The sequence below is a fragment of the Phascolarctos cinereus genome, unplaced genomic scaffold (genome assembly GCF_003287225.1).
Source record: "Phascolarctos cinereus isolate Bilbo 61053 unplaced genomic scaffold, phaCin_HiC Scaffold_1;HRSCAF=81, whole genome shotgun sequence".
NCBI lineage: Eukaryota > Metazoa > Chordata > Mammalia > Diprotodontia > Phascolarctidae > Phascolarctos > Phascolarctos cinereus.
The window spans coordinates 294925518-295057412 of NW_027555514.1; the positions used below are offsets into that span (position 1 = coordinate 294925518).

The 131895-nt window shown below is 51.2% G+C and overlaps 1 protein-coding gene across 15 annotated transcripts; it reads right to left on the reverse strand.

Annotated features, from left to right (window-relative positions):
- Positions 1-8277: 8277 nt before the first annotated feature.
- ARHGAP8 (Rho GTPase activating protein 8) lies at positions 8278-99384 on the reverse strand. Of its 15 annotated transcripts, none has more exons than XM_020977403.2 (15): positions 75738-75961; positions 68741-68821; positions 63850-63898; positions 63332-63389; positions 30969-31112; positions 30215-30302; positions 28647-28778; positions 27110-27196; positions 23702-23800; positions 22440-22550; positions 16675-16748; positions 12773-12850; positions 11468-11596; positions 10277-10380; positions 8562-9253 (listed from the first exon to the last, which is right to left on the reverse strand). In XM_020977403.2, exons 1-15 carry the CDS (start codon positions 75866-75868, stop codon positions 9056-9058), a joined length of 1563 nt encoding a protein of 520 aa, XP_020833062.1. In that variant the 5' UTR covers positions 75869-75961; the 3' UTR covers positions 8562-9055. The 15 variants fall into 15 exon arrangements, 14 of the variants coding, with proteins under 14 accessions (XP_020833062.1, XP_020833047.1, XP_020833052.1 ...); XM_020977388.2 differs by lacking the exons at positions 63332-63389; positions 63850-63898; positions 68741-68821; positions 75738-75961 and adding exons at positions 32179-32304; positions 34082-34130; positions 34608-34690; positions 38500-38729; XR_013483822.1 differs by lacking the exons at positions 63332-63389; positions 63850-63898; positions 68741-68821; positions 75738-75961 and adding exons at positions 8278-8527; positions 32179-32304; positions 39006-39111 and having other exon boundaries at positions 8735-9253.
- Positions 99385-131895: the final 32511 nt, after the last annotated feature.

A 131895-nucleotide genomic window follows, 5' to 3' on the forward strand; every position in this document is an offset into this window, starting at 1 on the left:
CAAATACTTATTAACTGACTGACTAAATGACCTTCAATCTTCTGTCTTTAAAGCTGTAATCATCTGACCTATGGATCCTTCGAGCTCCAGGTCCCTGTTCTTGTGCTCCTGGGAGTGGGTGCTTCCCAAGTTCCCTTTCAGCTTTGACCCCGGCATTCACGTGAAGAAGCAAGATGAACAGTTCTCATTTTAAATAAACACATACATACATACACACATACAAGCATGCATGCACACACACATCTCACCATGATCAAGAGCACGGATCAATGCTGTGTCCCTGAATTCTTAGGACTATTACTGTCCACTTCTTCAAGGGACCAGAGGTATTTGTACAGAACCATTTCCCACCCACTTCCGTGTCTTGATTTGAAATTTCTGGTGGAATCAAGTCTCTTGAGGCTTTGCTTCAAACTGGCCAACAGCAGGTGGGGAGGCATGGGGTCAGAGTGGGGAGAACTCCAGTGGGGGCTGTAGAGGCAGTGCTCCCTTCCCACCTCTTCAAACCTAGGAGAGCAAAGCCAGCAGGGAGGCCACTCTGAGGCATGCTAGGGAGGAAGCCAGGAGAGGCACTCTGGTTCTTAGCCCCAGAAAGGCTACTTCCAGAGGAATAAGTGTTAGCCTCCTTCTGAAAACCAAGGCCAGAAGGTCAGGACAATCAATCTGATGAAGCGTCTGCTATGGGCTAGGACCTGGAAAGACAGAGACAAAGCAAGACAGTCCCTGCCCTCAGGGAGCTTACGCTGCAGCATGGGGCTGATTGTGCACACGTGCTGGGGAATACATCTCTTCATATAGAGAGAAGTTGGTACTTGAGTCAGCTTTGGCAGAAGCTGAAGATGCTAAGGGGAGGAAGCGAGCAGGAGGACATTCCAGGCATGGTGGACAGCCCGTGCAGAGGCATAGAAATAGCAGCTGAAATGACACGTGCAGAGAATAGCAAGTAGGATAGTGTGGCTAAAGCAGAGAGTGCATGAAAGGGGATCAAGTGTCCCTGTCGGATAATGGGCATGAATGATTGCTGATATAGAATCTAGGACTTCCAATCTTGTAATACTGGGGCTGTTGGAATGAGAATCTCAGAGAATCATGGGATGTTAGTGTGCACTTGCCCTCCAAGGCCATCTGGGTCCACCCCCGCCTAGCTCCTCAATGGCCCCCTTGACAAAGTCTCTATGCAGGTGGGTAGAGAAGACAAGGGAGATGGGAAATAATGGAGACAAGATGGGAGAGTGAGGGGGCAAAGCTTCTGGGAGAAGGCAGCTTCCGTTCTTAATGGAGCCACAGGGGTGCGGTACAGTAGAAGAGGAAAGCTGTGTAGGGTTACAGGAATAATGAGAATGACAAGAATGTGGCCAGGAGAAGAGATGAGAAAGCCCCCCTTACTCCCTTCTTTGAAGAGGTGGGGGCCAATGGGTGTGGAACGCTGCATACACTGTTGGATCTGGGTGATGTGCAGGTTAGTTTTGCTGAGCTGTTCTTTCTTTCTTTTCTTATAAGTGAGGGCTCCCTGGGGAGTGGGAGAAGAGGAGTTCATTTGGAACTTCAGGTAATGGGGAAAACAAACAAACGAAGGGAGGAAACAGTCCTTGGTGTTTCTAGAGAACTGGTGTTTGTTCAGGTACCTCCTCCCAGCAGCTCTGGGAGGTGGGCACAGCACAAAGGATTGATGACTTCATCTGACCAGTGAAGGAAAGGGAAGTTGAGAGAGGACTGGAATCCAGATCTTCGGACTCCAGGGTCACAAAAGAGAGCTAAGGGTGCATTGAGCTTGCCTGGGTGGGCAGCTCCCTGGTCCCAGTAAGTGGGTGAAATTCCTGGTACATTTCCCCCACTGGGTTAGTCTACCTTGGACTGGGTGGGGAACTGGTTAGCTGCATACCCACAAACCATTGGGGTGTGGTGCATTCCAATTCCACTGGAACCTAGTTAATTCTGAGTCCTTACAAGACAAACCATCTGTAAAGTGGCCTGCTTGTTCTATGGATGCTGGTGGGGGATGTGTCCCATGAAGGTCCTCAGATGACCAGTGTCTCTCGGGATGGGGTGCCGGGCTCAGTCTGGAAGCAGCTTGGCAGGCATGGGGCTAAACCTTGGATCTGCTCCTGCTACAACTCCCTCTTTGGACACTGAGTAGGGCTCCGTGCTTCAGCTGAAGCCCCACCAGCCAGAATGATGCCCGGCAATGCCAAAGACAACCAACAAACCATCCCAGCTGGGATGCCCACAATCCCCCATTCTCTCTAGTTTGCTTTCTCCCCTTTTATTCTTCCACAGGGAGGATGGTCTGGTCTGGCCATGGGCAGCGCGACCTGAGGCACTGTGAAGCTAAGTTGGCTTCCTTAACCCAAACACAAGATGCCCAGGGCTTTGAGTTATACTTCCATTGTTCTTTCCACATTACCGCACCACCCTCTGGGACTTGAGCACAGGACCTTAATGGAGTCAGATTCTCACTATGTCCCCATGACCCATAAAGAGACAAGACCAGAGGAGCCTGCCTGTGATGGCTCTGTGGCTCTCCCACAAAGAGCAGGATCCAATTACTTGGAGGAGGAGTTCAGCTGCAATGCAGAGTCTCAGCCCCATGCCTCAGTTAGCCTTTCTTAATGTTACTGAGATCACGTGGTCCCAAATTCTGTCTCAGGAGGCTCCGGAGGCTGGGGTGGCAATCACCAGGGACCAGGACTTCAGATTCTGCTCTAGGTCCAGGCACTGGCATTGCTTCCAGGAAGACTTCGTAGCTGCTGCTGGCCCCAGGCTGGCGGGTGTCTTTGCCTTGCTGAATCCCACAACACCTGGCCACAGGAGCCCTGGACTGTGGCCCTGGCCTGTTTTGGAAGCTCTCCTGCTTCCTCCTCCTCAGCTGCCATCATTACTGGCCAATTTTCTTCCCTCCTCTGGGCCTCAGTTTCTTCATCTATGAAATGGGAAGTGAGGCAAAATGATCTCCAAGATCCAGGGTGAAAGAGAGCAAACCTTTTCTCCACCAGCTACCTGTGCAAACAAACTCAGTTTCTGGAGAGCAAAGTCTTGGTGGCACAGTGGATAGAGTGCTGGGCCTGGAGTCTGGAGGACCTGAGTTCAAATCCAGCCTCAGACATTTATTCACTGGGTGACCCTGAGCAAGTCACTTAATCGCTGCCTGCCTCAGTTTCCCCATTTGTAAAATAGGGATAATAATAGAACCTATCTCCCAGAGTGGTTGTGATGACCAACTGTGATAATATTCATGAAGTGTCTGGCACATAGCAAGTGCTATATAGATGTTACTGTCATCACCGTTAGAGGCACGCAGAACTCCCAGGTCCAGGAGGCTGAGGTCGGACCTTCTTCAGGGATGCAGGGCCAGGCTCCAGGCCATTGGCTTCAGCTTTGCAGGAAGCTCAATTTCAAGCTCCCCTTGGTGTTTTCAAAGGCATCTCCGCTGCACGTCTCGCCGATCGACGCACTGCCATTATTTCCGGACAGCGCTGCCTTATTTGAAGCTGAAATCTGCTTTGCACACATCCATGTGTGTGTGGCCACAGGCCCGTGTGTGCATTGCTGGGGTTCATCTCCACAGACAAAACTTGTTCTTTGAGAAGAGGGCAGAGTTCATGAGGGCGCCCGGCCTAATGCTTCATTCTGCAGTCATTGTTTGTGCAGAGAGATGGTGATCAAAGGAGCGGTGGGGGACAGCTCAGGGACACCTCCCCGCACCCGCATTTCCCCACAGCCCCTCCTGCATAATTCATGATCTTTGCCGGAATGTTATTGTTCACGCTGGCATTCACAGCTCCCGGCTCTTTGGAAAACCAGTATTCGTTGCCCTCCCCATTTCCCCCTCCTCGAGGCTGAACCCTGAAACAGTCGCACTATTGTTCTGAGCTGCTGCAGAGCTAGACGCCTCGTGTCAGGGGAGAAAGCTTCAGGTTCCTAAACCAACAAAGGGTGTTTGCAGGGGACCATGGAGCCCTCCCTTTGTTTCCAGAAAGCATCAGCTGGCCCAGCTACTCAGACACTGGCCAGCACTGGAGGCCAGAGCTACTTCCTCAGGGCCCCCGGGTGGCACCAGGAAGGAGCGAGGGTTCAGAACCAAGGAGATGGCACTGATTCCTGGCTCTGCTATTTACTGGCTGTGTGGCCATCAGCAAATCCCTTCCCCTGGGCCTTCATGTACTCCCTCATGAGTGGTGGGGGTGTGCTAGAAGAGAGGCCGTGGGCAGGGCTGTGCAAGGGCTGCCTTCGGTTTTTAATGGATTCTGATAATCAAAGAATTTAGAACCCGAAAGGATGGCAGGGATCATGTGACATATAGAGGGATGCTAGGGAAGACAGCTATCAAGATGGCCGTAACCTCCTCTACCCCAGAAGGCCATTGGCAATAGGCAAGGGGGAGCAACGGCAAAGAGGTGCCTGTACTCAGGCAGCAAAGCAGAAGGAAGCCTCCCAGAGTGACCATAGATGGGTTGAGACACGTGCAGTCTTTGGGTGTCTGCATCAAGAGGCAGCAGGTGTGGAGAACTCCTCCAGGACAGTACCAGGGCAGCTAGAAGCCTATAGTAAGGACTTGGGAAGTGACCAGGAGCAATGCTGGCAGTCCTAGGCTGAGGGAGCCCTAAGTCCCTAGAGCTCTCTCCTGAAACACCATCCCTGGAGAGCCAATGTGTTGGAACTCGAAGTTTCAGGGGCCTTAAATTGAAAATCAGAAACACCCTGGGAAGTGGAGGGCGGATGAGCAACTGAAGTGATTCAGGCTGAGTCCAAATGGGCCTGGCTTCCACACCCGAAGGCACAGCAGGGGCAGAGCCCAGCCCTGTGACTAAGAGCCATGGCAGCAGACAGAAGCCGACAGGAGAAGATGCTGTTCTCTACAAAGAAGTCTAATAGATCCAGAAGGTCCCCAAAATCCAGCTTGGAAGGCAGGAGTGACCCCAGAACTACATGAAAAGACTCAAAAGAAATGATGCATTTCCTACAACTATGTGACTCCTTGAAAGACTAAAGCAAGAGACAAAAAACTAAATAAAAACTAAAGCAATGACTCAGAAGGGAAAGTGGTAAAAGTTTATCTGAGCAAGAGATTCCCCCAAAACTTGGACACATCAAAGAGAAATCCAAGACTCCACGAGACAGCAGGAAATAAAACAAAATCAAAAGACTGAAAAGAAAAAACAAAAGAAAATATAAGGTTACCTGCTTTCAAAAATACCTCACCTGGAAAATAGGTAAAGGAAAGATATTTTAAATCAGCAGACTCAAATACAACCTGGCTACGTTCAAGTGAGGAGGTGGGAGCTGAGCACATTCTGAGAAGAGATTCTCAAATCTTTCCATCTCGACTGGGGCCATCGAGTGGCCTAGGAGCACATAGCTCCACTGATGCCCCCCTCTCTTCTCTGCCCTCTCCCTCTCTCTTTCTCCCCCTTATATCCCCTCCACACCATCTGTCTCTCTGTATGTGTCTCTTTCTCTTGTCTGTCTCTCTTCTGTTCTTTCCTGCCTTTTGCTGGAGACTGCCTATGGCTACAATCCTGTGAGCTTCCAAACTTCAGGAGAGTAAGCCACCAGACATTCTGGAGCTCAGAGCCATGCCAGGATTTTCTAGAAATCAGGTGATGGCAGAGAGTAGCCAGGTGCCAAGCCACAGAGATTCGGACCCCATCATTCCTCAGCGGGCCACATGTGGAAGTGAACTTGGAGAGTCACTCTGTAGAGAATGCACCAAGGTTGAGGGCTCCCTTCCCAGGATTGAGATGAAGGCTACAAAACAGTGACAGAACTCCATGAAAACTGATTCAAAACCAACCCCCCCAAAACCAGGCACGACATTGCAAGAAAACATTGCTTATTATTTGCTGGGTAATTGTTCTCACCAACCCTTCTTGGCTTTCCGGGATTTGGGGTGGTGCGAACTGAACAATTCTCCTCCTCCTCCCCAACCCCTGTGCCTCAGATGTCTTGTACCCATTGACTGGCATCTCTTCTCACTGGTGGTCAGGCTCAGGTATGAAGGGAGGGTCATTTGGGGCACAACTTGAGTTCCTTTACACTCCCTTCTGAGGCTTTTCGTGAGTGTGGTGCCATCAGTCAATCAATAAAGGTTTATTAAGTACCTACTATGTGCCAGGAACTGTGCTAAAGGCAGTCCTTGCCTTCAAGGAGCTTACAATCTAAGTAAACAAACACATACAAACAAACTGTGCTGGAATCATCTTGTCTTATTTGAATTTCCCTTCCTTTAAACTTGAAGGTCTTTTCCCTCACTGCTCATCACAGAATTTGCTCATCACTAGAATCGTTTGATTTAAACTCTCTGTATCTTGAAGTTTGAAGCATCTTTCCCCTCCTGGAGGCAATATGGATTCTATCAAACTGAAGCTTTGTTTTCTGTACTCAGACACAAGTTCTTGGGAGTTTTCTTGCACTGTTTCCTGAATTAGGATGCTCTGGTTTTTGATTTCACGTTCTTCTGGGAGCCTTGTGATCTCTAGCTGTGCCTGCATGCCCTGTTCTCAAGGGCAGTGGTTTTAGTTTGTAGAGAGAACTGACATTCTTGGGACTGGCTCCTTCTGCTTCCTCTCAGCCAGACCACCTCCAGTTGCATTGTTCGGATTTGTGCATCTTTTCTTACTTCTTTTTGCAACTCGTCATTGTAGATTCCCTTTTCCTCCTAATTTGCTCATTGAGTTTGTCTTCCATTGAGAACTCAAACCTCTGTGACAGAGATTGCCTCCGAACTTCTTCACTTGTGAGTTTCCCTTCTCATTTGAACCCCTGGGGACATTGCCATGGTTGGTTTATGCTTTTTGGAGCTCCAATCATTAAGAGATCATAGTTCATTAGGTACTGGCTCAGTTTCTTGCTTGTAAGATTTGATCAGAACTTCAAAATGTCTCTGAGGTTCAATATTCATTCTTCTATTGTTGACTTCTGGGCTAGTTTTTTAAAATTATTTTTATCATTCATTGTTTTACAAATTTGAATTCCAAATTCTCTCCCTCTCAATCACCCCTCCCCCATCCCTTGAGAAGGCAAGCAATAGGATATCAATTATACATGTGAAGCCATGCAAAATATAATCCTACATTAATTAGCCTTGTTGCAAGAAAAAAAAAAGGCAAGAAAAGTAAAAAGTCTGCTTCAATTTGCATTCAGAGCTCATCCACCTCTCCCTGGAGGTGGATAACATTTTTCATCATGGGTCCTTTGGAATTGTCTTGGGTCATTATGTTGCTTAGAATAGCTAAGTCATTCACAGTTGAGCATCATATAGTATTGCTGTTACTGTGCACAATGATGTGATTCTGCTCACTTCACTTTGTATCCATTCATATGAGTCTCCTCAGGTTTTTCTGAAACCATCCCCCTTGGCATTTCTTATACCACCACAATCTCATACCACAACTCGTTAGGCCATTCCCCAGTTGATGGACATCCCGTCACTTTCTAATTCTTTGCCAACACAAAAAGAGCTGCTTGAAATATATTTGTACACGTGGGTCCTTTTCTTTGAACTCTTTGGGATACAGACTCAGTAGTGCTATTGCTGGGTCAAAGGGCATCGTGCTGGGTTTTTCACTGAATTTCCTTCCTCTTGAAAACTTTGCTCCCATCATGACTTTGCAATTGCTAGTTCTCATGCCCAGAACACTCTCTTTTCTAACCTCTTATTCATAGAATTGTCTAAGTGACTTAGGTGGTAGCATGGAAAAATAGAACATTGTATGAGTCAGGAAAACCAGGTGGGAATTCCACCTCCAGCCCTTATTAGCTGCATGACAAATGGGCAAATCACAGAACTTCTCTAAAACTCAGTCTCTTTCTCTGTTAAATGGGAATAATAATACTCCAGGTACTTACCAAGATTTTGTGAGGATCAATCAACCAATTAATGAGCAATTATTAAGCACCTACTGTGTGACAGGCACCATGTAAAGGAAATACTGCCTGTAACGTGCTGCTCAACCTTTAGTGTTATGCAAAGTCAGTTTTGACTTTTATTGACTATTTACTGAGGGGTATTGGCTCTCAGCAAATAGCAGAGAACATATAACCCAGGAGTTCAGAGCTACCCAGGACCTTTGTGATGATCTGATCCAAACATCTCACTATACAAAAGGGAAGGGGCACTTGTCCAAGGTCATTCAGCCAGAGAATTGTGGCAAAGCCAGGACATGAAGCCATACCCCCTCAACACTCCCTGCTCCCCGTCCCAAGTTCATTCTATAATACTCTGCTGTGTTTCAGGGAAACAATAATAACCAAACCCAAAGAAAGTGTTGGACGCATAAAGTATTTGACATCTGCTCTGTTATTTGGTCTTCACAACCCCCAGTGGGATGGGAAGCTGGGGATGTTGGGCATTCCTGACCCCATTTTGGAGAGGAGGAAGCTAAGGGTCAAGGGTGAAGTCTACTGACCATGGACAAGGCTCTAGCAGGCCTTGTAGGTCTTGAATCTCTGTCTTTCCATATCTCCCCTTCACTGAAGTCACTGTAGATCCTAAGCATCAGGCAGCTTCCGAGGCAGCCAGTAGACTTTCCTGGAGGTTAAATATGAAACTTCACCAGAAGAACGAACATTAAATCCTTAAGACATTTAATACTTTCGGTGGTTGGTTTTTTAAACAGACAGAAAGCTGACATGATTATATACAATGAGCACAGTAACATATATACAGGTTGGAAATGTGGCCCAACCTTCCAATATCTATTTTCCAATATGGCTGGAATGTGAATAGGGAAAGTACCAGAGCTTTGCACAGGATAATCCATCTACTTCAAGAAGGCTCAGATGATGTTCCATCTGGGAGAGGACACAATGTTCTACAGATGCATGTAACATCTGAACTGAGAGAAATGTTAGAACATAGAACACTAGAACATAGAATATTAAAATTGAATGGGGCCCTAGAACATGGAACATCAGAGCTGGGAGGGGACTTCAAAGAGAGAACACAAGACCTCAAACACAGAACCGCAGAGATTGGAAGAGCATTTACATTTGGACCATGATAATGGAGCTAGAAGGGGGCTCAGGGACCACTGATTCCAAGTGTTCCTTGTGTAGTCTACAGTGAGGTCCCACAAGGCACCACCCGAGAGCTGAAGATGTTCTCATAGAAATCAATCATCAGCTCCGTGAACAGGTTGAGAGGCATCAGGGCATTGAGGGACGATGCTCCATTGGACGGCCAGATTAAGTTCAGCCCAAAGACACAGGCCAGGTTGGAGCCCGTCATTTTGTTAAAGATGCACTCCTGAGACACCTGGGAAAGAGCACAGAGGAGGTCATGGAGTGTTCCCCAAAAAGCTTCAGGCTTCCCTCACCCAGGAAAATTCACCCCCTTCCAAACCTGTTCAAAATCCGTTTCTGCCAAGAAGCTTGCCCTGCCACAGCTCACCCAGTGCCGAGCGTGCTCAGTGCAGGCTGTTGGCCCCCACCTCAACTTTAGATTGGAAGCTCCCTGTAGACAGGTCTGGACTGAATTGGGTCATATCAATTTGCTAAGACAAGGGCCTTGCATATCAGACTTCTTACTCCAAGGGTCCCCTGAGTCCCCAGCTGGGACTTAGACAGCTGGGAAGGCACTGATGAAGTGTGAGCCCCCAGAATGCATACCAGGCCAGCAATGCTGGAGAGGCCATGGCTTCTGGCAACAGAAAGGGGAGGAGGAGAGGGAAAGGAAGAGGAAGATAGCACCATGAAAGGGACGGAGAGACAGACAGAAACAGGGACAGAGAGACAGAGAGATAGACAGTGACAGAAACAGGGACAGAGAGACAGACACACAAAGAGATAGAGACAGAGACAGAAAGATGCCTTGCACATAATAGGAGAGGCAAAGGTGAACTGTAGAAGAGATCTAAGAGACAGAGGGAAAGAGGGAAGGAGGGAGGGCAGAAAGTGATGGGGAAGCAAGAAGAGGTAGATGAGGAGGAGTGAAAAGGCAAGAAGAGAAGAGAGGAAATGGGGGACAGACAATGAGAGAGGGCTGGGGGAAGCAGGGAAAAGCTCAGGGTTCCTTCACCAGAGAAATCATTGCCAAGTTCCTGCTACGGGATGGGGAGGGATGGTGGGTAAAGCAGTGATGGAGAGAGACTGTTTGAAGAAGTCTGTCTCCCCATGTCCTCCTCCCCTCCTCTCCTCGTCCTCCTCTTCTCCCCTCCCCCCCCAACCCCATGTTGTTTCTGCTCCCCAGAAGATGCTACAGGAGAATGTCACCAGGATGTCTCAGCTTTGCCCCTCTGGTCTTTGTTCTGGTCAGGCCTCTTCACTGCCCTCTACTCACCATGTGCAGGAAGCCCATGAGGTATTTGAGAACAGCATAATTGTGCTCTGGAAGGCCTCCAACAATCTCCTTGCAGTGGGTCACTCGAAGGCTGCTCTCCACACCTGGAGGGACAAGGGTGGTCAAGAAGTCAGTCAACGAGCTCTTATTAAGTGCTGTGTGAGCCAGGCAGGCACAAGGCCTTGTCACGGATGATGCCAGAAGTAGTCGGACTCAGATACAGACACTTGCAGCACTCTGCAGTCCCCCCCAGGGCTTTCCCTTCACTCGTGTTCTCTAGATCCTTAACGCTAGACCTTGGAAGTGGCTCAAAAGAAGATGCCACCCCCATTTTACAGATGAAGCTACTGAGACCCAGGGTCACAAGCTAGTGATTGGCAAAGGCAGGATCTGAGCTAGTCAGCTGAGGTTCCTTTAGCAGAGGGTGGAAGATGGGCCAGGAAAACAGCCCTAGGCTCACAGGACAAGTGAGAACTCCTTGTTAATCTTGGACCTGCCTCAGTTTGCTAGATCTGAAATCTCTACCCAATCCCATCTTTCCTCCTGCTCTTTGAATCCTGTTGATATGGGGGGGCCTTGCCAAAGACCCTGGCCTTGGAGTCAGGGAGGCCAAGACAGGCCAGGGCAGGCCATGAGGATGGCCTCGCTTTGTATGGAGTTCACGTCTGTTTACTTGGTCTGTGCATTTTCTGATTCCCGGATCTAATTGATGGTCTCCTGAAAGCAACAGCAGGCTTACTTCTGCCTCTGTGTCCCCAGGGCCCAGCGAGGAGGGGTGAGGAGGTGGAGACCTGGGCACCCAAGAGTCCACAGAGGAGGGCAAAGGGAGAGTCAGCCTGGAGGAAATACACTCGGAGGTGGGGGGAGGGAACAACGTAACAGCCAATCAAAGGCAAAAGCTGTAGCCAGGAGTCCAGAGAACACCTAGTGTGACCCCTGAGATGTGCTCGGAGTCCTGGGGCCACAGGCTGAGGTAGGCAGGGGCCGGGTGTGCTGGGAGGAGTCCCCAGATCACAGGCTGAGGCAGGCAGGGGCCAGGAGTCCCCAGGTCATAGGCTGAGGCAGGCAGGGGCCAGGTGTGCCCAGAGTCCCCGGGCCACAGTCTAGGGTGGGCAGGGGCCAGGTGTGTCAGCCCAGCCAGCCCAGAGATGACTGATGCCCACCTGGGGCTGCCCCCCAGGAAGCACTCACTGATGATTGCCAGGATCTGTTCATATGCTTCGAAGGTCAGCAGTGGCTGTGGCAACTCTCGAAGGAATGTCTTCAGGATGACAGCTGGGATATGGATATCGCCATAGTCATCAAAATTCACAGGCTTTCCTACGGAACCAAAGAGGCCGAATCCCCCACTGAGGTCATGGCTCCTCGCATCACGGCCATCCTCACCAGCCCCCGCCCCGTCACCCCAAGCAGGGTTATTTCACAAGTAACATCAAGGATGACTCAATTGCCCTTCACCTGGTGAATTCATCTAGAGCTTGAATGGTTGCCCAGCTGGGTCTAGTGTAGACAACCCCAGTCACCTTGGTCGAATGCCACTATCTCTGCTCCAACTTCTCCTCCCCCTCCAGCCTCCAGGGTCGGCCAGTCCAACCATCCTCAGCTTCTGATTTCTAACCCTGTGGCCTCTGACCTTTCTTTTGTTCCCTATCTCCTGGTCCACTATCTACAGCCTACAAAATGGCCCAAGTTCCCCCATCCTTTTTTTTTTTTTGCTAGGCAATGGGGTTAAGTGACTTGCCAAGGGTCACACAGATAGTAAGCGTTATGTGTCTGAGGCCAGATTTGAACTCGGGTCCTCCTGACTTCAGGGCTGGTGCTCTATCCACTGCGCCACCTAGCTGCCCCTCCCCCATCCTTTAAAACACAAAGCAACAAGGCCTTCCATCCCTTCAAGCTGTATCACACACATCTCCTCCTTTTCTGTCAAACTTCTTGAAGTTTCTGTCTATTCACTGCCTCCTCCTCCCCTGCCCTCACTCACTCTTCACCCCTCTCCCAACATCATCACCGAAAGGAAACTGTCATCTCCCAAGTTACCAACGATGTCATAGTTACGAACTAGGATGGCTTTTCACTGGGTGCTCATTCTACAGCAGCTGTCTTCCATGAGCAGTAAGACGCATCACCTCTTCTCCTCCTGAACACACTCTCCTCTGGGTTTTCATGCCATGACTTTCTCCCAGTCCTCCTCCTCCCTGTCTGACCACTTCTTACCACCCACATGTACTGACTGACTGACCACTTTTAGCAAGGGACCCCATCATCTCATAGGACATGCCACCACTTTGTGGTGCCCAAATCTGCCTGCGTCCCTTCCACCAGACGGGTCTGGGTCTGCCCTCTGAGGCCAAGCACAGCGTCATCTCTCTTCCAGTTAAGGGCCCTCTGAGACCTTGACGATGGGGCTTCTTTTGGCCAGCCTCTCCAGCCTCCCTGCTCCTGTCACATGGCTTGGACTGTGCTCACTGAGGAAGATGGGGGAGGGATACTCACCTTGGTTATACAGTCTCTGGATCTCTTTGATTGTCTGAACATTGGCTGACCGACGGAAAAGGCCCTCAGAGTGGAGTCCTGGGGGAAGAAGACACCTGGAGTGAAGGGGATGGCCACACCTGACTACCCACAACCCTGCTGGTGGCCAGCCACGAAGGATGCTGAGGCCCAGCAGGGCTTCTGGGGCAGCCACTTCATCCTTGACACCGTGACCAGGGTGAGGATGAAGCTGGGCCCCGCATTGCCAAGAATGTGACCTAACCCAACCAGGGAATGACCATGACAAGATCACACCTGCTGGGTTCTGAAGAGCCTTAGGACACCAGCAGAGCTCGGTGTGCTTAACTCAGATTAATAACCACAACATAACTCTGGGGAGCCTGAGGCAGGACGCGGATGGTGAAAGGGGGCCGCGATCTTCCTTTGGCTGAACGCCACAAAAGTCGAGAGATGCTCCCAAAGTGGCAAGACTTTACTGGGGAAGGTCCTGCTCCTACCGGTGGAGACCCTGCCCCTGTAGACCTTGGCTAAATCCTTCGTGGTGACCCACCCTACACTCTGGAGGCCTCCTTCAGGCCCCAGTCACAGTATGGAGGGAGAGAGAGCCAATCTCAGAGTTATTACTGAGTAACAACAACACTAATAATAGTGAATGTTTATGCAACACTTAAAAGCTGGCAAAGTGCTTTACAAATGTGATCTCATTTGTTCCTCATGATAACCCGGGGAGGTAGGTGCTGTTATTATCCCATTTTACAGATGAGGGAACTGAGGCAGACAGGTGAAATGATCTGCCCAGGGTCACACAGCTAGTAAGAGCCTGGGGCTGGCTTTGAACTCTGGGCTTCTTGACTCCATATCCCATGCTCTGTGCACTATGGCGCCCCCTAACTGCCTGAGGAAGACCTGGGTGCAAGTGTACCTCTGCCACACGCCCGCTGTGTGACCCTCGGCAGGTCCCCTCAGCTCCCCCCAAGACCCTGGGGCTGACCTGTGTGGGTAGAGGGGGTTTCCTTACTGTCCTGAGGGAATTCCTGGTTGGGTCCCATCTCTACGGGCACCCCCATGCAGGGTGCTGAGCAGTGGGCCACCAGCATGATGGCACAAATATCCCTGATTAGAACTTCTCATAGCCCACTGGGTATACTGGGAATAGCTCTGGGCTGAGGGGCTGAAGGCCTGCATTTAAAGCCATTTCTGACCTGTGACCTGGGGCCAGTCCCTTCTCTTGGGTTGGGACTAGGGGGTTTCTCAGGCCTCAGCCTGGGACTGGGCTGTTTTTCCTGCTAGTCTTTCCTCTCTCAGAATCTAGGAGGGCCATTCTTCCTTGGGGTCCAGCTGCTCAGCCTCTCTACAGCCCTTTGCTGATGCAGGCACTGCCATGTGGGATACTACACTGTCAGTGCCTCCCTCCCTCTCTGCACAAAGTGGCAGAGCAAGCCACTCCTGAGGGAGGATGGAGCCTGTGGTCCTCAGAGGGCTCTGGCATAGACCAAAGGCTAAGAACTGATGATTCAGAGACAAAAACTCTGCCACGTAGGAGGGGTTTAATAAATGTTGCTTTTGGAATGGTGGGAAAGGCTGTCTGAGATCAATGAGTCCTAACTCCCATTTGACTGAGGAGGAAACTGAGGCCCAGAGATGGGGAGGATCTTGCCAAAAGTCACACAAGAAGTCAGTGGCTTCCTCTAACTACCTCCTGATGCACCCCAAAGCTGGAAGGACCTCCATATCGGCATTGCCTCTGGCCTGGAGAAGGGATAAGCCTTCTTAGAGTGGGGGGAAGTGTCCATCTGGATGAGCCCAGAGCTTTGGGCTCATCGAGGCAGTGAGGTGGGGGTGGGGGTGGGGCAAATAGGTCCCTAAGGAGAGCAGACAAAGGGCACCACTTAATGTTGAGCTGCCTTCCCTGCTCTGGATCCAAAACCCCAGAAAAGATCATCCCATGGCAGGGGTAATCTACTCAGAGATTTACTCAAATCCCCATCTGCAAGGTGGGGGAGTGGGGCACTGCCCAGTTCTCCTCCTGCTATAAGCTTTGATTTTCTATGCGCTGAAATTTCATCTAGTTCTGACCTGCCCTGTTCTAAGCTCCTTCCCAGCTCTGACTTTCCTTGTTCTAAGCTCCCTTCCAGCTCTGACATTCCCTGTCCTGAGGCCCTTTCCTGTTTCTGACATCCCCTGTTCTCAGGCCCCCCCCTGCAAATCTGACATTCTACATACCATATTCTAAAGTCCTTCTAGATCGTTCATTGCTGACCTGGCAGAGCCCATGTGAAAATGCCTCAGTGCTTCAGACCATTTTTACAACTATATCAAGTTTTTATGGCTCCAAGTCATGTGCCATTAGGAACATAATACACAGTTATGGCTCCCAGGCTTATATGACAGTCACTCTACTGTGGGTTTCCTTTCCTTTGGAGACAATCCTGCCCATGGTTGGGAACCTGACAGACACAGCTGTGCGGGAGGGCAGGGGGACCCAGAACCCAAGCACTGCAGTGATGGAAAGCTGCTTTGGAAGGGAGTGAGCTTCCTGTCCCTAGAGTGAGATGCTGAAGTTGAGACTGAATGAACCTTCTCAGGGATGTAGAGAAAGTCCTTCCCTTATGGGGGCTTAGGATCGCCACTAGGTACTGCTACCACCATCATTTACATAAAGGCTTTCAGGTTTGCCAAGGCATTGGCAAATGCCATCGGATGAGGCTGGATGTCTGGCTCTGACACTTTGGGCCTTTTTCCTCTGGACAAGACACAGGAGCACAGGGCTTAACTGAGGCCCAGAGAAGGGAAGGGACTTGCCCAGCGTCACACCAGCCATGAGAGGCAAAGATCTTCTGCTTGTAAGCCAGTGAACTCAGATGAGGACAAGTCTCCCGGGGAACACCTCTGGAGTCCTGAGGACTTGTCAGCCAAACAGAACAATTGGACTCGCAGAATAGTGACACCTCCCCACCCTGTGCAATGCGCCCTCTTCACCAGCTCATCTTAAGGACCCTCGCAGCTGTCCTGTGCAGTAGGGGCCATTGGGGGGTAGTGTGACTTACTGTCCACATTTTACTGAGGAGGAAATGGAGGTTCAGGGGGTGTCCCCTAATGGTGAGGGGGGTTATAGGAAGAGTGAATGGCTCCCCTGTGTAGAAGCAGGTGCCCTGTGGATGGATTCCTGTTCTGGCCAGGGTGGGAGTGGGGATGGGGGCCAGCGGAGGGATGCTTGGAGAGGCTGGGAGGGAGTTGGCAGTCTGGTTGCAAGGGCAGGGCTTCTGACACATCCTTGCTGGGTGACCCTGGGCAGGCCACTTCTCTATTCCCTAGCTATCTCTCTAAGGATGCAAGTTGCTGGGCAGGTAGGGCCTACGCTGGAGGACAGAACTCCCTCTGCCCCTGAAATCACAGGTGGAGCCCCATCCTGTTGATCACAATGGCTTGCTTGGACCCAATGCTTAGGATATTATGAACATGTTCAGAGACTTTCCCAAGGCCACAGATCTTGGAGTTGACAAAGCTTGAATTTTAATTTATGAAAGAGTAGAAAAAAGCTTGGATCTGGGTCTAGAGACACTTATTGACTGTGTGACCTTGTGGAAGTCACTCCCCTTCTGGGACTCAACTGCCTCCTCTGTAAACAAGGGGACTGGATTCAATGGTCTCTAAGGTCCCTTTTAGCTTTAAGTTCGTGGCCCTCCAAACCTTCTCTGAGCCTCAGTTTCTTTGTAGAAGGTGATGGTTCTCCACCAGATTCCTCCGGGGTGGTGTGAGGAAAGGCCTTGGTAGGCTTAGAGGCCTTGGGGAGCAGCCACAAATGTCCCAGCTCTCCCCACTGCCTTGAGCACACTGTGATGCATGTTCCTCAGCTCCCTTGGGGGCTGACTCCCGCCTTGCTGCATGGCCCCAGTGCTCACCTTTGTCCTTCAGGTAGGTCACTGTCTCCTTCATGACTGGCGGGATGAGCTCGCCTTTATTTTTGTCTCTGATGCTGAAAAGGAGAGAAGAAAAATGGCCAGTTTTTAGCCAGGAGAACTAGGAAATGAAGCAGGAGGGAGACTTACCTCTCTACCACCCACCCATCCCCGGGCCCTCAAAAGAAATGCAAGACAGAAGACGGAGTGTCCAGATGGGAGACGGCTCGTGGATGGGGATGGTGTGGCAGACTGGGAGGCAGCAATACCAAGGCGTGGTGACATCCCAGCCTCCATCAGCTGCGTTCCTCTGGACAAGTAACCCACAATCTGCCTCAGCTTCCTCACAGCCAAAGTAGAGCTAATAATGGCCATGATCCCACGACCCAGTGGAAGCCCCACGGTCCTGGAGGTGGGAAGCTCAGGCTTGACTCTTGGCTCCAGCATCTCTAGCCGGAGCCTGCGTGCTGGGGGGATCAGCTCATTCTTCAGACCTCCCAGACTGCTGGGGTCCAACTCAACACTGAACCACAGCTAAGGATCTCTGGGGCGCGTGTGGACGGAACTTGAAAATAATCTTTTCAAGATTTTGTTCCTTTCTTTTTCTTGTTAAATACTTCCCAATTACATTTGAATCTGGTTTGGGCCCCCTCAGGAGTGTTGGGGGCTGCAAGCCACATGCTTGACATCTCTGCTCTAGATGGGAGCTTTCAGAGGGCAGAGACCAGACTGCCATCACAGCCCGTGCTCTCAAGGATCCAGCCACAGTAGGAATGATGACGGTAACAGTAACGACAACGATAGCTAGCATCTATAGAGCACTTGGAGATGTGCAAAGTGCTTCACAAATATTAACTCATTTGAGCCTTATGATAACCTTGGGAGGTAAGTGCTATTGTTGTCACCCCATTTTACAGAGGAGGAAACTGAGTCACCATGCGTTTAAGTGACTTACCCAAAGTCACACAGCTAATAAGCATCTGAGACCAGATTTGAACTCAAGTCTTCCTGACTCCAGGCCCAGTGCTCTGTGCATTATGGCACCTCCTAGCTGCCTAGAAATAACCTCTTCAGACCCTACCTTACGCAGCCCAGCTGGGCTAGAGTTTCCTTAAAAGGTAATGAAACTGTCCTCAAGGCATAACTGGCCCAAGGGACCACCGACTGTGTCCTTGTGGCCCAAGTTTTAAATCAGGCCCAGAGGAGTCAGGAGTTCCTTCCTCCCTCAGGTTTCTGACTTGCAGAGCAACACAGCCAGATCGAAGGGGCGGGGGGAGGTCCCAACTGAACCAAACCAGTATCTTTGCCGAGAAGCCTAATTCCATGCAACAGGTGAAGAAAAAACCATTTGGTGACCACAGAATGGTGATCACATGAGCCTCTCACATAGTTTCAATCCTGAGCTAGAAGCCTTTTTGAAGCCCCTCTTGGTCCGCACCCAGGTCCAACAGCCAGGCTTTACAAGTCCTCCTGGCTCTGAGCCTGGGATCGGACAGTCCCTGGAAGGTCAGAGGAAGGACCGCACTCTCTGGGCTCAGAGCTCAGGGCTCCCTCCGATGCTCTGTGCTGCCTCCCCAAGAAGCAAGGGAAAGAGTGGGGATGGGCACTGGGGACGACAGGGAAGGGCACCTTCCAACCAATTTATGCCTCCTAGGATACAGAATGAAACAAAAAGCTGCTCCATGAGCTTCCGTCTCTGCCTTGTTTTAGATGCATGAGAGAGAAACAAGCGACAGATCAGCTCATTGCCTCTGCTGCTGCCAGCCCTGTCAGCCTTGCCTTGGGAGGCAGGTGCTACTGTTATCACCCTCTTTTACAGAGGAGGAAACGGAGTCACAGTGCATGGGGGAAGCCAGCAGCTATAAGGATAATGGAGGAGAACGTGCTTGGAAAACTGTCTTGGACACCACTATCCCAGCCTTGAGAGCCCCTCTCTGATGCCGTCTAAGCCCCTCAGGCCCAGAGAGGGGCAGTGACTGGCCCAAGGCTGCACAGGAGTCGCAGCCAGAGTTGGAGCACTGGCTCCCTGCTCCCAGGCAGCACTTTGATTGGGATACATTGCAGCCTGCCCCATCCAGGTATCATACTCTGGTTTGAATCTCTTAACATTGTAGCAAGCCAGAACTCACATCTGGAACAGGATAGAAAAATACTGAAAGGGGAGCCTTTATCTCCAGGGGAAGCTCAGGGTCGTCCTAAGAGCTTGGCTGCTTCTCTTCCACTGGCGGTCATCTGCCTGCTCTTCCCCTCTACTCTTCAGGTCAGTTTTTAGGACTGGCGCTGGCTAGTGCCAGTGATTGACAAGATTGTGTAAAGAGCACCCGTGCCCTGGGTTCAGATTCCAGCTGGGCTGCTTCGTGACACGGGCAGGTCACTTACCACTCCCTGGGCCTCAGTTTCCCCCTTCATGAGATGAGGGGACGGACCACAAAGCTGGAGAGGGGATGCCCTGCCGGTTCGGGGGTGAGACCCTGGGATTTCCATCATGCTCATGACAAGAAATGCAATTGCAGATGCACAAAAAGTCTTTTCAAGGCCTTTCCATCTCTCTCTCTGGGGACCTGTTGGAGATTGGGCTGTTGCTGGCCGGGAAGGTCCTCAATATGGGGTGGCCTCCAAGCCCAAAGGAGGCACTAAAGGAGGACACCAGTAGAGGGCAGTACAGAGCGGAGTGGTAGAGAGGGCTGACCCTGCAGTCATGAGACAGAGTTTGAATCCCAGCTCTGCCTCTCACTAGCTGTGTGCCCTTTCTGGGCCTCAGTTTCCTCAGGTGTACAACAAGAAGGTTAGACTAGCATGGGCTCTGAGCTCCCTTCCAGCCCCAAGTCTGAGCTCCTCACCATCCCAATCTCTCCTCATTCATGAAGCCCTCCCCAATCTCTCCAGTTAACAATGGACTTCCCCCTCTGACCTTACACTGCCCTCTGTCTACTTCCTCTCTAACGTGTTGATTGTGTAACACTGCATCAACAAGCATTTGTTAAGCACCTACTATGTTCCAGGCACTGTTGTGTGTCATTGTTTTATCCTCTCATTAGTATATGAGCTCCAGAAGGGCAGGGTGGTCACATCTGGTGCAAACTTTGTCTCTCCTCCACTACCCTTCACTGGCTCTGCATACAGTAGGTGCTTAATCAGTGCATGCTTTCTCTCTGTCTCTTGTCACACTGCACCCTCTGAGAGTTCTGCACCCAGATTTACAGGGGACTCTTCAGCATTTCATCAACTTAATCTACGATTAAAAATTAATTAGCATCAATTATAAGGCCACTGATTCCCCTAATCACCATTTCCCTTACATCTCTTAATTACTTTTCTTGGACTGCTAACTCAACCAGCAACAGAGTGTCATCTCCAATTAGCACCACTGAGGTGATGGCAATCATCCCTCCCTCTTCATGCCTAGGCTTGGGAAGGGGAGATGAATGGTGTGTGTGTGGGAAAACCATTAATTAATCAGTGCTCTCCTCTTGGTGATACAGCTGATTGGGCTGTCCCCAGGTCTGAGAAGTGGGACCTAGTGAACTGCAGAGGCCGAGGCTCCCCTCTCTGGGGGACCATGCTGTTCTAATCAGAAGCTGGAGTTGTAAGGCAACTGGAATTTTGTCTCCAACTCGAGGCCACTCATAATCCTTGACCTGCAATGACTAGCATCAAAATGAGTCCATTAAAATAGGAAGTGGCTGGGAGGTCTGCAGCCTCACCCCGAGTGCCCTCTGTATCCCCTGCCACACCTTTGGCCGAGGACATGGTTCATGCCTGTGGTCCCAAGCACAGCAGGATCCAGGTATAAACAGTGCAAGTTGGAAAAGAAGGGCCCAAGACAATTATTCCCATTTTACAGATGAGGAATAAGGAGGCTCGGGGGCTAAGCTGCCACAGTAGCTTCTATCCATGCTTCCTGCTAGCTCTGCTCTTTAATCCTTGGTTGATTTGAATCTCAGAGGTGGAGGGGACCTCGGCGGTCTTCTAGTCCAAGCCCAGCCCACCTTGTAACTCCTCTCCAAAACATTTAAGACAAGTGGCCACCCAGCCTCTGTTTAAATCATAGGATCGTGGATTTGGGATTTGGTCAGAGGTCATCCAATCCAACTACTTCATTTTAAAGATGTGGAAACTGAGGCACAGAGACAGGCAGAGGCCTGGGGAGGTTAACTGAGTCGTCTGATGTCATGAGTCAGTAAGGAATAGATCTGGGATTTGACATTTTAATCCAAAGTTCCTTTGACCCTAAATTCACCAATCTTTCCACTATATCACAAGCCCTTTAATCACAGGTCTGATTTTATACACACACAATACACATGCATTTTATACACATACAATACACATGCATATAATTAGCAATTACATTACTATTATATATGTATATGTTTACATACATACTCATATTACACATACACAAATATATAATTGGCAGGTATTTACATTGCTATTACACACACACACACACACACACAGAGTTTCCTCTCCCAGAGACTATACATATTGCATATGTGTACTGTCCCTTTGAGAGGCAATAGAATTGTGAACAGTATCAATTTAACTACCTCTCCTGGGAATGCAGTGGGGAGTGTTTGAATTTTAACTATGAGGAACTTGTGAAGAGACAGATTTTTAACTGTTACCTGTAAAGAGCTTGTGTTTTAGCTGTTACCTGAAGAGAACCAATGATAAGGTCCTTCTGAAGAGTTAACTTTGTGCAAGACGAGACAGAGGGAAAGAACTTATTCCCTGAAAGGGCTGAGTTTAGCCTTTATATTACAAATGAATAAAAGTATTCTTAAGAGAAGATGACTGCCATCCTCACAGCTGAATGGTGGGACAGAGTTTCAGAAAAAAGGAGAAGTCATAGACTCTGGATGTGATCTTTCTCATAGCGACCACATTAGAAATTATTGTGTTATTATTTCCATTTTAAATTAATTGTATAGATGGTAATTTGATATCTTTAAGCTTAGGAGATGAAGATTTTTGGTATGTAGAGAGGTTACCTCTATACAGTTTATTAAATGAAAAGTAACCTGGGTTGGGGGCTCAGAGCTAATTGTTTAATAATAGCCATGCTGTAATTTTAGTAATTAATAAGGAAATATTTGAACATATCCCTGGATTATGAGAATTAATATGGCAACAAGTCAGATAGCAGGCTAAGGGACTATTATCCCACCTCTGCTACATGTGAGGATAGTTAAGTGCTAGCAATCTTGTGTCCAGTAGGTTCTTCTCCAATTCTTTGAGCATTTATTAAGCACCTATTGTGAGCAGAGCCCCATGCTGAGAGGCCTAAAAGAAGTCTGTTTCTGCCAAGTCACTCCTCAAGTGGGGAGTGGAGTTATCAACAGACCCATTTGAGAAAGGAGACTGGGGCCCACTGAGGCAGTGAGACTGGCCAAAGTTAATCACAAGATTTCGAGCTGGAGGGGCCTTCATGTGGGCCAATTCCCTTATTTTACAGAAGGAGAAACATTCTCATTCACAGAATGGAAGCTCCTTGCTCAAAGCTTTGGCTGCCAGCAGGTATCAGAGCCCTGCCTGCAGAGAGCTTCTATTCTAGTAAAGGAAAGAGGTACCAGCCGAGACAGCCAGCAGACAGAAAAGATGCCACATGACTCATGAATCAGAGAGAGGTCCATCTCCTGGGGCAGGATAGAGGCAATCAGGGAAGACTCCTGGAAATGGTGAGCCTGAATACCCTTTCATCCTCAGATACACAAACATTCAGAAATTTGGGGGAAATAAGAGAAATGAGCAAGTCCTTGGCTTACTATTTCAGGCTAACACCAAACTGTTGGGTGGGCAGAGGAGGGCGGGGTGGTGGCATCTTCACCAAGGGCGGTGTGCGGCCCAGCCTCATGTTCTGCAGCTTTTCATCATGTCTGGGGACAGAACAAATATCACATCACTGCCAGTACCCACTGATGGCCACAGAGCCACTCCCCTTAGAAGCAGCAGTGTTCCCAAGGCTAGAGTACTAGACTACCAGAATATGAGGGCTACGCAGGCACTTAAGAGTTAAACAACCCAGCTCCAATCTCCATGCTTTTGCTTAGGCTATTCCCCATGCCTGGAATGACTTCCCAGGAATGGCCTCCCAGAATCCTTAGCTTCCTTCAAGGCTCATTTTCAGGGCCACCTCCCACAAGGGCTTTCCCTGATTCTCTGAGTTGTTAAGGCTCCCCAGAGGGCTTCAAATTTATCTTGTCTCTTCATGGAGGCAGTGTGAGGTACTGGAAAGAATACTAATTCTGAAGTCAGGGGACCTGGGTTCAAATCCTGCTTCAGACACTTTGTGACCATGCTTCCAACTCTGGGCCTCAGTTCCTTCATGTGTAAGGGGAGGAAGCAGGATGTGATGACCTCTGGTGTCCTTTCCAGCTGTGATCCTAACATGCCAACTTAATATGTATTCAAGCTCTTACCCACAAAGTCCCACAGAATCAAAGGCAGGCACTTCCTCTCCCCCCATCTTTGTTTTCTCTCCCCAGGACCTAGCATGGGCCTGGTACATAATAGGTGCCTAATAAATGTTTGTTGATTTGAAATGCGTACCATCCAGATCAAGGCCCTCATTTAGAAGCTGAGGAAAATTTGGCCCAGAGAGGGGAAAGGACTGGCCCAAGGCCACACAGAATTGTCATTTGTGGGCTGGGATGACAAGCCTCTGTCTCTGGAGTGAGGCTAGTGTTCCTTCCGTGGGCCTTAGGCAAGCTCTGAAAAGTGTGTCCTCCCAAGCCAAGGGTTACTTTGGTCCTTGTGGCCCTGACCCCCAGCCATATACTAGCTCCATGTCTGAGCTGGTCAGCAGAGCTTCCTGCCACTGATGAAGGAGGAGTTCACCCCCACATATACTGCACCCTGGGCCAGTGACTGTCTTGTTCACCCTTAGGTCTGGCTCTGACCCTAGCTGAGCTCACATGTGCTTCCTCCACTGCCATCATCATCATCACCACCATCATCACCACTGTCATCAATGTCCCCATCATCACCATCATCATCAATGTTCCCCTTTGTCATTTCTCCAACTCACCGAATAACCTCTGGAGGAATCATCAGCTGGTCATACTTAAGATGCTCCCTTAGCTCACTTAAGTAGTTGAAATATGTAACCTTTTTCCCAAACTTGTGGCTAAAAAAGAAAAGGATCAGGGTTAAGAAGAGGAGCCCCTGTTGGGGAGCTAGGGAGAGGATGAATGAGTGAGGCCAGGCCAGCTCAAGCTTTTGTATCTTGTGGAACCCAAATCCTGACACGACCAGGAGCTTCCTGTCTTCTCAATGGCCTGAGTGCAAAGCCACTACTGCTATCATCATCCCATTTTATAGAGGAAGAAACTAAGGCTCCAAGAGAAGAGACTTGTTTAAATTCACACTGCCAGGAAGAGCCACAGCTGGGATTCCTGGACCTCCAGGGCCACTATGCCACGGAGCCACAGGAAGGGTACCAATGTGGTCAGAGGCAGGGGGGACTGCCTTCCCATAGCCACGCTCCCTGACAATCTCACTTCAACAAAACCAAACCAACAAAGTCTCTTTGAAAATCCTGAGGAATCTACACCCCCTTGCAAGAGGCCACTTGGGAGCTGGGGGCATTGTAGGAAGTCAGAGAAAGACTTTCTCTGGATGACGAAGGTCTGAGGCTCGGAACCCTCAGAGCAGACAGGTTATTTCAGCAAGGTCTGGCTGGGCCCCACAGGGGACGTGTTAGGGATCAGTAGGTCAACCAGCATTTATTAAGCACTGACTGCATGCCAGGCACCGTGCCAGTACTGGGGATACAAAGAAAGGCAAAATCACCCTCCAAGAACATGCAGTCTAAGGGGTAGACAATGTAGAAACAGCTACCAGTTCCATAGGCACGTGGATGGGAGGCGACATGAAAAAAAGGAAGGTACCCACAGCTGGGGAGAGAATAGGGGGGAAGGAGAGGAGCCGGCCCTCCCCTCAAGGGGCCCGAATGCTTATGGGCAGCCAGGCCCAACAGGGACAGAGTGGGGAGTCTGAGCTCCATGGCTGCTTCAGCAAGGCACCTCCCTCTTGAGCCTTAGTTTCCTCCTCTAGGAGATGGGGATGAAAATACTGGAGCTGGGTGGGAGTAGCCTAGCCCAGCCTGGCCTGGAGTCCAGAATCTTTCTTCAGCCTCTCTGATGAAGAGCACAGTGCTCGGGGTAGCTGGGGCAGCACATGGAAGTGCAGCTGACAGCAACAGAGGGTGGTGGGGATTGAAGGGAGGACAGGACAGCCTACAGGCCTCACACCTGGGAGACCAGGTGAATGATGATGAGTGAGGTCAGAAGATGGAGCGCATAACAGAGAGGAGCTGGGCTGATTTGGGCCGTGTCAGACAGGACTTTCCAGGAGAAGCCGGGAGAGGCTCATGCCTGACCTGTAGGCCGGCAACGAAGCCCTCCTCCCCTCAACAGAAAACCAAAAGCATCCTGCTGCCTGTGTAGGGAGCATTTATCACTGGAATTTCCCAGCTCTTTCGGGGATTACAGGGATGACATCGATGGACTGGGGTTGGCTTTGCCAGCTGACTAACTGGATGACTTTGAGCAAAGCGAACCTCAGTTTCCCCCTCTGTAAAATGAGAGGGATGACTGGGGTAGCTGGCCTTGGAGGTCCCTCCCAGGCCTGGGCCTCAGTTTGCCCCTCTAGAGGGCCCCTGAGGGTCCTTCCAGCTCTGGATCTATGACCCTTGGACTCCAACCCTAGACATGAACCAGAGGATAAAGCCAATGGCGTACAAACTCCCAAAGGGCAGAGACTGTTTTCTTCTTGCACCCAGCAAGAGCTTAATAAATAAAAAAAGAAAGAAAGAAGAACGTGAACTCCTCTTCCCTTCCACTCCTATACATACATTAACCAGCCAACTTGTGGGCACTGGCTCCCTCTAGTGGAGGAAACGGAACCGAGTGAGTCTCCGCTGCTGCGCTCGAGCCCTTTCTAGGAAGCACCAGGGAGAGGATGTTTGCAGCCTTTCTGAGCCCAGCCCCCTCAGACAGCACTGGGGGGAGATGACTGCATCATCCCGGGAGCCTGAGGGGTCCACAGCTGGAAGGGACCTCAGAGGCCCCTCAAGTTACTGAGGAGGAAACTGAGTCCCAGGGAGGGACGTTAGCTACCCAAGGTCCCACAGGAAGTGAGGGGCAGGGGCAGGATTTGGCCCCAGGCCCTCTGACTCCAAATATTCTTCCTGCCTCGGAGGCCCTTTGGTGCATCCCAGACCTGACCAAGAATCTCCTCTGTGGCTTCCAGCCAAGGTTTGGGAACTCACTACAAATCAGCCCCTTTCACTTTAGGAGCCTCCATTGGCCTCTCTGCCATGTCTGCCCCTAGGGCAAAGGAAAAAGAGGCTAGCTCTTCCTCCATAGGACAGCCCTTTACCAATGAGAGCTGTCCTTCAGGGAGTCACCCTGCAGAAAACAAGGTGCAGAGCTAGTAATGGCACAGGAGAGGAGGAAGAAAAGGAGCCAGGGAGGACCCTGGGGATAAATGCCCCTTCACACCCCAGAGCTCAATTGAGCTCAGAGCCAGTAACCAGAGGGGTATATTCATGGATCCAGAGTCAAACCAGGCACCACGCTGCTCTTAGCGGGCACACTGCCCCACTGCCTAGACAAAAAGACCAGCTCGCTTCTAAAAACAGCACCCCCTTCAGCTCGCTGTTGTCTTAGCTTTTAAAAGTTCTCAAGTCACTCTGTGTGTAGGTAGCAGAAAAATCAGGATCCCTGGGTTTGAGGCCTGGCCATGCCTCTTTCTAGCAGTGTGCGTGTGTGTGTGTGAGTGAGTGAACCTCCCTGATGGAATGTAAGCCCCTCGAGGGCAGGCACTGTTTCCATTTTTTCCATTGTTTTGTTCTCAGTGGGTAGGAAATATCTGGCATGCCAGAGGTGCTTAATAAGTGCTCGCTGATGCCCAAATGCCCTGATTAAAGGTAGAGCAGAGAAGCACAGCATATTAAGAAGCTAGACTCACTCATTTGAGAAGTAAGAGTGGGTACTAAAAGGGGAAAGCCCACTGGCAACTCAAAAAAGGGACTTGACCAAGGTTATAAAGCAAGGAACCAGAAGAGTCAGGACTTGAACCCAGGTCTCCTGGATTTCAGGATCTAGGTGGTAGCTACCCCAGCTAAAGAGTCCAAAAATCAGAATAAAAAAATAAAATAAACAGAACGCAGCTCTCCCTTGTGATTCATATGGAGCTGCCTCTGGCCCTGGTCCCCTGGGAGCAATGCAGGATTCATCTGGCAAAGTTTGACAGTAAGGTCATTCTGCTACAAGGCTATGGCACCATCAGGTTTTGCAGGGGTCACTTCATGGACAGGATAGATACGAGGACACAGGAGAGAGGCCTTGGGGAAACCCTTTCTGGGAGCAATGTCATTAGCCTGGTCCCAACAGAAATGGCCCACCCAGAAGCCCCAGGGCTAGAGACCCACCTGATGAGGGGCTTGAAAATGGTCCACACGACCTTGATGAAGTCGGTAGGGTGCACAACATAAAACGCTTTCAAGTTTTTCTTGTACCTGTTGGAATAAGCACAGAGTCAGGTGAGTCCTCCGATGGGGGCTCTTCTATGAAACCATCCACAGAGTCAGGGAAAGGCCTGGCCCAGGTCCTCAGCCCCAGGTCTAGACACTTCACTTTGGACTCGTGGCTCAACAAGGCTGCAGCTAACGGGCATCTGAATGACTCATGTCCTGCCTGCCCAGGTAGAGGGGCAGCAGCAGTGTGACAGAAAGAGCTCAGAATTCTGACCTTCGCTAATTTATCCTGCCACTCTGGACAACTTTCTTCCTTCTCTATGCCTCAGTTTCCTCCTCTGTAAAATGCTAAGGTCTCTCCCACTTCTGACACTCTCTGTTCTAAGTCCCAGCCCATCCCACCCCTGCCTAGTTCTGACATTCCCTGTTCTAAAGACCCTCTCAGCTCTGACATCCCTGTTCTAAGGCCTTTCCCAGTTCTGATATCACCTGTTTTAAGGGCCCTCCCAGCTCTGACATCCCTTGTTCTAGGTTCCCTCCTAGCTCTGACATTTTATGCCAAGAGAGGCTTCAGACTGGAGGAAGTCAGCAGCTCTGGACACTATTACCAGCCCTCTCCCCCTCTAGTCTCTCAGCAGACTCCCAGGAGCTCTGTGAGGAGGCAGGGGAGGAAGTTTAAACCCATTTTACAGATGAGGGGCCCACAGCCCAGAGAGAGCTGGTCAACAGTGCTGCTGCTGCTGCTGGAGCTTGTCTCCTCTCTTCACTGTTCTGAGCTGCTTCCCAGGCATCTAGATGTTGCTTCCTTAAGAACAGTTATCTTACTCCTCCTTGGCCAGTAACTCTGGGAGCATCCAGCATGGAGCATGGTCTACATATCCCCAAGTCACTGAACAAGTTGCTTAATGTCTTGGAAAAAGCATTGCTGTTGGTGTTGGAGGACCTGAGTTCAAATCCAGTCTCAGAACTTTGTGACCTTAGCTCAGTCCTTTCCTCTTCTCTGAGCCTCAGTTTCCTCTTCTGTGAGATAAGAAGGTTGGGCTAGGAGGCCTCTGAGATCCCTTTTATGATGCCAAAAAGACCGTTGTTATCAACTATGTGTCTGGCATCTGAGGACCATTGTACCTAATTGCAGAGAGCCCCGTCACCAGAGCATTGCCCCAGGAGGATGGGCACTTTTGGCCACAGCGGCTTTCCCAACTTTGGGAGGGGCCCACAGTGCCTCTGTCACAGCTCTGTGACATACTCACATCTGTCTGTCCATTAGCTATACCATCATCAGCTTTAAGACTTACCCAAACCTGGCCCTCACATTTGGTCCCAGGAGGAGCTGCCCAGTCCACTGGGCTCAATCTCGCCTCCCCTTCATCTGACCTGAGTTCTTTCCCTTCCTCTTCAGCCAAGAGGAGCCCTTCTACACAACTGCAGCAAGGCAGACACTCCCTGGGCGGCCCCACCCCCATCGCCGGCCAAAACCGGACCCCAGACATACTTCCTGCCGAATTCTTTGTAGGCGCTTTGAAGCCAGCTCAAAGACGGCTTGTTGCGGCTCGTCAGCCCATAGTGGAAGTAGACGATGGTGTAGTCATTCTCTACATACTGGTCAAGGGTGTACTTCAGGTACCTGGCCAGGGCACAGGGAGAGATCATATTGTCCGAATCAGCTTCTTCTAACTAGCCCTCACCATGTTCCCTCACCCCTGCCTCACCTGCAATGGTCTCCCTCTCACCAGGCATCAGAAAACTATCACCAAAATACTCAGAAAACTCAACTAGGGAGAGTCCTTTATGAGACGACTCCATTCCACACACATTTATTGAGCACCTACTGTGTGCAGACCCCCAGTGCTGAGGCTAGAGGCATCTACAATTTAGAGAAAACTTCCATGAGGCTTCTGGGTGTCTAGAGCACTGGCAGAGTCCTTAGAAGTTATCCTGCCCAAGTCCCCTCTTTTTACATTACCAGAAGAGGTTCCGTGACAAGGTCATACAGACAGTCAGTGGTGGTCAGGACTCAGACCCAGGATCCCTGCCTACAAGGAAGTCACGGAGCTGGAGCTGAATGGTATCTCTGAGGCATCTATCCCAATTCCCTAATTCTACAGGTAAAGAAACTGAGGCCCAGAATGGGGTCAGGTCCCTCCACCTCTAGCTAACTCTAATATGAAATCTTTCCTATGGTTGGACCACTCTCCCTCTCTCCCACTCTTCCCAACACCCTCTGGGGCCAAGAAGAACAAGTCCTTGCCTCTCTCCCACCCCCCTCTCCCCAAAGAAAATACCATTTTTTGGTCTAAGGAGGAGGCATAGGCCCAGTAATCCTAGAATAGGATTCCCCCACCCCTAAACAAAACCAGGAGCAGCCCATGTTGGGGGGTTTGTAGGAAGACAGGCATACTCATGCATTGTTGGTGGAGTTGTAAATTAGTCAATCTTGGGCAACAGTCTAGAAGAGTCTCCCATAGGATGCAAGTCAGGGGGAAATTAGACTTCTAGCCTCAGAAAGGACCTTCTGAGCTGGAATCCACTCTAGGACCTCCTCACCATCCAGTGGGTCTCTAGCCTCCAGTTCTTCTCAGTAACCGTAGTACAAAATCTTTCATGCTAAGGGCATTAACCTCAGTGTTCTGTGAGGTCTGAGGGGAAGGCCATTACCAACAGGAAGGACTCAAGAAGGCTTCCTGGGCCGAGGGGGCATGGGGGCGACAGACACCTGTCCGATTGGAGCATGGCAGCAGGAAGGGCATTCAGGACACAGAAAGAAGTCTGAGTGGAGGCCCAGTTGGGTGGGAGAGACCAGGCAAGGTCTGGGGACCAAGCAGAAGCTGGAATGCACAGTGAAGAATTTTGGGTGCTATACCTCGCTTGACTGTGAGACCCAAGAGTGCAAGGACAATGTCTCATTGGAGACCAGGTCCCAGCACAGGCCTTGGTACACAGCAGTCACTTCATAAATGCTCACTGAACCCTGTGTCACACAGAAATGGGAAGGCCAGGGACAATGACCTCCCTCAAGGAAGGCAGGAGGAGAGATGGGAGAGGCAGAGGTGGTAGGTTTACCCCAGGAGGCGGCTGTGGTTGAGCTCGTGAGAGGGGGGCATTCGGCAGCAGCTGAAGGTAATGACGCGTCTTCCTGAATTGTCATCCCCTGTGAAGCCAAAAGAAGATCTGTGGGTCAGGGCAGAGCAGTGAAGACTGAGGGGGAGCCTCCGGCTCTCCTTCCCTGGCCACGGGAGGGAGGGCCAGAGCCTTGATGGCTCGAGCACACCCCAGCCTGGCAGCGGATCCCACCTCTCTCTGGGCCTCAGTCTCCACCTCTGCCAAACTGGGACCAGCCCCAACTCCTGCCGTCCTAGTACTGGGCGTGTTTGTCCTTTCCTGCCAGCCCCAAATCTCAGGCACTGGGGGATGGGAGAGTCTCTCAAAGAGAAGTAGGAGGAGATCAGTGGCTGCTAGGACCATACCCCCCGGCCGAGCTTCTGGAAAGGGAAGACAGTGAGCAGCACTCTCTGCTGTTCCCACAGGTGGGTGGGAGTGAAGAGAAATTACACCAGGTCCAGATCAGCTGCTGCTGGAAGCTGCCTGGGCACTAAGAAGTCACACAGTCAGGATGGGACCAGGTAGGGTTGGACACAGACCTTCTAATGGGGGCCCATCTGACCACTCGGCCACACTGCCTTTCTACTAAGTTATTTTTTTATTCACAGATTTGGTAGCTTTGCATCTCTTCATTCCAAGACCTCGCACAAACAGAACTGGGCCCTCCAGGGGGTGGGGATGCAAGGCCCCCCAGCCTCACTCCAGCCCCATGTACCTGCTAACTGGAGGATCCCATGCCTGGCCACGTCGTAGTAGGGATGGTCGATGCCCAGCTCTGAGTCCTTGCAGGCTGGGGTGGACGCAAGTGACACCCTTGGCGCTCCTAACGTGGTAGCTTCTTCTTCCTCTTTCTGTAATTCTGCAGCAAGAAACAAGCCTTGAACGGTGCAGAGTTTCTGGAAGCAGACGCCCCCAGCAAGAAGACTATCAGCTCCACTGTCCACTGGCCATAGGCAGAGGAGGCAGAGGCCCCACTCCAGACCTCAGGGGCACCGCCAGGGCAGCTCTCACACTGCAGACCCAGGAGGGGATGGAGCCATCACCATCCTCATCCCAGGCATCTCTCCAGGGTCTCCTACTCATGGATATTTGCAGAGCACTTTCTGCACCAGAGCCCCTTAAGGGGGTCCTGCCAAAGATGGGATTTGAACCCTGGTCCTCAGGCTCAAAGTCAAGATCTTTTCGCTGCTTCTTTCTTGGGGCCCAATTTGAAGGAAGATGGAGAAGACGGGAAGGCCAACCCAGCGTGCATGTGATGTATCATGGGAACAAAAAAGTGACCTAAAAACCCATGGGTCAATCAGCCACGTGTCCCTTTCCCCAGTGAAGCAAGAAGGTTGTGTAGACACAGCCTGCAGGGGGCGCCACTCATTTCCATTTCAGAGGCTTTAGACCCTCTCCAGGTTCGTAGCCTGGAGATAGAACTTCCATGATATAGGAGAAGAGCTCCCTGAAGCTAAGGCTGTATCTGGTCCAGACTCTCTGTCTCCGCCAGAGATAAGGGCTCAGCATATTGGAACTCAGCATATAACAAGAGGCTCCTGTTTGTTTAATTGGCTGAGTTCCAGTGAATAGGTCCTTTCTGCAGTCTCATGAGGGGGCAAAGACCTGAGTTTGAGCCTGCTTTGTTTAACCTTAGGCTAGACCCTTCGTTCTCTGGGGCTCAGTTTCCATCATCTCTAAAATGGGCAGAGAAGCCAAGGCTCTCCCTTGCCTGTTGGAAGGAATGAGCCATGCACAGAAATAAGAGCTCCTTTCTACAATTCCTGGCCTGGCTGCCCTCTCCAGGTCCCCATCAGGAGTTCTGGGCTGGGGTGGGGTAGGAAACAGCACAATGATTGGCTGTCTCTGAAGCTTACATCTGTCTCTGACATTGGCCCCACATTGTCCAGGACACCCAGTGAAATGGAATCAGGAGCATTTACCGATCTCCGCTAACGCTTCCAAGTCAATTTCCAACATGTTTTCAGCAGAAGCCAATGCAGCTTGGAGGCTGGGAGTAGAGCTCAGGGGTCCCTCCTGGTCCTCAGATCGCCTCTCATCAGACAGCTCTAGAAAGGATGCACGTGGCTGACGAGAGTCTAACAAAGTTACGGGATCCCAGCTGGAGAGCTGGAAGGAAGGCAGGCTCCTCAGGGCTCACCCCATCCGATCCCCTCCTTTTATGGGGGAGAAAACTAGGACTCCCAGAAAGGGAAATGACCAGCATAAGATCACCCAGGCAGCAGACGCTGGACTTGAATCCAGGACCTCTACCTCCCAATCCAAGGCTCTTTCTACTGTTTACCTTGCTGCTTTAGACTTTTTAAACTCTCCCATTTCCAAAGCCTACCAGCTTAGAGAAAAAAAAAAGACCATTCAAGTGACCAAAACCCGACTGATTTCTTCCACCATTCTCAATATCACTTGGGTCGGCAGTGTTCCACGGTGGAGAGAGCCCTGCACTCTCAGCTACCTGCATGACCTGGGGCAAATCCCTCTTGCTCTCTGGGCCTCAGTTTCCTCATCTGTAAAAGGAGTTGGCTAGCTGTGTGACCCTGGGCAAGTCACTTAACCCCGACTGCCTCACCAAAAAGCCAAAAAAAAAAAAAAAGAGGCGTTGGAGGATCCCTTTCAACGCTAGCTGATGACCCTATGGCCTGTCTTCTTTGACCATAATAAAAAGGGGGTGGGCAGGACTTTCTGTCGCATAGCAGAGTTTAAACGATTCCCACATGCAAACCTCCGTTTCTGGCCTCCTCTCACCAGGAATGGCCTCCCAGATTCCATGGCCCAAAGGACTCTAGAGCTGCAAGGATCTAAGATCATCTTCCCATTTTATAGATGAGGAAACTGAGGCCCAGAGCCCAGAGTCCCAGTTCTAACAACTACCCACTGATTTCAACCAGGTTAAAATGTCCTCAGAAGGAACTTGGGCTAAAACTGTCTCAAAAGCTGAATATAGGAGTTAGACTACCCAAAGTGGTCCATGAGGGAGAAGGGAAAGGTCCCCATGTGTCTGGTGGACAGCTATATCTGATGCCTACACTACCTATTCCCATTCCAAGGGACCCCATCGCAAGCCAGATGGAATAGGTCTCATTTCTCACAGCTTTACGGTGTTGATGTCCCCTTTCACGGATACCTCCTCTGTGCCAAAGAGATAACATAATCTCTAGAGCAACACTGCACAGCTCAGATCACAGCTAACATGCTACTGAGGGAACTCTTTTGACCTCAGACCTTTGTGATAAGATAAACTAGAGATGGAAAACATTTCCTGGTATAGAGATGAGCCCGATCTCCTTCTCTCTACTTATACCAAGGGGCAGCTAAGCAGCACAGTGGATAGAGCACTGGGCCTGGAGTCAGGAGAACCTGAGTTCAAATCTGGCCTCAGACACTGATTAGCTGTGTGCCCCTGGGCAAGTCACTTAACTGTTTGCTTTAGTTCCTCATCTACAGAATGAGCTGGAGAAGGAAATGGCAAATCACTGCGGTATCTTTGCCAAGAAAACCCCAAATGGGGTCATAAAAAGTCAAACACAATAACAATACCTGTATCTACCAATGGCAATGGGAAATTCATTCATTCACTTACTCATTTGTTCATTCAATAACTGCTTTCACCAGTATTGGGTGTGAGAGGGAGAGAATGATAAACAACAACTGCTCACGCATTCAGGGCTGTGGGCTCTGAGATTGCTCCAAGGAGAGCCGGGCCCCCGACCATCCCCATGTCAGGCCCCTCCCCCTCCAGACCCTGTCTATGGCTCCCCCCCAACTCACTGTAAAGTGGATTGTTGCTATAAAAATATAGACGTGCAAACAGGTTCTGACAGCAATTACCTTAATGCTGCCCAGCCAAATCAGCACCTCCGCCCCTCGGGCAAGTTCTCTGGAAATGGAATTTGGGACATGAGGGCACAGCTAGAGAGGCCAGGCCAAGCAGCCCTGCTCTGGATCTGGACCTGGCAGGAACAGCCCAATGCATCGGGCTTGGCCATAGGAGATGAGCCCACATCAATGATCATCACAGCAGGATCTCTAAAGCCCTTTGAGGTTTGCAAAATGCTTAATCCCATGTTCTTCAAGTTAAGGCTCTGAGATGAAATGAGAGTGCACAGGCCACACAGGGGGGAAGTGTCAGGGGCAGGATCTGAACCCAGATCCCCCTTACTCCAAGGGGAGCACCCTCCACTGCCCTACCCCTGTTGCTGAGAGCAGGGATCCTTCATACCCATAAAGTCTTCATTCCAGGGTCAAGGACCCTACAAGAGCCAAATGCTGACCCTGGCATTTTGACTCAATTCAACACTTAGTAAGTGCCCACTGTGGGCACAGTGGGCCTTGTGCTCTGGACCGGGAGACTCACCAATGTTTAGATAAGACAGGAAAGGTGGCCTTGCCCAGGAATGGAGAGGCAGAGGCAGAGTCAGGACATCTTTGGTTCAAAACCTGTAGTAGACATGTCACATTGGTCACAGGACCCCAGACATGGGCTTTCTGTAAACTAACAAAATCACAGCGGGGGGAGTCTGCCCTTGTTCAGTCCATGGGATGCGCATGTATGTATGTGTATACACGTGTGAGTGTGTCTGTATGTGTGCATGTGTACATGCATGTGCATGAGGGTATGCATGTGCACTGTGTGTGTTACGTTTATGTGTATATGTATATGTGTTTATACATATGTGAGTATACATTTCTATGAGTATGCATGTATGTGTATATATGTGTACATATGTGAGTATATGTGTGTACATGAGTGTGTGCGTGTGTTTGGGTACATACATGTGTGTGTGTGTGTGTGTGCACATGGCAAGTCCAGACCTGCCCCTAGCTTTCAAAGACCTTATAACGTAATGGGGGTGAGCAAAGCAGCTGCAAAAAATCCATCAAGCTCCCCCTCCACTCCCCCCTACCCTGACTCCTCCAAACATCTAGAAAATGCCCCAGACCAAATCCAAACAACAGTCTCCAGGAGCCACCTCTCCAGTCCAGGCTGGTATAGGGCTACACACAGGGAGGTCAGCACTCATGGGGGGGGGGGTGCAGCCTGGCCAGGAGCATGCCACCCAGAGCCCTCCAGGGCAGAGAGAAGCTGCGTGCCATTCCCCTCTGTGTCCCCCCCCAGTGCCAGGTCACAGACCCAAGGCCGACTGGGGATGTCACCTACACCTAGGGGCAGCGCTTTCCTCTGAGGTAAGGAGTGGTGGAAGGGCCCAAGGCAGTATAGCAAGAGAGGCATCATTCAGAAGACAGCAGCAGCTGTGTGGCTCCGACCTCAGGAGCAGAGAAGCATCTCTGGTTTAGCTTCTAGCCCAATCCAAAGCCCACAGAGGAAGAACCGGGGCAGGAATCCCACACCCGCTGGGACCCAAAGTTCTGTAGCTCTGAAGCAGCACACCCGCTGGCTCGCTGATGGTCCAGCAGCGTCTACTGAAATGTCCATCAGGGCTCGCAAGCCCAGAGGCTGTTGCTCAGATCCAAACTTAGGTCAGGAGCTTGCAGGGCTTGGACGGGGGCAGGGGGAGGAGGGATCAAGCATCGCTCCACCAGATCCTTTTGGGAGCCTTGAAAGCTGTCAGGTCCTCAGCCTGAGAGCCTGGAATAACACAACAGCTAATACTCCAAGACGGCAGTAAGATCAAGACAGCCCTTCCCTGAAGATGTACGGAGAGCCCTAACGGGAAGTCCAAAGTCAGGAACCTGGAAGAAGGCACAAGGAAGTCCCACCATAGAAGGTTGTTAGAGTGACAGGGTCACTCAAGAGGCAAACCCAGAAGAAGAGGGTGACTCCAAAACAGCTACAAGCAAAGTTTCAGAGGAAAACACAGCTTGGGCACAGACTCAACTAGAATTCCTGGAAGAGACAAAGCAAGAGTTTAAAAGGAAATTAAAAGTGTCTTATCCATGAAATGAGAGCACTTGGGGAAAAAATTGGAAAAGAAATGAGAGCTACAGATGAATAAATTGGAAAGGGAATTAACAGCCTGGCACAAGATGTATACAACCTTGTGGCAAACTCCCTGAAAATTAGGATGGAGCAAATAGAAGCCAATGACTCCGTGAGACAACAAGAAATAGCACAACTGAGGCTCAGGGATACCATGACTTGCCCAAGGTCACCCAGCCAGGAAGTGTTTGAGGTGGGATTGGAACCCACATCCCCAGACTCCACCTCATTATGACTCATCATATGCCAGGCTCTGAACTCTGTGCCAGGGGAGAGACACAGCTGAATGGCAGCCCACTCCCCGCTGGCACCCCAAGAGGCGGATCAAATGAGGACATGACAGATATAGGAGAAAAAAATTTAGAATTGCTAGACCACCTGAAAGCCATGACCGAGAGACTATAGATCATATTCAAGAACTCTTAAAGGAAAACAGCTGGGATCTTTTAGAAGCAGAGGACAAAGCGGGATGAGAAAGAATCGGCTGATCCCCTCCTGAAAGAAATCTCTTGGGGAACAGTCTAGCACCCCAGCCAGCTCTGCAAGCCTGAGAATGTCAGGATGCCAAGCCTGCGACCATGGAGATCTTCAAAGTGTACATGCATGCACAGAAGAAAACAGCAGGAAGGCTGAAAGGGAACACAGAGCAATAGGGCAGTTGGGAAAATGGCAAATCAAATACTTTCACCTACGATATAACTCTCTTTTTCTGCTCTGCTTTGTATAAGGAAATGCTCATTTTATATGCTGTTTGTTACGCACAGAATTTTAAAAATAATAACATTTTTAAAAAGATACATTTCTAGCTATTTTTATCCTGGTGCATTATGGTTCAGTTTCTAGGTTCTCTCCCCTCCTCAATGAGCCCTAGGAGATGCATGTTTGTGATGGGAGGTGGAGGTAGGTGAATGGGGCATGTCTCTTTCCCATGCTTACCCAGTAATAGGGGATAAAGGTGAGATGCTCCTGCTTATTGAGGGCTGTAAGGCTAGAATGAGAGAGGGATGCCATGGGGCTTTGGAAATATTAATGCTTTGTAGAAATGCTGTTGCTGCTGATTGCTGCCAAGGTCGCCAGAGGTGTGCCATGGCTGGCAGCCAGGACTTCTGATTTCCTGGGTCCAGAGGTCCTTTCTAGCCCAATTTATCCAAAGCTCATGATCTCTTGATCTAATGTACAGGTTCCTGACATTTGCCAAGGTCAGGCAGACACTGGAACCCAGTACCTTTGGGATTCCAGTTATCTTGGACACATCCCATTCCCAGCTTCCTCTGCCAGGCTGGAATGGGGGGGGGGAGAGGGGAGAGAAAGCGCAAGCAACTCAGTCCCACAAGCTCAGAGAGAGGCTGAAAGTGTGTGGGACCAAAGCCCAGCACCCCAGCTCTGCAAGCCTGAGTGTCAGGATGCCCAAGACCATAGAGATTTTTAAAGATGGAGGTGGGGGGAGCCATTTTACTATCCAAATGGTTCAGATACTTCTTCCCCAGCCCCCTGTGGCCCCGATTATTCTAGCATCTGTGGGCTAAGAAAGTTTCTGGTGACAACCAGCTGCTAGAGATTCAGGAAGGCTGAGGCTTCAGGCCCATCACCCACCCCTGCTTTGTCACTAGCTATGGGCCGGAGGGTCAGTGACCCCTCTCAGATTTCCGGCTGTGTAGATGAGGGCTCATAAACCCTACAGGGCTTTGAACTCAGGGCTAAACAGTGAGGCTCCAGGGAGACAGATAAGGGACGAAACCGCCTTTGGGCACATCCCATGTGCTGGGCCCTAGCAAGAGTGCCAGGGACCCGGAGACAAAAGTGAAACCAGGTCCGGCTTGGCTACTCCTGGCCACTCCAAGGCAAGTGAGGCTCTTCTGTTCTCCTGGCCTCAGTTTCCTCCTCTGTAAAAATGAATGGGAGGATGTCGCGGCCCCCTGAAGCTCGCGCCAGGCTCCTCGGACTCCCAGCCTCTCCTTCCAAACTCCCCCGCCCCCGCCCTGACCCCTTGGGAAAAGAGGCGGAAGTTTCCTCCAGCTCGGATTTGGAGTCTAAACCTCGGGAAGGACAGGAACGCGCCAAGGTCCCCCGTGGGAGGAGGCGGGGAGGAGCTCCCCAACCCAGAACTGCTTTCTAGAGGTAGGGGGAGAGGCGGGAGGTAGGAGCGGGGACAAATGATCCAGCCCCCAACCAGGTGACTACAGTAGAACGGCCCCTCCCTCTCCCTGACAACTTTCTAATCCTTGCTCCCCCCTCGACTGGGGCAACAAGTGCGCCCCGATCCCACATCCTCCTCTCCCCAGCCTAGCCCAGCCCAGCCTTGACTCACCCGGCCCTAGGGCGGAGACCCCCAGCCAGCCCTGCGTGCCCTGGGGTGTGGCGGGGTGCGGAGAGAACGTGCAGGCTCGCCTACCTGGCTGACCAGGTGTGCGGCGCCCCTCCCCCCTCCTTCCCTAAGGTCGCCGGGCGCGAGCTGGTCAGCGGATGGGGGAGGGGCGGGGCCCGGAGTCCATTTCCTGGGCGGGGGCGCCGGCTAGGGATGGGAAGGGACCGTGGAAGGAGTGGAATGAAAGTTTGAAAGGGGGAGGGGCTGGATCAGGAGGAATGGAAAAAGGGAAGCGGAGAGAGAGAGGAGGTGGAGTAGAGGGGAGGAGCAGGGAGAGAGGGGGTCGAGGAGGCCGAGGAAATGAAGGGGGGAGGGGAATGCCAGGGGAAAGGGGCATCGAGAGAGACGAGCTAGGAGTGAAGCCCACGCAAAACAGGGGCTCTTTTTATAGGGTCCCCTGTTCCTCTCTGGCTCTCTTTCTTTCGCTTGCTCTCCCGGGGGCTCCTCACCTGCTCCTGCGGCCCCTGAAAGGCGATCGGGGCTGGGACAGAAGGAGGGTCGGAGGGAGGAGGTGACTCGGGGTCCGGCCAGCGTGCACATTCCTGCCTTTGGCGATAAGGCTGGGCCTAGCTGGCTCTGCTCCCCGAGATCTCAGGTTTCTTCCTCTCTCTACCCCACCCCCGCTTGCCCCAGCCCCACAGCTCTCTGGCTGCCCTGGCTCATCTCTCTTGCCCGATTCCCTTGACCCTGGAGAGCCCCAGCCCGGGCCAGTACCCCAAGGGAAGGAGCCCCCTGGTGCGGGAAAGGAGGGGGCGTCAGAAAGAAGGGAGGGGGCAGAGAAACTGTCCAGCCGAAGATGCCCCGAGACTGAGTGTAGGGAGGAAGCTCAAAAGCCACTGAGCTGCCCTGCTCCAAGAATTCTTACTGTCATCCCCCATCGAGGTCAGCGGCTTCTTCCTGAAGACCCAGTGAATGGGGCTCCTTCCGCAGCCTGCCCTCCCTCCCACTTGGGGGCTTCTCTGCTGGGTGGAAGGCTGCTGAGGCCGTCAGTCCAACAGCCTCAGTTTACAAAAGTGTACTTTGAACTCTGGTCTCCGTGGCCTGCCCACCGTTCCCACTGACTGCCATGGCTGGGCAGTTTTTCCTTCCGTGTCTCTGAAATCATTGTCCCTGTAAACCTCCTCTCCCGTATTCCTAGGTGTGTTTTTCGGGGGAGGGTCCACAGAATAGGGCTGATTCCTCATTCCCTAGACATTTTCAGTTGAGGAAATTGAGACTGAAAAAGTTGAAGAGACTTAGCCAAGGTCAGGGTGACAAAAATCACATGACCAGCAGAGAGCCCTTAGGGAACCATGCTCCCCAGCCCTGTCCTGAAAGGGCCAGAGGAGTCCTACATTTGAGTCTCAGCCCCGCCATCAAGAAAAACATTTATTAAGCACCTAGTGTGTACATGACTGTGGCTAGCCCCCAGGGATTAAAAGACCAAAAAAGGGAAATAGTTCCAGGATTCAAGGATTGTAGAGACCGGTGAGCCCTTCACTTTCTGGGGCCTCTCAGTCCTCTCCCCCAGCCTCAGCACAGCGGGGTAGGGCACAGCGGAGGGGGAAGACCTGGTCAGTCCCATCTAATGCCTTCTCTGTGAGTGACTGGTAGACATCCTTCCACTCTAGTCCTTTACTCCAGGAAGCCTGCCCAGACTTCCTGCCCACACCTGTTTTCCCCTCTCTCCTGCACTTACCAGTTCAATATATATTCAAGTGATCTATAATTTTGCTTTTCTCCCCACTACATGCTGAGGTCCAAGAGAACCCTTCTGAATGAAAGCATTCCATTCTGATTCCCAGCTCAGCGCCCTGCTCTGCATGCAGTAGTCACTCAGTAAGTGTTTCAGTGGTCAGATGAAGTTCTCTTCAATGGCAGGAGGTCACCTGGGCTTTGGAAGGTGATTCCAGAGGATAACAAGACTCTGTGGCTGGTCCCACCAAGGTGGAAATGCTTTGGGTGGTGATGGGAAGTCAGCCGAGCCAAGCAGGTGGCCTCCAGAAGGGTGAGGAGTTGCTCTGGTCGCAACAATGAAACTAATAGGATGCAAAGGATGGAGGGAGGAGCGGAATGAACCCCCCCCCCCCCAGCCAATTGCACACTGAAGACATCATGGATCCCAGAAGTACAGCAGCAAGGTTTAAAGAAATGAGAACCTCTGTGAATGAAAGCCTGCTCCTACCTTCCCATCCTGCTCTCACAATCCTGAAGCTCCTAAATGGGAGCTTCTAGCCTCCAGGTGCAGCATGTAGCCCACTTGCCTCTGACAGTCATGCCTTATGAAGTGCCAAGGCAGGCACCCAAACCAGTGTTTTCTGATTGCCAATCCACAACACTGCTGTGCTGGCCAGTACACCCCAATGCCCCCCTTCTCCAGGCTTCTGGAGCTGGGGGGACCACCCTGCTCTAGGTTAAGGAAACTGAGGCCCAGGAGATGAAGTAACTGGCTTGAGGTGATGCTGTAAGCCTAGAGATGGGTTGGAGTCCAGCTCATTCCAGTTCACTGTGCTGCCTTGTGGGAACTTCTGCTGTGGTTTGCATCAAAGCAGCCCCTGTTCACTGAGGGCGTTGGGCTAGATGGCATCGGGCTAGATGGCATCTTCAGTCCCGTCCAGCTCTGACATTCCATGCTTTAAGGGCCCTTCCAACTTGGAACCCAATAGCCTCTGTCAGGCTTGACGTTTTCCATGCTATGCAAACATCATTTTGTCCGTATAAAATCCGTCCCCCTTGAAAGGGAAGCAATTCGCTCAATTTCTTCTCTGAAAGTCATTTTGGTTAGAAGTTCTGGAAAAACACAGCTGTGGCAAGACTCTAAGAGGTGAGACAATCACAGGTTAATAACGACATCCCAGAAGGCTGCCTCGCCGCCCCCCCCACTCTCCATAAGGGGGCTCTGGAGAAGCCCTCCCCTCCCACAGCTTTTCAGGGCAATGCCAGCCTATTCAGTTACCCGGAGTCTTGAAGCTGTTTACAGGACACCGGAGAACTAATACAGAATAATCCGAAAGGAAAAGACTGGGGCCCCGTTGTGTCAAGGACAATCCACTACATGCATCACAAAGCCGTGGGATGGCCATGGGATGGAAGGATGCCTGCTTCTTGGCCTCTTTCTTCTGGCTTTCCCAGTCCTCATCCATGGTGAGCAGTCTGTGCTTGCTGAGATGATAGGCACATTTCAACAATTGTGCAGAAGAAAAGAAACAGGGAAAGTGAAAACCCACAAATTCAGGCTACATGCTATGGTTTTCTTCCTTTATCAGATTTGCATTTAAGGTGTTTAGGAGGCAAAAAGAAGAGGAGAAGGGAGGAGAAGGAAGAGGAGAAGCAGAGAGCCGGAGCTGGAAGGAGAAGCCCAGCTCATCTCATCCAGTCACTTTACAGCTGCCTTCAGCCTTGACCTGAGCTCAAATACCAGCTCAGCCCCTTCTCGCCTGTGTGGCTGTGGGCATCTCTGGGCCTCAGCTTCTCTGGAAAACAAGGGCAGACACGGGGAGGTCCCACCACGGCGGCTGGCCACAGGTGGGTCAACTTCACTGGCACTCCAGTTTTGGCCTGGGGCCTCCCTTAGGTCAGGTGATTCTTCATCTCCATTTTCCTCTTCCTCCCACTGCTTCGTGCAGATAAGGAGCCCTGCTAGAAATCTCATCTCAATTAGTCAAGCATGTATTAAATGCCTATTAGGGGCCCCAAACTGCCAAGTGTTTGGGGATACAGAGAAAGTCAAAACAAAATAAACCCCAAACAAAAAACAAACAGTGCCTGCCCTCAAGGGGATCACAGTCTAATGGGGGTGGGGCAGGGAAGAGAAGAAATCACTGCGTATGCTGTTGCTTGGTACTTTCCATTCTGACTCTCCGTGATCCCATTTGGGATTTTCTTGGCAGAGATACTGGAGTGGTTTGTCATTTCCTTCTCCAGCTAATTTTACAGAGGAAATTGAGGTGAACAAGGTGAAGTGACTTGACTAGGGTCACACAGCTACTAAATGTCTGAGGCTGGATTTGAACTCAGGAAGAGGCTTCTTCCTGACTCCATGTCCGGTGCTCTATCTGCTGCACTAGAACCAGGATAAACTGAGGGTGGTCTTAGGGGGAAGGCACTACAATGAGGGAGGATTGACAAGAGTTCTTGCAGAAGGTGATACCTGAAACTTCCTGGCCTCGGGGCAGCCAGAGAAAATGCCAGGAGCCTGGAGGGGAACAGCAAAGAGGTCAGGGTCCCTGGATTGCAGAGTGCTTGAAGGAGATTGGGTAACAGTGAAGGTTGAGAGGGGGTGCTGGGAGGGCTTTGAACACCAAACAGACAGTCCTGTTTGGTACTGGAAGGACTAGGGAGCCTCAGGAGCTTACGAATGTGGCCAGAGCTGTGCTTCAGGAGAATGAATCTGACAGCTGAGTGGAGGCTGGATTGGAGTGGGGGGAGACCTGAGGCAGGCAGACCCCCCCCCCCCCAGCAGGCCATTGCTGGTGATAAGGGCCTGCCTGGGGGGAGGGGTGCAGTGGCAGAGGAGAGAAGGAGCCATATCGGGCAAGTGTTTTGAAGGTCTTGATGATAGACTGAATATGGAGGGTGAGAGAGGTCCCGGGGAACCTTGGGGACAGGCAGGATGGTGATGCCCTGGAAATGCTCACGGTTGTGAAGTTCAGAATAACAACCAAAAAAAAAGAAACAGCATCCCGGAGCCAGGCGGCAGAGCCAAGTCAGAGGTAAGAACCCACGGGGCAGGGGGGTTGGGGGCGGGAAGGAGGCAGGTGGGGACGCAGATCCCGGATCAGAATCAGGCAACGTTTGGTCACCAGCTGCCTTGGGCTCCTGCAGAGTGTCTGCCCCCTACGAGCAGCAGTGCTCCCCCTGCCACAGTCCCCAGTCCACCTCCTGGGAAACCAGCTGAAGAAGCCTGAGTATCCATCCCAGCATTCCCGTGCCCAGTAACCGTTAACATGTTTCATTTTTGCCAGAAGCTGCCTGGAGAGGGAAGGGGGTGGAAGGGAATAAGCATGTCCTAGTGTCTGCCCCCCTACTCAGTGAGGGCTCCTGAGTCCCTCCTTAGCGTGGTCATTGTCCCCAACCTAAGGCTTCCTTGCACCTCATAGGGGCTTACTAAATGCTTGATGAATGCAATTGACCAACTGATAAATAGGTCTGAAGGATAAGGTCAGATTTCTCCAGACAGTTTGAGATCCTGCCCCTGGGATTTCCCAGGACATCACCGAAGTACAACCACCTAACCTGTTAGCTCACCCCCACCTTAAGAACAGGTTTCCTTCTGTATTTGGGGCATCACCAAGTGGTTAAGACACTTCCAGCACCAGCGTCAGGTGTCTGAATAATGATGAATTAGCATGTTCACTTCAGCTGAGACCTGCTATAGAAATGACTGCAGTTATTACGTAGTTAATGTGCAACCATTTTCAATGCGATTGCGCCAGACTTCATTTGTTATAATTACCCAATAGCGCTTGTCTTGAGTGTGTGTGTGATGTGTATGAATAAGTGTGTATTGTGTAGGGGTGTGTGTGTGTGTGTGTGTGTGTGTGTGTGTGTGAGAGAGAGAGAGAGAGAGAGAGAGAGAGAGAGAGAGAGAGAGAGGAGTTCTAGGCTCACTGCTACCACTTACCAGCCATGTAAAGACCCATCTCCGAGTCATTTAGAAGTTCTTTCCCTTTGGTTTCCTCCTGCACAAAATGGGGACAATAATAAAAGTTACCTTCTCAGAACTGCTGCCATTTTATCTCATTTTATGTTCTCAGCCACCCAAGGGTCATTGATTATTATCACCAGCTTCTAGGGAGGGAGAGCCCTCCATGAAGAGTAGGTATAGTGTCCAGAAAAGCACTGAGGATATGATTTCATTTGTCTTGTGTATCATCAGCTAAGTCTAGAAGGACGTGCTTTATCCGGAGAAATTGAGGGACAAATCTCAGGTCAAAGAATCACAAGATGGTAGAATCAGAGAATCAGAAAGTGAGAGGGATTTCAGGGGCCATCTGGTCTAAATCACATAGGAGCAGGTGTCCTTCCTCAGACTCTCTACACTACCCTTTTCCCAGTGAACTTCAGCTGTTGCCTGAAGAGTTTCATGGAGGAGGAGAAGGGGCTCCATGGGGCGCATTCCACTTCTGTATATCTGTCCTCATGAGGATGTTTCCTCTCACTTTAAGTCCAAGCCTATCTCCCTGTTACCAGCTCCCCTCACCCCAGCACCCCTGGACAAAGACAAAGCCTCTTCCCCATCCTACTCCTTCAGGCGCTTGAAGGGTTAAAGACTCCATGCTAACATCAGGATCAGTCACCATTTTTTACCCACATCTAAGAACAAATTTCTAAGGATCACAAAATCGGGGTCTGTGGCTCACGTGCTTAAGAGCAGAAGGGCTCTTCTGTTCTCCCAGCCTTGTGGGTGGGCCTGATCTCCCAAGCTTTTGCTGCTAAACTCAGAATTTGCCCACATTGCTCTGATTTCTCTCCTTTCAAAACAGCCTCTTCCCCCATCCCCCAAGTCCTCCCGATAGGGGTACTTATTTCCTGGTTTGTGATCCCTACTCTTGACCAGAGGGGTATCATGGCATTAGGGGAAGAGAACTGATTTTAGACTCTGGATATGGATTCAAATCCTGACCCTGCTCCTTACTCATCCTGGCATGATGGATTTGAAGGTAGAGAATGGGGGAGGCGTAGTCAGATCCAGCTCTTCCATTTACTTCCCATGTGACCTTAGGTGATTCCCTCAAGCCTCAGTCTCTTCATCTGTAAAATGAAGGGTTGGACAGCTAGCCTCAGGGGTCCCTTGCAGCAAAGTGCTTCTGTTTTATCATAAGAGGTTTCTACTCCAAAGGGCTCTGCTGGTGCCCTTGGTCTGATCAAGGTTTATCCACAGAGCTCAGAGGCTCATTTCTGAACCTTTGCCAACATCTTCCTCTCACATTTTGTTTCCGAAGGAGAACCCTGATGATGATGATGGTGATGATGTCACCTCTGTTTAAGAGGTACAAAAGCATTTCCTCACACTCCACGGATTATCAGTCCTTATTTTACAGATGAGGCAACTGAGGCACAGGGAATGTTGTACCTGTGTTTTATAGACAAGAATCAGCCCCAAGGTTCTTGACTCCAACTCAAAGATCTGCTTCTTCCCTGTGGGTCCCAAGGGCCCCTCACAAACATATATAATACAACCATACGCAGAATGACTGATAATCAATGAGGAGTCAGTGGGGGTAAAATCCCACCAGGTCAAAAGGCCTGAGCTCTTATCGAACTGTGTGTGATGACCCTGGGCTAGTCCTTTTCCCACTCTGGGTCCAGTTTCCTCATCTACGAAAGGAGAAGGTTTAATTTTGAAAATCATACCTGGAGGGGACCTGAGAGTCCATAGAGACTAGTCCTCATTGTACAAAAAAGGAAACTGAGGCTCAGAGGGGGTGACGCTTCCCCAAGGTCACACAGAGCAGGCATGGGAGCCAGGGTCTCAGACACCCCCCTCCCCAAGAGGTTAATGATATCCAAAGTTCACCAAGGTCTCATCCGATCATAGTCCAGGGCAGAGGGCACCTTCTTGCCTCCAGGACCAGGCACTTGGGCATTGATACTTCGCCTTTCTCAGCAGCCAGGAAAAATGCCCTGGGGGGAGCAGGGCACACTGCCATCAAAGGGGACATCTGAGCACCCCCGTGAGAAGCGAGAGGTGTCTCATTCCCCGTCAAGAGCCAGAGGGGGTAGAAAAGGAAGCGTGTTTGTCACCAGTATCTGCCCCTCTGCCAGGACGCAGCTCCCTCTGACCTCCTCCCCCCCCCCGAACGAACTTAGCATCATTTGGGTTAGATCTGGCCAGGAGGGCATTCAGCGTGAGCCCATTTTAGAGGTGGGAAGCCTGAATCCTCAGGGAGGGAAACGTTAAAGTCAAGGTCACAGATCTTCTGACTCCAAATCCAGCTTTCTTTCCACAATGCCATGTTATTCATTCATTCTTCAGCATTTGTTATGCACCTACTGTGTACAGTAAGGGGATTCAGGGGAAGGTGACTGGAGGTGGTGGCCCTCAAATTGCTACTTGTTTGAAGATGACATCAGTCTTCAGAAGACAACAGGACCTCCTCAGGGAGACCCAGGGCTGCTCCAAAGGAACTGGGCTGACAATCCACATGAGAAAAACTAAATGGATAAGTAATGCCCCTTGCCCAGGTAATGCCAGCACAGGACAGGCCCAGCAGGCACATGATGGACCACGTGAAAAAAAAAAAGAAAGATGTTTCTGAAGTTTTCTGTTTCCCCAGAAGTTAATGCACAAACAGGATGCCTGTGGATTAATAAATCCTGATTGTCAGGTCCTCTTTCACTACAAGTATTGACAAACCTCAAACAGCAGTTCTTGCATCTGCATGCTTAATTAGCTTCCTTAAGGGCTAAGAGCTTGCTTTGGGCTTCTGCCAGCAGTGTGTGCTCTTTGGGAGTAGGACCCCTGCTTCTTGCAAGAAACGAAATAACCTTCCTCTGTTCACTCTGTCTTTGAGTCAAGTACTTTGGACATTTCTGTCAGCCAGGTCTTGGATTGAAGGGAGTGCAATGGACCCCACTGGGGAATGGGACTGATTTTTTAATGACCCAAGTTGCTCCCTCATTCAAAAATTCATCTTTGTAACACTTATAATCTCCTAGTGATGTGGGAAGGCTGTGTACCTTGGAACACCAAATGACAGGGACCCAGAAGTCAGTGGCGAGGCCCATGGTGGGCACCAGGGCCTGTGCATGAGAGTGGCTGAGAACAAATCACCGGGAGGCACGGAGGCTGCAGAAGGAGAAGAGTGCTCATTGCACGGGTGTGAGGAACCACAGACGGGCATCGCAAGGATTGCCGAACACTGCACTACCTGGGGAAGGCCTCCAGGGGGCTGGGCTCATGGGGAAGCATGGACAAGAATTACCTGCACCTGGGCAGTGATGGCCCTCGCCCCACCAGGTGCCAGGGCGGTCCACCTCCTGAAACGATGTGCAATCACTCACCTGTGCACAGTGCATTCTTCCTCCAGCCGCAGGAGAATGGAAGCTCCCTGAAGGCAGGGCTTTGCTTGGTTTGGGTGCCTAGCCTAGACCTAGTGTGCAGAGATGATGCAGTGAACTCCTGTGGACAAATCCTTCCCTTGCTCCAAAGCCCAGTCCCAACTGATGGGTCAGCCCACAGGTATTTATTAAGCCTCTGCTGTGTGTCTCGCGTGGTCACTCAAGGCTCTCTGAGGCTTTCCAGTTAACAAGGGGCAGTTCTCTCAGGCCGTTTGAACTCTTCTGGGAACTGCTCATTTCCTAATGTGTATCACCCCATGTCTGGGTATGTCTCCCATGTTCATCAGAGAGGATATTTACCACCTGCGGCTCCTTCCAATGCTCTGCCCAGGGAGGAAAGTTAATGTCGGTGAAATGAACTGCACAGAAATTAATCTACAGGCAGGATTTTTGCACACACACACAACACTGTTTGATATTCATGGACTTTAATTTAAATTTCCAAGGGCTGTCTGGGGCTTGGACCAATGAGGGGGAAAGAGAACTGAAGTCCAAGGGCCCAGAAGGCAGGAGGGAAGGCAAGGCTCCAGCGCTGTTCCCTGCCCCACATTTTACAACTACCTTAGTCCTGGATGGGGGTGGGAGGGAGGGGCCAGGTAAACTCCTGCCGTGCCTAAGCCCATGTGCTGCTCTTGGCCAGATATAGCCGGCTCCACAGACACAGCCCCGGGGAACGTTCCTTCCTCTGCCAACTTGCCTCTAGGAAGCCTGGAAAGAGGCAGCCTGAGCTGGGGAGAGAAGGAAGAGGAGCCCAGATTCAGAGCAGAGCCTTTCTTTGGCTGTTTCCAGTCGCAGATTTAGCAACAGAGGGGTCTGAGCCATCACTGCTGAAGGGTGTGGTGGGGGTGGGGGCCCAAGCTGCCAGCATTGTGGCCAGGGCCAGCGGCCAAGCTATGGACAGGGGTGGCAGGAGATGGGGCCAGCAGCCCCAGCTGGGGGATGGAGGGGGAAAAGTTGGTTACTGTTGTCCATGGTGACAGACTAGTCATACCCATGGAGCTTTGGGGCACTTTGAGGAAGTGACCCTGACTCGGAGAAGGTGCTGGACACTGGCTGGGTATGGCTGCCCCCTGGAGAGGCTCTCCTAGTGTGATGCTGTTACTGGAAGTCTCTCCTGGAATGCTGACCCCTGGGAGGACACTAAGGGAGGAGGTATGTGTGTGAGTGTCCGACTTATGCTGAGCATCATATATCCTGGGGCCAGCCTTGGTACTTTCCTCTTGGCTGGGGGTCTGGAGTGAGTCTGGGCTGAGAATGAGGCTGTCCACTGACCTGGTGGCTGCCTGTGGTTGGGCTTTATCAGACTCAGACGTGTGTGTGTGTGTGTGTGTGTGTGTGTGTGTGTGTGTGTGTGTGTGTGTGTGTAGACATGTTATATCCCTTTGGTAGAGTATCGGCTCCATCAGGACAAGGACTGCTGGACTGTTCCTTTGTCTCTCTACAGATCTGGCACAGTGCCAGGGTCAGGGCAAATACTTGATTAATGTTTGCTGATCGATTGACTGAGAATGTAAAAAAAGTAGCTCCCAAGGACACAGAAGGCTGAAGGGTCCCAGGGATAGATGGGAAGGGGCACTGAGACAGACCCATCGGGAAAGCCCCTCCCCTGGAGAAGCCCTGCCTGGGTGGCAAGAAACCTGATGGGAGGGGATGAAGAAACCAGGGAGTGAGGAAATACACCCAAGAAATGGTCCTCATTCTCTCTCTCTCATACACATGCGTGCACACACACATACACACACACACAACACACACACACAGAGCATCAGTTACAAAGTGCCTCAACATGTGTTATTATCTCATGGGATCCTCATGGCCACCGTGGGAGGTCAGCAGGGCAGGGATTTTTTGCCCTATTTAACAGATGAGGAGACAGGCTCAGAGAGGGTGATCTACCCAGGGCTGCAAGGCCAGCGATGACTAGAGCAGGGACTCCAACCCCTGCCTCCCACTCCCCAGTCCAGGGCATCCTCCGTCATACCAGGCCGCCTTTGACACATACATTCATGGCCTAAGACACAAGCCAGGTTGTCTTCCTGGTGGGGGATGGTCACACAACACTCTGTCTGCTCCCATCCACGCCATATCCTGTTGCCTTAGAGCGTCCTCGGTCAAAGTTTATGAAAATCCCTTCAGAGTCAGAATCGATGGATTCCAAAATCTGGTCTACTAAGTTCTCTGGGCTGGAGGAAGGTGCCGAGACTGAGGCTGGGTCTCTGGACAGCTTGAAGGTCGGGCTGGACACACTGCACTGGTGGTACAGGCCTGGCAGTGGTGGCTGCCCCACAGCACGGGCCTTGGCACTGGAGCGCTCGGCCTCGGCAGCCAGGGACAATTTGGGAGCCATCATGGAGACCTTGGAGCCGCCATCAAGGATGGTGGTGAGGTCAGCATAGTCCTGGGCCTCTGGGCAGGATGTCATCTCAGAGACGGAGTGTCTGCGGATGCCCGTGCCATTGGCTGCCAGCCCTTCTGTCTCATACTCCACCACGGGAGTGAGCAGTGGGTTGTTGTAACTCTTGGAGCGAACAACGGGATTCTTGGCCATGATGTCGCCTGCCTTGGAACGGCGGGAAAAGCGCTTTTCTGTTGGAGGAAGCAAAATCAGTGTCACGTGAGGCCAGTGGACAAAAGAGCATCTGCTACCAATTCCCAGGAGCCTAAAGTACCAAGAAGGCTTCTCTCTCCCCTCTTCTTCTCTCTGTCTCTCTCTCCCCCCTTCCCCTCCCCTTTCTCTCTCTCTCTGTCTCTCTCTCTCTCTCTCCTCCTTTTTTTTTTTCCTCTCCTCATAAGGTCCTACTTCATGAAGGCTCCTGAAGACAGTGGCTGTCTCACAGAAGGACTTCAGCCCCATCATCTGTGAAAAGTGTAATACCAGACAAGTCCTTCTCTCTGTCTCTGTCTCTGTCTCTGTCTCTGTCTCTGTCTGTCTCTGTCTGTCTGTCTGTCTGTCTGTCTGTCTGTCTCTCTCTCTCTCTCTCTTCTCTCTCTCTCTCTCTCTCTCTCTCTCTGTGAAACGGAGATGATACACGCCCTAAGCTGTTTGTGTGAGGACAAGGTGAGGCAAGGGTTGGAAGGTGTTTTCTAACCTAAAGGGGCTAGACAGGGATATAACTAGGGCTGGGTGATTGGTGCTTTGTTTCACTGTACCAAAATGTATAGGGCATTGACCACACTTGTAATCCTTGACCAAGCAGAAGCAAGAACGCTTAATAGCTGATAAATTAGCAAGAACAGTTAGTGACAATGTGATGGCAGATGAGCTCCCCAGTGTGACTCTGTTCAGCCCCTTCCCCAGTGGCAGCCACCCAGGCAATGTCTCAGGGTACCCTTCCCTCTCTGACTTTACTGCAAAGCTGATACAAGAGTATTTCATGCCTGTTGTCCCTGACATTTTTCCAGTGCTTGCATATTCAGACAGAAGTATCCCTCCTCTCACTGCTTCCCTCACTCTTTCATCCTCCCTCCCTCCCTCCCTCCCTCCTTTCACCCCCCCTTGATTCCCTCCTCCTTTCCTTCTTTCCTCTCTCCCTTCCTCATCACCAGACCATTTATGTTAGTGACCAGAGTCTTTAAGAACCAGAGGAGCGTGTACTATTGTGCTATAAGAAATGATGAACAGGCTGACTTCAGAAAAACCTGGAAAGACTTACATGGTCTGATGCTGAGTGAAGTGAGCAGAACCAAGAGGACTTTGTCCACAATAACAGCCATGTTATATAATGACTAATATTGTTAAACTGAAACCTTCTCAGCATTACAAGGATCTAAGACATCTCCAGAGGCCTCGGGATGGAAAATGCTGTCCACATCCAAAGAAAGAACTATGGAAGTCGAATCGCTCTCATTTTTACCTTCTGTTGAGTTTTGTTTCCTCTTTCTGATGGTTCCTCCTATTGGTTTTAATTTTTACTTACAACTTCACTAATGTGAAAATATGAAAATATGTTTAATGGGTATGTAAATTTAAAGCCTATATCAGATTGTGCGCTGTCTTGGGGAGGGTGTGGGGGAGGAAGGGGGAGAAAAATTTTCAACTCAAAAGCATATGGAAGTGATTGTTGATAAATCAAAATAAGTTAATAAAAAAATTAAAATTAAAAAAAAAAGAATTAGAGGAGCGTGGCAAGAGGGTCTCAACAAGGCAAAGGCTTCAGGGTGAACCAGGGCTCACTGGAGAACCCTGGGAGAGTCTTCCTGGGACTTGCAGTGTAAGGGAAATGTCCCTCTGAAAACCTGGACAGACTCATGTGAAGTGAGACTGAGTGAAATGAGACGTGCACAGTGATCATGACGATGGAAACAAAGATCAAGGAAAGGAAGTTGAACTCAGGAGGAGCGGGCAAAGCCTGAATGCTTCCCTCCCTTGAAGCAGGCAGCCTCCTGTGGGCAGAGAGGTTGGGGACCACTAGGACAAGATGTGGCATGCATTGTTGGTGTGGGCGCTGTATGGGGGGTTAGGGAAGAGGGCGTGCACACAGTGACTCATTGTCTTTGCTCTCTCAGCTTCATGCCTTGGTTCATGCAGCCTCCTGTCCCCTCTTCCTCGAGGGTCTCCCTCTCTCCTTCCCTTCCTCCTTCCCTCTCTCCCTACCTGTCTCCTTCCATCTCTCCCTCCATCCCTTCCTCCTTCCATCACTCTCTGCCTCCCTGCCTCCTTCCCTCTCTTCTTCCTTCCATCACTCTCTCCCTCCCTGTCTCCTTCCATCTCTCCCTCCCTTCCTCCTTCCCTCTCTCCCTGTCTCTTTCCCTCTCTCTCTCTCTTCCTCCTTCCATCACTCTCTCCCTTGCTGCCTCTTTCTCTTCTTCCAACTCTCCCTCCATCCTTCCCTCCCTCCCTCCTCCAAAGCCACAAGTCTTTCAAAGACTGCTCAGAGATGGAAGCGTCTCTTGGAAGCTTTTCTGGCTTTCTAGCACAGACACACCTGCAGCCTCTGGCTGAGGAGGTCCTTTCCATCTTTTAAAGCCCAGCTCCAGCGTCCCCTCTTCCCCCACCAGGTGAGAGCAGTTGCCCCTCCCTATTCCACTGTCAGGCTCCCATCTCTGTCTTTAGCTAACTGCCTTCAGTGTCCACATGAGCTTCCTCATTATGGCCCCCCATTCTCAAATACTAAAGGGCTCACAAAGCGCTTTCCTTAGCAGCTTGTGAAGGAGGCTTCTGCTTTACAGATGAAGCCGCCAAGGCTGAGAAGGAAGGTGACCTGTCCAGGACCACACAGATAGGGACTGTTGGTGCTGGGCCAAAGAGCCACTTCCCTGATGCACTGGGGAGCAGGACCTCTTGGGAGTGCCTCTCAGACCATGCACTGAGGAGGGATGCGGGAAGAGCTGCTGAGGGGGATGATGGGGCCCTCCTCTCCCAAGAGCCGCCACTGAGGCCTGGGTGACTGAGCTGAATCTGCACCTCCCTGTCAGTGGGGCCCAGAGGCCTCCGCTTCCTTACCCAAGATGCAGGAGGAGTGTGTGAAGGGTCCATCGTTGGAATAGAGGCCGTAGGTACCCAGGTATGGGGAGACCACCTTCTGGATTAGGGCCTCAAGCTTCAAATAGTCTTCCGTGATGCCTTTGGATTCATGGACCCCCTGAGAAGGCAGAGGGAAAGCCATTGGGCAGGGGGCACACGGTGGAGAGAGTGAGGTGTTGCCAGAGCGGCAGCCTGGGGTAAGTGACAGGCCATGCTGGGAAGGAATCCCATTCCAATACCCCCTCTGACAGGCTTCCATCTCCCTGAGTCTAGAACGTCTCTAGGGTGAAAGACGCTGCATCTGCAGCCGTCACCACCAGGGGGTGCCAGCATCTCAGCCTCGGCTGCAAAGCTCGGGGTCACTTTCCTGGGACCCTTCCTCTGAGCCTGAGGTTGGCAGAGCTGTAGACACAGATGATGCACCTCCCCTACCCATTAAGCTCCCATCCGTGGTCTCGGCTGCCTGCTGGCACCCAGCCCTGGGCAGGCTCTATCACGCCTCCCTCACCCCCCATGCTCAGGGCTCTCCCCTCCTTGCTTTCTCCCCAGGGCTGCCAAAGAATCCTCCAGCCCCTTGCCCAAGGGGCTCTGGCACTACCTTCACACATGCTGCACGGAGGCTGGGTTCCTAGTCTGGTTTCCAAAGCTCTCTGCAACCCCCACCTTATCCCAGATCATGTCATCTCCATAGACTTCATGCTCTGAGAGCACCAGGTACCTGTGGCCTCCTGCTTCCCAGTCTTTGTGTGTCCCGCCCCCCCATCCCCTCCCCAGATGGGCTGGAATGGCCCCTCGGCCCATGCTCCCCGGCTTCTCTGCCTCCCTGAGCTTTCCCTGACCAACGCAAGCTGGGTTGCTATCCCTTCTCGAAATCCCCCTAATGCTTACAGGCAGAGCTCCTCACTGATCGTGTGGGCCCCACTGGGTCTGGTGCCTTTGGTTCAGAAGGAAGCAAATGGGTTTCAGTCTATTTAATGACCCACATGATCCAGAGGCTGCCCTCGGGGCACATCTACGAACTTTGTGTAGGGGATAGGCGCAGAGTCAGTATTCAAAGCAATACAGTCAGGTGCCCTTCACTGGTCCCTGAAGTGTTGTGTTTGTGTTGGGGGCAGGGGGCACACCCATCCTACACCGTGAGCTCCTTAAGGGAGCAAGTCAAGAAGCACTGATTAAGTACCTACTGTGTGTCAGGCCCTGTACTAACCAATGGGGATGTTTGCAAAGAAAGCCAAAAGACAGGCCTGGATCTCAGGAATCTTACAGTCTGCCAGGAAGACAAGCAAACAATTCTGTACAAACATGCCATAGACAGGCTGACTCAGGGGCGGGGTCAGAGTGGGGCCCCAGAATGAAGGTCTCCCTGGCACCCCCAAAGGGAGGAGGAGGAGGTAGCCAGCCCTCTGGGTGCAGGGGGGGCGCTGTGCTGGGCTTGATGCCCTGAGGAGGTGATGAGGGAGCTTCCACCTGGGTTGGGGAGGAGGGGAGAAGAAGACATCGACAAGCAAAACACAGAGAAGAAAATGGAAGGAATCCTAGGAGAGCATGAACAGGGAGATTCTGTCACCACCCCGCCGAACTGAAGACACTTGGACAAATCTGCAGATTCATTTGCAGCTCTCTTTTTGTTGTTTTTGACTTTCTTTGTCCCATGATCTCTCTGGATGATTAAGTCACAAGAAGAAGGGAGGGGAGGAGGAACTGGGTCAGGCTTTCAGGGCCCCCAGACTTGTATCTGAGTCAGAGCCCCATTTCCCCTGCCATAGAGGAGGCAGGGTTATAAACCACAGACATCCACAGTGTCTGAAGGAATAGAGTGCTGGTGACCCCCAAAGGGGGATGGAAAGATGCTGACCCGTGACAAAGAAAGAGGTCAGGAGGCATGGTCAGACTGCAGTTTATATGAACAGGCTCTGGGAGTCTAAGTGGACCACCAGCTCTCTAGGGAATCTAATGCCAAGAACAGGAAGGTTCCCTTGGATTGTGTTACACAGCCACAGTGCCCAGAGCTGAGCCTAGAACCTTAGCTGTGAACTGGTCAGGGAACAGAATTGTCAGCCAATGCACTGGTTCCCCAGCCAGTTCACAGTTGGGTTCTAGGCTGAGCTCTATACACCATGGCTTAAGAAGAACACTTTAATGAGCTGGAGAGAGTCTGGAGCGGGGCAGTCCCTGGGGGGATGAGCCTTGAGTTGGCCCCATATGGGATATGTTTGGCCTAGACAAGAGGAGACCCAGGGGAGGGAACATGAGATCTGAGGGCTGTCCCATGTAGGGCAAGGGCTAGCCTGGGCCCAGAGGACAGGACCAGGGACAAAGCCTCAGACAGGTGGGTTCTGTCCCATGTAGCAGTGGAAGAAAAGGCTTCCTAATGACTGAGATGTTCCCAAAGGGGGACAAGCTTGGCTTGGGTGATACTGAGGAGTTCATCATTCAATTACATTATCCAATGTCTCCTCCCTATGTGGCTGGTGCTACATGAGGTGCTGGAGATAGGAAGGGAGAAAGAGGGGCAGCGAGGTGGAGCAGTGAACAGAGCAGCAGCCCTGGAGTAGAGGACCTGAGTTCAAATCTGGCCTCAGACACTTAACACTTACTAGCTGTGTGACCCTGTGGGCAAGTCACTTAACCCTGACTGCCTTACAAAAAAAGAGGGGGGAGAGAGAGAGAGAGAAGAGAGAGAGAGAGAGAGAGAGAGAGAGAGAGAGAGAGAGAGAGAGAGAGAAAGGAAGAGAGAGAAAAGGAATGAAAGAAAGCAAGCCGCTGGCCTCCAGGAGTCCCTCAGGGGGAGGTGGGCTGGGGACGCTGTCTTAGGAAATCCCTTCCACCTTGGATATTCTGTGAAGTCTGTGATTCAGCCTGCGTTTGGAGGCCCAAGATCTGCATTCAAATCCCACCACTGCTGATTCACAAGTGTGCAACCTGGGCAAGCCATGAGCCCCTCTGGCCTCAGTTGTTCATTCATGAGTGAGGGAAGGCGGCTCCTGGGAAGTGCTGCAGCCCTAGATTGGCATCCAGGGGACCTGGGGCACAGTCCTGAGGCTGCTCCTTGTTTTGGCCAAGTAGCTTCCTGTTCTGGGGCCTTGGTTCCCTCATCTGTGACTGAAGGGGTGACACCCAGTGGTGCACGAGGTCCCGGCTGGCCTTGGTCATGGGTTTCCTCTGTGGTTTCTCCCAGGTTCTGGGCCCTGCTCACCAGCCCCTACCTGCCTCCCTTTTCTCATGCCCTTGCAGCTGGGCAGTGCCTGATCAGAGTGTGCAGCCCCCGGCTGCTTGGATGTGGGGAGAGGAATGGACCTCCAGCCATGTGTACCGGTCCCTCAGGCCATGCCTCTTCTCAGGCTGGGCCATGGGAGGCCCCGGTGGGGGAGAGCTGCCTGCCTCCCAGTTCATAAAGGTAGGGAACTCTGAACATGAAAATGCTCTCTATGGATGCAGGTCAGCAACTTTTCTGTAACTTAGGGCCTCGGAGAGCCACCTGGGCCACCCAGAGGTAAAGTGATTTGTCCAGGGTCACACAGCCCCACTGCTGTTCCTGTGTGTTAGAGTGGAACTTGAATCCAGGACTTTCTGCTCTCTCTATCCATTCACTTCCTCTACCCCTACACAGAGTAGGAGCTTAATAAATGTTCGTTGAATGAATGAAGCCACATGAGCAATAATGCATGATCATGGTATCTCGTCAATGATGTAACACTGTGATCAGAAAAGGCCCTATTGTGGATATGTGTGATCGGAGGTCTGGGCTGGGATTCCTGAGATAGTCAGAGTCCAGGGAAGGTCCCTCGCGGCCCAGGCACCTGAACCTTTGAGGCTGACCTCAGGGCAGACAACGGAGGCCCCTCATATAACAAAAATCTGGTGTCACCTGCCATCCAAGGGGCCCCTTGGAGGGCAGGCACTGGCACCACGTGTCTGATGCATGCACTTACACTTGTACTTTGGTGAGCCAGCGACAGCGGTCCCTCCACCCAGCTCTCCCAAGTGTGTGGCTCCCTTGGGACCCACAGAGGACCCACAAAGGCTAAGCCACTTGGACTCCTTGACTGGACACCTCCTGCTCCCTTTACCCCCTTTTCTGCATCAGCCCTCAGATGGGCCTGCCGAGGCACAGTGTGTGACGGGCATGTAGGGCAGGGCATGGCCCATGGGTGAGGTGCTGACCAGGAGCACAGACGAGACCAGCACCTGGGCCACGTGTGGTGGTCCTGAGGAAGACTGCTCTGGGGACCCTTGAACCCCCCCCCCGCCCTCCGGGAGCCACCCCATGTGAGCACTGACCTGGAGGACCAGCAGCATTTGGACAATGGAGGGCGGGATCCTGGCATGCGACCTTGACAGGGCATCTTCCAACTTAATGTTGAGCGTGATGATGTCGCGAAAATGCAGGAGGGCCAGCTGCCGGACAGAGGGCTCCTTCCCCTGCAGACACAGGGGCCAGGGTTAGGACAAGGCCCATGGCTCCCCCTTCCCTGAGGATCTCACAGCACTTGGACCAAGATTAGAGTGACCTCCACAAGTCGATGCAAATCAGCACCCCGAGTCCGTGCCCAGACCGGAGACAGGGGAATGCCTAAATCGGACCCTGGCTGCCTCATTGTCCACAACATGCATTCCCTTAGAGCATCCCAGGAATTGGATGGTGCAAGAGTTACTTGTCCCATCTTACAGTTGGGAAAGAGGTTCAGAGAAGTTAAGTGACTTGCCCAGGGTCACACAGCTAGCAAATGGCAAAGCTGGATGTAGACCCAGGTGGCCCATCTCCAAGTCACTGCAACGAAATTATTCACCTGAACAGGGTAGAAAATGGCTTGGAGGGTGGGCAAGACATCCCCGAAAAAGAAATCCCAGGTTTCGGCCAAGGAATCTAGTAGCTTCTGTCCTAGAAGAAGAGAAAAGCAGTTACTGACCAAAGGCCATCCCTAGGCATTCTAGAGGAGAAAGCCCTGAGGGGGCACACGGTCACACCCTTCAGCCCCTCCTTGCTGGCCTCCTCCCTCCGATGATGCCGTACTGGATGGGATGTGTCAGTCTCCTGCAGCTTTCCAGACTACAGGGCCCTCCCCTGGCTACTCGTGTCCACCTGAGGACAGAAACCGCCTTCCCTTAGCAATCAGCTTGATACATTGTTTCTATATATATATAAATGTTTCCCTGCTCTCCTTGGGACAATGGGGGGTATGCTAGTAAATATTTAACAACCAGCTACAGGACACATTTTTAAGTTTATTCTGCTCAGTTTTGAGAGGCTGTTCTTGCTCCTCTCCTCCCAGTCAGACCTCTCTCCTGAACAATTGCCTTTCTATCTCTTGAACATAACACACGCCTATGCATGCGCTGGCTCTCTTACTGAAGGCAAGTCAGCTCTTTGGAGACAAGGACTGTCCCTAATGGCAGGTATACTGCAGGTGCTTAATGCATACCCACTGATGCCAGCACCCATGGCCTTGAGGCTCACTCACAAAGGTCTTTTCCTACCCACTCTCTCATTATCTTAATGGGGCCTCTCTCACACATGACTGTGCTGCAGGCACACTGGATGACCATAGGCATCCCTCCTCAGCCTTGTTCCCTGTTCTGAGGTACTCAGTGTGAATCCACCTCTGCTCTGGTCACACCCCGCCGGGTCTCACCAGAAGGAGGCTGGCGTTGGACTAAGGGCGGGATCCTGGTGAGACCTGGAGCGGCAGGAAGCGTGACCCTTGGCTGGGTCTGGCCAGAGTTGGCTCCCAGGGCATGAGTCATTTTCTCCCCCTGTCCTCAGGGACCCCCGGTGGCATTTCCTCCAGAAAACTCTGACCTGCAAGGTCCAAGCTAGAAGGAACCTTTGACAGGTGAGGAAACTGAGGTCCACAGAAGACCAGTAGGTTGGCCAAGGCTAAAATAAGGACGAGAACTTGGGACCCCAGATGCCACACTCCTCTGGCCTGGACTTTCTTGAGTTTACATGTCTTGGCCCTTCCCCAGCCTCAGGACCAAGCCCCACAGCCAGAGGTCTCCACATGGAGAGGGGTGCCTGTGAAGGTCGCTGCAGCTCTGACCAAGGGCTCCTCAAACCCCCAGGGAGGAGAAAGCCACACCGTGTGACCGAGCAGGATGGGAGAGAAACTGGGTCACATCCAAGGAGGAGCAGACATAGCTGGTGCCAGGCGGCGGCGGCAGCAGCAGCAGTAGCGGTGGAGGTGGCGGCAGCCTTACTGCCTCCAGATTTGTGACCCTGCTCACCGGCCTTCCTTTTCTTCAGTCTCCGGTAGAAATGAATTCTCCAGGTGCAGGAGAATTTAAAGCTAGCTGGTCCCAGGGCATAAGGTCACCACTGTGGCAGTAGCCTGAATACTGAGGAAGAGAGGTGGAGACTTTAGTTCCTCGGCCTCTCCCGGGGACAGAGACCCTCCAAGGCTGCTTTTGAGATAGCCACAGGCTGGGAACCGCTCAGTTCCAGGCTTCCTGGGAGTCTCCATGCCCCCTCTAAATGTCAGTGCTGTGGGGCAACGCCCTGGGCATGCACCCTAGGTAGATCACAGTTGCCTGTTTCCACAGGGCCTCACATCCATTCAATGGCACAAGCATATATGACTCCCATTTTACCAATGTGGCTCTCGGCACACGGGATCAGTGGGAAAGCCAGGCCTCTCACCTCCAAGCCCAGGCTCTTTTCAGAGGACATAGCGGCCTTTCATCAGCCTCTCCCTTTTCTGGGTCTGGCCCTGGGAGATGTTCCAGGGCAGTCTGAGCCTGGCCCAGCAGGGCATATCTCTAGCAGGGCACTGAAGAAAAGTCTCCCCCACTAGGCAGGGACAGCAAATGCTGAACATGTCTCTGATCTCCCACAGCTTCTCTGATACACAGGAGCAAGCCTGATGCTAGCGCCAGGACACTGGAACCTCAAGGTGAACTGGCAGCCTGGGGGCGCTGCTGCCCCTTCTTTAGGGATGTGTCCAGGACTCGGCAGGAATGGAGGTCTGCCCCCCCCGCCACCCCCCACCCCGGAGAGCTTGGCAGACAACTGAGGATGCAGCACAGAAAGGATATTGATGAGGAAAGGGCCTGGAAGTCAGGCCCATGAGGACTGGATGGAGGAGCTGAGCATGTCTAGGCTGGAGAAGAAAAGATGGGGAGGGAGGCAGGGAAAAAAAATCTTCAATGTTCAGAAGGGCTGTCTCCTGGCAGAAGGATTAGCCTGGGAGCACCAGCTCACATTTGGGGTTGGTACTGGGGAGCTGGAGGGTGCCAGATGGCCTTGGTCAGGGAGGCCACGGGGCAACTTGTTCCAGTCTGGATCACACCAGAGGCCTGGGGAATCCTTCCCAACCCAGATTTGGGGAGCACATTGGCCGCTGTCCCCCACAGCAGCCAAGGCTCAGGCTGAGAACCAGATTGGGCCTAGAAGCCCCCACCGGCAGGGTGGGTAGAGTGGAGGCTGAATGATCTGCCCCAGGGCCCCTGACTCGGCATTCTCCACTGGACAAAGGCCTGGGAGTTTCCTCCCAAGGGATGGGATGAAAGGAAGCTCAGTCCTTTCCGGAGGAGGAGGACCCGGGGCCCAAGCCAGGGGCATTCTACAGAGCACAGCAACATTTTCCATAGGCCAGATATGAGAAGGAGCTGCTGAGGGAGGGTCCCATCCCAGGAGCACTGGGCCACGTGGATCTTTCATCTAGGCCCTGGCTTTATTTCCTGTTCCCTTCCACTCAACTCTACAGATGCACAGCACTTCCCTCACTCCCTCCTTCCTCAGCTGTCAATGAGGTGGGGGCTAGGGGGAAATGGTCAGGCCGAGGACACTCTGTGCAAAGGCTCGGAGGTGGGAGATGGCTTAGCGCATAAGGGGGAAAAGGTCCCTCTGGCTTTGACCTGAAAGGGAGTCACGTGCAGCAAGCCTGGACAATGGGGCGAATGCCAGGCTGGGAGGCTTTGAGTAGCTGGCCAGGGCGACATCAAGCCTGAGCCAGCTGCTATTGGCTGGCCTATATCTCCCCAATCTCAGGGAGGCCAGTGTGGGGTCCCAGGTCTGCCCCTCACTAGCCTTGAGCCTGACAAAGTCGTTTTCCCCTCGTGAGCCTCCTTTTCCTCACCTAACAGCTGACACTTACATTGCCCAATAAGGTCTACAAAGAACTTTACAGACATTATCTCATTCATGCACTACCACTCTGTGAAGTCACCACTCTTTTTAGCCCCTTTTCACAGCTGAAGAAATTGAGGTAGATGGCAGTTCAGTGCCTTGCTCAGGGCCACATGACCATAAGTGTCTGAGGCAGGATATGAACTCAGGTCTTCCCGACTGTTCAGCATTGTATGAACCGAGCCTCTGAGCTGCTCCATCCGTGAAATAAGGAGAATGGGAACACTTAGGCCCCAGTTTTGTTGTAACAGCTACAGGAAAGGGCTCTGTCCTCTCTGCCCTCTGCATAATAGAATATAATTAATAGGATAGAATGTATTGTAATGTAATATAATAGATAACATGATATGGTGTAATATGTGATATAATACAATGTAATATGATGGAACATAACATATAATGTGCTACAATATGATAATATAAGATAACGTGTCCATATCTTCATCCTCATCTTTAAAGTGTCACCACTTCTACCTGTCATGAGAGAGCTCTCTCCCCCCTCCCCCCATTCCCCTCCCCCTGCATGCCTCCTCCCCCCAAATCAGGGGATAAATCAGTCGCCGTTGCCATCACGGGCAGCGCCACACTATACTAGAATGGACAGCGCTATCGCCGTTGTCCTTTCCTGTCTGTTGGCTCCTGACACACGGGAGCCCATCACACACTTGGCAAACCCACTCCTAGTTCCTGCCCCTATCCCAGGAACTTTCATGAGCCATGGATGGGTTTTGAAGCCCAGTGTCCTGAGCACAGGGCTGGACCTGGATTCAAATCTCGGCTGGCAGCTTGCTAGCTGCCTGCCCTTGGCCAAGTCCCTTTCATTCTGGGGGCCTTTGCTCTGCAAGGAAGTGGAACAAGAGGGGACCTAAAGCCCTTCTAGCTCTGAATCTATAATCCTATGGAATTATGTCCTCAAGAGAGACTCAGTGGTGCTTGTCTCTGGCATCTTTGCTTCCAATGGGTCCACAAGGTTGTGCCCTCATGGGGAGAAGTGTTGGGCTGAATTGGCCCCCAGGTTCTCCTGGGAGAGGGGTGTGTGTGTGTGTGTGTGTGTGAGTGTGTGTGAGTGTGAGTGTGTGTGAGTGTGTGAGTGTGTGTGTGTGTGTGTGTGTGTGTGTGTGTGTGTGTGTGTGTGACAGTGTGGTGGGGGTGAGGGATGCCCACAGTATGGAAGGACCTGAAATGATGGGGAAAAGTAATGAGTCAAGTCACCCAAGGGGGGTGAGTGGGGGGCCAATGCCACATTCCCAAGGCAGAGTCATCCCTTGGAGGGACACACACGGCTGTGTCCACTAACCCTGAATAGGCTCCCCTGGGATACCAGGCTGTCCCACTGGTTGCACCTCAGAGGTCCTCGAACGCTAGACAGTAATAACAGGTACCACGCTTCTGACACGCACCTACTTTCTATCTCTTTCAACTTGCCCTCCACCCTTCCTTTGGGAGCACTATAAGGTATTTTCTCCCACCCCTAAATGCCCAGTTATTTCCCCCCTACACGCCTTTGCTCCCATGGTTGTGTGTCTGCCCCTGCCCCATCGGTTTGGTCACGTTCTTCTCATCTTCCAAAGCTGAGCTCTGGGCTAGCTCCCTGAAGAAGCCTTCTCTGATCCCTGCCCCAGCCCCCAACCAGAAGGGAAGCCCTCAGATCCTTCCCTTCTGTTTGGTGACTGTGTGTAAGTGACTTTGTGCTCCAGAATCATGGATGGGGCACCAGGCTAAGCCCTGGGGATGAAAAGAGAGTCAAGAGAAGGACCACAGCCCCCGCCCTCAACACAGCCACAGTATCACAGGCGAGATGATGCAGCAGGCACATGGGAAGCGTCATGCAGGAAGGGAGGCCCTAACAGCTGCAGGGACCAGGAAACATCTACCGCAGATGGGGAACTGAGCCCTGTAGGAAGCCGGTGAGGTGGGGAGGCAAAGGTGAGGAGGGCAGGCGTTCCAGGCATGGGGCACAGCCAGGGCAAACGCCAAGAGTCAGGAGATGGAAGGCCATCATGTTGGAGGCCAGTGTCGTAGGATCATAGCATGACGCCCTACCCACAGGAGCCACCTGACAGACATTTGCTGAATGAATGAGGACAGAAATCACACTGGTCAGGTCAAGTGTCCCAACCTTGGGGTCACCTGGATGGCCTTACCTTCATAGAACCGAATCTTGTCCCGGAGAATCACCATGCCTTTGGTCAGCAGCTGATTCTGAAAGCAGAAACACCCAAGATGTCAGTGCTTTCCAGAAGCACACAGGGTCAGGAGGTTAGAGCTTAGAACGTGGGAGGGGCCTTGGACATACCAAGCTCCCTGGCTTGGTGCCCAACCCCTTGGCTTTCAGCAAATGTTCCCATGCCCCCATTCATCATGGAAGGAAAGAAATTCTAGCGTGTACAGGCATGTGCAGGTAAAAAAATAAAAAACAGATTCATTTCAAAAGGATGACATAGTATTTGCCAGAAATATTTTCTCCACTCCCTCAAAGGTTTCTTACTGATCCCACCCCCACCCAAGCTTCCATTCCTAATCTGCTCCATTCTCCTAATCTGAGAGGCAATGATGATGATGATGGCAAGGGTTGGGGGGGGGTGTCTTTCCATTCCTGTTCCTGCTGGCCCCAGCCCCAAACCCAAGCCCTCAGTGGAAGGGAGGCAGGATGACCACTCACCTGGAGATACTCCGTGAAGAAAGAGCCCAGTTCGGTTTTCAGCAGCTGCCTGTTCTCAGAAGACAGAGACGCAGACATCAGAACAGAGTGTCTCCCCCATGGCTCCGCTCACTCTGCACACCCATGGGGAAGCACACAGATCTGGGCTCCTCAAATCAAGAGCCAGAAAAGAGTGTGGAGATTCTCAGGCCCCAAGTCTTCAGGGCTGCCCTCTGCTCCCCAGGATCCTACATCTGGGGCCCTCTGCTTCTCCTGCTAACCAGATACTTCATTCTCCCTCCCTCTCCCCTGACCCTGGACAATCCCTAGCTCCCTAGTGCCATCCCCATAAGCCATCTCTTATCCTCCTGCCCCTGTCTCCATCCCAGACATGACCTTTCAAGTGCTTCCTTAGGAGCCTAGGTTAATGTTTGATCTACTCACTGCAAGCTCTTTCATGGCAGGGCTTATCTCTCACACCTAACTTTGGAGATCCTTAACCAAAGTTTGTTGAATCCAGTTTACAGAAGGGGAAACTGAGGCCCAGATAAGTCCAGGGACTTGTGGGGAGACACGCAGCTCTTACCTGGCAGGGCTAGGATTTGAACTCTGGTCCTTGGACGCTTTCCCCACTTCCCCAAGTCCTAGTCAGTCATTAGCTGAACCCTATCTCTCTGCGTTCTAGCTGCTACACACTGGATTCCCTGAGCAGCCCTGGGAGCCAGGGCCTGCAATCAGCATCCTCCCTCTTTCATGGATGAGGGAGACTTGGCACAGGGCACCTGAATGTGGGTCTTCTGGCTCTGCCTGCCCTCCTCCCCCAGCCACATCCTCAGGACTAATGCACCATCTGTGGCTGTTTCCATAGATGACGTTCTGAGGATCCACATCCCTGCTGGATGAAGATCTGGGCTCCTTCTGGAACACCCGGGGCCAGCACCAGGCTCAGGAGCCTCCATCATCTGAACGCACCCTCAAAGACCAAGGGTGGAAACAAACATCCCTGTCAAGGTGCTCTCTTCAGGAGCAAACATGTCCACAACCTTTCCAGCCACAAAGGGGCTCACAACCACTTTCTCCTTCCACTCTAGGGACTCTCCTTTTTACAGATGATGAAACTGAGGCTGAGACAGTCACGGGGCTCCCTATGGTCACCAGATAGCCACTGCTGGAGGTGGAATGCAAATCAAGCCCTTCTTTGCCTCCCCCCCCCCCAAGTTCTTCATTTTTATGGATATCTCTTGCTCTAAAGTTGCCTTCATTTCTGAATATTTCTGTCCCATTTCTCTACCTGATATCCTTTGTAACAAAGAAAGGGAGGGGAAGGAGCGGTTCCAGACAGTTGACAATTAGCCACTTCATCAGCTTGCTTGGACAGTGTGTGCAGTGCTCCACATCCATAGGCCCCCACCTCAGCAGAGAAGTGGAAGGAGGCACCTTCCCATAATCCATGAGGCTCTGTCTAGGGTGTTCTTGCTGCTCCGTCCATTTACAGGCTTGCAGTCATTGCCCCGATTGTCCTCTTGGGCCTGCTTCCTTCACTTTATTTCCATTCATCCTTCACATCTGTCATTTCTCAAGAGTCCCAGTACAGCCGGGCACCACAATTTGGTAAGCTGCTCTCCAACTGAAGAAAACTAGGACTGCTTCCTGCAAATCCTCAGTGCAAATCATTTTGTACTCTGACCTCTGTGAGCTTCTTGTAACACAGCTGGACTTCAGAGAGGCAATGTGGTGCCCTGGGAGGACAAGCACGGGATTTGGAATCAGTGGACTGAAGCTTGAATTCCACTCAGCTAGTCAGAACTCATGTGATTGTGGCAAAGTCCTGGCCTCTCGCTGGCTCTCAGTTTCCTGATGCATTTGACAACATGCTAATTTGAGCTCTGGCACTCTGTTTTGCTGCTGTTGTACTGCACCTATACCTCAGACATTCTCTATTCTAAGGCCTCTCCCAGCTCTGATCTTCCTTGTTCTCAGGCCCCTCCTAACTCTGACATTTCATGTTCTAAGGTCCCTCCCAGCTGATCTTCCCTATTCCAAGGTCCCTCCCAGCCCTGCCATCCCCAGTTCTCAGGCTCCTCCCAGCCCTGCTATCCCCTGTTCTAAGGCCCCTCCCAGCTCTGATATTTCATGTTCCATCATGCCTCCCATTCTGTACATTCCGTCTTTCTGAGATTCTTATGCATTCCTTATCTAGCCACACTTTGGGAGCCTGTTAGAACACAAAGATCATGTCCTCCCTTCCTCTTTCCCTTTTACTGCCTCAAAAGCATCAGTCATTTGCAACAGGATTAATTAATTCCTAGCATCACATGTAGCCCTCAGAAAGGAGTTGGACCATGAGGTTTCTGTGATCTCGGAATTCTCAGGTGCCATTAAACCATCCAGTGGAGAAGTCTCTTGGGTCTGAAGTACCATCATGGAGTGAAAAGGGCACAGGACCCTGTGCACAGACCCAGGTCTGGCCCCAGCTTCCCCTCACTCTCTCCTCTTCTCTGGGACCCTGTGGCTCACATGCCCAATCAAGTCCCTTGGGGCTTCTATTGGTGCAGGGGACCCCATCTCATCCTCTCTTCTGCATCCATCCATCCATCCGTCCTCACTTTCACTCACTCAGTCTCTCTCTGTCTTCTTCACTGAAAAGCTTCACAGCTTCCGCCGTGCTTTTCCCTAGACAGAGGCCAGTGTCTACTCCAGCCTCCCAATATCCCTCCCTAGATCCACCCATCATCCCACACCTACCCTTCCCTTTTCAGTCTAGCTCCTCCAAAAAGCTAGTCATATTTGTGGCCCCCACTTCCTCTCCCCTCAATCCCTTCTAAACACTCCACACTCTGGCTTCCAACTACCTCAAACTGCCTTCTCCAAGTCAGAATTTGATATCTCATTTGCCTTCCATCTGCAAAGTAATTAATCTGTTACTTAACTTCCAAAGGAAGATTTACATACTCAAACACAATCTCACAGTCTTTTCCAACCCTCACCCTTCTTGATGGGGCTGCAGCCTTCGATGGCCTTTTGGATCATGTTCTTCTCCTGGACACTGGTCTCGCCTGGCTCTCCTCCTGCCCATCTGATTGGACCCTCTCTATCTCATCATCCCATGCCTGAACCATTGCATGGACCTGCTGTCTGGTCTTCTTGACTTCTCTCTCCCCACTCCTACCAGCCTTTCCAGGATACCCTGGGCTAGCCAACACTCAAGTGCCAGAGGGATTTTCTTCAATGTGCTTCTCAGCATGTCACTGCCCTAGCCAATCAACACCAATTGCTATTACCTCCAAGATCAAATGTCTGTTCCTCTGTGGGTCCGGCCCCAGCCAGACTCCCCTTTCTATACTGTACTTATTTTCTCATTTCTCACACGCCTCATGTAGGCCTACATGAGGTCACATGCCTCAGCCGTGCCCTTTTATAAAGGAGGGGGGTTATCTATGAGGTGAGTGTGAGGAGAGAGGGCCTTCCAGACATGAGGGGCAGACAGAGGCATTCAGGGTGAGGTCACAGGAGAGGGACTGTCATGTGTGAGAATGGAAAGGGTGTCAGGAGTCAGTCATTTGGTCCCAGCTGAATTTGGGATTTGGGATCTCTGGATCCCCAGAACAAGCCGCATGTAAGATGACCCTGCAGTGACCTCTCCTCCCCCTCCTCCTGGAAGCCTTCCCTGGGGGCCAGGCTCTACTGCTTACAAGCTGGGGGACCTCAGATCACCCCATGTCCCTGGGGCTTTGCATCCATAAAAGGAAGATTAGCTGAGACTCCTTGGTTCAACCGATGGGGTTGTGCTCCTCTGGCCCTCCCCCGAGGTCCTCCTTGGTTTCATGGCATTCTGGGCTCTCACAGATTGTGCCAGGAGGGCTCAGGGCCTGACAGCTCAAGGCTGGGCACTGGCTGGTGGGTCTCTTAGCTAAGGACATGGCCAGCTGAGGGTGGCAAGGCTCATGACCGCTTTGGCCAAAGCGATTCAGGAGGGTGCCTACTAGGCCACAGAGCTGCCCCAGGGCATGGGGTCCTCAGCCGGACAGAATATGGGGATAGTGAAAGCTCTCTGAAGGCAGAGCCTGGGTTTTTCCATTTTTGCTTTCTTGGCATCTCCAGTCCTTAGTACTGGGCCAGGCAGATAGTAAGGGATTCACTGATGCTTGCTGATTGACTGACTGACTGAGCACTCAGCTAAGCCCTGGCTCTTTCAGCCCTCTAAGTGATGCTGATGGGAGAGGCAGATGTCATCCCACAAGGGCAGGGTGCCAGAGCTCTGGGCCTGTGACTTGGTAGCCAGAAGCCCATCCCTGCTCACTTTCTTCACCATAAACCAAGGAGGTGAGACACGGCCCCAGCGATTATCCTAGCTGTTAGCTGAGCAGAGGGAGCGCTGATGGTACCCTAGGACTCAGGCTCCATCCCATCACTGACACGTATCAATCCCTGGTCCTCTCTGGGCCCCAGTTTTCTCATCTGTAAACTGAAGGCACTGGATGGAAAGATGTCCATAATGGCTCCAGCTCCGTGACCTTTGGCTGGGTAGAGGCGCCACTTCTAGAAGCATCAATTTCCATTTGGTTTCTTGGTAAACCCACAGATGGCACTGTCAAAAGCTGGGGTGGTCAAGGTGCTCCAGGAGCCAGGGGGGCCCAGAGCTCTATGGTGCTGGCCCCTCCACACAGAGGTGCTGGGGACATCCGCCCCTGCTGGCTTCTCCATCACTCTGCACCCACTTTGTGCCAGTGGATTCTCAGTTTTTGAACCTTCCCTGGGTGGTTCTTTCCCAGCTTTGGCTCTGTAGCAGCCCTTGATTCTCTGCCCATTGGCCTCACCCCCTGGAAGGGCCCTCGTGGATCTCGGCTGTGTGGCCCCCTCCCCCCCAGGGCTACCCTTCACTCCCATCCCTCTCTCCATGGAGTTCACTCACCTGACGCCCTCGTTCAAGTGGAACAGCTGGTGATCTGGAAGGCCCTTTCTCTGGAACACGGCAATTACTCCATTGTGGATGCTAGAGATGGAAGGCAAGGAGAGGTCACTTAGCAGGAGTGTGGCTACTGGGCATGGCAGGGCCCACTCTGACCCCTGGTATCCTCCTCAAGAGGCTGAGTGGCAGAGGAAAGGCCAGAGAGCCTGTCCTTTCCTCGTCCCCACTAATGAAAGGAACACAGAACAGCAGGGGAGGGCTGGGTCCTGGCTCCCCAAGACCTCTGGCTATTGCTAATGCCCAGGAAGAGGGTCCTTTAATGACTGACTTGGGAAGCCTTGGGCCCTGGGGACACTCACCGTTCGAGCTGGGAAGGCTCTCGGAATCTCAGGTGCTGGGGCACCTGCTCCCCCATCCCATCCCCTGCCCCACACCTACTTTGTATATTGTCTGTGGATCTTCACCCACATACATGCCACCGTCTCCCAATGGGACAGGAATTTGTTCATTTTGGGCTTGGTACAGTGCCCAGAATCTAGTGCATAGTAGGTACTCAAGAAGGACTTAAATAAGTAAGACCCTGGGCCAGCGGACATTGTGTGTGGAAGCTGGGATGTCATCATGCTGCTGTCCTCTGCCCAGGCTGACCCCTGGGGAAGCCTATGGCCAGCTGTGGGCGACCTCTCGAGGGAAGGGTATTGACACTGACAAGTGGGACTGGGTTCAGAGGAGGGAGACCAGGGCAGGGACTACAGACCCCTCCTCCCAGAAGCTTTTGAAGGAGCCCTGACTTTAGCCTGGACAAGGGAAGGCCAGGGCTATCAAGACTACCAACCTGCTCCGGCAACCTGAGGACAAACCCCAAAGCAGCGGGTGAAAGCTCCGCCTTCATTCTGCCGGGTTCAGTTCAGGGGCTGCCTCTTCTATGAAACCCTCCCTCAGTCCATGGCTCAGGAATCACTCTCCTCCCCCCCCCCATATCCCAAACTGCAACAGTGCTAGGGCTGGCTTTCATCTCCCCTGTCCTATGGAACCTTCCACTGGACTGAGTACTTCCAGTGACTCAGAGGCCAGGCCCTTCTCTTCCCTGGGGCAGCCCTGGCTGATCTGATCATGTGTGTGTGTGTGGGGAAGGGCAGGAAAAACCTGAGGGGCAGGTTGGTGACCACAGGGAAGGGGGAGGAGTTTCCTCTTCTTGAGCCCGCCAGGCATGGCATTGAGGCCCTGGGAGGTTAGAAGATGGGTCCCACCTTTTGGAGACCTATGTGTAGCAGGGCTGAGGGTGGAGAGGCCCTGGGCTTCTGCTCAGATGCTCCCTCCTGGGGGGGATGAGGAGCTGACTACTTTCAGTCCCAGAGACACTGGAGGGGGGCCCTGAGAGCAGCCAGTGCCTGGCTGCTCTCACCTCTCCATTGGGTGGCATTGACTATACATTATAAACACTTTCTCCACTGGAACAAAACAGGATGGGTCACAGAAAAGTACCGGCAGGTACAGGACTTGAACCCAGATCTCTTGATTCTCAGGCCAGGGTCACCTAACCCTGAGACATGACCAAATTCCTCTGGCTAGTCTACCAACCTCATCACCCTGGACTCCCCCATCCCTCCGCCATCTAGGCGGGTCTCCTCCATCTCTGGGTCTGCTTCACCCAGTGCTCCCAACAATCCCCCTTCCCCAGAATCCCCCTCCCAGAAGCTTCTTGGACTGTCCACAGTGAAAGTCCTGTCCTGATAACTCAGTGTGGGCCTAGACTAGGCCCTTCCTGCTCTGACATTCCAGGCTCAAAGGAACCTCCCAGCTCTGAAAAAAAGGGGGAAGGGAATACCTACCAAGCACCAGGCACCATGCTAAACATTTCACAGTCGGGTGGTAGGTGATTATTATCTCCTGAGGAAGTTAAGTCAGGAGGTAGAGCAGGCATCCAAGAAGTGTCTGTGGTCAAATCTGAACTCTGAGCTTCCTGACTCCAGGCCCAGGGTGCTGACCACCGCACCACCGGCCGCCTCTCTGACACTCTCCCCCAAGCTCCTTCCCAGGTCTGCTGTTGCTCTTTCTGAGGTCCCTCAAAGCTCTGACGTCCTCTGTCCCAAGGCCTGCCCAGGGCTGATCGCCCACCACTGCTTCTCAGTCTCAGTTCCAAGCCTCCCAGAAAATGCCACCAAGAAACCTGTCCAGGAAGCAAGGGGAGACGCCGCTTCCCAGCTCCTTCTTGGATGGTCACGCCAGGGAAGCCTGGGACAATCAGCCCTGGGCGTCTTCAGAGAGGAAGGCGGTAGGAACCTCATGGGACTAGACAGCGCCATAGGACAGCAGAAGCCAAGACAAGGCTCACTCAGTGGCTGTGCCCCAAGGGCAGAAGGAACCCGTCCCAAGCCAGCACTGGCGCATGAGGTGAGGCGTAGGCTCTCCTGGCCTGTTTACCCTGCACAGGTCACTTGCTGCCTTTCAGTATCTGAAGGACTGTCCTGGGAAGGGCAGATTTGGGAGGCTCTGGGAGGAGGGTTTTCACTTCTTAATAACCAGGACAATATTCAACACACACACACACACACACACACACACACACACACACACACACACACACACACACACACTCCTTTCCAGACTTTATTCTATACGCTTCCCTTTCACACACTTTCTATAATGTCTAATCCTTCAGTGTGCACCACTAGCCATCTCCTTCCTCTGAGACTTTGCCCAGACGAACTGCCTGGTGCACCTTCCCTCTTTATCTGTACCTCCTAGGATGGTGAATTTGCTTCTAAGCATAGACCTTACCAGGTGGTAAGTTTTCTCTCTCTTGCTTTTAACAACCTTTTATAACATTGGATTTACTTACACACGACAAACCCTAGAGAACATCAGCTCTCAGAGGGCAGGGCTACTTTCATATCTGTCTATGTAGCCCCAGGGCCCCGCACAGTCCACAGTCCATAGCAGGCTCTTAGGAAATTCATGCTGGCTGAAATGAGACAGGTGGGTAAGCCCCTCAGGACAGCAGAGGAGCTCAGGTATTCTCATTTGGAGACTCGCAGGGCTGGGAGAGACCTTCTGTCCTGGGCAGGAACAACCCCCAGGGGTCTCCCAGCCTTTGCTGGAATTGGGGTTCACTGCCTACCCAGGAGCCCATTTCTCAGAGGGGCAGAGGGGAGGGAGAGGCCTCTAGTGGCCAGGAAGGTTTTCTGTCCCTGAGCTTCAACTGGTCCTTCTTCTCCTCCACCCTCCCAGGCCTCAGATGGCCACCGTGTTCCATCTCTCTCTCCTCCGGGCTCCACCTGCCCAGGTCCCTTCTGGTTCTCCAGGTCCCTCTTCTCCCTGGACATCCTCCTCCCTCCAGCAGAGAGTTATCCAGGCCTCCCAATGAGACCTGACCACGGGCCATTGCCATGGAAGGATGCCCTGGAAAGGGGACCAGATTGGGAAGCTGGAGAGTAGCACTCCCATCCCAGCTCTGACTTGTAAGAGCCTCAGTTTCCTCATCTATACAATGGAGCTCTGAGGCCTTGGATGACCTCACAGGGCATGTCAGCAGGACTGGAGGTGTCAGGACCCCCAGGCCATGGGAAGCAGGCCAGCCCAGGCTCTGAGGTCGGAGCTGGATTCCCACGATTCTAGGATTGAGGAGATTCTGTGTGAGCACAAAGTGGTGTGGAGGAGCTGAGCTCCTTAAATCCAGTTTGTCCTGGCTCAGGTTCTAGGTAGAGCCCCCTCCCTGGCCCATGAGCCAGGTAGGTTCTGGAAAGAGACCAGGACAGACTGAGTCCGGCTGTTTCCCTGCCTCCCTTCATAAGGAGTGACCTTGGGTGAATGGCTTCCCTTTTCCAGGCCTCCAGCTACATACAGAACAGAGGGTCCAGGTTTCCAGGCCCCTTCAAGCTTTCAGAGCCCCTGCGAGATCATGCACCTATCAGGTGTCATTGCACCCCAACCCCCACAGCAGGCTCGTGCCAACCTGCTCCCTGGCACCAGACCCAACTGCCCTTCAGGGGCCTGGACCTGTAAGGTCAATCCTTAGACAGGTCAACCCCTCTCCCCCGCCCCAGCCTTGGGTCACTCAGGGTGGGGCCTGTTTACATAAGGTGCAGAAGGGAGACAGGGTGGGGGAAGGAGACACAAATCTAAGGTCTGCAGATCTCCTCCCCCTCCTCCCAGGGACCTCAAATCAACACTGAAGGGCCCTGTCCCAAGAGGTCAAGGGGGGCGGGGTGAGGGATGCTCAAAAGGATCCTCAGCTGGACAGAAGGAAGCAGGATCAGGGCACCGAGGCCAGTTCCTTCCCTTCCATGCTAATACCTGCTCTAGCTGCCTCCTGGCATTAAAGTTTCATGGACACAGCACATCCCAGCATCCGGCCTCTGAGTCAGGCAGACCTGGGTTCAAATCCCATCTCCTCTGCTACAATAGACAATTCATCTCTCTGAGCCTCAGTTTTCCCAACTGTAAAATGGGGTTATTAACACCTGCAGCATTGAAAGCACTTTGGCAGCTTTAAGGATGATTGCTCATCTGTCCTTCTTAAAGTGGTTAAGAGTGAGAATTACTGCGATCCCCAGAAGGAGCTGAGCCAGGAGGACCAGGAAAGGAACACAGAGACTCGACCCTTTCATCCCCCTTCTTGCAGGCCCAGGGGTCTCCCTCTGACACTGACACACTGGGGATAACCTCAAGTTTTCCATGATACTAACTTCCCCTCCCTCCAGGTCTCCTGTCATGAGCCTGGTCATGGGGGGAGGGGCATGCTGGAGGAAAGGACTCAGACATTAGATCAAGGGTCATTATAACCAACTCTAACCCTCCTAATTCCAAGACGCTCTGCCTGGGCAGTGGGGGAAAAAACAAAAAACAAAAACCAAAAACAAAAACAAAAACAAAACAAACTTCTGTGAGCCCACTTCAGGACTCTGGACAAGTGATGTGTCCCTCCACGGTTCAGTTTCTCCATGGGTAACAGGCCCCATAGCTCTGTCTCCACCAGGGAGTATCAAGGTGCATGGGTCCCCCATGGGAGAGCACTTTGGGGGAGAGGCAAGGACTTCACCCCCGTCCCCCCCTGCCAAGGGCCCAGCTCTGATCTGGAGGGGACAGCACAGCCCTGGGGCTGCCACAGCTGTTTGAGGACTGGGGACAGTGAGGGCCCAGGACCTGGGGTCTGAGGAGCTGGTATGAATCCTGGCCCCACAGCTCACTCCCTGCATGATCTGGGGAGAGTCCTTACCTGGGCCTCAGGGTCCCTATCCATAAAATGAAGGGGATCAGTGTCTGGCCCCTAAGCTCCCTCTCATCCCCAGAGTTATGATCTTAAGTCTCCTCACTTCTCTGAGACTCAGTTTCTTCCTCGGTAAGATGAGGACTCCAATATACATTTATTAAGCACCTACTATGTGCTAAGTGAGATTAGACTATCTGGCCTCTCGCTTTCCTTCCAGCTTTAAACTGAGGATGTCTTGAGAAACAAGAAATCAAGGTGGTGGAACCATGCCAGATGGGACCATCTCTGGACATGTCTGCTGCCTTCTTGGACCAGAGCAGGGGCTCTGTCCTTATTCTGCCTGCTGAAAGGCCCAGATCCCTCCCTTTTCAGCTGCCTCCCACAGCAGCCGGCCCAGAGCTCAAAGAGGAATGAATAGCCCCTTTCATTCCACCTGGAGGAGGGATGGAGGCAGGTCCCAGGGCACCCCGTGGCTGTGCAGTGCTGGGGAGAAGAGAAAATGCCAGCTCGGCAGTAGAACTCAAACCTCTTCACAATCTGACTCTCTCCCTGCAGATCTCACACACCCTGGGTTCCAGCCCAAGTCACTGATGTAGTGTTTCCCCTCATGAGGTCTGGGCCCATCCCTGGAGTGATGTCTCCTCACCTTTAGCTCAAACACCACTTAGGAATCACCTCCCACAGGAAGCCTTCCAGTGCTCCCACCCCTGAAATGCCTCTGCTACCTCTTGTGAACAAAGTGATCTGGGCACCTTTTCCCCCACCAGTATAATAAATTCTTGAAAGAAAAACGCCTGTTTGTTTCAGTTTTCTAGCCCATAAAACAGGGGAGCTGCTCCAGAGACTCACTGAGTTGAATACAAACAGAAGACTTCACTCAAAGGGTGACCTCAGACAACTTATCTCCTTATTCACAGCCTCAGTTTCCTCATCTGTGAAGTGGAGATGCTGATCTCTGAGCTACATGCTTCCCAGGGCTAGTAAGAAGAAAGTGCATTGTAGAGAAGGTGTTTTTTTTACAATCACCTTCACTTTCAAGTCTCACCCCCTTCCCCTCTCCCTCATCCTTTGTAACAAAGAATGAAAAACAAGAAGAGGAAAGCTTTTGGGGTGCTGGGTTGGGGCTGGCCCATAGAGACACCCTTAGAGCAGTCAGGATTCCCAACCCTGGGCTTGTCCCATGTCCTCAGCTGACTCAGCTTTGATGAAGTATGTGTGGAGGGGGAAGGGGGGAGGGGAGGTCAGTGAGTGCCTTCGTGGGGAGATAAGTCTAGATAAAGGTCACCTCTAGAATCTAGCCAAAAATACCACTGAAATTGTACAAAAATACCACTAGGGAGGGAGGGAGGCAGGCAGGCAGGCAGGCAGGCAGGAAGGAAATGTTTGCTCTTCACAAGGTTTTAGAACCAGGAAGGACCTTAGAGATCACCTAGTCCACCCATCCATCCATCCATCATTCATCTACACTTAGAGAGCCCACCCACTCATTTGACAGATGTGGGCATGGAGACCCAGAAAGTTTAGGTGGCTCACCACTGTGGGTTAGTGGCAAAGCTGGGACCCAGAACCCAGTTCTCCTTTAACTCATTAGCTGTATGACTCTAGATATCACCCTTGGTCTTGCTGGGCCTCAGTTTCTCCATCTGTAAAATGGACTGCCTGAGCTTTGAGGTCCCTTCCAGCTCCAAACGTAAGAGCCTATGGCAGAGAGAAAGCCTCTGGGCCACAGAGCAGCAGCGGCAGTGTGTGGGATGGGACAGGCCCCGGGGAAGGCAGACAAGCCCTTACCTGTTCCAGGTGGCGTTGGAGCAGGCCTGGCGCTGCTGGGCCCCTCGTTCATCCAAGGCTGCCTGCTCTCTCTTGCCCAGATCACTGAGGCTGGGTGAACTCATGAACTTCAACCTGCGGAGAGTCCTCATGGTCAGGGCTGCCGGCGGGAGTCTCCACCCCCACGTGCCGCGCTGGGCAGGCGGGCAAACGCCGCCACCTCTGCGGCTCGGGCTCCGCCGGGAAGGGTTAAAGGGAGGCAGAGACAGCCAGAGTGTGGGAGAGCCAGAGACCGAGAGAGGCCGGCCCGAGGGAAAGGCCACAGAGCGAGCGAGCTGAGAGCGAGGTCCGGCCTCTCCCGAGCAGCCTCTGCCCGCGGGGGAGGAAGCAAACTTTGAATCGCCCTGCTCTCACGTCACAGACTGGGGTTAATCATTTCTCTGGCTCTGTCTCTCTATCTGTCTGTCTGTCTGTCTGTCTGTCTGTCTGTCTGTCTCTCTCTCTCTCACACACACACACACACACACACACACACACACACACACACACACACTAACACAACACAATGATAGCGTGGCCTTCCTGCTGGGCCCCGGAGGCAGAAGCCCAGGGGGGGCCAGGCTGGACAGGGCGGGGTAGGGCGGGCCGGGGCGGGGCAGGCCCCAGACCCAGATCCCTGGAAACCCCATGCTCCAGGTCCCCCACCCCCTCCCAGCATTTTGGGCAGCTCCACCCCTGCTCCCCCCTCCCCCTCCCTGCAGCTGTCACCCTGAGGCTCCTCCCTCCAGCCTCGCCAGCTGTGGCCTCTCCCGGAAACCAGAAGCGCCTTAGCACACTTGGGCACTGGAGAGTGAGTGCACACACACACACACACAGCCAGAGAAAACGCTCAAAGACGCTCAGAGCAGCACGTAAGGCACACACATGGTCCCAGACAAAGTTTAGTTGGAGCCAAAGCAGGGAAAGACTCTTGGCCCCAGACGGCGCCCCTCCCGTCCAGAGGACAGAACACCCCCGCAGGCACACACATGCCGCCCCTCTCCAGAGAAGTACACACATGTACATACACATGTACAAACACCAGTACGTAAGGCACAAACACAGACCCGACATGGCTATCCAATGCAGAGAAAGACTCTCAGCCCCAGACACAGAGCCCCCCCCCCCGAGAAGTACACACACGTACACTCACATGTACACACATGTACAAACACAGGCACAAACACAGACCCAGACAAAGCCCATTTGTATCCAACGCAGAGAAAGCCTCTTGGCCCTGACAGCGCCCGTCCTGTCCAAAGAAGTACAGAACACCCCGAGAGGTACACACAAGCCCCTCCCCCCACACACATACACATGCACACATGCCCTAGGATTCCACCGACTTGGATACTCAGACATTGCCACGCCACATTCTCAGACCCAGAGACACACCCAGAGGTCTCCAGACACAACACAGGCAGGAGCACCACACCTTTGGGGACACAACCATCAGCCTCTACACACTTAGAGACAAACATGCTTCTGACACAGGTCTGATGTCTTTGAGGCTGCAGGGCCAAGGCCTCACACAGAGATGTGACAAACTGCCCCACCCAGCAGCAGCCCTGGGGCCGGCCATCAGGTCCCCTGCCTCCATACTCATAGTCACAGCTCAGGTCTCCTGATCCCACCTGATCGAGATGCCCCTGGGGCCCTCGGTCACTGAAAGCTGAGCTCAGAGTCAGAAAGAGCTCCCCCCCTCTGACACCTCCTAGCTGGGCGATCCTGCTCAAGGCAGAGAAGGGACCAACTGGCACTGATGGAGTGACTTTCTGCACAGTGTCCCCTATTCCAAAGAAGTCACAAATCCAGCACTGCATCCCCCCCCAGGCCCCCAAATGTCCAAGGGAAGTTCAGAAATGATTAGGAGGTAGCCAGGCTTTACCATTTGGGACTGGTCTCCTACCACAGGACAGGGAGCCCATGGCCCTCCATGCCCCAAGCACAGTGTCCAGAAACCCACAGTGTGGGGGGGGGGGGTGAAGGTTTGCAGCTGAGAGCTTCCTAGGACACTCAGCGACCCTGGAGTCCAGCACCCCTCCTTTTACAGAAGGGGAAGCTGGCCCAGAAGGGGGAAGGGACTTGGCACACGTCACAAAGTCAGGATTTGAACACATGTCTCCAGGCTCCATATCTGGGGGTCCTGTGGCTGCTCCAGCCCCATGATGCCTGTGGGTGGGAATGCCGATGAGGAGGGTGTCCCAGGCCAGGGAGCCTGGTGCCAGGAGGCTCCTCAGGCCCAAAGGCAATGAGAGGAAAAGGAAACAAGGTCATCTCTGCCCTGCAGATGCCCAGAAGCGTCATGGGTGAGCCTCAGGGCAAGGAGGACTCTCTAGGTATTGGGAAATTGCGTGTGAAGATGTGTGGCTGGTCATCAGTGGCAAGGCTCAGGTTTAGGACCCAGGGCTCTTGACTCCCAGCCTCAGGCCATTCATTCCCCGCCCAGCTCGACCTTACTGAAGTGCCCACCCCCAGGAGGCTGGAGGAGCCGCCCCCCAGCCCCCGAAGCTACCATGATGTCTATATGCCTGGGAAGCCCAAGGATGACCAAGTCTTCCTCCATTACTAAGGGAAGCTTTTCAGAGTTCTGACCCAAGCCCATGCCAGGCTCACCTGCTCTCCCAGGTAGGCATTTCTGGAAAGTGTCCATTGTTTGAATCCGCTCACAGCCCTCTTATGTACAGAGAACTGCTGCGTGATTGATCAGGTGCCTGGAGATGGGGCCTTGGCCCAGAGCTGACCCTCTGCCGGTCACATGCTGCCCTCCATCTGGAGTAAGCAGTAATCGCTGAGGAAGAAAGCTGTTTTCCCCAGGCCCTTGCCAAGTCCAGGCTCAGCTGGACAGAGCGGGGGAGGGCCATGATCAGGAAAAGAGGCTGAGAAGCCAAGTTTATGAGCTCCAGCCAGACTGGCGGCCCATCTAAGGGGATGTGGACGAGGGTCAACTGACTGAAGCTTCAGACTCAGAGGCCTGAAGCCTGGGCTCAGATCCCAGCTCTGACCACAACTGGCTGGTGATCCTCCTGGAGGCCTCAGTTCTACGCCCCACAACACAAACAGAGCTTCAGTTCAAGACCACTTGGACGTCAGGAACCAAACGGAGGGTCTGAGACCCCAAACATGAAGCTCTTTTCACAAGACCCCAAGAAACTGCCTCTGGCCCCTTTCCCACTACTGGGCACATAAACGTGAGCATGGACTCCCAGCCTGGCCATGCTCAGAGGCCCACAAAGCCAAAAGAGCTGAGCCTAATTCTAGCAGAAACCAAACGTGGTGGGGAGGTCAGGGGAAATCAGAAGGAACTCAGAACAATCACCTCAGGTCTGGGAGGGGCTTTAGAAGAGAGGTCAAGGCTTAGAGGGGCCTGAGAACAGGGAAGGTCAGAGCTGGGAGGGCCTTTAGGACAGGGACCATCACATCAGAAAGGGAACTTAGAACTTGAACATCAGAATTTTGAGAGAATCCTTCATTTCCAGGGAAGAAACTCAAGTTTCAGAAGGGCCTAGTGATCTCTCCATCTAGTTCTCAGGAGGACAGGACCAGAACCCCAAATGTCCTGGCCCCCCAGCCCTGTGCTTTTCTCACTGTGCCTCAGACCATCTAGAACCATTGTAAAACCTTTGCTGGATTCATAGGAGACCTTCAGTGCGTCCTGAAGGTGACTGGCCCCCACTGCCAGTGCCAAGAAGGGGGTGGGGCACAGGACAGGATGGGCTGCTCTGTCACTGGACATGACTTCCATGCCCATTGGCATGAGGGCTCACTGCCCTTAAAGCAGTGGAATAGAGCAGATGCAGGGATAAGCAGTGGCAAGGCTGGCCCTGGAACTCAGCTCCCAGTACTTCTGGTTCCATGCTCTGCCTCTCCTCCGCTGGCTCCCACTGGTGCCTGCTTGCTTATCATTAGAGGGCCTCTGGCCAGGGGAGGACTCATCATCTCCACTCTAGAGATCTGGAGCTCCGAGCAGCGCCCCCATCTGGGCTTTGGTGTGCCTGCCCTCCTCTTTCTCCATCTATCTGTGGGACCTCCATTCACCCCCCCCACCCCAGTGCATTAGAGACCTTGGCATTATCTTTGACCCTCGTTCTCCTTCACCTGGATGGACAGAGGGTCGGTGGCTCCCATAACCTCCTCAGTCTAGTCTCATCTCCTTGCCTGGCACTCAAGGCCTTGCTCATTAAGCACCACCCCGTCTTTCCAGCCTTCTCTCATGTTGCTCCCTTCCACGAACTTGAGTCCAGCCAAATGGGGCATCTACCGGACCTCTGAGGATGCAGTAAGTGCTCTCACCTCTGTGTCGTATCTAGCCATATAACCCAGCTCCAAGGCCAGTTGCCAGGAAGCCCCGCCTCTGACTTCCCATCACTCCTGGCTGCCTCCCTCCGCATCATGTTGTGTTAGAGGGTCTTCTGATACAACCCAACAATAATATCATGAACTGGAGCTGCCCATGGCTGGATCCCATCCCCCACCAGCCTGTGAGCCCTGGGAAGGCAGGGGCTGGAGCATTAGGTTATCATCTTCCACTTCCCACCTCGCGCCAGGGCTCAGCTCAGGCTTAGTAAGCTCTCCATACAGCTCCACGCATACTGACCTTCATCTGAGTTTGAAGAACGTCACCTCTAGGGGCTTGGTTCTCTCTTCTCTACTCTGTTCTCCTTTGTCCATGTCCTTGACCCACTCCCCCTGGCTGCCCTAAGCCCCGGGGGTCTGTCTGCCTGGCACCTGTACCCTCTGGCAGCTCTGCAGACTGCTAAGAACTGGACTTTGGGAGCTGTGGAGCTGAATGAAAGAGCTTCCATCTGCTGGGGCTGAGGGTGTCAGGGGCCCTGCAGAGAGTGACCAGAGTCAGAAGAGACCGAACTCTCCCTCTCTGTCTCAGCCCTCCCCCTCCACTAAGGCATCATGCCACAGGAGAAAGAATCATGATTGACTCAGGGGACGAGGTCCAAATCCCCCGGGAGCATGTTTGGTCACGGTTACGTCATCTACAAAGTCGGGAGGGGTTGGACTGGATGACCTTGAAGGTCCGTTCTCTATGTCTATAAACCTATAAACCTAAACCCCTCAGTTCAAATCCTCGCTGTTCCTGCTTGGGCTCCCTGGGCAGCCACTTCCCTGCAGGGACACTGGTGGAGCTCAGGGCTGAGAGCGGTCCAGGGGTTCCCTCTGGTGCCCTGCTTAGGGAGCAGCACCTTTGCCAGAGGCCAGTCATCGGCATTGTTATCATGAATATTTCCATAGTGCTGCCCAGCTGACACAAGATCTTGGTGAGGTAGGGAGAGTGAGCGTCCTTATATCATGCGCAGGCTAGAGGCCCCCACTTCTTCCTACTATGTGCAGGTAAGCACGGGCTGGCTGAGCCCCTTGGGGGCAGGGCTAATGGTCAGTCAGTCGGTCAACAAGCATTTAGGCACCTAATGGGTGTCGGGGCTGGGCTCGGCACTTGGAAGACCCAGGTCAGAAGGCAAATTGTTCCTGCCCGATTCCTGGGGTCTCACTTATCCACCTCTGTCTCCCCCGCTTCCTGAGTCCAGGGCCCTCCCACCCTCTCCCCACTAGTGGGCTGTCATCCAATGGCGTCCCCAGGTTCAGGATTTTGTCCTCCTACAGTTATCCTGGAGGGATATCTATGGAGCTTTCCCAATAAGGGAGTATTTGGCAATACTCCCAAAGGCGGTGGCTGCCACCTGAGACAGTCTGTCCTCAGCCCTCATCCTTTTCCCCCAGCTGCTGCTGACTGCCTGTCTGTCTGCCTGCACGATCTCTCCTCTCTGGGTCTAAGGGATGCTGTTCTCTCCTGGCTCTCCTCCCTGATTGACTGATCCATCTCAGTCTCCAAATTGTGGTCCCTGACCATAGAGACTCCATAAGGTCCCACCCTGGGTCCTCTTCTTATCTGCCTTTCTGCCCTCTCCTTTCTCAGTGACCTCATTAGTTCCCATGGGTTGTTACTCCGACACAGACAACTCTTAAGCCCAGTGTCTCCCCTGAGCTCCAAGCCTGAATCTCCAATGGCCTCTTGAACACGTCAGACTAGACATCTGGAACGCTCAAATCCTCCAAAGCTGAGCTCCTTGCCCTGCCCCCTCAAGTCCTCCCCTCTTCCAGGCTCCCCTAATACTATCCTGGTTGCCACCATCCTGCTCATCTCCTGGAATAGCCTTGACACCCCACACTCACATCCTAAGCCCATCAGCCCCTAGATCTTTCACTCTCTCTTTCCACAACCTGTCTCGTATTTGACCCCTGCTCCCACAGCTTCCCTCTTGTTAATCCAGGCTCACCTCTGACCTGGACTATTAAATACCCTCCTCACCTCAGGTTCCCACTGCCCAGCGCACTCTGCACACTGTGGCAGCCAGCCTAGCAGAGATCTGACCATGTCACCCTCCCACCCATTCACCTCCAGTGGTTTCCTCTCCACTCTAGCAAGATAAACCCTATATTCAGCTTTTAAAGCATGACACAGACAGATCATTGGACACTCCCTGTCCCCGCCTGCATTCTGCACTCCAACCACACTGACCTCTCTGCTCCATCTCCCCTCTCACAGCTTTTGTACTGGTCATCCTTCGTGCCTGGGATGCACGCCCTTCCCTACCTCCACCGTGGCCTTCTAGAATCCAAGCACTCTTTTCCTTCAAGACTCAGGTACCCTTCCCGATCCCCTCCCCCCAAAACTATTTGGCTTCACCACTTTGCATGTATTTGCATAAATGCACCTCCTGGTTTTTTTTTCACTTCCTGTATCCCTCATTGTGACATTAGCTCCCTGACAGCAGCGATGGCTTCATTCTTGGTCCTCAGCGCCCAGCACCATGATCCACCTAAGATGCCCAATAAATACCTGATGACTGATCTCCACAGCCTGGCCTTCAGCTGACCCAGGCAAAGGGCTGTTCACATGTTAGTCATCTCCTTGGACCCTCTGAGATGTGGCCTGAAGACAGGCAGGCTTGTCCCTCTTTCACACATGAGGAAAATGGTCCAGGGTCCTCCCACCCTGATCCACTATGGCACAGCTGTCATCACTGAAGGTGTTTGAGCATATGTCCAATGGGCCACTTGCTGGGACGTGGCATGGGGGCTTCTGGCATTGGATGGATGGATGGATCGATGGACGGATGGGCAGGTGGGCAGGTGGACAGACAGATGGATAAGTGGACAGATGGATGGATGGATGGACAAACAGTGGAAGGATGGATGGACAGATAGGTGAATGGACAGACAGATGGACTGATAGATGGATAGGTGGATGGATGGATGGATGGATGGATGGGTGGGCAGGTGGACAGACAGATGAATAGATAGATGAGTGAATGGACAGATGAACAGATAGATAAGTGGACAGACAGGTGGACAGATGGATGGATGGATGGATGGGTGGATAAATGGATGGAAAAAATGACCTCCAAGATCTTTTCTGCACTCAAGGATTCTATCTATGAGTCAAAGATTCTCTGAGTCTAAGAGACTAATGTTCTATGAGCATAAGATTCAAACATTTTCCGAGCCTAAGACAGGGATGATTCTGATATTCCACGAATGTAAGATTGGACGGTAGGGAAATTTCATGAGCCTACGACCCTCTGGACCTAAAATTCAACTCTGATCCTCCATGGATCAAGAGTCCAGGATTTTCTATGAGCCAAAGAGTCAATGGAGCCTGGATTCTCTGAGCCTACAACTCAAGGACTGCAGGGTCTGAAGAGTCTGGGAGGGAAAAGCGATAGTTCTTCTCTAAGGTCATTGATTCTGCCAGACTCAGGGTTCACGTGCCTCCACTGAAACTGGCTGTGATCCCGGCTTCCTATGAGAGAGAGCCTGCCTGCTTCAGAGGAATAAATTCTGTCACTTTGAATCACTCAGCGAGTTCAGGTTCTGAAGAACAGGAGGTGTGTGTGTGTGTGTGTTGGGTTTTTTAAAAATCTCCTTCAGTTCAGCTCATCTCAAAGGCAGATGACAAAAAAAAAAAGGTGATAAAATAGCAGTGAGATTTCAGAGTGAGCAGCGCTACGCTGAACTTGGCTGCTCCCAGGTGGCTGTTCCCCATCTGTGGTTCATAGACATTCACAATCTGCCCTCCAGAGCTCCCCAGGGGCTCCCCTACTCCAGCATGATGTCTGTGTTCTCTGAGTGGGGATTTAAGGGGGTAACTTGTATTGGCCCTGCTGTCTCCTATGAGCCCAAGCTGTCACTTTTGAAGTCCCTTAGAAGTGACAAAAGATGGGAGGTCAGGCAGAGGCCTAAAGCTGACCTAAAACACAGATGGAGTGGCCTGAGAGGATGACAGGCAGAAAGATGGGGTTGGGGAGAGAAGGTGCAAACTGTCCTGGGCCCAGAGAGTGGGAGACTGCCATAACCCACAGCTTGTGCCCACCCTGCCGGAGGTGGGGGATTCAGTCCAGAGGAGCCTTGGAGAATGTGGCCCTCAAGTCTAACCTGCTGGGCTTACAGGCACAGAAGCCTCACCGGGCCAGTAACGCAGGAGTCTCCTCCTCTGTAAAGGGGAGATGATCATATTTTCACAACGGGCTTCCGACGGTTGTTAGGGAGCTCCAAAGAGATCGGTGAAGCGTTCAAGTGCTTTGCCAACCCAAGGGGGCCAACGATGGTGGTGGTGGTGATGGTAACAGTAACTCACATTCAAGGCACTTTCCAGTACTTACCCCTCCCCCTCCAATTCCCTTTCTCTTTCCTAGGCTTGCTTTCTCTGTAAAACGAGGCCACTAAATGAGATCCTCGCTCAGGTCCCTCTCAGAGCTTAAGTATCGGGCGTTTGCTCTAAGGCCAGAGAAGCCTGGGTGTGCTAAGTCCACCCCTGCCAATTCTGACATTCTCTGTTGTCAGATCTCCCCCAGAACTGATACTCTGGGTCCCCATTTTAGACAGCAAAGCCCCACAATGTGACTACTTAGTTTGCACCCTCCTGCTGTAATTAGGATTTTCAAGGAAAGCTGCTCTTGCTCTCTGACATTCTTCTGTGCATTTAATTCACAGATCAAGCAGCTCTTCTGGGGGGCTGCACTCCCAGAGACCATCTGCAAGCAGGCACAGACACAGATGAAGGCACACATAGGCGCACACCCACCCCCCTATTGGGAGCAGGATCACTGTGGTGCTAGGGGCCAGCAAGGTTCGGATCAAGAGGCAAGGAGGTCTCCAATGCTGCCAGTGAGAGTCAAGTCTCAAGGAGTCAACCCCTGAGCCCTAGGCATCTGTAACCGAGCTGCCCAGCAAGCCCAATGAAGCTTCTTGGAGATAAGCCCCTTTGTTGGTCACCAGCTCCTTTGCAGGATCCCTGAGAGTGTCTCTGAAAGAAACTCCTCATCTCCCCCAAGCCCCCTTCTAGGCTCCTCCCGATGACCCCTCCATCCTCCTGGTCACCAAAGCACAGACCTCAGCATCATCTCCCACCCTTCCCTCTCCCCCATCCCTGCTGCCAAGTCCTGTCAATGTCACATGGGATGAAACTGTGGACTGGGAGCCTTCAATTTGGGACCTTCTGTGCAGGGTCCTTTTACAGAGGAGGACAGTGATGTGCACAGAGTTGAGGCGGCTTGCATTGGTTTCAAATCCGGGGTTCTGCCCACATTGCCCCGTTCTTCTCCTCCCTTCCCCTACCTCCATGGCCTCGCTATTCAGACTATCTGGCCTCAACGACTGTAATCAGTTCCTAATTCTCCCTCCACCCCCTCCTGCTTCTGGACTCTTCTTTGACAATCTAGCGTTGGCTCAGCTGCTCAGACAATCTTCCCAAGGCACACTCTGACCATGCCACTCCTCTGCTCAAAGACTGTCAGTAGCTCCTATCTGCTCAGACATCCCAGAGCTGGGCTTCCAATGTAGCTCCAACCCCACCCTCTCTTTCTATAGCCTTTCTCCCCCACGACCACCTGGCTCCCCTAGCTCCAGTCAATGAGGGCCACCCCTTCGCACCTCCCCACGCTAATATACTTAGTCCGAGGAAATCATGAAGTCGAGATACTGGTCAGCTGTTACCAGGAATGCTTCAGCCCCTGCAGAAGTAGGGATTTCCACAGTGGCTCCTCCCTCTGTAGAGGCAGATTACAACCCTTATGGGAGTAGTTACAGGCAGCAAACCTCACCACCACGATGCATAGATGCACATCGAGGAATGACCAATGCCCGGGGAGACCTGGATAGAGGGAGGCCGACAGAGGAGGGCGGGCACCAAGTGGCCAGAGCGCCGGTGATAGAACAAAGTCAGCCCTCGGGGAGGCTGCCCAGCCCTCATGTTCATGTGCAGACCGGGCTTGGCACCGGCTTTCTGCCTGCTCCCTCTTATCAGTTACCGAACCCTGTCCATTTGCCTTGGCAATGAACAGTCCCCTCTTCCCCGGGTCTGCTCACGGCTCCCATGGTAGTTCTGGCTCTCATTGCCCTGCCCGCCCCCCACCTCCACTGCAGCCTTCCCCTTCTGCTCTTTATCTGCCCTTCAAGGCCCTCCACAAAACCCTGCCATGCCAGACCTGCTTTTAGAGGCCTCCCAGATTCTGTGGCAGTCAAGCTTGGCACCTCTCTGTCCCCTAATGTCCAGCCTCCTTGCCTCTGAACCCTGGCTGGTGCAATTCAGATCCAAGACCTCAGAAAGCCCTTCTCTCTCCTTTTACAGATGAGGAAACTGAGGCCCTGGGCAAGTGAAGCAACTTGTCCCAGGTGCCCCAGAGGTGGGGATTTGCACCTAGGTCATGACTGCAGGGCCAGAGGCACATCCCAAGGTCCATTGTACCGTCTCCTTAGGATTCTCAAGTCCTCGGTCCCCATTAGTGATTTAGTCTGCTCGGCCTGGAAGGCCCAAATGCCTCCCCCCCAACTCCTGAAGTCTTACCCGCCCTGAACCTCATGGAGCCAGGCCTTCCTTAGCTCCTCTTTCACCCTGATCAGATAAAGCCACACCTGTGTCTTCACCCCAACCTAGGCTACGAGCTCGCTTTCAAGGTCCAGGACCCTGCTTCACCTAACCTTGGCCTCCCCCCATCACCTAATAGACTGCTCCTCCCACTGTAGGCACTGATCTGATGATGCCGCTGAGGAGAACAGACTCAGGAGCGGCCCCAGGGCCCACCCACAAACAGGTGTCCTCCCAGTCCATCTGAGGGAGCAAGGCAGCCCTAGCTTTGGGCTGCAGATGTTGTCCCGGACCACCACATGCTCTTTGGGTGGCTGAGAGCTGCCAGCCATGACTTCCGGAGAGGCGGGGGCGGGGGAGCATTATCAGGCTGGGCCTCTTCGTGTGCCGCCCCCTGCCCCCGATCTCTGGCTCAGAGCCACCAGCCCGAGTGACCTTGGGCAAATCTCCCCTTCTTAGCACCTCAGTTTCCTCAACCATAAAATGAGGGCTAGACTCAATTCCCTCCTGTCTTTGAGTCCCAGTGTCTCCTCTGTGAGCTTCAGTCTCCTCATCTGTAAAATGGGGTTACTAAATGTTTCATGCCTTTGTCACAGGTAAAGCAGCTCTAGAAATGAGACATGCTCAAACAGGGTCCTCAGAGGGAAGGTGGGGCTCTTCCAGGTCAACACAGGCAGCAAGCCTTGAATCTGGGACTAGAACCCTGCTGTTTCACTCCCAGTCCTCTGCTCTCCTGCTATGAGGGCTTCTGGACAGAGAGAAACAGCACGTCCTCAGTGACAGCTTGGCTGGAGAGCTAGGCAGGCCCCCATTCACCTCATGGGCTAGGGCCCCTCGACAGGAGACCCCTATGTCGTCCCTGTATCCCCGATGGCCTCACCTGCTCAGGGCTGCAGAAGTCTGGCAGAATCTTGGTCAAGGGGAGCCTGAGAGGGCACTGCCACACCTGCTGAGGCTTACAGTGGCCCTGGAGAGGAAGGAAAGCACAGGGCTTAGGGACAAGGAGGACCAAGCAGACTTTGTAAAGAAAGTATATTTTATTGATGTCTTTGGTTTTAATAGCCCAGAAACATGAGGGGAAAGGCTCTCCTCACCTGCCCTCCCCCATATGGCCTTCTCCTGTAACAAAAGAAAAAGGAAGGAAGGAAGGAAGGAAGGAAGGAAGGAAGGAAGGAAGGAAGGAAGGAAGGAAGGAAGGAAGGAAGGAGGTAGGTAAGAAGGGAAGGAGGAAGGAAGGGAAGAAGGAAGGAGGAGGAGGAGGGAGGAAGGAAGGGAGAAGGAAGGAGGGAGGGAAGGAAGGAAGGAGAGGAGGAGGAGGAAGGAAGGAAGGAAGGAAGGAAGGAGGGAGGGAGGAAGGGAAGAAGGAAGGAGAGGAGGAGGAGGAAGGAAGGAAGGAAGGAAGGAAGGATGTAAGGAGGGAGGGAGGGAGGAAGGAAGGAAGGAGGGAGGGAGGAAGGAGGGAGGGAGGGTGAAAAGAAATGAAGCCAAAACACTGACAACGATTAAATCTGGCTATGCAGATCTGGCCAAGTCTGTCTGGGTAGTTAGTGCTATGTGACCTTGGTCTAGTCCTTTCACTGCTCAAGAGACCTCAGACATGCAATGAGAGAGTCAGACTTGAGGGCCTCTGAGGCCTCCTTGGCTCTCCCCCAGAAGGCTGAGGAGGTGCCAGTGACAGGCCATTTCATTATCTGCCTCTGGCAGCATTCTGGGCCTGCCCATTCCTCAGCTCGGCTACCTTCCCACTGACGGTGCAGAGGTCAATGTGTCTATGGCTCCTTTTCTCACATTTCTGATGTTCTCAGACTTGCCATTTCTTCGTGCCCAATAATACTCTTAAATCTGTGCCTGGCACACAGTAAGTACCCAATAAATGCCATAGGCTGGCATCGGGATGGAGTGGCCAGGCAGCAGCACGGTCTCCCTCCCCCGGCCCCTTTTCGGCAGCTGATCAGGCCTATGGCAGTTTCTTCCTTTTTCCACCTGCCCAGCCTGTGGCAAGAGGGTATGGAGAGAGATCTGTGTTTTCCCAGGCTTTTGTAATCCAGGAAGATAAGAGGGAGTTGGGAGGACAGAGTGAGCCAGAGGCCTGGCTCTGGCTTCCACGCAGTTCAGGGGGAAAACAGGGAAGCAGTGTGTGTGATGGGGAAGGACCCTTCAAATCAGCAGCTTCCTGGGCCAAGGAAAGAGGAATCCTGAAGCCCAAGATGGGGAGCTGTGGGTCCCCGCAGCAGGTGTCACTGGGCAGGGCTGTCCTCTGGGAGACAGAGGACACATCTGACAATTGTTCACCGTGTCCAGTCTCGGGCCTCCCTAATAGGGAGTGGGATGGTGAGTAGGGGAGGAGGAAGTAAGTATAAAATGGGAAAGGTCCCCCTTAAAGAACATCTTCTATGGAGGCCCAACCTCCCCAAGTGGAGGTAAGTGGGGGACACCTTTTATATACTGGGGAAGTTTATAGAATCATTGTTTGAAGCAGGAAGGGGCTTCAGAAGGAGCACAAGGTAGCAGGAGCCTTAGAACAGGGAAGGTCAGAGCTGGGAGGGACCTCAGAACAGGATGGCAGAGCTAGGACATAGAACATGGAATGTTAGAGCAGAAATAACCCCTTGAATACTTTCCATAGAATGTTATCCCTGGCTCGATCCATCTTATCTGAACCCTGTCTTTTGTAGCTGAGAAAACTGAGGACCAGAATGGAGATGTGATTTGTCCAAGGTCACAGGGAAAGTGGGTGGTTTGGCCAACTGAGTGAATTGAGTGAATCCAGGGTTTTTTGCTGTTGGTTTGGTTTTGATTACAACCTGGATGAACACAAATGCCCCTCACCCTGAGAGGCCATGCCCAGGACAGCAAGCACAGGTTACCTCAGGGGACCCTCTCCTCGGCAAACAGCAACCAAAGACTCTCTGGGTCTCTCTTTCATCGTGAAATGAGAGTACTCATAGCTGGTCTGCCTGACTCAGAGTGCTGACATGAGGCTGGAATGTGCCAGGCTGGAATGGGGGCCAGTGGTTGGGGACTCAGATGGCGTCTAAGAGAAAGCAGCTAATTGGAGTGGAAACTCCCTGAAGACAGGGACAGCCTCCCTCTGGCCCTCAGCAGATACTCAGTCACTGATGGCTGGATGGGAAAGAAAAGTAAACCCATTTGGGTTGGGAGTGAATGGGAGTCAGTCCTTCCCTTTCACACAGGGAATGTTTTATGCAGTTGATAATGAATGCTTACTGAATTGCAGAGAGGCCTGAAATGATGAGAGCCAGGACCAGCAAGCCAGGGCATCACTTGAGGAAGAGGTTTTTGAAGACCGAGGACCTGAGTGAGGCAGGGCCCTAAATCACAGGCAAGCCCAGGAAGTGCAGAGAACAAGGCCAGCCTCCACATCCAGAAGGATCGAGGCACAAGGGGGAGGCAGGGCCCCACTGTCCCTGTGGGTTTCAGGCAGGCCTAGAGCACCCCTGCCTGCAGAGGCCGAGTCCCTGCAAAGGAGGTGACTCTGCAGAGCGATGGGTCTGCGACATTGCCTGGAATGCTGTGCTCAGATGTGGGGCCATGGACAAGGTGGAGAGCAGGGTGCAGGACTCGCCCGCCTTGGCACCCTCCAGAATTGAGACCTGTCAGTCCTTGGCCTGCCTCCTTGGCAGACTCGAGGAAGGACACTTCTGGCCTTCAAGGGGAAGGGTATCAGGCATTGCCCACGACAGGAGAGCCTCTGAAGGTCTGCTTAGTAGATTGACAGAAGTGAGATTTGAACCCAAGGTCTCTGGCTCCTAACAGACCCCCACTTCATACCCTGCCTCCCCTCCCCTCCAATGTGGTCACAGCCTCGGGGCTAAGGTGGACTTATTAGGGAGTGACCAGTAAGAAAAGCAAGTTCAATGACTATTCCTGGATGGACCACATGCCTCAGTCCAGTCTGACTGCCCCCTCCCCCTGGCTCTGCCCTTCCTATCCTCTAGCCCTGGAGGGTTTACAAGGTGAAATATCTGAGCATGGGTTAAGGTGCCCTCCTTCCTCTCCGTGGCAAGCTTCCACCACATCCTTAAGGGTCGAAACAGTTCTTTGTCAACTGGCGAATTGTGTGGGTTTCCTGTACGCGTCCTAACCCTCCCACCACTGAGAGCTCAGGGCGCTGAGTGAAGGGCCCCTTGGCCCCGAAAGGAGGGTCGCTTGATCAGGACAGACAGTTGGATTCCCACCCCCACCCCCCACCCCCTGCCCCACTCGCACCATGGACCCACCTAGAATGCTTTGGGACTAGCACCAAGCTGAGCCCCACGCTGGTACCTAACAACAAAGAAAGAGCAGTTTGGCCAGGGAAGCGTTCACACCCAGACACAGAGGCTTAGTGTCAGGAACACTGGACCTGACAGGTCATCGCCTGAGACTGGAAGGGAACCTCAAAGGCCATTCCATCCAGCTTTTCCATAATCCAGGGCTCCTCATTCAGTGAAACTGCTCTCTCCAGTGTTACCAATAATCTCTCTCCTCACTGCCAAATCTAATGACCTTTTCTCAACCCTCATCTCTATGCAGATGAGCCCTAGACCTACACATCTAGCCCTAGGCTCCCTCCTTCCCTCCTCCCTTCCCTCTTCCTTCCTTTCCTCCCTCCCTCCCTCTCTCCTTCCTTTTTTCCCCCCCTCTTTCCTCCCTATCTCGCTCCTTCCTTCTTTCCTTCTTCCCTCCCTTCCTTCCTCCTTCTTTTCCTCCCTCCCTCCTTCCTTCTTTCCTTCCCTCTTTCCTCACTCTGTCGCTCCCTCCTTCCTTCCTCCCTTCCCTCTTTTCTTCCTTTCCTCTCTCCCTCCTTCTTTCTTCCCTTCTCTTTCCTCCCTCTCTCACTCCCTCCTTCCTTCCTTTCTTCCCTCTTTCCTCCCTCCCTCCCTCCCTCCTCCCTCCCTCCCTCCCTCCCTTCCTTCCTTCCTTCCTCCCTCCCTCCCTCCCTCCCTCCCTTCCTTCCTTCCTTCCTTCCTTCCTTCCTTCCTTCCTTCCTTCCTTCCTTCCTTCCTTCCTTCCTTCCTTCCTTCCTTCCTTCCTTCTTCTCTCAAAGGTTCCCAGACCTAAGCCTGGAAGGGTCAGCTAGTACAACCTCCTCATTTACAGTTGAGGACATTGAGACCCCAAGAGGAGCCTTGACTCATTCACTGTCATGCGGGCAGTGTCAGTGCTAGAGCCTGAGCACAGCTCCGCTGACTCCTCAGTTAGGCTTCTTTCCATTGGAGCACATGTGTGTGCTGAGCCCTGTTTATGCCCACAGGGTGTGGAGCCGCAAGGACCTTAGAGGTCAGTGACAATGATCATCTTACCAATGGGGAAACTGAGTCACAAAGGCGAGAGGTAACTTGTCCAGATTGCGCGCTCACGTGCATGCGTACACACACACACACACACACACACACACACACACACACACACACACACACAGCCCTTCCCTCTTCCAAAGGCAGAGTTTGGGCACTTGTCCTGTGGGTTTTCATGCAAACCCAGGGTTCCACTCTGTAGCTTCCTATTTGTTAAGATTCACAGATTTAGAGCTGGAAAGGGCCTTTGAAGCCCTAATTCTAGGCTAATGCTGTTTCTAGACCAACCTCATTTTATAGGCCGCAACAGGTGAAGGGACTGGCCCACAATGACCTAAGTGGCAGAAACGAAGGTCAGGCCAGGTCCTCTGGTCAGACTATGTGATGCGTGCCCTGTGCCACTGGAAAAAATGAGAGGGTGGGCCTTGGACCCTTTCTGGTCTAGCATCTTGGGCTTTCTCAGCCCACAGTGTCAGCCACACACACGTAAGAATCAAACTTTTTGACCACACATGAGAGCCCAGGGGAAGCTCGCAGGCTCCAGGATGTGAGACGGCTGCGTCTCCTCACATCCACTGATGCCCTTCCCCTGGCTCTGGACTCACTTCCGCCATTACAGGGGACAGGTCCCATTAGCCACCTCCAAGGAATTGAACCTCATTAGCAATGCTCTCTCTCTGTTAATGCCGGAACCTCATACCATGCCAGCCAGCAGCCTTCTGATGGATCGCTCTCAGAAAGAGGCTCCAGCAGCCTGGTGGAGGGGGAGGACCCTGACGCTTCCTGCACCCTGCTGTGGACTCCTCACTGCCACAGCCAGGACAGGCAGTGGAAGGGCCTGGCAGGGGGAGGGGGCCTTGAGGATCAAGCCCTGGACAGTAAAAGCCTACTTTTCTACCCCAGATTTGCTCCCTCCATTTATGTTTTGGTTACTTTCTCTGTAGAATGCGGGAGAGGGTAAAGGAGGCTGGAGAAGTTCGAAGGCCCCTCCCAGCTGTGCCATCCCTTGTTCTCAGGCCCCTTCCAGCTATGCCATCCCCTGTTCTCAGGCCCCTTCCAGCTGTACCATCCCCTGTTCTCAGGCCCCTCCCAGCTGTGCCATCCCTTGTTCTCAGGCCGCTCCCAGCTGTGCCATTCCATGTTTTATGCTCTTTGCTTTATAGATTTCGTTTTCACTCTGAACTTAATGAATACTGGAATAGGGAAAACATTTCCATATACCAAACAGAACAGGAAGCTGAGTCTCTCCTATGTATAGTTTGCTTTTTAAAAAGGTAAACATGTGCCATAATTCCTTCAATCATGTCCTATTTGTCTGTTTCCTTCTATACATTTGGAAAAACACCTCAATGAACCTCTTTTCCTTCTTGTTTTTTTTTTTTGCGGCCCCCAGCCCCTAAATCCCCTCCACCATGACATGAGGCCTCACCACCAATTCCAGCAAAACAAGGCCCCCCTTGGCCACACCCCGAGCTGTGGGTCTCCCTGGGCCCCCTGAACATACCAGCTCCACCTCTGGAGGTCAGCAGCGCTCCCTCATCAGTCCTCTGCGTCTGCAAAAGCACGCCTTTTCACATTGTAGTTACAATTTTATAAATTGTCCTCCTGGTCAGCTCCCTCTGCCTCTGTCCATCCACATCCTCCCAGGTTTCTCTGACCTCCTTCACTTCTGACAGCCTCACAGTATTCTATCATAGGCTGCAACTTGTTAGTCATCCCCTAACTGATGGTGGACACCTCCGCCAAGTTCAGTTCTTTGCCACCACAAAAAGAGCCACTATCAATATTCTTGTACAAATCAAACTGCCTCAAATACTTACTAACTGTGACCCTGAGCAAGAAATGTATCTTTGCCTCAGTTTCCCCAACTGTAAATGAGGATGATGACATCACCTCCCTCCCTCCCAGCACTATTGTGAGGATCTGATGAGATGACACCTGTAAAGTGCTTAGCACAGTGCCTGGCACACAGAAGGTGCTTCATAAAATGAATGACTAGAGAATGCTCTCTCCCCTTCCCTCCCTTTGGTGCCTTCTTTGCTCTCTTTAGGCCAAAGGCTCCACCCAGCACAGCCTCTGTTCTGACGTTCGTCGGCCCCAAGGGTGCATTAGGAAAACCGTCCTCTTGCTGTTGTTATGATATTAATCTGACTTTCCAGAAGCCCTTTAAATGACTTTGGGCACTCCAACAGCTTAGGAAATATTAGTCAGCCCTTGTGGTAACATGGCATCAATCTGCCCATTTCTGAGGTGAGTAAACTGTTGACAGAGATGAGTCCCCACAATGACTCAGCTGAACTCTTTTGTTCCGAGGCCTCCAGCTGATGATGGAAGTAGCCCTGAGAACAAGGGATAGAAATGAAGCCTCAGGTACCCCTCCCCAGCCCAGCCCAGCCCAGCCTTCTCAGGGCAGCGGCCCAGCCAAGTCTCCCATCAAGCTTTCATCTGCGCTTGTGCACAGGGGACCCTGTCGGTTGGGTACATAATCCCGAGCTCTCCCCGGGAAGGCAGGCGGTGGTTCCTGAGAGAAAAGCCGCCTCTCAGAGAAACAGCCAGGGAAGGAGGCTGGGCAGGGCCCAGGTTAGAGAAGGGAAGGGATGAGGATGATGACGACAAGAACAGTAGCAGGGCAGCTAGGTGGCCCTGGATTCAGGAGGACCTGAGTTCAAATCGGGACTCAGATACATAACACGCACTAGCTGTGCGACCCCAGGCAAGTCGCTTCACCCCATTGCCTAGCAAAAAAGAACAGTAGCAATCAGTGAATCCTGCAGCGCAGAAAGGCTCTGTGAGGTCAGTATCAAAAGGTAGCGTTATCTCCATTTTACAGATGAGGACCAGATAGAGGAACTAATCCATCCAAGATCACAAAGCATAATGAGGGGCAGAGTGGGACAGGTCTTCTGAGTCTAAATTCCTTGCTCTTTTCACTACTACCACTTAAAGCCTTCAGTGTAGGGTTATTAAATAATCTCATTTGACAGAACTGTACAGCTGAAAAGAACAGGAAGATCGGAGCTGGGAGGGGCCTTAGAACAGGGGATGGCAGAGCTGGGAGGGGCCTTAGAGGTAATCTAGTACAATCTCCTCCAGGTGAGAATATTTTCTTTAGCATCCCTTATAGATGAGCCCATCCAGACTGCTCGAATATTTCCACTGACAGACAGCTCACTGACTTACTCACTGGCAGACAGACCATTCCTTTAATACTCAGGGTGCCCATATGTAGACAGTATTCTATTACCGTTATCATTACAAAGAGATTTGCATAGGATTCCGTAACCATTTCTTAACTGCCTGATCTGTGCTGGTTACCATTTTCTTAAGTTATCCATTTAATATTCCCAAGACTCTGGGAGATCAGCATTATTGACCTCAGTTCCCCAGTAGACTCCAGGTTAGAAGCAGTTCTCAAACTATGCACAACCATATGAAAAGTTGCGCTGAATCACTAATAAGGAGAAACATAAAAACTGACAGAGCCCCAGGGCTTCCCCAGGCTCCCAGCAGGTGATGGGAATAACCAGTGTTGGAGAGTCCTGAAAAGAGGCAAAGGCATGTGTGGCTGGTGAGGCTGGGAAAGACCCAACCACCAGGAAAGCACTGTGGAGAATTCTTCGAAGGCAGGGACTGAGTGTCTAGACCCTCTGACCCTGAGGTCCCGCTGCAGGGGCCCAAGACCAGGGAGGCCAAGAAGGTCCCAGTCACACCTACAGCAGCATGTTTGGGTGCCAAAAACCAAGACAGATGCTCCCGACAGCCTGCTCCTTTCCCACCTCAGTACCTTGGCTCAAGCTGTGCGCTCTGACTAGAATGTTTTCCCTCCTTCTCCTCTTCAAGCTGCCTGCAGCAGAATACCTGCTCCACCTCTCTCCTCCCCTGCTCTCAATAACAACCGGCCCCAGCAGACCTCACACAGCTCTTGGCCTCTCTCATGAACTGACCAAGACATCTCATTCACAGGTGAATCATCCTCGTTCTAGCTGGGCAGTCAGCTCCCTTCGAGCACTGGCCAGGTCACAAAGGAGCCACTGCACAACTCTGCTAAGTCATACAGAACATGCCAGGCTGAGCACAGCCCTACCACAGGCCACTAGGCAACATGGCTGAGAGACAGAGGGTGGCCAAAGGAGCCCAGGACCCTGTCACCGAGGGCCAGAAAGGATCTTGGATACTCACCTTGGTCCTCCCTCTCCCCACCCACAGCACCTCCGGCCAGGGTTTGTCCTGAACGGCTCCTGGGATGGGTTCACTCTCCCCTGGGACCCACTGTCGCTGCTAGGAGGGGCTCCTTGTATGGAGCCTACATCAACTTCCACCCCAATTTAATGGGGGCATTTCATCCTTTTAAAACAAATTCGACATCGGGGGCTTCTCCCTACGGAGCTCGAATGGGCTAATGCACACAAAGTAATGATGGGAGGGAGGGGAGGAGTCAACACTCTTTGGTTTTCAAGTTCACACTGAGATAAACCTTGGGAATGGAAGCTCCCAGAGGGCAGGGAAAGACCCCAGAAGGGGGAGGGAGGAGAGTCAGCTGTGTTTGAACCCCAGCTGCCCCCAGCTCAGGCCAGAGACATAAGCAGCACCTCGGCAGTGGCGAGACCTGAGCCTTCACCCTTCTCTGGCATAACCCTGCCCAACCTCCTAGAGAAACGACCCAGGCTCTTCCTCTGGCACATGAGATGGGGCTGGGGATGAACACGCCCTCCGGCGCACACCCACCATAGTATCCATATGTGCCAGGCACTGAGCTAGGCTTGGGAGTCCCGGTCCAATGTGCTTGGCCCCTCAGAGCTTGGAGAAGCAGAAGCCTCAGATGACAAGCGTTTGGTCTGTACCTGCTCTGTCAGACCCTGGACATACAAAGACAGAATATGAAACAAGCCCTCTTCTCAAGGGGCTTCCCTTTGGAAGCTCCCCCACTACTCTCTCCCTCTATCATCCTCTGTTCCTGGGAAACCATTCTCTTCCTTCCAGGTCCAGCTCAGAGCACCCTCCCTACCCCGCCCCTCCAAGTTTGAGAGAGGAAGCTGTCCTCTCCAAATAACTATGGTTGGACTTGAAGTCTCCAAAGGGACTTGCTGCAGGCCATTAGATCCAAGTGTCTTCTCAGGGGACATTTCCCCTCAGAAGAAGGAACAGTGTGTGTGTGGGTGGGTGCGTGGGGGGGGCGCTTCCTTTAATTCCATCGTGCATCTGGCAAGGTCACCAGCTTCTAACCATCCCAGCTGGGATGCAGAAACCCCACTAGTAAGTATTTAGTGAGATACCAGGCTACCAGGAGGAGAGGTGCAGGTGTGCCCATCAATCCAAACGCCAAATCCAGGCGGTAAATGAGATGGCGGCAGAGCTTGGAGCCTACCCAGAGGCACAGACTGATGGTGGGCATCCTTGAGAGCTCTCAGCATCTCAGAGACAGTGTCAGAGACAGGAAGCTCTCTGAGGCAGGGATTCTGTGAGCTAGAAGGGGCCTCACTCAGAGAGTGAGCTCTAATTCAACCATGAATCCCAGCACTTACAACCTAATGTTTCTAACTCCACTGCTTTGCGACTTACCTAGCAGTCATGTCCTCACCTCAATCCTGCCCATCCATGGTCAGAAATGCTACTGTCCTGGTTCACAGAGGAGGACAACTGAGGCCAGAGAAAGACTCACTCAAAGCTGCCAGGCTCAGAGTCAGGGAAGCTCAGCCTAATCCACAAATGTATAGCACAGCAGGATGACGGTCACCCAGCCTCAGCGAGCCAGTCCCACAGTATTGTGTTCCTCCTTTTCACAGAGGGCACTCAGGGAAACAGACTTTCCCAGGGGCACAGAGCAGTTACTCCTCCAGCCTGCAATGTAATTGTTTGTCGGGGTCTCCCCAGTCCAGGGCTCTTCCCACACACCTACACAAACAATGTTTTCTATACAGACCCTACCCCCACCCCAGCTATGGGCTCCATACACAGTAGGTGCATAATAAAGGCTCAGTATTGAAGGAAAGAAAAATAGAATGCTCCGAAGGGCAGTCTTCATTTTGGACTTGCTAAGACCCTCCCCCCTTCCACTTTCTTCCTGTTCCCAGCGGGGCGCCCCACAGGCCTCTTTCAATGCCTAATAATAGCGCCACTCTGACCAGGAGAACTGCACCTCTCCGGGCAGTAACGTTAATCTGGCTACGGGGAAATCTCCCTTCGGGGAGACAGAGGGGGAGAAGATGAGGAAGGTCCGGCAGCCACAGGCGCAGGGGCGCACATGCCTCCCCCAGTCCTCCAACACTGACGCAGAGGCAGCGCACAGCCGCAGGCAGGCAGTCACACGGTTACACACGCGCACACACACAGTCATACAAGCTACACACACGCGTGCGCACGTACGCACACCCCGCTCCTCGGAGATTTTGGGCTCACTTGGGGCAGCCCCTCGCTCCTCAGGTGCCACCTGGGACCCTTCACCGCTGTCCCCGCCTCCCACTCCCCCTTCCTCTGGCCGGCTTCCAGGCTGGGGGCACCCAGGGACAGACCCGCAGAGACACCAAGCCACTGAAGCGAGCTGAGAGCGTGACCACGACGCGCAGACACGTAGTCCTCGAGCCCAGAGACGAGGTCAGGGAGACGTGCCGGGCCCAAGACCTAAAAAGGTGGGGCGCTAGCGAGGAGGGGATGGGGCGGGGCGTCCCTCCTTCCTACCCCTACCCCGAGGCTGATGCCGGGCATCAGTCAGGTAGCCCGTCTCCCTGCTGCGAGCTTTTAGGAAGGGAGATTACTCAGGCTGGGAGAGACAAAGACAGGGAGAACACACACACACACACACACACACACACACACACACACACACACAGACATTGGGCAGATTCAACTGAGAGAGACAGAGACATACAACACATACATACATTGCTTTGGGCAGATCGAGGGATCCATACTCAGACAGACAGAAGCGCGCGCGCGAGCGCACACACACACACACACACACACACACACACACACACACACACACACACACGCACGCACGCACAGCGATGAGCAGAGAGAGGAAAAAAAGAGACAAGATAACAGAGCGCGAGACTGAGAGCCGGAAATAGAGACAGAGACTTGAGGACATGGGGGGAGGTGGGGAGAGTCCGGGGGAGTGAGAGAGGAAAGAGCTGGAGCCGGAGCTAACCCGAGACCCCCCCAGAGGCCAGCTGCTGCAGACTTGGTAGGCGCCCCGAGAGCGGCCATCGAAGCTGGCCCCCGAGCGCGGAGGCGAGCTGGCAGCCGAAGGGGCCCTTCTCGGACCCCGCAGTCCCACCTTCCCCCTTCCCCCCCCCGCCCCCTCCAGTCTCTTACCTCTCTCCCTCTGTCCTCGCAACCCTGGTGCCAGCGGAGGCCGAGCCTCGGGACCGGAGGCAGGGGGAGGGGATCAGGGGAACAGCAGCAGCAGCCGCCGCAGCCTCAGCAGCAGAGTCGGGGGTAGGACCGGCACAGGGAGGGAGGCCCGGCGGGGCGGGGCAGGGGCGGAACCCTGCTTTCCAGAACCCGCCCCTGGACCTCCCAGGGGGACCTTGGCCGCCGCAGCACCCCCCCCCCGTCCCCTTACACATACAGGGGCTCGCTCGTGCACACACACACACACACACACACACACACACACACACACACACAAATACACACGCACACACGCTGCAGGCCTACTGACACATCGAGACAGACAGATGGAGACACAACTTGGGTTCCAATTCCAGCTGGGTTCAGCACTGGCAGAGTCATTCTGCAACTGGCCCTTAGTTTCCCTCTCTGGAAAATGGGAGGTTGTCCTGGCTACCCTCTGAGGGCCCTTCCAGCTGTGGCTCTAGGATCCCAGGACACATATATCCAGAGATCCTCACTCCCTCTGTGGGTTGTCTCCCCCCTTAGAATGGAAGTGAGGTGAGGCAGGGGCTGGCTAGGCTCTTGTCCTTGAACCCCACAGGCCTGGAGCCCAGGAAGCACTTAACACGTCTTCACTCCCTTCAATTCTTTCACAAGCACGTATTTTTTAATACTCTGACATTTTATTTTTTTCCAATTACATGTAAAAACCATTTTTTAACATTCATTTAAAAAATGCTGAGTTCTAAATTCTCTCCCACCTTCCCTCTCCTTCTCTCTCCTTGAGAAGGCAAACAATTTGATGTTTGTCATGTTGTGAAAGAAAACACAGACCAAAAACCCGGGGAAAAAAAAATAAAGTAGGAAAAAGTCTGCTTCTTAGATGCCATCAGTTCTTCCTCTGGAGGCAAATCGAATTTTTCATCATGAGTCCTTCGGGATTGTCTTGGATCCCTGTATTGCTGAGAAGAGCTAAGTCATTCACTGCCGATCTTCGTGCAATTTTGCTATGACTGTGTACAATGACAAAGGACCAGGGAAGGGGTTTAGACTGGAGAAGAGAAGGCTCTGGGGTGGCAGGCTGAGAGAATCCGGCTGGAAGAGGCCAGTGGTGTCAAACCCAAATAGAAAGGGCCCCCAATTGACTTAGGAAACCCCAAATGAACATGATGTTGTATTAGAATGGGAACCCCCTGAAGGCAGGAACCATCCCCCTCCCCACCTCACCCCCTTTTTGCATTCGCAGGTTTAGTGCAACCCTTGGAACATACTGCTTAGTAAATGCTTATTGACTGCCTGGTTCCAAGGACTGCAGAAGACAGAGCACCTCCAGCTGAGGTGAGGAAAGGGTGAGGGATCCTAGGAGGCTTCCTCAAGGAGGTGTTGCCTAAGCTGGGCCTTGAAGGATGAGCAGAATTTCAGAAGGTTGGACCCATATGGATGGATGTACATTCCAGCTATAGGCAGCTGTTTGGGCAAAGATACTGAGGGCAGCAAACACAGGACATGTTTGAGAAATGAGCAGTTTTCCTGGATCATGGGAGAGAAGTCCACACAGGTTAACAGTGGATGTCAAATTATGCTCAGCTGAGAAGACTGAATTTTATCCAGTAAAAACACCAACAGATTTTTCTATAGCATGTTATGGTTTATAAAGCATTTTCCTTACAGTGGTCAGTGCAGGAGACTGGCTTCCAGCCAAGGCACCCTCTCTCCCTCCTGGCTCCTAGCCCTGTGCCCATTCTCTTGCATTGAGTGAGTGGACTTTGGGGGAAGTAGTCACTGCAGGCCATTCCCTGGGAGATGGCTTGGGCAGTCTGGAGTGCAGCAGGGATAGAGGGGAGGCTGGCCATCTTCTTTGTTCTTAGAGGAGCCAGGAAAGCCCTACTGAGGAGTGCCCTAGGGGGTACAAGGACAGGACCTGGAGGGGGCAGCTAGGTGACACAGTGGATAGAGCACTGGCCCTGCATTCAGGAGGATCTGAGCTCAAATCCAGCCTCAGACACATAACACTCACTAGCTATGTGATCCTGGGTAAGTCACTTAACTCCATTGTCTGGCCAGCCCCCCCCCCCAAAAAAAAAGAACAGGATCTGGAAGGGTGTGAGGGAGGTGCTCTTGGGTCTGGTTTCTCTTGCTGCCTTGCTAGCTGTGTTTCCAAAACAATTTTCCCTGATCAGCTACCTTGATTAGACCTGTTTCTGCTCAGGTGATTATTTTGTTATTAGGAAAAACAAACCCATCATTGGCCAAGGACTCCACCTGAACCAGATCTTGCTTCCTTAGGAGGGGAAGGCCAAGGTGAGGCTTAGAAAACACTCCCTGCTGGGGGCCCAGGCCCAAGGACTTCCAAGGACACTGCTCCTCTTTCTAGATGGAAACACTGGATGGGGGGGAGGGGATCCTTCATCAGAAGGATTTCCATCAGAAAATTCACTTTGGCCATGATACTCTTCCACTCAAGAGTCATCTGTGGCTCCCAGTTGGCTGAGGAATGAAGGCTAAGATCCTGGCTGGCATCTGAGGCTGTCCACCACCTTAAGCCTCATTTTGAGGCTCATCTCATGCTGTTCTGCTTCTAGCCTATGTTTCAGCCAAACTTGTAGCTAATAGTTTCTAGTAGCTGACCAAGCATCCCTGATAGATGGACATCCAGTGAGGGGGAGTTTGCCACCCCTAACACAGCCCTTTTCACTTTGGGGATGCTCTCATGATTAACAAACTTTCCCCAATTTTACAGAATGTCAGGGCAATAGGACCATAGAGAGTGCCTACAAGAATGTGCCACATCTTACATTGAAACACAGCTCACCTACTGTTTCCTCCAGGAAGTCTGCCTAGATTGCTCCACCCAACCAGCATCTCCCCCTCCCCCACAATCTATTATGGTGCCCATGATAGAGTCTGACATAGCCTGGCCCTTAGAGATAGGGTGCTGGATATCCTCCATTAACTTTCCCCAAGACTTTGTCTTATCTCCTCTGCAGGTAGATCTCATGTGTGCCTGACTTTTTCTCCCCCTCCCCACTCCTCTTCCCCCTGTAGTTCCATTCTGTGGAGCATCACTCTTTTATGTCCTCCATAGCTCAGCTAAAGTGGAATACTTACTGGTCTTCACACACACACACTTTCCATCTCTGGCCCCCTGGTCTTTGCCTAGGCTGTCCCCCATGTCCGAAATGCCCTCCTTCCTCACAGCTGTCTCCTTTCAAAGCTCAGCTCACGTAGCACCTTCCAAAGGAAGCTTTTCTTTCTGTGCTCAGCTGCCAGTGCCCTGTCCCCAGATTTCCTTGTTCTTATCTTGTATCTGCTTTGTATTTACTGGGAGAAGCAACTTTAGTTTACCTAGATAGACTGCAAGGCCCTTGAGGGCAGAGGCTATTGCTTTTGTCTTGGTCTCCCTAGCACCGGGCCTGGCACATAGTAGGTGCTTAATGAACACTATTTGACTGACTGATGGCTAGGGCAGTGGGTTCATGTATTCCAGCCCCCTCGTTTTACAGCTAAAAAAATGTCTGCCCAGTGAGGGAGTCAGTCAGTCAGTTACTAAGCATCTATTAGGAACCAACTATGTGTCAGGCACTGCCCTAATTAAGGGACTTGTGACTTGCCCAGGGTCACACAGGGAGTAAGCATCAGATCTGGGAATTCAAGCTCAGGTCCCTTGACTTCAAATTCAGAGTTCTGTGCCATGCAGAGCTCTCCAAACACATGCTGACGACCTGAATAAGCCTGGGCAGCCTGGGGACAATGAAAAATTCAGACTGTCCGGGACTCCTCAGTGACAAGAGTCCAGAAGCTCTGCTTTATAATATGTAATTGTTTTAAAGTAGCATTATCTGGGGAAATGCCCATATGTGTATGTGTTCATATGTATGCACATGTGTATATATGTGTACATGCATGTGTATGTGAGTGTGTGGGGATGCTTGTATGCACGTGTGTGTGAGACAGAGATACCAGAGACAAAGAGACAGAGAGAGGAGACGTGTGTGTGTGTGTGTGGGGGGCAGATAGAGACAGAGACCTGCCCACATCTTTCCTCAATTTAAGAAGCTTCGGTGGCTTCCTGGGATCCCCAGAATAACCAAACCTCCTCGCTTTGGCCTTTCAAGCCCTTCCCCATGGGGCTTTCCGGGCTGAGTCAGCAGCCTCAGGATGCTTTGGGCAGACTGACCCACTCACTGTCCCAAGGCACAGCAATCATTCCGTCTCTGGCCACTGAGGGCCCTGTCCTTAGGACATGTTCTTAGAGACAGCTCCCGCTGCTCATTCTTATCATCATTCATATTTTTAAGTAATTAGAAAATGTTTCAGAGAAGTATGAAATGGGAAGGGGAGATGTTGGGCTTAGTGACATACGGCTGACTTCCAGGGCCATGGGTTTGCATGCCCCTTCTCTGGAAGTCAGAGGCTCAGCAGGGAAGTGACTTGCTCAAGGTCACATGACCAAACTAGGACCAAGAATTAGTTGTGATCTGAAGTCCTTGCAAGCTTGGGGGAGGGGGAGGGGATGAATGACTCCACAGTGACCAGCTCCAGGCAGCTTCCTCTTCCTCCCTCTTACAATACTGAACAGACCCTTGACTGACAGGCAGTTCAAATACGTGTGGGCTCCCACAGAACAGCTGAGAAGGTCCAGAGCAGTGAGCCAAGCAAGGGCGTGGGAAATCAGTCCACAGGGCCAGGGAAAGGACCTACTCTGAGGCTGCCTGGCCTGTCATTTCTTTGAAAAAAACAAAACCAAGAGAGTCAGAGAGTCCAGGATGAGGGAAGTGGGGCAGGGAGGGAGGGGGATACATTCAGAATCTTATGTCCAGATATGGGGACCCAGGGATGCGCTGGAGGGCGTCGTAGACTTCATAATCGTAAGTCCTCCTTGCTAGCCTTGCTACCCTCCCCCACGTGCCAGCTAAAAGCCTACCTTCTCCAGGAAGCCTACCTGATCCCCCGGCATCTCCGTGCCTTCATCTGCAGATGCTCTCCGGCTGGTCTTGTCTGTAGTGTGTTTGTACGGAGCTGTTTGCCTTTGTCTCTCCCATTAGGTTGTGAGATCCTTGCGGACCGGGACTGTACCCCCCTACCCACATTTTCTGCCACTCTTGGTGCTGTTCCCTTTCCCATGCTTGTCACGAGGGTGATGATCCCAGCTCATCTGCAGCATAGGGGCCATGAATGGAGACAGTGAGAGGAGACGAACTTCTCTCCCCTGCTTTGTCTCTCTTTTATTCCAGCTCTAAGCAATGGGTCTGGGGTCTCTGTTCTGCGTTGTCTCCCTCAGTTTCAGATGCCCGAGGTGATTCCCCCAGGAGAGTTTCAGCCATGACAACCTTGGAGCCCAGATGGTAGGGAGGAAGGTACAGTCAGCCCCAAGAAGCCAGGTGACTGCTCGGTTTAGACTGCGCGGGCCCCTTCTAGGGAAAGCGGTCTCAGCTCTACTGCCCATCTGCTCAGCCCCTCAGCCTCCTCCCCTGAGGAAGATGGAAGCCTTTGTAGAGGGCTCTGAACTTTCCGGGGAACTCTGCATTTCCCCTCAGTGGTCTGCTAGGTTTGGGCTCCATGTCCTCCTACCTCCTCACTGGCTACTCCCTTTTCAGTTTCCTGCTGTGTATTGTCTTGAGACAGGTTCTATCTTTCTTTGTCTTGTTTTGATCTCCAGCACTTAACACAGTGCCTACAACATTTTTTGTTATTTTTATTCAGTTGTTTTTCAGTCATGTCCAACTCTCTGTGACCCCACTTGGGCTTTTCTTGGGCAGAGATACTGGAGTGGTTTGCCATTTTCTTCTCCAGTTCATTTTACAGATGAGGAAATTGAGGCAAATAGGGTTAAGTGACTTGCCCAGGGTCACACAGTTAGTAAGTGTCTGAAGCTAGATATGAACTCAGGAAGATGAGTCTCCCTGACTCTATCCACTGTACCACCTAGCTGTCTAGAGTATAGTAGGTGCTCAGTAAATGCTTATTGACTGACTGATTGAACAAAATGGAAAGTAGTGAGCTCCCCATCATCATTGGAGATCTTTAAGCAGAGGCTGGGTGACTAGTTGTCAGGGATATTGTAGAGGACATTCCTGTTCAGGTATGGCTCAGACAAGGTGCCTCAGGGGCCTCCTACCTGGCTTTGGGGTTCTGGAATTTTGGATCACAACTCAGCCAGTTGGTTTTTTTGCATCCTGGAGTTACTAGGGAAGGTGGCCATGAGAGGAACCAGGACCATCACAAATGCACCCAGTCACTGAGAAAAGTACTCCAACGAGTCTCAGACCAGGAGTCAGGCAATGTGGGTTCTAGGGCTGGCTCTGGCTCTTTTTAGCTGGGAAAGCCTTCCCAGGGTTTTAGATTTCTGCTCTGAGAAATGGGGTCATAGGCTGAGAGAATTCAGTGTGTGTGTGTGTGTGTATTAGTGTGTGTGTGCATTAGTGTGTGTATATGTGAATGTATATATTATGCATGTGCATGCTTGTACATGTGTGTGTGTAGCGAATGTAATATAAAAACCAAAGATTTCCACAAATTGTGTTTTGTAATAATAGAAAAAAATGTGGGGTCACAGACCAGGTAATGTTTGAGGTTCCTTCTGACCTTCTCCTCCTCTGTCCCCATTTTCCCCAAATATGTGTAAGCCTACTTCTTCCCAGTCTTGGTCTAGGTTTGCCAGGCTGCCCTGAGTGTGGTCTCCACAGAGGGAGATGATCCTCATCCGGGAGAGGAGCAAAGCACCACTCTCTGCGTTGGCTTGAGGCTGGGTGGGACAGGACTGAGCGGCCATTGTGGAGAATTTCAAGAGAAACAGTGCAGCCAGATAAGCATCATCATCTCCCATCTCCCCAGAGCTGCAGGCATGTAGGAGCAGCCAGCAACCCACTGTGCTGGGTGTCCAGGACCTGCCCTGGCTGCGTGCTACTCTCCCTGTCTCTGTCTGTCCCTTTGTCTCTGTCTCTCTGTTTTTGTCTCTCTGTGTCTTTCTCTGTTTCCCTTTCTGTCTTTCTGTCTCTTTTTCTGTCTCTGTCTCTCTCTGTGTGCCTCTCTGTCCCTCTGTGTCTCTGTCTTTGTCTTTCTCTATCTCTGTTCTCTCTTTCTCTCTGATGTCTCTTTCACTGTCTCTCTATCTCTTTGTCTTTGTCTCTCTGTCTCTGTCTCTGTCTCTCTCTCTCTATCTTTCTGTCTATCTTTCTCTGTCTCTGTTTCTGTCTTTCTGTGTCTCTGTCTATCTCTGTGTGTCTCTCTGATGTGGTTTGAGAGGTCTAGGGACCTCTCAAGGACCAAAGTACAGGACAAGGTCCTCTGGAATGAATTCACAAACTCAAGTATTCTTTAAGTCAAGTTGCAAAAATGTATTATAGTGCTAATATGGCAGGCAGAGCTCCGTAAGGGACTCTGCCACTTAAGAGGAATGAAGCTAAAGCTTATATAGGAAAAGCATGGATTATGTGCCAAGTATGCTAATTAGGTGATAACATATAACCTTGTTCACAGACATCATTCACTACTGGAAACGGGGGTGGGGGGTGGGGAAAGAAGATTCCCTGAGGGGTGTAGGGGTGTATTTTTGGTCTGTTACATCTGTAACAAGGTAGCTTCAGGAGTTGATGTCATAACTTGACCTCTGGATCATATACGATACTGTGGGAATCAGTACATGATAGTTTTGTTGATATAAGATACAAGGGAAATTCCACAAAGGTCAGCTTATTTGCCTAACAGGGAGAGACAGTGAGATAGTTTACCTCACTGGGCCCACTCATGAGTTACTGCCAGAGATAGGGTCTTTGGGCTGTGGAGAAAACTGTCAGGGACAGTGTTTTGAGGCTAGGGAGAAATATGGTCTTGAAATTGGGGTCCGAATATAAACACCCAAGCACCTCATCGTCTCTGTGTCTCTGTCTCTCTGTCTTTATCTCTGTCCTTCTCTCTTCCTCTCTGATGTCTCTTTCTTTGTCTCTGTGTTTCTCTCTGTTTCTGTCTTTGTCTCTGTCTCTCTGTGTATCTCTCTGTCTGTCTCTCTGTGTCTCTCTCTGGGTATCTCTCTGTCTCCATCTCTTTATGGGTGTCTGCCTCTGTCTCTCTCCTTTCCTCCTCTCTGATGTCTCTTTGTCTCTGTGTCTCTCTCTGTTTCTGTCTTTCTCTGTGTCTCTTTGTGTATCTCTCTGTCTCTGTCTCTCTCTGGGTGTCTCTCTGTCTCCATCTCTTTATGGGTGTCTGCCTCTGTCTCTTTCCTTTCTTCCTCTCTGATGTCTCTGTCTCTCTGTGTCTCTTTGTGTATCTCTCTGTCTGTCTCTCTGTCTCTCTGTCTCTGTGTCTTTCTCTGTCTCTGTTTATTTGTGTATCTCTGTGTGTCTCTGTCTCTGTGTCTTTCTCTCTCTGTCTCTTTGTGTGTCTCTCTGTCTCTATCTCTTTCTGGGTATCTCTCTGTCTCCATCTCTTTATGGGTGTCTGTCTCTATCTCTCTCCTTTCTTCCTCTCTGATGTCTCTGTGTCTGTCTCCTGATTGGAGTTGAGATCTTGCTCTGAGCTCGTAGCCCCTCATGCATTATTCCACAGTATGTTCTAATTTATAGAACTGCTATCTGCTCTTTGTTGCAATAAAAGGCTTTACTATTTGTGATATAGTTGTTTGATTGTTTGATTTTTAATGTGGCCAGCCTTTGGTGGGAGAGAGCTGAGCTGGACAAACAGAATTCCAGCCTGGGACTCCTCTTGGACACTGGAGAAGAGCTCTCTCAGCTTCTTTTTTTGGCTAGGCAATGGGGTTAAGTGACTTGCCCAGGTCACACAGCTAGTTGTGTCTGAGGCTGGATTTGAACTCAGGTCCTCCTGAATCCAAGACCTGTGCTCTATCCACTGCGCCACCTAGCTGCCCCAAGCTTTCTCAGCTTTGCTGGCACTCCTGGGGCCTTCCTGCCTGCCCTGCTCCATCGCTGAGTGAATGGAGGCTTTCTGTGTTCTCCCTCCCTGCTCACTCTCTTTCTCTCCCCATTGGCTTTTTGGACCTCTTTTGCCATTTGGGTTAGGCTATTTTTTTAAGGTGTTATTTTCTTCAGTATTTTTGGGGTCTCCTTTAGCAAGCTGTTGACTTGTTTTTCACGATTTTCTTGCATCACTCTCATTTCTCTTCCCAGTTTTCCCTCTACTTCTCTTACTTGCTTCTCAAAATCCTTTTTGAGCTCTTCCATGGCCTGGGACCAATTCATATTGTTCTTGGAGGTTTTGGACATAGGAGCTGTGACTTTGTTGTCTTCTGGTTATATGTTTTAATCTTCTTTGTCACCAAAGAAAGATTCTATGGTCTGACTTTTTTTTTTTTTGCGAGGTTTGCTCATGATCCCAGCCAATTACTTGAGTTATAAACTCTTTGTTAAGGTAGGAGTCTGCTTCCAGTGTGGAGGATGTACTGTCCCAAGCTTCAGGGGTTTTCTGTAGCTGTTTTCAGAGATTCTTCTAGGGACCTGTACATTTTCAGTTCTTCCAAGGTGCTATGATCAAGGGCGAGGTGTTTACTCCTTTCCTGGCCTGTGCTCTGGTCTATGAGTGACTGCAAGCACTCTTTTCTGTCTTGGAACTGTGAGGAGGGTTTTCTCTGCACCAGCACTTACAAGCTCCACTGCACCAGTGCTCCTCCTTGCCCCAGGACCGCCACCCAGAACTGTGCCCCAGATCCAAGCACGGGCAAAGCAAGAGATTCCTGCCTCAGCACCAGCAAAGAGATCCCTGCAGTCCCCCTCTGATCAGCCACTTGATTCCCCCTCAGTCTGTGCTGGGGCCGTGCTCAGGGAATTGGGCTGGGACCACACTATACTTCTCTCTCAGCACTGCAAACACAGACTTTTCCCACTGATCTTCTAAGTTGTCTTCGGTGTTTGTGGATTAAGAAGTCTGGAAACCACCATAGCTGCCTGCGATTCATTCCTCTGAGGCCTGCTCCGGGTTCACTGTGGCCTGCGCGCCCATGTCGAGCCACACTTCTCTCTCAGCCCAGTGCGATATACCTTTCCCTCAACCATCCAGGTTGTCTTGGGCTGGAAATTTGTTTCTCTCTGTCTTTTTGTGGGTTCTGCTGCTTTAGAATTTGTTTAGAGCCATTTTTTGCAGTTGGAGGGGTTTGGGGGAGAGCTCAAGCAAGTCATTGCTTTCACTCCGCCATCTTGACCCCTCTTTCCCAAGCCCCCTCTTTCACTCCTGCAAGTGAACTCCCCATGCCAAGTGCCCCCCAGGTCACCAGGCTCTCATTTGCTCCACCCTCTCTGCACCTGGCATCAGACTGTGGCCCTGCATTCGGGTGCTCCTCAGAAATGCCGTCAGTGTTGGGGCAGCTAGGTGGTGCAGTGGACAGAGCACCAGCCCTGAAGTCAGGAGGACCTGAGTTCAAATCAGGCCTCAGACCAAACACTTGACACTTACTAGCTGTGTGACCCTGAGCAAGTCACTTAACCTCAATTGCCTAAGAAAAAAAAAAAAAGGAAATGCCATCAGTGGCTCTCCAAATGACTGCGTATCACTGGTTCCTCATCACGGGCTCTGTGTTTGGCGCCTCTTGGTGTCTTGACTGCTGGCACTCCCTGGGTGCTGAGCTCCAGGGCACTGCCTCTTGGCAGTGATCTGGAGGATGAGAGCTTGGATACAGAGCTGGAAGGATTGAGAAACTGAGGCCCAGCAGGGCTCCTTCCACCATACCTTGCTGTTTCCTCTGGTCATAAAAGGAAGCCTCCAGCTGGGAGGGGAAAGAGCCAAGCTAAGAGTGGTGTTCCTACTAGGTGGGGTGGGTAGGACTTGGGGGGCCCTAGGACCCTAGGACCAGCACAACAGGGATTTGAACTCAGGTCCCCTAAATCTCACACCCTTTCAGCCATTTCAGGCCATCTCCATGTCTGCAGCAGGTTTGGGGATGGATGGACACCCCTGGGCCAGGGTCACTCACTTCAGGGCCCCATCTACTTTGCAATTATAATAAGACCCTGAGGGTGTGGTCTTTTTCTCCCTGCTCTGCCCCTACCTCCAGCCCTCCACGGAGGTCTTCGGGAGGAGGAGACAAGTCCCTTTCTCTAGGATGCTGTCCTGGTAGGTGCTGGACCAGCCATTCCCATGCCTTTCAGTTCAGAGGTGTGGGCAGCATGCCAAAGCTTCATGGAGGGGCAGAGGGTTTTTGTAGGTTCTGCAAAGCTCAGAGCCCCAGGGTCCCTAGAGGTGTTTCCCTCTCTGGTGTGTGTGGCCCTGACTCCTGTCCATCCATGAAGGTACTCAGGAACTCTGTGGTGGGTGCTAGGCCCAGCTTGGACTGGCTCCAGAGGGCAGATTGTTAAAAGTTCTGTGGGAGCATTTATATCTCGGCAATCAGCAAAGGCTATAAACTGGGGCCTAATGGATTGTTTGGCTAATTGTCATGACTTATGAAAGTGATGAAGAAAATGGTCATATTGAGTTCATTGAACTGAAAAAGAACTGAAAATGCATACATCCGTCTTTCCCAGAGAGCTGATTGTTAAACATTTACCAGCATTCCCTGGGTCAGGGTTCTTCAGGGCATCTGTGTGCAGGGTCAACAAGATTCATTTCAATTCAGTTCTGCTAACATGCATAGGGTACCTACATTGCATGCCTAGCTCTAGGCTGGGCTCTCCTCAAGACAGGTGACAGACCTCAGTGTCCAGCCCAGGGCCTAAATAAGCTGCACCACGGTGACCCTGAGTTATAGAGCATGAGTGTCCCAAGCTCTGCAGGAGGGAGGAAATCGAGAGGAGGGGACACAGGATGGGGGATGGGACAGCCATCTGCCACCCGGTGCCCGTGTTGTGACAGGCCTCGTCTGCATTGACACGAGGTGTGACTCAGTGCACCAGAGCTGCCAATCTACAGTCAGGGTCCCTGCTGGCTGCCCAGCTGCCCACAAGGGTGCCCACAGAGAAGCATCTGCTTTGAGTTGTTGATGCCAAGAATGGCGCCGGCCCTTGTGTGGCTGACTCTCACAGCTGCATCATCCCCCACGGACTCCCAGATTCCACAAAGACCCTGAGGCTGAGCCCTCTCCCAATAGCAAGGACCATCCTACAGATGATAAAATGGAGGCACTGCTGCCAGACAGGCCTTCTTGTTGGCCGAGTGAGGACCTCCTGGGCCTCAGTTTCCCCTTCTGTCTCCTATGCCTCCTCTAGAGCTGAGACCTTAGTAGAATAGTCCCCAGCCCTAGCTCCTAGGGGAGCAGCCAGCCCATTACTCCTCCTCATGCCATCTCCCCACCCCCGGCACCAGAAAGGCTTCCAGAAAGCTAAACCAGGGCCCCCCCACTAATTACTGGCATCACTGGCAGTAGGGACATGAGCCTCTAGCCTCCAGATGGAGGACTCAGAGCCATTTGGCCCATGAAGGCAAAGCAACTTTGGGTTCCACTGGCCCCTTCTGGCCTCTGGGTGCCTAGGGAAGCCCTTCCCTTTCCTCTGAGGCCCAGATCAGGGGCAGACGAGTGGAGAATCCAGCTTTCATGGTTTTCACACGTAGGCAGCCATGTGGTGCAGCGTTTAGAGCACCGAACCTGGAGTTTTATAAATATGATCTTATTCAATCCTCCCAACAACCCTGGGATGGGGGAGGAACAGGGGGAGGTACTATTAGTATCCCTATTGTAGGAATGAGGAAATTGAGGCAGAGAGAGGCTAAGTGATTTGCCCAGGGATCTGGATTCAGGTCTTCCTGACTCTAGGCTTGCAAAGCAGACTGAGAAGCAGGTAGAGAGAGAGGGAGAGAGAGGGGAACTAGGGGCCAGCCTCGCGCAAATCCGCCAAGGGAGAGTGTCCAGGACGAGAGACACTCACTGAGCGTCAGCTTGGATTGGCTGCTCAGTGGTTAGTGTGCTTGCCTTCCTCTATCCCGCCCCATCTCAGTGATTCTGAACCCTCAGCTGCCAATGCCCCGAAGAGGTTCCCCATTCCCATCTCACCCTGCCCCCACCTCCATCCAGTCTCTCCCCCCTCTTCCCTCTTCCCTCCCCCTATGCCCGCCTCTTCTGGCTCTGGCTGAGAGCTGGGTCCCTCCCCCCCTCATTACACTTTCCCTTATTCCTCCTGACTCCCTGGCCAGGGAGGTGGGATAATCCTAGCCTTGCCCTGCTGCCCTTCCAGACCCTCCTTCTGCCTCTCTCGCCCTTTGGGGTTTGCTCGATCCACAGATGCTGGGAATCGCTGTCCAGCGACCCTCAGGTCTCTCCCCTTCCTTCCTCCATGGGCTTGGGGCCTGGTTCATGGTCCCCCTCCTCCCCAGCTCCTGCTCCATCTTGGGGGCCACAGCGCACATTCTGACTGTGGCCCGGACACCTTCAGCACTCAGCGCTGGTGACCTCTTCAGCAACACGGAGAGACTGCTTGCCTGATCTCTCCACCACCTCCGTGTGGATGAACTCTGGCTTCCTTTCTCTGAGCGCCTTCTGTTCTCGTGGCAGCCCTGACCCTAGCCTTCGTCCACACCGCGCAGGGACTTCCAGTCTCCCAACCCTTCGGTTCTTTCCCAAGCCTTTGCACTTGAAGCTAGGCGGTCAAGTGGATAGAGGTCTGGCCCCGAAGTAAAGAAAGCCTGAGTTCAAATCCGGCCTCAAACACTTACTTGCTGTGTTACCTAGGCAAGTCAATTCACTGCCATCTGCCTCCGTTTCCTCATCTGTAAAGTGGGGATAACTGCACCCACCTCCTCGGGTTATTGTGTGGATCCACTTAGATAATTTTTGTAAAGTGCTTAGCAGGTGCCTGACACATGCAAATGCTTATCTCTTTTCCTTTTCTCCTCTCATGCACTAACTACACTCTCATCCCTTCCGTATTTGACCCCTTGATGAACTTACACTGTCCCCCTCTTGAGATCCTGGCACCCTTATTTTATAGCTGATTTTGGCTGCCTCAGCCAAGCTCTCTCCATGTGCAAAGGACCCCATTCCATCCCATCTTCTCCACAAATCACCTCCTCAGTCACACCCCTCGCCTACCTTCAGTCTCTTCCAATCTTTTCTGCTTCTCCACAGCCTACAAACACGCCCATGTCTCCCCCTCCTCAAAAAACCTCTCCTGTAGTCAGTCCATCTCGGCCAGCTCTTGCCTCTCCTCTCTTTCCCATCGATGCGCTTTGGCATGGTCACCTACAAGAGGTACCTACAATGGCTTTCCTCTTCTTAGGTCTCTGCAGTCTGGCTTCCAAACCTCATTATTGCACTGAAACTGCTCACTCCAGAGCTATCAGTGGTCTCTTCTCCATCCTCATCCTTCTTGACTCCTCTGCAGCCTCTGACACTGCTGGTCACTCTCTCCTCCTGGATACCCTCTAGGTTTTTGGAGACCCCTCTATCTGTCCTGGTTCTCCTCCTCCATCTCTGACCGCTTTGGATCCTCACCCAGGTCATGCCCTCAGGGATCTGTCCTGGGTCCTCTTCTCTTCTCCCTCTAGACTCCTTCACTGGATGATCTCATCAGCTCCCGTGGATTTAATGACCATCTCTCTATGGGTGATTCTCAAATCTCTGTACCCCTTCCTAACGGCTCTGCTGACCTCCAGTCACATCTCCAACCACCTACTGGACATTTTGAACTGGACCTCCCATAGCTACCTTAAGTTCAATATGTCTCAAGGTGACTCATTATCTTTACCCCAACCCTCCCCCATCATCCTGACTTTCTAATTGATCACAGTTGAAAGGAAAGTGGGGAGGATGGTGGGTTGGGTGGAGGCTTGGCAGCCTTCAAGATCTCAGGTAGAGTGCTCCAGGAAATGGTGAAGTCTGAGGTGGTTCTGGTTCACACACCCACCAAGAAGAATTAGTTAAACAGGAAGCTCTGGGGGGCCCCACCTCTTCTCCCCAGTGACCACTCTTGGGTTGTGCTGCTCACTCCCATCACCAACAGCCATCTCCACCACGTCCAAACTTAAGGACGGGATTTGAGGGCGCCCCAGGCAATGCTCCCTGGGCACAAAGATGCCAGGTTGTCAGTATGGTCCTGGGGTCCTGACTCTGGGATCCCAGCTCTGGCTCTTTGATCTTAGAAGAGTGGGAGGTGTGGGGCTTCTCTCCGCTCCCTTCCACCCAGAGGGTCTATGGTGTCGTGAGCTCGAAGCCCACTCTCATCCAGAGGTCCAGAAGTATTCCCCCAATGTTCTCCTTGGTGCAGCAGAGCCCTAGGGGGTGGAGTTGGGGAGGCTGATGGATGTGGTCCCTTTGGCTCCATCGGCAGGGAGCTGGGAGGGGCCTCAGAGCAGAAGGCTGAAGCCCAGAGAGGTAACCCAGGTGGGAAGTCCTCAGACTGCAGAGCCAGGGCACCCTCCACTGTGCCTCACTGCCTCATCCGGGGGCTTCATCTGCGCTGTGTATTCACAGGGCTTCAATGGCTCACAAACGTAAGGTACTTGGGTGGGGGGGGGAGTAAGACAGGGAAGCTTCTAGCTGAGGCCAGGGGAGGCAGTGCCCACAAATGTCCCTCTCCTCTCCCCTTCCACCCCCAAAAGACCTTCAGTGTTCAAGGGAGGGGATGGAAAGAAATAAAAGAACAGGATTAGTCCTGAAAATAAATCAGTGTCCGAGCTGGAAGGGCCCAGAGATTGCCTAGTCCAACTTTCTGCCAGACAGAAGAGGAAACTGAGGCTTGGGGGATAAGTGTCTTCACACGGATTCCTGCCCCTCCCCCATTCTCTGCCCATCACAGCCCCCTTTCTCCTTGCTGCTCCTTCCTTACCATTTCTGTGGGTTCTTCCATCAAGCCTACCCCCTCTCCTTCTGTCTCCTGTGGCCTAGGGCCAGACCATCCCCTCACTGAGACCGAGGTGTGGCCTCCTTACTTTTTTTAGGTGGAGCTGACCAGGAGGAGCCCAAAGCAGCTTTCCACCCCCCATCTCTGGGGGCTGTACCATGGGAGGGGCCCAGTCCCCAGTCCCCCCTCCCCCAGCTCTTCCTGCAATAAGCCTCAACCCGCCTCTGGTGGTGGACACAGGACAAGGGTGATCTCAGCTCTGCCTACGGAGGTCCCCATAGCCCCAGACCATCAGTGACAGCCTGACCACCTAGATGATGGCCGATGCAATGCCAGGTGTCGGGGCTGCAAGGGCTCTTTTGAAAAAATGAAGGGATTTTGCACCAGAAGGGGCTGTTCTTAATCCACCCCAACAGACCTCATCATCTGTGCTCTGAGTTGAGGGTTTAGAGAGTGCTGAGCTCTTGGGGTCCAGTTTCTGATGATAAGACCACAGGACACAATCTTCCCTCCTCTGGGGCCTGACCTCAGGTGCCCACCAATGCCCACAGGGCCAGGGCCAGGCAAGTCCTGGCTGGAAGTGGCAGCTTCAACTCTGTCCCTGGCTGACTCCCAGCCTGCCGTGAGAGGCCACCACCATCTTACTGGGCCCCAGGGTGCCTGACTCTGGCCTCTCCTTTTTCTCTGCTCCAGCCGATCAGAGGCCAGGCTTTGTTCATTTGACCCTATACCATCTTTCCCACACTTTCTCACTCTTCTCCACTCTCAGACTCACCATCGTAGTATAATCTCTCAGCACCCTGGTCTTCACGATAGTTCTAAACAACTAACGAGTCTCTCTCTGTGCCTCAGTAGAGTGCTGGTCCTGGAGTCAGGCAAACCCAAGTTCAAATCTGGCCACAGATACTTATTAGCTGGGTGACCCTGGGCAAGTCACTGAATTTCTGTCTGCCTCAGTTTCCTCTTCTGGAAAATAAGGATAATAATAGCACCCACCTGGAAAGGTTGTTGTGAGGATCAAATAACATATATGTAAAAGCACATTGCCTGATACTTAGTAGGTGTTTAATGTTTATTGATCGATTCAAAGTAGGTGGTGTATAAATGCTTGTTTCCTCCCTCCATCCTTTTCTCTTCTCACCAATCCATCCTCCATATAGCCGCTAAATCAATTTTTTTAAAACAGGTTTGTCTCTGGATGTTGGTATCCTAGAAGAAGGACCCAAGCATTCTGCCTACATACAGTTTTGCTCAATACCCTCTCTGTCTCTGTCTTTGTCTCTTTCCTCTTTCTGTAACTCTCTCATCTCTGTCTCTCCCTCTTTCCTTCTCCCCTGTCTCTTTCTTTCTCTCTCTCCTCTCCTTTCCTCCTCCTCCTCTTCTTCTTCTTCTTCTTCTTCTTCTTCTTCTTCTTCTTCTTCTTTCTTTTCTCTCTCTCTCTCTCTCTCTTCTCTCTCTCTCTCCTCCTTCTCTCTCTCTCTCTCTTCTCTCTCTCTCTCTCTCTCTCTCTCTCTCTCTCTCTCTCTCTCTGTCTCTCTCTGTCTCTCTGTCTCTCCCCCTCTCTCTCCCTCTTTCTCTCTCTTTTACCTCCAGGACAACCAGCTGATCATTAGGGCTCATTAGGGTTCTCATGGACGAGGATAAGAACCAGAGCACCTCAATATTGGACTCTTTCAGGGCTCCAAAGTCTTTTCCTAACAACACTCCTGGGAAGGAGCCAGTGGGAGGAAGCCCACTCAATCTTGTTCACAGAAAATTTCCCTTCCAGAAAATCTCCAGGAGAAAAGATGAATGTGTGGTCCTAGCATTCGAGGCCTGGCTCCTCCTGCTTTTCCTTCTTCTTGCTAGCCCCTCCCCCTGGCTCCTGATGATTGCTGGAGGGTATACCCCACTGCTGGCTCATCTAGTGCCATCCTGTCATCTCCTTGAGTCCTGCCCTGGTTTGAGGCTCAGCTCACATGCTGCCTCCTCCAGGAAGCCTTCCCTGATTGCTCCAGCCCAAAGTGCTCCGTGCCACTGTCCTGAGCCCCAAGGCTATAGCTGCCCCACCTTAGCAGACTCTGGGGCTTCTGAAGGGAAGGGGAGCAGGCCAACCGTCTGGCTCAGCCAGCCTAGCTCTTCAGCGCCACCTGCTGCTCCTGTTCACAAGGAGAAGGTCAAGCACAAGGCCCCAGGTACTGCCCTTCACCAGCTAACCCTGCACCCACCTTTCCCCGAGCAGGGGGTGGGAAAGGAGCAGCAAGCAGCGGAAATGGAGAGAGGCAAAAACTGAGAGGGAGGAAGTTCACAATGCATGGCAGACCTAGGAAGCCAACTTTGGACCCTGAGGGCCTTTGGAGACAAGGGCCCCTTGCTACCCTGCACCCCTGGGACTGGGCTGGGGTGTAAGGAGGGGGTGGGTGGTAGAAAGAGCACTAGGCCACCCAGAGAGCAGACCCTAGACCCTCCACTGCCACAGGGACACCAGTCTGAGTCCCATTTGGAATCTCACCGTCAGCCCTCACATGGGGCCTTAGACTCTGGGCTCCCCCCACTCTTTCCAGGCCTGGGCCCAGTGGACACTTCCAATAGTCATGGCTGCTGCCTACCTGGCATGGTCCTCTGTACACCGACCTCCGTGTCCACTGGCCGCTTTCTTTCCATCTCAGGCCCTTGGGCAAAGGCCCCAGGGTCCCAGGGCTTTTCCCTGGGGTCCCACTGTCCAAGCCAGCTTCTCTGTCCATCAGTTTCTTTACTGGTGGCTCTGAGCTGAGGACCTGCCCTCTTTCCCTCTCCCAGGAGGATGCTCAATAAAGGTTTCCTTTTTCACCTGGACACGTAGTCCTCTGAGCCAGCCTCTGCCCACTCTGGGGCAGATCTTCAAAGGGAACACTGATGGACCCTGGGGACTGGGGGTCACTGAGAGAGGAGGAGGAACATCCCAGAGTGGAGAGAGGCCACCAGAGGCCACTATGGGCTATGCCAACTTCAGCTAGAGGGTACTGAAAATAAAGGGGTGATGTTTTTTCCATGTTCACAGACCCCCGAAATCTACCCATGGAGCCCAGAATAGGAAGCTCTGTTCTAATACTGTGAGAGCTGAGCCCCATCCAGTATCCAGACATCTCCTCATGTTCCCCTGGCTGCCCAAAGATGTGTGTGAGTTCAAATCTGGCTTTAGACACTTACTGGCTGTGTGACCTTGGGGAACTCATTTAATCCTGTTTGCCTCAATTTCCTTACCATAAAATGAGCCGGAGAAGGAAATGGCAAACCATTGCAGTATCTCTGCCCCTCACTTTCCTGCATCCAGATCTCTCCTCTGCTCTCCCAGGAGGGCAGGTGAGTGAGCCCTCAGATCAGGTGCTGTGCTGTCCAATGAATAAATGCCAGGAAACCATCGCCAGACTCCAAGGCCAGCCTGCACTGGAAATGGGGGGAGAGGAGTCTGAGTTACTCAGGGCTGGAGGATTTCATCTGGAATCCCGGGTCTGCTGCTCAGTGCCTGGGGGGGGCCTTCGGAAAGTCGCATTACCTCAGATTCCTCCTCAGTTAAATAAAGGCATTAGCCTGGAGGTTCTGAGGTCCCTTCTGGCTTGTGTCTACGAATGCAGTCACGACAGCTTCTGGCCCCAGACGGAGGCTCTGGGGGCCCCATCCATGGCTCTGGAGAACGGAGGTGGTGGAGAAACTCCTGGGAGCTCCAGCCCAGCTGTGGCTGGGTGATCAGTTTCTGGTAATCCCCTACGGCCTGAGTTCTCCTGCCTCTGAGGGGTCCTGGAGGTCACCACCCATACAGGGAAGAGGGTGGCTCCAGAAGATGCCAGCTCAGACCATTCCAGGTGGACTCCTCATCAGAGTGAAGATGCGCCCGATCTCGAGGCAGCTGGACAACACTAGCCCTCTCCCACCTCCTCCTTGTTTTGGGGTACCTGGAAGATCAGCTGACTTGTTTTCAGGGTTCCAAGAGCTGAGATTTCTGGACCCACCTTGAGCTTGTACAAGTAGACACGGGAGCCTTTTGAAAAGGGAATTCCAGGGGCAGCTAGGTAGCATGGTAGATAGAGCATTGGCCCTAGAGTCAGGAGGACCTGAATTCAAATCCAGCCTCAGACACTTGACACTTAACTAGCTATGTGACTCTGGGCAAGTCACTTAACCTCGTTTCCTAGAAAAAAAAAAAAGGGAATTACTGGGGCAGGTAGGTGACACAGTGGACAGAATACCAGCCCTGGAGCTAGGAGGACCTGAGTTCAAATTCGGTCTCAGACCAGACACTTGACACTTACTAGCTGTATGACCCTGGGCAAGTCACTTAACTCCAATTGCTTTGCCAAGAAAGAAAGAAAGAAAGAAAGAAAGAAAGAAAGAAAGAAAGAAAGAAAGAAGAAAGAAAGAAAGAAAAGGGAATTACTAAGAAGGGGTAGCCTAATAGCCCCTCCAAAAAGAAGAAGCATTCTCCCACAAATTCATGCAGTGTCCCCAGGAAGAGGGGGCTCCAATGTAAAGGTTGAGTGGTGAGGCACAAGGCATCAATGCTTATATTTCCTATGAGGACAGGAACTAGACCTGTGTGTGATATTCAGAGCTTCCAAATGAGGGCACCCTTCACCAGGGCAGGTTGGCATTTCCTTTGTAATCTGCCATCTTAGAGAGTGGGCGAGAGCCCTGAGGGTTCCTGCAGCCAGGGCTTTCTGGTTCTGAGGCCAGCTCTCCATCCTTTCTCCTGAAGCTGCCTGGGTGTACTCTTCAGGGGTATCAATTGGCTTCCCTGGCGGAGGGTGCCACTTAGTGACAGATGGGTGTCACCCAAGGGTGGTGGTCAGGTAGCTGATTTCCCACCCCTTCTAAGGCAGGGATGTGCTGGAGAAGATGGGAAAGAGGATGGAGAGGGGCATCTTTTTTTTTTTTCAAAGTAGTTGATTTTGTTTCTGGCAGACTTTTTTTTTGCACTAAATAGTATTTTATTTTTTTCCCCAATTACGTGTAAAGACAGTTTTCAATCTTCATTTTTGTAAGATTTTGAGTTCCAAATTTTTCTCCTCCCTCCCTTCCCTCCTCTCTCCCCTCCCCAAGAGAGCAAGCAATCTGATATAAGTTATACATATACAATCGTATTGAACATATTTCTACATTAGTCATGTTGTGAAAGAAGAATCAGAACAAAAGGGAAAAACATGAGAAAGAAAAAGCAACAACAAAAAAAATCAGAAAATAGTATTCTTCAATCTGCACTCAGTCTCCATGGTTCTTTCTTTGGAGGTGGATAGCATTTTCTGTCGTGAGTCTTTTGGAGTTGTCTTAGATCCTTGTGTTGCTGAGAAGAGTAAAGTCTATCAATATTAGTCATTGCACAATGTGGTTGTTACTGTGCACAATGTTCTCCTGGTTCTGCTCACTTCATTCAGTATCTGTCCATACAAATCTTTCCAGATTTTTCTGAAGTCCGCCTGCTCATCATTTCATACACCACAACTTGTTCAGCCATTCCCCAACTGATGGGCATCTTCTCAATTTCCAATTCCTTATGAACACAAGAAAGAGCTGCTATAAATATTTTTGTACATTTGGGTCTTTTTCCTTTTTTTTTATAATCTCTTTGGGATACAGACCTAGTAGTGGTATTGCTGGATCAAAGGGTATGCACAGTTTTATAGCCCTTTGGGCATAGTGCCAAACTGCTTTCCAGAATGTTTGGATCAGTTCACAACTCTACCACCAATGCACTAGTGCCAATTTTTCCCACATCTTCTCCAACATTTATCATTTTCCTTTTCTGTCATATTAACCAGTCTGACAGGAATTAAGTGATATCTCATAGTCGTTTTAATTTGCATTTTTCTAATCAATAATGATTTAGAGCATTTTTTTGTATGGCTATAGATAGCTTTAATTTCTTCTGAAAATTGGCTGTTCCTATCCTTTGACCATTTATCAGTTGTGGAATAGATTGTATTCTTATAAATTTGATTCATTTTTTTGATATATTTGAGAAATGAGGTCTTTATCAAAGACACTGGCTGTAAAAATTGATTCCCAGTGATAATCATTTAAGATCAATTGAGCCCCAATAAGGACCCAAAACCTGAATTAATCTTTTCTTTCTGAGTGAACTGAGAATGCCCCTTCCTGTGTCAACAGCTAAAGCTGATCAAGAGCATTCTTCTGTTTATGACCACTAAGGCGCCTTTAACCCAGACACTACCTTGAATAAGGGGAATTTCCCTCACCTTGGTCGTAAAGGAAACACAAATGTCCTGGATCTGACATTTGCCTATCTTGTTTTACTCCTTTCTCATACTCTGGTGAAACAAATGGAGATCATAAACTGAGTAACACAGACATCCTGAGTCAGGGTCTAAATGTCCTCCAAAAATGGCTTGATGCAGTCAGAGTTAAAGCTCTGCCTCCATGTCACATGTTACATGCCACTAACTTAAGGGAATAAAACAATGTGAATTCACTTATCACCTAGCTGCTTGTCTCTTTCACTAAGTTTCAGGTAGACACCAGCATTCTGCTTTCTTTCTAAGCTTGGTAGCATTGGTTTTGTGCAAAAACTTTTCAATGTAATGTAATCAAAATTATGATCCATTTTGCATTTCATAATGTTCCCTAGCTCTCGTTTGGTCATACATTCTTCTCTTCTCCGTAGATCTGGCAGCTAAACTAGTCCTTGCTCTCCCTCTTTGCTTATGATATCGCCCTTTATGTCTAAATCACGTACCCATTTTGACCTAATCTTGGTAAATTGTATAAGATGTTGGCCTATGCCTAGTTTCTGCCAAACTGTCTTCTGGTTTTGCCAGCGCTTTTTGTCAAATGCTGAGTTCTTCTTCCAGAAGCTGGAGTCTTTGCGTTTATCAGAGAATTACCATAGTCACTGACTACTGTGGTTTGTGTACCTAACCTATTCCTCTGATCCACCCCTCTATTTCTTAGCCAGTGCCAGACTGTTTTAATGATTGCTGCTTTACTGGACAGGTTTAGATCTGGTACGGCTAGAGGGGCCTCTATTGAGGCCAGTCCTGCTGATGAATCTGAGTCAATGAGAAGGTGAGGGCTGACACCATGCCAGGTCCTATGCTAGGCACCACAGAGACAAATACTGGGGCTCCAGCTCTAATGGAGGACAATACACAGAGAGATGAGGCCTTGGAGGAAGTTCCATCCAATCCATCCCCAGCCCACTTCCTCATCTCTCATTCTGAAGACCTCAGTTCTGGCCCTGGACTGTGTGGTCTCTGAGTTAGATGCACAGTCTGGGGGAAGGACATTTGTCCACAAGATTTCATAGCCTCACCTAGTCTGGGGTGGTGGTGGGGTTTCAGCAGCCCCTTCCTATGCTATGACTCTCTCTGAACCTCAGCTTCTTTGTCTTTTAGGGGGGCTGATCCTACCCGTACTGAAGGGGTATCAGCCCTGGAAAATCTCCCTCTCCAACTCTCCTAGAGTTTTCTCCCACTTGGTCAAGTGTTTGGTGTTTGCCTGAGGCATCATCTCAGTAATCCTCTCAACTGGCCTTTCATTGTGGCTACACTCAATCTCCGAATTCTCTGTTACCCTTAACCTAGCCTAGACCTCCATTGTCTGTTACCTAGGGATGACCCCTGGCTACTTCACACTCTTGATCCTATCTAGACCCCATCACTCCCATCCAGATCATCCTTAGACCCCTCCTCACAGTCACCCCAAACTACTTGGCAACTCCTAGATCTCTCCCACAGTCTTTCTGTATATAAGGTCTATCTCGTCTCCATTAAGGTGCTCAGATTCTTAAAATTTAGCCAATGGCTGAGATTTACTCTTGCCCACTTGTCAATATGAGTGTCACAAATGTTCAGATTCCTTAAGAGTCTGACCACTATGGTGAATCTTTGAATAAACCTTGTCTTTAGCTGAAAGAAGGTTTGGGTCAAATTCATTGGGGCAGGACCTGGGTGTTGCTGTTTTGGGGTCTCAGCACCCCTAAACCTCAACTTCAACATTTCATCTGTCTGACTGGGAAACTTCCTGACCTTCTTCTTCTCCAGCCAAGACTGGAAGGTTATGTAAGCCTCCCCCCTCTCCCTAATCCTTTTCTTGCCCTGAAATTGGGATGGATTTCCAAGCATCTAGGAAGGCTTGGCTTGGAAGTGCTTTTCAGGCCTGACCTCTCAGGTCCCATTAGGTCAGACAGCTGCAAAGCTATCTCAAACTTAGCCTGACACTCTCAGTCCAATGGTTCTGTTTGAGGCCGTGGACCTGGGCACACCTTCCTTAGCATAGAGGATGGACTCCCTGTCTGGAAGTGTATGCCCAATTTTCTCCGTTTGAATTGGGAAAACTTCAGGTACTTTTTTTTTTCATTTCCCAAGGCTTATTCTCAGATCCTCCTTTAAGGAGGGAGGGACTTCCAATCATCATGCCCAAAATGGGTCAATCCTTTTCAATTCCCAAAAATTCATCTTTAGATTGTCCTTTACAAAATTGGAAAAAAATTAGTTTCTCTAAAGAACCTAAAAGAAAAAAACAGATTGGTATTCTTTTGCAACACCATTTGGCCTCAATATCACCTGGAAAATCATGAGGTATGGCCCATTTTTGGGACATTAGAGTATAATACTCCTCTTACAGTTAGAATTATATTGTCACCAAGAAGGAAAATGGGTAGAGATTCCCCACATAATGACTTTTGTTGAGCTTTCTCGAGACCCCACAAAGGGGGAATGGGGGTCAAATGGACCTTTTGGATGATCTTCTTATGATTCCCAGGGCTATAGTCATGAGGTCTAGAGGTGAGGGGTGCTGGAGCCCCAAGATCATGACACGCAGGTCCTGCCCAAAAGACCCTTGAGGAATCTAGGAGTCTGCAAGTATTGGCTAGATTCTAAGAATCTGAGCACCTTAATGGAGACAGGATGGACCTTATATACAGAAAGACTATGGGAGGGATCTAGGAGTGGCCAAGTGGTCTTTGAGGTAATAGAACTACAGGGGTGGCCAAGGGAGAATGGAGCCTAGATAGGACTGAGGGTGGGAAGTGGCCAGGGACATAGGGAGGTCTAGGTTGCAGTTAAGGGTACAAAGAATTGGGAGATTGGGTGTAGCCACGAAGAAAGGCCAGTTGATGGGATTATAGCCTCAGGGGAAAGCCAGAGATTTGGCCATGTGGGAAAAGTCCAGGGATTTTCCTTTTTGGGGTCTAGATCCTATCCTCATCAATAGCACCCCCCCTCTTCCCAGCCTCTGTTCACACCACCTCCCCAGCTCCTATCCCCACCCCATTGTCTCTCGACCCCTCCTGCTCCCCATTCTCCCCCGACTCCTCCTGCTGTTTCTCATTCTCCCCCCAACTCTCACTGCTGCTCCCCATTCTCCCATGGTCCCTTCTTATTTCCCATGTACCACCTCCTTGCCCACCCCCTCTTTCCCATGGTTTTCCTTCCCTTTTCCTCTAGCCCACCCATTTGTTTCCTGCCTTGTTCACCTTCCACGGCTTCTACTCTGCATTTCCTCCCCTGACTCCTCCCCTTTTGGCGACCTTGGCACTCCTCCCCAGGCCCCTAGCCTTGAGGCGACCCTTACTCAGGATCCTGCCCTGGGTCCTGCTCCCGTGGAAGTTCCTGCAGTACACTCCTTCCGGGCTTTTTCCCTAAGGGAAGTTCCTGCCTAATAGGACAATTAGAGCCCATGTTCCATTCTCCATTTCAGATCTCATTCAGGTTAAAGAGAAACTGGGGCGATACTCAGAAGATCCCACTAAGTTTACTGAGGGCTTCAGGGACTTGTGCCTACAATTCGAGCTTTCTTGGAGTGATTTGCATATCCTCTTCTCCACCTGTTGTACCACTGAGGAGAAGAGAATCTGGGAACAAGCCCCAAAATTTGGGGATCGTTTAGCTGGCAGTGACCCCACAAAATACCCCCAAGAACAGCTGCTGTTCCCATCAGTGACCCAAGATGGGATTATCAGAAGAGTGAGGATAGGGGAAAGAGAGACCACATGGTAATTTGACTTTTAGAAGGCCTAAGAACCGCATTTCAAAAGCAAATAAATTTGCAAAAAATTAAGGTAATTACTCAGGGAGAAAAGGAAAAACCTGCCCTTTTCCAAGACCAGCTAGTAGAAGCTATTAAGAAGCATACGAATTTAGATCCTGACTCTATAGAAGGGGCAGCAATTTTTAGCATGTATTTCATTAATCTATCTGGAGGAAAGTGCAAAAATTGGCAATGGGACCACAAACGGGCCTAACTATCAGAGATGGCTTTTGGAGTTTTTAGCAACAGAGACCTAGTGGCAGCAAAGGAAAAGAGAAAGAAGAGAAAAGGCTAGAGACAGAGAACATGCTCAATTCTTTTTTGTTTTTTCTTTTTGGTGAGGCAATCAGAGTTAAGTGGCTTGCCCAGGGTCACACAGCTAAAGCACGCTGGATTCTTGGGTGCTGCCACAGCCAGAAAAGACCCCAGGATGCTCCTGGTGACTTGGGCAGTGAGGAAACCTGCTTTTGATGCCACTGCTCCAAGGAGTGGCCCTCCAGGGCACACCCCCCTGTGGAGCCCCTGGGATGGGTGCCTCAGGGATTGGGATGTGGCCAGGAGGGACACCGGAGGAAGGACTGATCCTGAGGTTGGAAAAGTGGTGGGGCTGCCCCCCAGTGCCCTGTCCTCCAGTCTTGTCAAGATGAAGAATGACAGGGGAGTCTGGGGCTTGGCAGTGCTCCTACCTCCTGCTTCTCTCTCACCGAGCCCTGGGCAAAAATTGGTGTGAGGTTGCCTGATTTATAATAGATATGGGGCTAAATTCTCTGTTTTAACCAATTACTCTGGCCTTACTCGCCCCATGACCCATTGGGTCATGGGCATCAAAGGGAAAACTAAGGAATGTTGCAAGACACAGCCCCTCCCTTGCCCATTTATCTGTTGTTTGAACCCTCCTTCCTTATGCTCTCCTCTTGTTCCACCCCTTTGTTGGGAAGGGACCTGATGGTGAAGTTGGGGAGCCAATTTTCTCTAGTTAAGCATCTCCCTTTTCTCTCTGTGCATCAGACCTCCCCATGTTCCCCAGGAAGTGTGGGAGACAGTTGAGCTGATTGTTTGGGATCAGAGAATTCCTGGAGGAGCTACTCATGTCACCCCAGCCATCATTCACCTCCAAGACCCTAATGTACTCCCCCATTGTTGTCAATATCCACGTAAGCCCGAGGCCTGGGAAGGACTACAACCACTGATTGAAAAATTCCTGAAATATACAATCCTCGTCCCTTGTCAATCCCCATGTTGACACCCCTACCCTTCCTGTAAAAAAGCCTAATGGAGAGTACCAGACAGTTCAGGATCTCAAGGCTGCTATAGGAAGCTGTTATTCCTTGTCGACCTGAAAGCTGGTTAAAGAGACAACAAGCTAGGTGATGAGTAAATTCATATTGTTTATCCCTTTAAGTTAGCGGCAAGTACATGGAGCCAGAGCTTTAACTCTGACTGAAGCAAGCCATTTTAGCAGGACATTTAAACCCTGACTCAGGATGTCTGTGTTACTCAGATTTACGGTCTCCACATATGTTTAACCATAGCATGAGAAAAGAATTTTCTTAACTGAATAGCTTGTAAATACAATAAGATAGAAGAATGTCAAAGTATAAATGATAGACCCAGGATATCTGTGTTTCCTTTACCATTAACATGACACAACATAGCATATGTCCATAAAGTACCAAAATAAGAAAAGTCCCCTTATTCAAGGTAGTGTCAGGGTTGAAGGTGCCTTGGTGATCATAAACAGAAGAATGCTCTTGGTCAGCTTCAGCTGTTGACACAGGAAGGGGCATTCTTAGTTCACTCAAAGAGAAAAGATTAATTCAGGTTTTTGGCCCTTATTTGGGCTCAATTGATCTTAAATGATTATAATTTCCTCCTTTTGGTCAAGGTAAGCTGAAGGCATCACCTATAGACCAAAGAAGGTGTGGGAAAAACCTTCCTCTTCCTCAGGGGATGGGAAGAGATGTCCACTTGGAATGGGCGTCTTCAGGTGATCCTGGAGTCCACATACAGAAGTGGGCAGCTATGGGACTAGTCACATAGACATGATAGAGGCTCTTAGAAGATGTATGAGTTGATAATTGAGAGAAAACAGCATAACATAGGTCCTTAGTTAAAGGCACACAGAGATGGTTCAGTTTTCCCAGCCACTCAGGGCTATACAATACAACAAAGTTTTTCTCATAATTCACAAAATTGCGTAACTACATCAAGTCAGGTACAGATTAAATTACTTAGAGGACTCACAATAGATGACTTTTGAGAAGGGAGATTTACATGTCATCAAGATAACCAAGAAAATTTAAACATGAACTATATAAATCAATGCAATCATTATTACCAATGTTAACTAACATTAAGTTCCTTGCATCCCAGTAACTTATTCTCAATGTCTATTTAAACAGCACCTTTTGAATCCCAGATGTCTCATGTACAATAGGTTTGATTCTTAGGCAGTTCTAAAAGGGAGTTCTATTTCTCTGGTTTAGATCTGGAAGCTCCCAGGTAATTCTGACTTAGTATAAATTAGTACAATCACTTAAATTTGATTCTCCATTTCTGCTGCTTCTGTTCTTACCTGAATCCTGTACCTGGTATGAGAATTTTTTAAAATGTAAGGGTCGAACCATGAAATGAGCTCTTTTGCCTTTTAAAATTATCAGACAGACACTTTAATAATTTCACTTATTTTTACCACTATCCTATACAATTTTTGGTGTAAAAATCTTAATTTGAGGTCTTATTACCAAAGCATGCTTAAAGCTTGGATTTCCATGACAGATACATTTTGGAAGCCAATCATATATATCTGCATATAATTTTTAGAGGAATCCATCTAATCCTGTTGCTTTTCTCAAAATTTGCTATCCTATTTAATTAGACATCTATCACATTACATCTTTGTCTTATTACTTTGTCTAATCATTTCCTCCTTAGGAGGATGTTATCCCTATATTATTATTATTATTATTTGGCCATGAATGCAAGTTAAAATTGTAAGCTATTCATACTTGCATCCTATTATGGTAACTCAGAGATGTTCCAGTATCCATCTATTATTTAACAATTTAATACTGTGCTTACAGAGCTTCTTGATCATAGAAATTTGCTATAAAAGAAAAAGAGGGACAATGTCATATATTATATCAGAAGGAACGGACTGCCTTAGATCTATTTGATTCAGGCATGAGTCATATTTGATAGACAATCATGTAGTCACTGGATGTTAAAAGCAAGACTCAGGATTAATCAGGTGGGGAATTCTCCTTTTCAGAAAGGAAATAGCACAATTGGGAAACAGAGTCAGGAAGATCCTACCTAGGCTAGGTCCAAGGTCATCCTCAAAACTCTTCCAGGCACAGACATCCACCTTTATCAGTTCGCAGCCTGTAGCACATGCCATTCTCCTATTGGCTTCATGACAACTCGGAAAACTATCCCTGTAATCAAAGCTTAAAACAATAGTAAATTGCTGTCCCATAAAGTCACATATCCTAGATAATAAACATTTAATCTCACATTGATAACAGTAAGAGATTGATCACAGAAAAGTACAATTGCTCTCATAATTCCTTTAAACAATGGGAACATCTTAAGGTGAGTCTTGTGCAGTTTGCATAAATTTCTACACGTTCTAATTCCAGATTAAAAATATTAGATTTCCCATTAAGTTAACACAAAAAAGTTCATAAGTTACTACTCTTCACTAACAAGATTATCTGTACTGGAATCCCATTCCTTAAGCAAAACAAAGAGGTTACTAACTTTAGCCTCACAAGTTGATGGATTTATGTTTGTTCACAAGCTTGTTTATTCTCTAATTATACTCACTCTGGAAGAATGAGATACCTCAGGATTTGAACCACATACATATAAGTTCAAACACTAACTCTTGCTTAGGTCAAAAAGAATCAAATAAGACATTTCTTCTAAAAGTATTTCCCTTCTTTAAAAACAGTTTAAAATTTATCCCGATGTTAAGAAGAATAATCACTAAACTTTTATGAAGAACATTAGCTGGAAACTTTTAAAATGATAGAGATCTTTCTTTTCTACCTTAAAGTAGAAATAACCCTTTAGAGTTGGAATTCATCAAAATGAAGTTGGTGTAAGACGTCCTGAAGTAGCATAAATAAATTCCCCAACTACTATAATCAAGTAAGTTCCTAGTTATTACAGAAGTCCTAGATATCATCAAGTTCCTTACTCAAAAAGGTGTTTGTAATGAAGAAAAAAATTCGGTTTTTATAATGCGTGAAGAACATACCCATTAAATTAGCCTTATCACAATAACAAATATTATTATCAAGCATTTTTTTCTCCTTTTTTCTTTAAACATATCTCTAGAAATTAGGAAAAACTGTGACGTTCTGGAATCTCACACAGACAGTCATGGCGGTAGTCCATAAATCTCCAGATTAACACAACCCGAGGATTCTCATTTACTCAGGAATTCCACAACACAGGAAACTTTTACACAGAGTTGATAAGAATTTTAGGTGAAACTTCCTCTTAAGGGAGAATAAGACTTGGAAGTTTATTCTAACCCATTCATTCTCCCTGATTTTTTGGGGGGGGTACAATTCTTGATCTAACATCTCTAGATTATAAGAGAAATTGCTTTTTCAACAACATAGCTGATACAATTTGTTTACCAGATTACACCATATTAAAAATCTCAGAATATAACATACATAACAATTATGTATTTAAAACTTGAAACAGAACCAATTAATTACCTGCTTAACCAAATATACCTCATTAAATAACAGTTTTCAAATTATCAAATTTTATCACATCCTTTTAAAAGACTAATCCATATGCCCAATTTCTACCTCACAATGGTCTCTCACATTTTACAATCTAAGAGAGTTTTAGAAATACAGTATAATTTAGAAACATAGTAATAACATAAACAATAAACTTCAGATGACATCAGTTGCATTTCCAGATTATCACATATAGAAATTATTGATCTTATTACTCTTGGTATTTAAAAACCACTTCAAATTTATCAGGTATGAAACAATTACATTAAATTAGAGAGATAATAATGCCGTCTAACATATGCCAGTCATTGTTTTAAGCACTTTACAATCACTATATCATTTTGATCCCCATAACAACAACCATTATTATTTTTCCCTTTACGAATCAGGAAACAGGACAAACAGAGATAAAATAACTTGCCATAAATTCTAAAACTGGAACAGAGAAGTATGGGGCTCACCAAGAGCAGAAGTTGGCTTCTCACCTCATAATGCTGTTGCCAGGCCTTCCAGGGGCTGGGGTGACTGGTGCCAGGGCCTTCCTAGTGGTGATCATTCTCGGTGGCAGGGCTTAGGGAATCTCATCATAATTCTGACCTGTCCACCCCTCCCCTCCCCACAGCTGCAGAATTTACTGAGGCTGATGCCATTTGCAACTGCTGGGGCAGGGTGGGCAGAATGTATTGAACCTGGAAGTTACTCCCAGGCCTTGCCTAGAGGGGTGGGCTGCAAGGTGCCCAGGGGCGCAGGGCTGATAGCAGGCTATCACTACTGTGATAGCTGCCCCTCCTCTACTTTTGCCAGGTGGGGAAGGCTGATCTAAGTTTTCCCTACAGTTCTCCAGCATTCTCTTCTCTTGTACAGTCCCCATACTGAGATGCTTATCTCTGAGGAGAGAGTGGGGAATGCTGAGGAATCAGGATTGGGAGGAGGTGTTTTAGCAGAGGGTGAGCTCCTGGAATTACCCCCAAATCTCAGAAGTTTTTTTCCAACAATCCCAAAATGATTAATTTCCCAACTTCTTGATGATTAATCTCAAACCCTCCAGAATCTGCTAAGTTGTCTTTAACTGTATCTAGCTTTTCACTCTAGGTCTAATCTGGCCAGGCCTGGAACCACAAGGAAAGGAGTTTTACTGGTTTGTTGTTTTCCTAGCTGCAGCCTTTATAAGTCTCTGGCTGCCTTTAAAATCTTATAAGGTAATAGACTCACTCACAGCACACGTGATACAGACACAGAAACACACACTGACAGACAAACTGACAGGACAAATACAATACAAACACAGTGCACACTTAATGACAGAGAAAGGGAATTAGAGGCTTGTTAGATACTCCCAACACAAATTGGCTATTTATTATTATTCCAAGGCAGTGGGGTTGGGAATTTGCAAGGACTCAAGACCAGATAGTATAACTGGATCTTGTGAGCCTTCCTCAGAGTGCCCCTGAGGTTGCAAATTTAAAGGGGCAAATCCCAATGAAGTTAAGTTCAGGGATCCCCATCAGGACCATAGTCTTTAGGGGAAAGGGCAGGAGGAAAGGGATTATTTGGGGCCTGGGATAGAGTGCTGAAGTGGCTCTGCGAGCCTTAAGGGAAGAAGCTTCTGCCTTTCCTTCTCCCTCAGTCTTCTGGGCAGCCTAACAATGAAAACATTCCCACTCCTGGCTAGATGTTTTGTTGGCCTTTAAACTTAATTCGGTTTTAAGATAAAGTAACTTTGATGGGTCAAAAGAACCCCATTGTGGCCAACATAATTCGGGGCTATCTTTAGTTAGCTGACATCAGTGTTGGCAGTACTTGTGATGACCAGATTGGCCATGGCTTCACATAAAAGAGGCGGTGGTCTTGTTAGCCAGATTTCTAGTTTTAGTTTCTGACTGACCCATAGCCAATTTCGCTAGATTGATCCTTACCAGAGGGGATCTAACAGATATAGTAGCTGGAGTTTCTGAACTTCGACTTGATCCCTAACCCCAGAGCTAGCTTAAAGGGGATTTTCTTTCACACTTCAACCAAAGTAGTGGGAGGTCCATGGAAGCTTGGGAATAGGAGACACTTATCCAACTCTGTCAAGTTTGGGACTCCAGGAAAAAAAATGGATCCTGAGGCACCTGAGACACTAGCGTTACTGGGGTGGGC

What these genes read in the sequence shown, in the direction of transcription:
- ARHGAP8 (XM_020977403.2), bottom strand. Translation starts at nt 75,868, where the DNA reads ATGAGGACTCTCCGCAGGTTGAAGTTCATGAGTTCACCCAGCCTCAGT. An exon ending in ACAGATCCTGGCAATCATCA is followed by an intron (nt 10,381 to 11,467) that starts GTGAGTGCTTCC and finishes TTGTCCCTCCAG; the next exon opens with GTGTGGAGAGCAGCCTTCGA. An exon ending in TCATGGGCTTCCTGCACATG is followed by an intron (nt 9,254 to 10,276) that starts GTGAGTAGAGGG and finishes GCTCTTTCCCAG; the next exon opens with GTGTCTCAGGAGTGCATCTT.